Source organism: Schistocerca gregaria, chromosome 9, assembly GCF_023897955.1.
Source record: "Schistocerca gregaria isolate iqSchGreg1 chromosome 9, iqSchGreg1.2, whole genome shotgun sequence".
Classification (NCBI taxonomy): domain Eukaryota; kingdom Metazoa; phylum Arthropoda; class Insecta; order Orthoptera; family Acrididae; genus Schistocerca; species Schistocerca gregaria.
The window spans coordinates 193,258,231-193,402,409 of NC_064928.1; positions in this window are offsets into that span (position 1 = coordinate 193,258,231).

Genomic DNA, 144,179 nt, shown 5'->3' on the forward strand with positions numbered 1-144,179 from the left:
GTTACTTAATAATAATATACAGCAGAGGACCAAGAATGGCCCGATTAGTACTCCCCAGTGAAGCAGCTCACACAAATGCTACTCCACGGCTCCGAGCACCCAGCCCCTTACAAAATACAACACAACCACAGTGACCCGGTGTACTACCAGAACCACCAGGCACTAAACCAAAATCATACTAAGCCAAAAGAAGGACCGACCTTTAAACTAACGAGACCTATTCCTTGCCGGACAATATTCCAAATCCCGGGAAGTCCATAAGAAACCTCAGCCAACTTAATACCAAAACAAAAATTTATGGACACTATGCAAAACACAAGACCTCTCAGTCCAAAGGCTTCCGTTTAGTCGCGAAGGTGGCTCCGACCCGCCTGCTGAGGTGCCACGCTCCGTACGGAGTGCCGAATCAAGTTTAACCTTCGTGAACGGGAAGCGGAAGCCTCACAAGACAAAATAAACTCCAATCTAACTGAACAAGGCAAACACTAAGGATTTCCACTCGAAGACTATGCACTTGAACATAAAGCACCCAGACTAATGTGCCGTTTAACTTGATTTGCAAGATGAGGTATTGGCGGAAGTAAAGCTGTCAGGACGAGGCGCGATTGGTGCTTGGGTAGCTCAGCTGGTAGAGCACTTGCGTGCGAAAGGCAAAGGTCCCGAATTCGAGTCTCGGTCCGGCACACAATTTTAATCTGCCAGGAAGTTTCAACATTCTGACACCTCACTGAATGTGTCTGCAGCACAGTTCAAGGCAATAAAAGGCGAAGGGTGGAAACATACCCATATTAATGTCCACTAGTATTTGTCCAGACACTTTCGATCAGGTAGTGTACATTTACTGAGGAAGCCTGCATTGAATGGTGGTGTGACGTTATCTATAGCCTTGTAGGAACAGTTCTACATGAATCGTTCCATCAAATTAAAACATAATCTCAGTAATGCTATTTGGCGTCAACTTACTGGATCCTTGGCATGTTTATCTGGTTTGAGTATCGTCAGGGTTGTCCTGCTTTATACTTTTGTGTGATCTTACCTATTCTAAGAATGTTCTTGTAGCAGTTCTTAGACGGGTTACACTATTCTTTTCCAGATGTTTGATGAATCCTGGGAAAACCCCATTCACGCCATCGGCTTTCCTAATTTTGAATATCCTTCCTTCAAGACACCGTTCAACTGCTCTTCCAAGTCTTTTGCTGTCTCTGACAGAATTACAATGTCATCGGCGAAACTCAAAGTTTTTATTTCGTATCCATGGCCTTTAATACCTACTCCAAATTTTTCTTTTGTTTCCTTTACTGCTTGCTCAATATACAGATTGAATAACATCAGGGTCAGGCTACAACCCTGTCTCACTCCCTTCCCAACAGCTACTTCCCTTTCATGTCCATCGACTCTTGTAACTGCCATCTGGTTTCTGTACAAATTGCAAACAGCCTTTCACTCCCTGCATTTTACCCCTGCCACCTTCAGAATTTGAAAGAGAGTATTCCAGTCAACATTGTCAAAAGCTTTCTCTGAGTCTACAAATGCTAGAAACGTAAGTATGCCTTTCCTTAAGCTGTCTTCTAAGATGAGTTGTAGGGTCAGTATTGCCTCACGTGTCCCAGAATTTCTATGGTATCCAAACTGATCTTCCCTGAGGTCGGCTTCTACCAGTTTTTCCATTCGTCTGTAAAGAATTCCTGTTAGTATTTTGCAGCTGTGACTTATTAAACTGATAGTTCGGTCATTTTCACACCTATCAAGACCTGCTTTGTTTGGGATTGGAATTATTATATTCGTCTTGAAGTCTGAGGGTATTTCGCCTGTCTTGTACATCTCACTCAGCAGATGGTAGAGTTTTGTCAGGACTGGCTCACGCAAGGCTGTTAGTGGTTCTAATGGAATATTGTCAATGGAGTTTATTGTGTAACTAGGCTGTTTAGGTTTTTATAATGGTAACGCCACGTAGCGCTCTGTATGAAAATCACTGGCTGTGCTGTGTGCAGTCTGTGGCTAGTTTGCATTGTTGTCTGCCATTGTAGTGTTGGGCAGTTGGCTGTTAACAGCGCGTAGCGTTGCGCAGTTGGAGGCGAGCTGTTGCCGACCGATCGATCGATAATGCTTCCCTGTTCACTAATTGTTTCACTGCCTACACCATTATTTGCCGCCCTCTCCATTTCCATATGTACAGTTGCCATATTACTACTTCGAATGTCTGTTAATTCACTACACAGTGGTGCTGGTAAGCTACGCTCGTCGTCACTATTATTTCTCAGTTTACTTTGGAGCCTAGTGTTACGTTTTTCACACGCCATTATTGTCACAATATTTCACACGATAACATAGAAAAGCACAATTTGGAGAGCAAAAATAAGAGTACACATTAACATAGCGCTGAAAATAATATCTAGTTAACTGCAAGCGCAGTTGCGAAATACTTGGTGCAAATCTAATAGCATGCCACAACTGTTTTACTGTACAACAATGAAAGACTGCAACTACAAAGGAGATTCTCTCTACAATTACGCGCTAGCAGTAAACAAAAGCTACACTAATTACACAAACTACAAGAAAAAATCAGAAGAATCCAGTGAGGTATCCTCGGCTAAGGTTCGAAATATGAAGCGTCCCCTTTGAACAATTATGCATGACTGTACTTAAACTGACACACAATATTTTTAGCGCAACGCAATCTGACTTTCAAAAATCCCTACAAAAGAATGGCCCTGACTAACATTAACGTATACGTTTCACAAATAACTTACCTCACAAAAATCTTCGTTACTCGAACTACTGCAATACAGCAACTACTGCAATACAGCGAGCGCCACTACTGCCAGCTACATAAAAGATTCTAACTACTGAAGGCACTAACTGTTGATAGGCACAGTTAGCAAAAGAAAGATTTTGATAGAGAACAAACAATGTATTTACCTTAACATTGTTCAAAAGTTATATTATATATATATATATAAGTCCATGACATCCAGTCTTACAAATGCACTATTTCTGATGGACACACCTCCAGATTATCCATTCTCAAAAATCCGCCATCTCACTTCCCCACATCCACCACTGCTGGCGGCTCGCCTCCAACTGCGCAACGCTACGCGCTGTTAGCATCCAGCTGCCGAACACTACAATGGCAGACAACAGCGAAAACTAGCCTCAGAATGCACACAGCACAGCCATGATTTTCATACAGAGCGCTACGTGGCATTACCAATATAAAAACCTAAACAGCCTACCTACAATTGCAGTAATCGAATTGACAGTACCTAGCTTTCGTTTCTACGTGATGGGTCGCAAGCAGTTTGGCCATATGCAAATAATCAATGACCTTTGATGTTTACAATTTCCATGTAAGCAATTAATAGTAGATCACACAAGTTCAGAAGTCACTGTTCGCCTTCTAGTGCAGCCGAGGCTAGGCAGCGCGTCACTTTTGTTCTCTTCGTGGAGAGGCCGCTCCTGTCATGGTGGCGTCCTAGTCGGTGTGCTATTGGCCGACGTCACGTCACAGCCTTCTCTACTGTATCGTTCTTGATATTCGTGCCGGCGCTTCACGTTACGCCTGAGCAATGGTCTCTGCTTTCGCAGCAGCTGCCTAACACAACTGTCAAACCACAGTGGGTGTTTTCCATCCCCAACAATTTTGCTCAGGACGTACTTGGTATACAACGTATTGTCCGATACGCTTGAACTCTGCCCATTGACGATCAACATTGCCAGTGCTGGAGATGAAACTCTTGCGATGACTTGTCAGGTAATCTGAAATGTGTCTCTTGTTCCTGCTCAACAGACAGATCTTCCTGCCTTTCTTTGGTTGCCTATTTGCGGAAGTACTCAGCGATACTGTAACGGCCTTGTGATCACTGATTCCACGTTCTGCATTAACCGATTTGAAAACTTCAGGTGTGTCACCAGTAGGCCTAAGGTTCACGAATAGGTTCTCTGGTTAACTGCTCAAGCTAATTTTCGGATCAGGCGCTTTTAGAGTTCTATGACAGACTCTATATAGTTTCACTTTAAGTGTCGTCATGTACACATTATGTATAATATGTAGAATGCCTGGTTTGATGTAAGAGAGGGCCAGATGGCACTATCTTTCCATAATAAATAAATTACATAAATTAAGTCAGCAGTAATTGGCAGAAATGTTTAGGTACGAGCTAGCTCTTAGGTGATAATGTGATACGAAACTATCCGATTATCATAACTTTACTCATAAATATCCACTCTCTACCCCATACAGTTCATGTTGTGAGATTACGGTTGAGCTTTAAGCATGCCCCTGTGATGTTAAGCTCTGAGCCCGGCGACCTATACAGTGAACATACTGTTAAGAAAACGTTGCACAGCTGATATTATTGATCATCTGAACTGAACATCAAACTATGGAACGAAACTAAAAGTCTTTTTTATTGCTAAAACATGGAGGAGGAGATTAGTGTTTAACGTCCCGTCTACAACGAGGTCATTAGAGACGGAGCGCAAGCTCGGGTGAGGGAAGGAAATCGGCCGTGCCCTTTCAAAGGAACCATCCCAGCATTTGCCTGAAGCGATTTAGGGAAATCACGGAAAACCTAAATCAGGATGGCCGGAGACGGGATTGAACCGTCGTCCTCCCGAATGCGAGTCCAGTGTGCTAACCACTGCGCAACCTCGATCGGTGCTAAAACATGTACTTGGCTCCAAACATAGAATAGATAATACAAGTAATTATAAAGTGCACAGTGGTTTAAATGGATTATTGAATATGCACGATAATAGCTTGACACAGGGTGGAAGAAGTGGACAAGGAATCCTAATGTAGTCATACAGTTTGCTATGTCCACGTATACTCTCAATGAATGATGAAATGATAATCAGATTGAGAGGGGACGTTCATTTAAAACAAGCGCTATTTAAAAGACGCAGCAAATTCACAATTTTCAAGATAACGAAATTAAATTATGTACCATGCTTCATATGAAATTAACACATTTATTATTAAGTTCCTTAGATTATATACAAGGTGACTATGATTAAACTTTCAGAACGCTGTAGAAATGACACAACTGGTCAGCATGACTTAAAATTGCAACGGAACATTATAGGAGAAGGGGGGGAATCGTACAGCAGAAGAAAAAAATTGTGTGAAAATTGATCGATAGATGGCGCTGTATGTGTCAGAATACGTAAATGAAAACACCTGCCATGCGCACGACCCATTGAAGTTGGTATAAACACGTCGGGTACACGGCTTTTCTTCCTTTCGCAGAAATAGTTCAGATGGCTCCGAGCACTATGTGACTAGACATCTGAGGTCATCAGTCCCCTAGAACTTAAAACTACTTAAACCTAACTAACCCAACGACATCACACACATCCATGCCCGAGGCAGGATTCGAACCTGCGACCGCAGCGGTCGCGCGGTTCCAGACTGAAGCGCCTAGAACTGCTCGGCCACAACGGCCGGCCCTCCTTTCGCGTCTGCGACGTTCGCCATGACGGTCTCAATGCAGGATCGCGCTCTGATTGTAAATCTGTATTAAGAGAAAGATGACTGTGTAATATTTCGCTCTGCAGAACCTCCTGTCACTCAAAGGTTTGAAAAAAGGAGTTGGTCCGGTGACTGCCGTGGGTCTGGACAAAATGATTCGGAAATTCGAAAAGACGGGTTCTTTTGGCGTGAAACCTGGTAGAGGGAGGAAAGGACTTGATTCGACGTCAGTGGAAGCGGTGGCCACAGCAATGCAGGAGGAGACGAGTGGTGTTTTGCAAAGGTGTAGTGCACGGAGAATTGACCGAACTGTACGAAACATCTTTCTTTGCTATCCACTCAAAATTACCCATGTGCATGAGTTGCTTCCCGTTGACCTGCCAGCAAGAGAGACCTATGCTTTAGAATTTCGTGCTCGCATAGAAGTGGACAATGATTGACCGTGGAAAATTTTGTGGACAGACGAAGCCCACTTCCATCTACAGGATATGTCAATACACAGAATTTTTCCAATATGGGCAGTAGTAAATCCACACGCAAAACAATCTGTACCACTTCACGCTGAAAAGGTCACTCACTATGTGTTGCGGGTTTACTGTATCATTTACCACAGGGACATATTTTTTCAAAGAGACAGCTGCGTCCAGCCCTGCTATCTTTACAGTCACTGGTAAGCGCTATGGGTGACTTTTGAACAACCACGTAATTCCAGCTCTCCAACAGCGTGGATGTGTGAATGGAATCATTTTTATGCATGATGGTGCACCTCCGCACATTGCAAATCCAGTTAAGCAGTTGATGAAGCACCATTTCGGAAATGCTGCAATTGTCAGCGGTCATTTCCCTATAACCTGGGCGTCCAGATCACGTGACCTTAATCCGCGTGATTTCTGGCTGTGGGGTTATCTGAAAGATGCTGTGTTCAGTGTTCCGATTGCAAACGTAGCTGCATTGAAGGCACGCATTGCGCAACACATTCTGAACGTGACCGCGGAAACACTTCGATCAGTTGTGGAACGTGCTGTTTCTCGATTTCAACTTGTTGCAGAAAATGGTGGAAATCATATTGAACATGTTTTGCGCCAGTCACACGGAAATTAATAATCAAATGTGTGCGAAATCTTATGGGACTTAGCTGCTAAGGTCATCAGTCCCTAAGCTTACACACTACTTAACCTAAATTATCCTAAGGACAAACATACACACAGCCATGCCCAAGGGAGGACTCGAACCTCCGCCGGGACCAGCCGCACAGTCCATGACTGCAGCGTCCTAGACCGCTCGCCTAACCCCGCGCGGCGGGTAATAATCCGATTTGATTTTGATTGATGCTTTTTGTGCGGTTTTTGGCCTCAGGACAATTAAAAATCGCTGTGAGTGATGCTGTAATGCGGTTTTTGGCCTCAGGGTAATTAATTTAGTGATGCTATCAATGCGGCTTTTGGCCTCAGGACAATTAAAATATGACCTTTCTGTGGTGGATGGGCTTACGTAACTAACAGTAACACACCTTGTACACCCATGCACACTGAGTAGTACTGCTTGTTTAACGTCAAACGTACAACTTAGGCATTGTTGTATAATTCATTTGTCATTTGTAGTGGACCACTATTAAATTGTGATGCTTACAGCGCCATCTATTGCTATATTTTGCCGCGCAGGGTTAGCCGAGCGGCCTGAGGCGCTGCAGTCATGGACTGTGCGGCTGGTCCCGGCGGAGGTTCGAGTCCTCCCTCGGGCGTGTGTGTGTTAGGGTTTGTCTTTAGGATAATTTAGGTTAAGTAGTGTGTAAGCTTAGGGACTGATGACCTTAGCAGTTAAGTCCCATAAGATTTCACACACATTTTTTATATTACTATATTTTGTATCTATTTTCCTTCTGCCATACTTTTCCCCCTTCTCCGATAGTAATTTGACGTCATTATTTGTTAGATGTATTCTTCCCATGCACATCTCCCTCTGGTACCGTGGAAGTTATCTCTGACGCCTTAATACATGCGCTGTCATCCTGTTCCTTCTTCTTGCCAGTGTTCTCGACAAGTCCCTCTCATCACCGCTTCTTTCGAGAACCTCCTAAAATTCTTATCTTGTCAATCCATCTAATTTTCAGCAGCCCTCTACAGCAACGCGTCTCAAAACTCCAGTTCTTTTCTTTTCCAGTTTTTCCACGGTCCATGCTTCGCTTCCGTACAACATAATGCTTTGCTCCAAACGCAAATTCTCAAAAATTTCTTCTTCAGATTAAGACTAATGTTTCCTACACCAACAACTGCATACATACTCCGCAAACAAGTCATTCGTTTTAATGTTCCATTCGCAAACAAAGAGAGGGAGAAACGACTGCCTATATGGCTTCGTACGAACGATATGTATTCTTATCTTCGTGGTACTTACATGAAATGTACATCGGTGGCAGGAAAATAGTTCTGCAGTCAGCTAAAAATGCCATTTTTTAAAAAAAAATTGTCAACAGTGTTCTGCGAAAAGATCGTCGTCTTCGCTCTAGGCATTCCCATTTCAGTTCACGAAGCATCTGTTTATTGATAGAAAGCTACTGACAACAAATCTAGTAGACCATCTCTGAATTTTTTAGATGTCTTTCCTTCCTGGTGGAGATCCCAACACTCGTACAGTAGTCACGAATGGGTCGCTCTAGTTTTTTATACACTGTGTTCCTTACGGATGAACCACACTTTCCTAAAATTCTCATAATAAATTGAAATCGACCATTCGCCTTCCCCACAGCCGTCTTATCAGCTCATTCCATTTCATACTGCTTTGCAGTGTGACACCTATATATTTGATGATAATGACGATGATGTCTGGTTTGTGGCGCTCTCAACTGTGCGGTTATCAGCAACCGTACAAATTTCCAATCTTTCCTCAGTTCAATCTCGCCACTTTGACGATGAAATGATGATGGAAACACAGAAACCCAGTCCCCAGGCGGAGAAACTCCCCAACCAGGCCGGGAATCCAACCCGGGACCCCGCTATCCAGAGTCAGGTACTAGATATTTAATCAAGATGACTGTGTTAAGCAGTTCACGCCTTACGTTGTATTTGAACGTAACGGGTTTGTTTTTCCTATTGCCTTTCATAAACTTACATTTTATACATTTAGAGCAAGCTGTCATTCATGACACCGCCTAGAAATTTTGTCCAAGTCATCTTGTATCATCCTACAGTCACTCAACAATGATACCATCTCGTACACCAGAGCAAACAACCGAAAGTTGCTGGTCACACTGTCTGCCACATCATTTATGTTTATAGAGAATAAAAGAGATTACATGGTACTTTCCTGGGGCACTCCTGACGATAAAATTGTCTCCGATGATAAAGTGTCTGGCAGGTAGCAGATCAAGTTTTAAATCTAGCTTAAAATCATTTCTTTTGTACAACACCTTCTATTCCATTGACGAGTTTCTGTTTCAGAACTGGTAAAAAAAATTGCACCTCTAAATGTAGTTGCATGTGGTAGAAGTAAAAATTTCAGTAACATTAATATTAGCACTATATCTTGTAATCTGACTTGCTCCACATCATATGGATAAAATAATCGGGAAAAGATCTACGGAACATGACATAACTAAACTAGACTCAACTTGCTGTTGAGGAAAGCATACTGACTTCTACTAGTTAAAACGTCTTTAAGCTACTCATATACCTGAGGAACTATTCCTCGTATGGTCCAGCCTGTTATTTTCAAGTCATAAACAATTATTGTAGTAAAAGATGTTCATTTCAGGCTTAACCTCATGCGCAAGATATTACGTGGATAAAACTGAAGATATTATAAACGTTTGTCATCGCTAAAATATTTTAAAAAACGCAGCATCTTGTCCAAAAGGCCATGCCCACATTTGTATTGCTCTCAGGTACTTGTTACATGATACAGACACGGTACACAATAGCACCTCTGTTCACGGATGCTGGACACATTCAAGCAAATCACGGGATATACAGAAAGTGCCTGTTGTCATTCATTCGCATTTCACAGTATATCACGTGAGCAAAGCGCAAGCTGAATTACGAACGAGCGGTGCATTCTATATATATGGTGGTTTGTGAACAGTAGCTCTTTCCTCTCAAAAAAATTTACTATATTCGAACTGGGAATATTTTCAGAAATTTTGTAGCTGAGCGGTGTTGAGGACATTGGTCAATAATTATGCGGACCTGTTCTTTTACCATTCTTATATACAGGAGTCACCTACGCTTTTACCTACTCGCTTCTTTTGGGCAGGAATTTTATCTTTGCCAGGGAGTAGTCTACTGTTTATGTCCTCCTTGCTTCATATGTCGCGTGAAATTTTGCTTCCTAGGTAGCACATTTTCTTCACTTCAATTTTTTGGTGGTCCCCAATATATGTTAAGTTTAACGCTAATCTCACTTACGCTGCTCCTCTTTACTTTCCTCTTTCTTTGCTTTACTGTCAGTCCATAGTGTGTGCTCACTGTGGTGTTCGCAGAAATAGTTATTCAACAAGACCATTGAGTAGTGTTGTACGGCTTGGCCAGCCGTGGTTGCAGGCAGTTGCTGCGAGTGCCAGATAATGGTCATGACGTCAGACAGTGCTCAGCTTACCTTTACGGTCTACGGAATGCGCTGTAACCAGCATAGCGCGCAGGAAGTCTTCTCTAGTGAGGTGTCTTCGTAAAGGATTAAACTGAGAAAATTGTAAGTGAAATAGATCTGTGAAAGATGGCGCTGACATATTGGTAAAGTCCTCAACTCCAGAATGGTACCAAGTCATCCCCTAAGTGTGCAACAACTAAAGGACTCGGACAAAAATCCTGGCCCAGCAACTCTGGAAGAAGCATCCTGGCGGATTAAAACTGTGTGCCGGACCGAGACTCGAACTCAGGACCTTTGCCTTTCGCGGGCAATTGGGTAGAGCACTTGCCCGCGAAAGGCAAAGGTCCTGAGTTCGAGTCTCGGTCCGACACACAGTTTTATTCCGCCAGGAACTTTCATATCAGCGCACACTCCGTTGCAGAGTAAAAATCTCATTCTGGGAACTCTGGAAAGAGATGAGAAGTGCAATAAAGAAATTGAAGAACTATATGCCAGATGCGGTTAATATTCCGGCGGAACTGTTAAAGCACGGAGGCAGTCTGTCAGAAACGACTCTGCTGAAGCTGGTGACTTCACCAAAAATGACGCAGCAGTAGAGAAATGAGGCAGGCTGAGGTGTGTCAGCTATCGAGGAATTACACTGGTAAACTTGTGACGTATTTTCCAACATGCCATTTGACCGTCTCCTCACAACTGATCAGGGAGACATTGGCTCACATCAGTGTGGATTTCTTCCAGTGAAATCCACAACAGATTAGATCTTTACCCTAAGGCAAATGTTAGAAAAGACTACTGAAATAAGGTGTTGCACAGATCACATTTTTATCGAGAGATTCTGGTCGTACGGAAAGTATGCTAGTGGCAAGAGACAATCAGTGCCTTCTCTGCACGATAGCAGTGGAAATACTATCGGCGACAGTACTCGAAAGCACAGGACCTAAACGCAGCCTTTTGATGATGATGATGATAATGTTTGGTTTGTAGGGCGCTAAACTGCGCGGTTATTAGCACCCATACAAATGCGCAATCTTTACTCGCCACTTTCATGAATGATTATGAAATGACGAGAACAACACAAACACCCAGTCCTCTGGCGAAAAAACCCCCAACCCGGCCGGGAATTGAACCCCGGACCCTGTAATCCAGAAGCAGCAACGCTGGCCAGTAGACACAGCCTTTCGAAATTGAAAAAGAAGACGGAGTAAATGTCCCATAATACCGTAAATAACAGCTGCCAACGTGAGTAACTTAGAAGTAGATATCCTCAGAGTTGTGAAGTAAATTAAATCATTTAATAAAAGCAAATCTTTCGGGCCGGACAGTATACCAATCAGGTTCCTTTTAGAGTATGCTGATGCAGTAGCTCCATACTTAACAATTACATACAACCGCTCGTTTGACGAAACATCCGTACCCAAGACTGGAAAGTTGCACAGGACATACCAAAATTCAAGAAAGGTAATACGAGTAATACACAAAACTATAGGCAGATATCATTAAGCTCGATATGTAGCAGTATTTGGAACATATAATGTGTTAGAACATTATGAATTACCTAAAAAGAGAACGGCCTATTGACACACAATCAACACAGATTTAGAAAACATCGTTCTTGTGAAACTCAACTAGCTCTTTATTCACACGAAGTGTTGAGAGCTATCGACAAGAGATTTCAAATTCATTCCGTATTTCTAGATTTCCAGAAGACTTTCAAGAATGTATCTTACAATCGGCTTGTAATCGTGTCAGCTATGCGACTGGATTCGTGATTTCCTATCAGTGCGTAGTAATTGACGGAAAGTCATCGCGTAAAACAGAAGTAATTTCTGGCGTACCCCAAGGTAGCATTATAAAACCACTACTGTTTCTTATCTATACAAACGGCTTAAAAGCAATGTGAGCAGCATTCTTAGGTTTTTTGTAGGCATTGCTGTCGTTTATCGTCTAGTTAAGTCATCAGAAGATCAAAACAAATTGTGAAACAGTTTAGAAAAGGTATCTGTATGGTGCCAAAATTGGTAAGTGACCCTAAAAAATGAAAAGTATGAGGTCATCCACGTGAGTGCTAAAAGGTATTCGTTAAACTTCGGTTACACAATAAATCAGTCAATCCTAAGGGTTGTAAATTTAAGTACATACCTAGGAATTACAATTACGTACTACTTAAGCTGGAAACAACACAAAGAAAATGTTGAGGGGAAGGCGAACCAAAGACTGAGAGTTATTAGCAGAACAGTTAGAAGATGCAACAGATTTTCTAAAGAGACTGCCCACTCTCAGCTTGTCCGTCCTCTTTTAGAATACTGCTGCGGTCTGCGATCCTTAGCAGATACGATTAATGGAGTACATCGAGAAAGTTCAGAGAAGAGCAGGACGTTTCGTATTATCGAGAAATAGGGGAGAGAGTGTCAAAGTCGTGATCCACGATGTGGAGTGGAAGTCATTAAAACAAAAGCATTTTCAGTTGCGGCGGAATCTTCTCACGAGATTTCGATCAAAATCTTGCTACTCCGCATGCGAAGATATTTTGTCGACGCCGGCCTACATAGGGAGAAACGATCATCATAACAAAGGAAATCAGAGCTCACACAGAAAGATACAGGTACTCGTTATTACCGAGCGTTGTTCAAGTGTGGAATAATAGAGAATTATTGTGATGTTGGATCGATGTAATCTTTACAGGGACTTAACTTGGTTTGCAGAATATCCATTTAGATGTAGATGTAGATATAATTGTAGATTTAGATGTATACTACAAATCAACAAACGATAACATGGACAGGGAACAACTGTACCATGGCTTGACTTATCTGAGCACTCCTAGAAATCTGTTACCCCTTGTCGGAATGACAAGAGTTTTACATCACCCGGGTTCCGAGAGTCCCGGAACTTGTACAGTAAACTGGAATAGAGATCAACATAAATATCTTATCCGCAATTTTTATTGCTCATGAAGACCACACGTTGCATGTTGTACCACAACAGAGATGGTGGTCCAGATTGCTGTACACACCGGTACTTCTAATACCCAGTAGCACGTCCTCTTGCATTGATGAATGTTGGAAGGGGTTCATGTCTGGAGAACATGCTGGCCACTCTAGTCGAGCGATCTCGTTATCCTGAAGGAGGTCATTCACAAGATGCGCATGATGGGGGTGTGAATTGCCGTCCATGAAGACGAATGCCACGCCAATATGCTGCTGATATTGTTGCACTATCGGTCGGAGGATGTAATTCACGTATCGTACAGCCGTTACGACGCTTTCCATGACCGGGTTGCCTCCAAACACGTCTCCGACGATTGTCTGGTTAAAGGCATATGCGACACTCATCGGTCAAGAGAACGTGATGCCAATCCTGAGCCATCCATTGGGCATGTTATTGAGCCCATCTGTACCGCTCTGCATGGTGTCGTAGTTACAAAGATGGACCACGCCATGGATGTAGGGAGTGAAGTTGCGCATCATGAAACGTGTTGCACACAGTTTGAGTCGTAACACGACGTCCAGTGGCTACACGAGAAGCATTATTCAACATGGTGGCGTTGCTGTCAGTGTTCCTCCAAGCCACAGTCCGTAGGTAGCGATCATCCACTGCAGCCTCAGCAAGGCATGTCATCGACAGTGCTTATCTCTGTGTATCTCCTCCATGTGCGAACAACATCGCTTTGGTTCACTCCGAGACGCCTGGACAATTCCCTTATTGAGATCTCTTCCTGACACAAAGTAACGATGTGGACGCGATCAACACGCGGTGTCATAAAAACATCGCTTTGGTTCACTCCAAGATGCCTGGACAATTCCCTCATTGAGAGCTCTTCCTGACACAAAGTAACCATGTGGACACGATCAACCAACGGTTTCCGAACAACCTCTTTTTTTTTTCACTCAGAGACGCTTGGACAATTCCTTATTGAGAGCTCTTCCTGACACAAAGTAACCATGTGGACGTGATCGACGCGCAGTGTCCGAACAACATCGCTTTGGTTCACTCCGAGACGCCTGGACAATTCCCTTATACAGAGCTTATCCTGACACATAGTAACCATGTGGACGCGATCAACCTGCGGTGTCCGAAAAACATCACTTTGCTTTACTCCGAGACGTCTGGACAATTCTCTTATTGAGAGCTCTTCCTGACACAAAGTAACCATGTTGACGCGATCGACCCGTGGTGTCCAAACAACATCGATTTGGTTCACTCCGAGACGCCTGGACAATTCCCTTATTGAGAGCTCTTCCTGACACAAAGTAACCATGTGGACGCGATCGACACGCGGTGTCCAAACAACATCGCTTTGGTTCACTCCGAGACGTCTGGACAATTCCCTTATTGAGAGCTCTTCCTGACATAACGTAACCATATGGACTCGATCGACCTGCGGTGTCCGAACAACATCGCTTAGGTTCACTCCGAGACGCCTGGACAATTCCCTTATTGAGAGCTCTTCCTAACACAAAGTAACCGTGTGGACGCGATCGACACGCGGTGTCCAAACAACATCGCTTTCGTTCACTCCGAGACGTCTGGACAATTCCCTTATTGAGAGCTCTTCCTGACATAACGTAACCATATGGACTCGATCGACCTGCGGTGTCCGAACAACATCGATTTGGTTCACTCCGAGACGCCTGGACAATTCCCTTATTGAGAGCTCTTCCTGACACAAAGTAACCATGTGGACGCGATCGACACGCGGTGTCCAAACAACATCGCTTTGGTTCACTCCGAGACGTCTGGACAATTCCCTTATTGAGAGCTCTTCCTGACATAACGTAACCATATGGACTCGATCGACCTGCGGTGTCCGAACAACATCGCTTTGGTTCACTCCGAGACGCCTGGACAATTCCCTTATTGAGAGCTCTTCCTGACACAAAGTAACCATGTGCACGCGATCGACACGCGGTGTCCAAACAACATCGCTTTGGTTCACTCCGAGACGTCTGGACAATTCCCTTATTGAGAGCTCTTCCTGACATAACGTAACCATATGGACTCGATCAACCTGCGGTTTCCGAACAACATCGCTTTGGTTCACTCCGAGACGCCTGGACAATTCCCTTATTGAGAGCTCTTCCTAACACAAAGTAACCGTGTGGACGCGATCGACACGCGGTGTGCAAACAACATCGCTTTGGTTCACTCCGAGACGTCTGGACAATTCCCTTATTGAGAGCTCTTCCTAACATAACGTAACCATATGGACTCGATCGACCTGCGGTGTCCGAACAACATCGCTTTGGTTCACTCCGAGACGTCTGGACAATTCCCTTATTGGGAGCTGTTCCTGACATAACGTAACCATATGGACTCGATCGACCTGCGGTGTCCGAACAACATCGCTTTGGTTCACTCCGAGACGCCTGGACAATTCCCTTATTGAGAGCTCTTCCTGACACAAAGTAACCATGTGGACGCGATCGACACGCGGTGTCCAAACAACATCGCTTTGGTTCACTCCGAGACGTCTGGACAATTCCCTTATTGAGAGCTCTTCCTGACATAACGTAACCATATGGACTCGATCAACCTGCGGTGTCTGAACAACATCGCTTTGGTTCACTCCGAGACGCCTGGACAATTCCCTTATTGAGAGCTCTTTCTGACACAAAGTAACCATGTGGACGCAATCGAACCTCGGTATTGACCGTCTAGGCATGGTTGAACTAGAGACAACACGGGCCTTGTACCTCCTTTCTGGTGGAATGAGTGGAACTCATCGGCTGTCTGACCCCTCCATCTAACTGGCGGTGCTCATGCATGATTGTTTACATCTTTGGGCGGGTTTGGTTCAAATGTGTCTGAGCACTATGGGACTTAACATCTGAGGTCATCAGTCCCCTAGAACTTAGAACTACTTAAACCTAACTAACCTAAGGATATCACACACATCCACGCCCAAGACAAGATTCGAACCTGCGACCGTAGCAGTGGCGTTGGGCTCGTTTAGGGACGTCACTGAACAGTCAAAGGGACTATGTCTGTGATACAGTTTTCACAGTCAACGTCCAGCTTCAGGTGTTCTGGGAACCGGGGTGATGCTAAACTTTTTGAAACCTGGTTGGTAAGTAATCAGAGAGTGCACAGGATAAGGTTGTGATTGTGGATGGGGCCGTAAACGGTTACAGTGAGTTGCACTATCAAACACACAACTTTATTTTTCTGAGAACCACTTATTTATTCATTGCTTTAAAAGATCACAATTAGACTATATAGCTGAGGCCTAGTTAAAGAAAACTTGAGATGCTTTCTGTGCTGAAGGCCCAAAACCACACTAAAACAACAATGGCTGAAAGCCTGGCTTAGAAATCAAAAGTAATTAAAATAGAAGGTAAATTAAGAAACATGCAATTGGAAACAATTAGCGGCAGAAGGCCTACACTACACGTCTGAAGGACAACTATAGTTACAAAATATTAACAAACAACTTTTCTAATCAAGAAATTTATTTTTAAACTTAGACGAAATTGCAATTAAATAAATATTAACTTATTGCACGGCTGAGGGCCACAAACAAATTTGAAACAATGGCTGAAGATCTGAACGACAAGTTACACAAACAATTTAAAATAAACACCTTACTTGTTATAAAGAGTTTTCCTTTAAAGAACACACACGGCTGAAGGCCGTATTAAAAGGGGTTCAAGTAAAGCCTCGGCTGAAGGCCACACATAACTCATCAAACAACTTACGGCTTAGGACCTGGATTACAAACAATTTCAGGTAGAACAAATTTTTAAAAAATCTTTTTAATAAAATCAGTCTTCAAAATTTAAATTTAACGCAGCTGAAGGCTTTTATGTAAAATTGAATTAATAGCCAAGGGCCTCGCACAATACTTCAAACTAAAACGAAAATCACAATCTAGAACAAACAGAACAAGTGGTGCTCAGAAGTGGTCCAAGGGTCGGCTTGAGAAGGCAGCTCAAACTGAAGGTGAGGTGAAACAGGCAACCAAGAGTTAAAGTTAAATAATCGGATGGCAACCCAAACTATGGATGGCCCAAGGACTGACCAACAATTTAACCTTCCATCTGACCAACGGCACAACGATGGAAAATATCGGCATAGGACTAGGATACGAACAGCACTATGCCTTCAAAAATTGGCTTCTAAAAATAGGCAAGGCAACCATAATCACTCTAAGCAAAATATGAACCAAACAACTTAAAAGGCTGTCAAACTACACACTGTGCTTGACGAGGAAAGACACACAGCTGGAAAACGACACTAACGATCAGGTCAGGTAGCTGGGGCGTTAACGGCTACAGGGCAGAAAATACCGCTGGTGCACTTCACCGGGAAGTTACAGTCCATTTAATAATTAATCTCAGTATAGGAAGACGGCTGCAAGATTTCACTGACTCCAACACATCGTACGTTGCTGATAGCCAGAACAGCCCGAACGGCCCAGGGAGCAACAACCCGCAAAGGAACGGATAGATTTCATGATAGTTGAGGTTTCATAACAGGCTAACTGATCACTCTACTTCAGCGTCCAGGTTCGGTGGGCAACGAACTTCGTCCCTCTCGACGCTAGCGTCTCATGATCCGACAGCGCGTGCACGCCGCCAGTGGTCCCGGCCTGGCTCTGTGCCGCGGGACTTCCTCGCTGATCCGGCCCAACCGACTGACCACCACACATACCACAACCATCCGGAAACAGTAGCGGTCACACCAAAGACAGTACAACAGTACTACACCACTGGCCATTAACACTGCTACACCAAGAAGAAATGCAGATGGTAAACGGGTATTCATTGGACAAATGTGTTATACTAGAACTGACATGTGATTACATTTTCACACAGTTCGGGTGCATAGATCCTGAGAAAGTACCCAGAACAACCACCTCCAGCCGTAATAACGGCCTTGATACGCCTGGGCATTGAGTCAAACACAACTTGCATGGAGAGTACAGGTACAACTGACCATGCAGCTTCAACACCATACCACAGTTCATCAAGAATAGTGACTGGCGTATTGTGACGAGCCAGCTGCTCGGCTATCATTGACCAGACGTTTTCAGTTGGTGAGAGATCTGGAGAGTGTGCTGGATAGGGTAGCAGTCGAACATTATCTGTATCCAGAAACACCACTACAGGACCTGCAACATGCGGTCGTGCGTTATCTTGCTGAAATGTAGGGTTTGGCAGGGATCGAATGAAGGGTTGAGGCACGAGTCGTAACACATCTGAAATGAAACGTCGTCTGTTCAAAGTGCCGTCAATGCGAACAAGAGGTGACCGAGACGTGTAACCAATCGCACCGCATCCCATCACGCGGGGTGATATGCCAGTATGGCGATTACGAACACTCGCTTCCAATGTGCGTTCACCGCGATGTCGCCAAACACGGATGCGACCATCATGATCCTGTAACCAGAACCCGGATTCATCCGAATTAATGACGTTTTGCCATTCGTGCACCCAGGTTCGTCGTTGAGTACACCATCGCAGGCGCTCCTGTCTGTGATGCAGCGTCAAGGGTAACCGCAGCCATGGTCTCCGAGCAGATAGTCCATGCTGCTGCAAACGTCGTCAAACTGTTCGTGCAGACAGTTGTTGTCTTGCAAACGTCCCCATCTGTTGACTCAGGGATCGAGACGTGGCTGCACGATCCGTTACAGCCATGCGGATAAGATGCCTGTCATCTCGACTGCTAGTGATACGAGGCCGTTGGGAATCCAGCACGGCGTTCCATATTACCCTCCTGAACCCTCCGAGTCCATATTCTGCTAACGGTCATTGGATCTCGACCAACGCGAGCAGCAATGTCGCGATATGATAAACCGCAATCGCGATATGCTACAATCCGACCTTTATCAAAGTCGGAAACGTGATGGTACGCATTTCTCCTCCTTGCTCGAGGCATCAGGCAACGCCGGTCAACTGCTGTTTGTGTATGAGAAATCGATTGGAAACTTTCCTCATGTTACCATGTAGTAGGTGTCGCCACCGGCGCAAACCTTGTGCGAATGCTCTGAATAGCTAATCATTTGCATATCACAGCATCTACTTTCTGTCGCTTAATTTTCGCATCTGTATCACGTCATCTTCGTGGCGTAGCAATTTTAATGGCCAGTAGTGCAAGTTCTATGAAAGAAATTCAAGTAGCGTTGGCGGGTCGGATGAACTGACACAACGGGCCCGATCTGGCCAACGGGCCATAGTTTGGAGACCTCTACTGTAGAGGAGTCTGCTTTCAGACTCAAGGCTGTAGGAGGTAGTGGCACTACCCGACGTACACATCAGATAGTCCTGCTCCGGCAGGTTGCCCACACACTGATCTCCAGGTGCTTCCCGAATTGCAGATCCACTGCGAAGAAGGTGTGACTGCAGTGGGTGCGTGACTGATTTGGCCGCTTCTCTGAGTGTGCTCTGTCGCTCTCCAGTCACTGCACACGTTGTCCCAACAGACGGATCGCGGTGTCACCGTGCCAATAAGTCTAATTCGTGATGTACGCTGACCTTAGGCCATTGATTAGGTAGGTCCTCTGGTCCGTATGTTGCTCAAGGTCCAGAGCAGCTCAGGCCTGATCTGGAACAGTGTTAGTGGACCCACGGGCTGCGCATCAGTGGCAGCTTCAACCCAGTGCCATTATCTGTCGTTACGACATTCAGCGAGAGTATGACTGGCACAGTATGACAATAGTGGAGAATCTTAACAAGGATGTTACAATACAACTGAGAGAATATGGTAAAGATTTATATGGTTGATTTTAAGAAGACCTATGATTGCGTACATCGCAAGAGCCTGCTCAGCTGTTTAAGGGAGTCTTGCATGGCGGAGAAACTCACCAATCGGATAAAGATATGTCTGAGCGAAACACGTGCAAAGGTGCAGACGGCAAATCGCTTCAGAACTGTTCCAGAGATTAGGCGCAGTAGACTGCTCCATTCAGACCATCAACAGAACACACTCTGCTAAAGGTATCATCCCTAGCAATGGTTTCTACACAACGCTGGTGACTACTTTGAAGAACAGTAACAGGTGCAAACATGTAACTCTTTTGTATCGGTTGTGAATAAATAGTTGCCACTATTTAAGTTCCAACCCTCGTATTTATTTCAGAGGTTTTAGTAGGCGAGTCACATACATCTCTTTTTCCAATGCCTGCAAAGAGAAACTGTTGCATTGCGATAAAAAATCACGATATCAAAACGACATCGATGGTAGACAGTAATAATTTTAAGGAAGTGCTTTTGTAACAAAAGGTGAAATATATGATCGAGTCCGTATATTCACCAGTCACATTGGACTAAATCGTCGATAAACATTTTTTTTGTAACAATCCAGTTACAGCACACAGTTCAAATTAGAAAAAAACGGTGGTAATAATATCGCTATTTGCCGAAGTAATAACAGCGCCAATGTTCCACTGAGTGACGGGGTAAAGCTTCGCTGAAGACTGTTGAGAAGACAAAAATTACGATATACCCTCCTGGAAATGGAAAAAAGAACACATTGACACCGGTGTGTCAGACCCACCATACTTGCTCCGGACACTGCGAGACGGCTGTACAAGCAATGATCACACGCACGGCACAGCGGTCACACCAGGAACCGCGGTGTTGGCCGTCGAATGGCGCTAGCTGCGCAGCATTTGTGCACCGCCGCCGTCAGTGTCAACCAGTTTGCCGTGGCATACGGAGCTCCATCGCAGTCTTTAACACTAGTAGCATGCCGCGACAGCGTGGAAGTGAACCGTATGTGCAGTTGACGGACTTTGAGCGAGGGCGTATAGTGGGCATGCGGGAGGCCGGGTGGACGTACCGCCGAATTGCTCAACACGTGGGGCGTGAGGTCTCCACAGTACATCGATGTTGTCGCCAGTGGTCGGCGGAAGGTGCACGTGCCCGTCGACCTGGGACCGGACCGCAGCGACGCACGGATGCAAGCCAAGACCGTAGGATCCTACGCAGTGCCGTAGGGGACCGCACCGCCACTTCCCAGCAAATTAGGGACACTGTTGCTCCTGGGGTATCGGCGAGGACCATTTGCAACCGTCTCCATGAAGCTGGGCTACGGTCCCGCACACCGTCGCGACAGGCGTGAATGGAGGGACGAATGGAGACGTGTCGTCTTCAGCGATGAGAGTCGCTTCTGCCTTGGTGCCAATGATGGTCGTATGCGTGTTTGGCGCCGTGCAGGTGAGCGCCACAATCAGGACTGCATACGACCGAGGCACACAGGGCCAACACCCGGCATCATGGTGTGGGGAGCGATCTCCTACACTGGTCGTACACCTCTGGTGATCGTCGAGGGGACACTGAATAGTGCACGGTACATCCAAACCGTCATCGAACCCATCGTTCTACCATTCCTAGACCGGCAAGGGAACTTGCTGTTCCAACAGGACAATGCACGTCCGCATGTATCCCGTGCCACCCAACGTGCTCTAGAAGGTGTAAGTCAACTACCCTGGCCAGCAAGATCTCCAGATCTCTCCCCCATTGAACATGTTTGGGACTGTATGAAGCGTCGTCTCACGTGGTCTGCACGTCCAGCACGAACGCTGGTCCAACTGAGGCGCCAGGTGGAAATGTCATGGCAAGCCGTTCCACAGGACTACATCCAGCATCTCTACGATCTTCTCCATGGGAGAATAGCAGCCTGCATGGCTGCTAAAGGTGGATATACAATGTACTAGTGCCGACATTGTGCATGCTCTGTTACCTGTGTCTATGTGCCTGTGGTTCTGTCAGTGTGATCATGTGATGTATCTGACCCCAGGAATGTGTCAATAAAGTTTCCCCTTCCTGGGACAATGATTTAACGGTGTTCTTATTTCAATTTCCAGGAGTGTATTTCGCAGTCGAGGTGACACGTCACGAGCATGGAGACAGGAGCTGTAGCACGTAGAGGCCGAAGACGCCAAACTGTTTGTTCCCTCCTTGTACAGCATGGTCAGAAACAGTCTGAAAGTATTGTAGTTTATCTATGTCGACCCCAATTTCTTCTTCTATCATGCCATCACATCTCTCCCTCAAACAAGCCTTCAGTATAGTCTTTCCCCCTATCTACTCTTTCTTCTGCGCTTAACAAAGGAATTATCATGGCACTCTATGTTACAACTTCATTTTCAATTTCACCGAAGGTTATTTGGAGTTTTCTGTATGTTGAGTCAGTCCTCCGGACGATAATTTCTTTTCTGATTTCTTCACATTTTCTATGTATCCATTTTACCTCGGCTGCTCTGTGCGTTCTATTGATTTGTTTTGTAACATTAAATGTCTATTTTAATACATACACTACTGGCCATTAAAATTGCTACACCGCGAAGAAGACGTGCTACAGAAGCCAAATTTAACCGACAGGAAGAAGATGCTGAGATATGCAAATGATTAGCTTTTCAGAGCATTCACACAAGGATGGCACCGGTGGCGACACCTACAACGTACTGACATGAGGAAAGTTCCCAACCGATTTCTCATACACAAACAGAAGTTGACCAGTTGACCGGCGTTGATTGGTGAAACGTTGTTGTGATGCCTCGTGTAAGGGGGAGAAACGCGTACCATCACGTTACCGACTTTGATAAACGTCGGATTGTAGCCTATCGCGATTGCGGTTTGTCGTATCTCGACATTGCTGCTCGCGTTGGTCGAGATCCAATGACTGTTAGCACAATATGGAATCGGTGGGTTCAGGAGGGTAATACGGAACGCAGTGCTGGATCCCAAAGGCCTCGTATCACTAGCAATCGAGATTACAGGTATCTTATCCGCATGGGTGTAACGGATCATGCAGCCGCGTCTTGATTCCTGAGTCAACAGATTGGGACGTTTGCAAGACAACAATTATCTGCACGAACAGTTCGACGACGTTTGCAGCAGCACGGACTATAAGCTCGGAGATCATGGCTGCGGTTACCCTTGACGCTGCATCACACACAGGAGCGCCTGCGATGGTGTACTCAACGCCGAACCTGGGTGCACGAATTGCAAAACGTCATTTTTTCAGATGAATCCAGTTTCTGTTTACAGCATCATGATTGTCGCATCCGTGTTTGGTAACATCGCGGTGAAAGGACATTGCAAGCCTCTATTCGTCGTCGCCATACTGGCGTATCACCCGGCGTGATGGTATGGGGTGCCATTGGTTACACGTCTCGGTCATCTCTTGTTTGCATTGACGGCAATTTGAACAGTGGACGTTACATTTCAGACGTGTTACGACCCGTGGCTCTACCCTCATTCGATCCCTGCGAAACCCTACATTTCAGTAGGATAATGTACGACCGCCGGTCCTGTACGGGCCTTTCTGGATGCAGAAATGTTCGACTGCTGCCCTGCAAGCACATTCTCCAGATCTCTCACCAATTGAAAACGCCTGGTCAATGGTGGCCGAGCAACTGGCTCGTCACAATACGCCAGTCACTACTCTTGATGAACTGTGGTGTCGTGTTGAAGCTGCATGGGCAGCTGTACTTGTACACGCCATCCAGGCTCTGTTTGACTCAATGCCCAGGCGTATTAAGGCCGTTATTACGGCCAGAGGTGGATGTTCTGGGTACTGATTTCTCAGGATCTATGCACCCAAATTGCGTGAAAATGTAATCACATGTCACTTCTGGCATATTATATTTGTCCAATTAATACCCGTTTATCGTCTGCATTTCTTCTTGGTGTAACAATTTTAATGGCCGATAGTGTATTTAATTTGAGACGTATGTGCCTTACGGCCGGTGTTACTAGGACTACATACATCCATTGAGCCCAACATTGGACTTTCTGCAACAGAATCCATGTATGGCTGACCACCCAAATTCCCCACGAAATTTTACGTGGGGGAACGTGGCCACTGTCGCAAGAACCTTCGCTCCTACTTCAGCAAGTCAAGGGTTCCATCTCTAAACTTCACCTGTTGCCACCATCTTACGTATGGACTGGAATATCTTTGTAGACAAGAATCTACGGACGTGTTGTCTGGTCATGTTGTGTTCAGACTCTGTTTTATCGCGTATGAAATAATTCCGCGACATGTACTCAATCACCGTCAATATTCCAGGCTTTTCTTGATGGAACAGACTGTGAATTCTGTTACTTACCTTATCACACGCCAATGAGCTGGCTTAGCTGCAATAAAGTTCTGTTCCGTTTTTGCTAGCTCCAAAACGAAATAAATATTTTTATCACTGACAAAGAGAGCTGTTCCACAGCTATCAGGTCCTGTTGGTTTCTCAAAGTCATCGTTTTTTGGGCGTCATCACATTCCGCCTGAATGAACTGTACTTGAAACTTCAGGAAAAGGATAACATCGCGTTGTACAGAATTGTCATAAGGTTTCGGAGAAAGCTGATATTTTTTGAAGCACAACCAGAACGTGAAAAATTTTCTCGTTTTCTTTTTAAAGAGTTTTGATCTGCAGTCCCAGAAGACGTCAATCATTATTTCCTGAAAAAAAAATTATTCAAGACTTGGAGAAGCATTTTCTTCGAGAGATTTTCTGATCTTAACAACACTGAGAACGACGTACTTCTGTTCCAGAAATCGTTTAACTGTACCTTTGATCATGCGTCAGTTGATCTACGGTCAGAGCTGACTGATTTTCAAACAATTGCCATGTTGAAAGGAATGCACAGACAAGAAAAACTTGTTGATCTTTACCGTTGCTTAGTGGTGTTGAATTTCCGAAAATGAAGAAATTTGCTGCTGGTGTTGCATCAGTGTTCTGAACAATTTAGTAGTCTGTGAGCAACCACTTTCAGAAATGAAGTATCTGAAGTCAGCATATCGAACGTGATTGGCTAACATACATTCGAAACCAATTACCTTGACTGAAAGCACAATACCAAACCAAACGCTATCTAGCAAGCCAAATGTCAATTTCACAAATTTAACCAACGTTTTTTGATTCTTAATTTATGAGATTCGGATATGAACACACTAGATCTGGTGTACCTACATTTTTGCTAACGTGGCCGTCTCTGATAACATTTTTTCTTAAATAAATAAATAAATAAACGTCTCCTATTGTCTTTATATGAAGGTGGTATCTGTTACCGAAACAACAGATACCATTGATGACCGTGTAGCTTCTCTAGAATGTAATGATAATTAAATCGAAATCCTCAGCTGCCGATAGGTGTTGTTGATATACGTCAATGGAGTCAACTGAAAATGTGTGACCCGACCGGGAGTCGAACCCGGGGCTCGAACCCGGGATCTCCTGCTTAAATGGCAGACGCTCTCTCCATCTGAGCCACCGAGGGCACGGAATAATGAGTGAATGGGCAAATATCTATTAGGAACACTACGAGTGTAGGTTGTGGACAGTTGGGAACGCGAGTCTCAGTGGAAGCGTGCAAGGGGTAAGTCCCTACTGTCGCACTTTCCTCTGTGCCCTCGGTGGCTCAGCGTGTTCGGTCAGAGGGTTATCTGCCCTCTGTAACAAAAAAACTGAGTGAATGGATCAACGAAGAACCTGAACGAGTGCTATCGGACGTCCGGCAGGGCCAAATTCAACGAACAAATGAAATCAAAAAATTAACATGGATAGAGCGTCTGCCGTGTAAGCAGGAGATCCCGGATTCGAGTCCCGGTCGGGGCACACATTTTCAGCTGTCCCCATTGATGTATATCAACAACACCGGCCGGCAGCAAAGGGTTTCAGTTTAGTTATCATTAGTTGTCTTTAGTTATTTATGCTTTACATATCACTCACCCACGATTAACATCGAATGCTGAATTTAGTTTTTCGTTTTTTTTTTCCCCAGAGCTTTCGTTCAGTTATCCAGCCTACTGTGGAAAGAGTCAGTGACATCTCCACTACAGCCTACATAGCAGCCGGTTGTCCCTAAGGGCACAGCTACAAGAGTTACATCCATACAAATTACACTCCCGGAAATGGAAAAAAGAACACATTGACACCGGTGTGTGAGACCCACCATACTTGCTCCGGACACTGCGAGAGGGCTGTACAAGCAATGATCACACGCACGGCACAGCGGACACACCAGGAACCGCGGTGTTGGCCGTCGAATGGCGCAAGCTGCGCAGCATTTGTGCACCGCCGCCGTCAGTGTCAGCCAGTTTGCCGTGGCATACGGAGCTCCATCGCAGTCTTTAACACTGGTAGTATGCCGCGACAGCGTGGACGTGAACCGTATGTGCAGTTGACGGACTTTGAGCGAGGGCGTATAGTGGGCATGCGGGAGGCCGGGTGGACGTACCGCCGAATTGCTCAACACGTGGGGCGTGAGGTCTAGACAGTACATCGATGTTGTCGCCAGTGGTCGGCGGAAGGTGCACGTGCCCGTCGACCTGGGACCGGACCGCAGCGACGCACGGATGCACGCCAAGACCGTAGGATCCTACGCAGTGCCGTAGGGGACCGCACCGCCACTTCCCAGCAAATTAGGGACACTGTTGCTCCTGGGGTATCGGCGAGGACCATTCGCAACCGTCTCCATGAAGCTGGGCTACGGTCCCGCACACCGTTAGGCCGTCTTCCGCTCACTCCCCAACATCGTGCAGCCCGCCTCCAGTGGTGTCGCGACAGGCGTGAATGGAGGGACGAATGGAGACGTGTCGTCTTCAGCGATGTGAGTCGCTTCTGCCTTGGTGCCAATGATGGTCGTATGCGTGTTTGGCGCCGTGCAGGTGAGCGCCACAATCAGGACTGCATACGACCGAGGCACACAGGGCCAACACCCGGCATCATGGTGTGGGGAGCGATCTCCTTCACTGGCCGTACACCTCTGGTGATCGTCGAGGGGACACTGAATAGTGCACGGTACATCCAAACCGTCATCGAACCCATCGTTCTACCATTCCTAGACCGGCAAGGGAACTTGCTGTTCCAACAGGACAATGCACGTCCGCATGTATCCCGTGCCACCCAACGTGCTCTAGAAGGTGTAAGTCAACTACCCTGTCCAGCAAGATCTCCGGATCTGTCCCCCATTGAGCATGTTTGGGACTGGATGAAGCGTCGTCTCACGCGGTCTGCACGTCCAGCACGAACGCTGGTCCACCTGAGGCGCCAGGTGGAAATGTCATGGCAAGCCGTTCCACAGGACTACATCCAGCATCTCTACGATCGTCTCCCTGGGAGAATAGCAGCCTGCATTGCTGCGAAAGGTGGATATACACTGTACTAGTGCCGACATTGTGCATGCTCTGTTGCCTGTGTCTATGTGCCTGTGGTTCTGTCAGTGTGATCATGTGATGTATCTGACCCCAGGAATGTCTCAATAAAGTTTCCCCTTCCTGGGACAATGATTTAACGGTGTTCTTATTTCAATTTCCAGGAGTGTATAACGATATCTATGTATGATTGCTCCACTTCTCCTTTTAATCTACTGGACCATTTACAAATTCGCTACACATATCATTTACGATGTGGAAAGACCAACTGTGTGGATAAGAGCCACGTACCTATCAAAGGAAAGGCGCGGGGGTGAAAAGCAATTGTAGCACACAACGTGGGAATACCCTTACTTCAGTTGTCCAGTATTTGAAAATGATGGCACTTAGAGACTTGCACCTAACATTACACACAATTTCAAACCTTCACGAAACTTTTCATCGCTGACGACCCCCACAAAAGTAGGAGATCTGATGTTTTACCAAATTCCTGATATTCACGGTTGTGTTGTTGATGTGGTCTTCAGTCCAGTGACTGGTTTGATGCAGCTCTCCATGCAACGGTACACTAGTGAAATGAACGTACGGGAAAATCCCCACTTCATCGCTACTTAGAAGATGGTGTGTCCCATCGCTCGTGCAGCGACTATAATGCCACTTTCAAACAGGCTTGAATCTTGATAACTTGCTATTGTAGAGCAGTAACCTATCTAAGAACTGCGCCAGACACTTATTGTCTTTTATAGGCGTTACCGACCCCAGTGCCGTATTCTGCCTGTTTACGTATCTCAGTATTTGAATACGCATGCCTATACCTGTTTCTTTGCTTCTTCTTCGCGGATGGATCACTTAGGACTACGTGTAATCAACATTTGTTGGGCTTCCTTTTCGCCCACTATTTCTTCATGAGAAACGAATGGGCTAGCTTTCGTTGCGTAGACCACGTATGTCGGTTAGTTTTTCTCTGTTCTTCCTCAAAACCCCGTGTGTTTGTGATTTTTTTTTGGTTTCATTTCTGTCATGTAGATTTGGAGACACTAATTCTCTCAGGTCTTTTTCCGTCCGTTTGTACCAGTTCGGGCTTGTAGTTTTGTTCTTTAAAAATGTATGGATTTTGTGCGTTAACCTGTTGGAGTCCATTCTTCCTAAATGCCCCATGAATTGGATTCTTCACATACGCATTGTGTCTGTTATTTTGGAGATATTTTTATATATTTCTGCATTGGGTTTTGGATAATGCACACCATCTTTAGTTCTTGGTCCTTGGATTTTCTTCATTCTTTCACTTCCAATTCCCCTTTTAGTGTTCTGTGTTGCAGGTTTAGTGTCTCAGATGCGTAGAGAGCTTCGGGTTTAATTACTGTTGTGTAGTGTCGTATTTTGCAGTTCCACGAGAGACTCTTTTTGCTTGAGTGTATAATGTTTTGCTCATTTTTGGGAACAGAGCGAAAACACGTGGGGAAATCACGTGGGGCCATGTCTGGCGAGTATGAAGACTGGGGCCAGAAATTCAGAAATATCGAACGGATTGTGAGGAGTTGCATTATCGTCGTGCAAAAACCAAGAATTATTCCGCCAAAGGTCTCCACGTTTCATTTTCAGATTGCATCACGCAAACGGAGCTGGACTTGTCAATAGCCCTTCTCTCTGATCGAAACTGTAGCAAGAATTCAGGGTCCACTACGCACTTACACTGAGAAACGCAATTACCACGAAAGCTTTCACATTTCACCGCATGAGTCGAGTTTTTCGATCTTGGCGATCCATAGGGCTTACAGTGGGACGATTGATCCTTCGTTGCGACGTTTTACCCGCAAGCCCACGTTTCATCAACTGTTGCGACAGTTTTCATTAGTTCTGCATCGTTGTTTACTTCATGTAGCAATTCCTGAGCATCTTATTCGACACTGTGTTTCCTCGAATAAATCTTGCTGTCACACTTTTCATATCCGAAATATAAAAAAAAAAATTCATAGTATGAGCCAGCTGATACGCCAACATCATTAGATACTTATGTAATTGTCATTGGACGATTGTATATAATTAGTTTTTCATTCCTTTTATGATCTTATTGGTTGATGACGTGGTGGGGTGTTCAGGGCGCGCCCGCCGCTGTGGCCGAGAAGTGATGGGGCATTGGAAGAATGTTTGCAAACTGCTTCTGCGCCGCCTTTGGCAGACAAGATGGTGGCACACGACTGCCCCTCAGATTCATCGACGCCGCCCTCGGTGGAAAACTGCTCAGGGGGGTGGGCGGAGCAGACATTCGGTGAAGGCCAGTGTCAATGCGAACCGCAAGAAAAGTAAAAAGAAAGGTTCTAATGGAAACCGCGACGGTGGTCTCCAGTCAGATTCTCAGGAAGTATCCGGCATGGAGTGGCATGAAATGATAGACTAGCGGGGAAAAGGGTCACTCCCCTATGTTACAGTCATATACGATCACCACGTTAAACATTAATAGGATACAGTCGGATGTTAAAATAGCTGCTCTGAAACAGTTTCTGTATGAGTCTGCGACGGATATTGCTCTCCTACAGGAAGTGGTATTCCCACAATTAAATTTTTCCAATTACGTTGATGTTTACAATATTTCCACTGAAACGAATGTTGGCACAGCCATTTTAGTTAGAGAAGGCATCCCCGTACATGACATTGATAAATTAGAATCGGGGCGAGGTATTGGAATAAAGGTAGCAGGAGTTACTATACATTTATATGCTCCTTCTGGCAGCAGTAATGGAGCTGCAAGAGCCACATTCTTTAATGAAAGCGTAATTTATTTACTGAGGAAAAACCCCCTCCAACTTATAATAGAGGGAGATTTTAATTGTGTATTGAGTCGAAAGGATCAAATCCCCAACTTCAATTACTCAACTGACTTGAGACGTCTTGGTGTTGATTTAAAATAAAAAGATGCGTGGGAAATAAAATACCCAACAATGGTGAACTTCACTCATATTGTTGCGAATTCCTGTAGTAGAATTGACAGAATTTACGTATCGGAAAATTTAGGAGATAAAGTACTGAAAATAGAAACTGTTCCCGTTAGTTTTTCCGATCACAGTGCGTTGTCGACCTGCGTAAATTTAACACCACTACCTACCCGAAGAGTAAGAAGCCAGTGGAAACTAAATATATCGTTATTATCAGAAGAAGACTTAGAAGATGCCCTAACCAGAGCTTCGGAAATGTGTCTCCGTTCACTGAACAACTTTCCCAGTGTGATAGAATGGTGGACCCAACGAGCGAAACCGTAGCTAAGGAAAGTTTTAATGTCTTTTAGTATAGATATGGCCAGAGAATGGAAACAGACTGTAGAATTCTACTACAGCGTGCTCAGGAACCTCTACGATCAGGCAGATGCAATTCCTGCAAGATTAAAATACATCAAGAAAATAAAAGCAAAGTTAATAAGTGTGAAACGTAAGGAACCGGAGGAACGTAAGATAACATCCAAAGCAAAGTCAGTCACTGAAGATGAGACTGCTGCATTGTACCACCTTGTCAGACACGCCAAGAATAGAAGAAGAAGCTTCATGGATCAATTTCAAATAGATGATGGTACCATAATCACCACCCAGAAGAAAATAATTAAAGAGATCTCAGCGTACTATGAACGTATGTATGCGTCAAGGGAAACAAACGGAGAAGAATACGATGAGCTCTTTGGTACATATCTTCCACGAATATCGCGAGATGATGATGAGAGCATTTCTTCGGACATCACCAAGGAAGATGTATTAGAAATCGTGTGCAGCTCCCCTGCTAGAAAATCTCCAGGACCTGCCCATTGAATTCTATAAACGATTTTGGACCCTAATAGGAGAAAAGTTCACCGAAATAATTGTCAATGAAGTCTTACAAGGAAAGCCAGTGTCTGCAGAGTTCAAACAATGCAAAATTGTGATGATCCCGAAGAACAGAGGTTGCAAAAAAAAAAAAAAAAAAAAAAAAAAAACGGTTCTAGGCCCTACAGTGGGGAACCGCGCAACCGCTACGGTCGCAGGTTCGAATCTTGCCTCGGGCATGGATGTGTGTGATGTCCTTAGGTTAATTAGGTTTAAGTAGTTGTAAGTTCTAGGGGACTGATGACCTCACAAGTCCCATAGTGCTTAGAGCCACAGAGCCATTTGAACCTATTTTTCAGGGCGCTTGCTATCTTCAGCGCCATCACTGCCTTCTTCTACACGTTTATACCAGTGGTAAGCTCTTGTTTTACCCATAGCTGACTAACCACAACCAATACTTAACTTTTCTATAACTTGACTCTGTTGTATTGGTTATTATACCAAACTGACAGAAATTATTTGAACCACTTATTGTAGAAAAAAAATGCGAATGAACTTGCCCATCTTCTAGTAGAAGATTATCGTAGGTCGCCGGAGCAACGGAAGGTACCTAGCGGCTTGAAAAAAAGCGCAGGTCATTCATTCCCGCTTTCAAGAATAGCCTTAAGAACTATGATGTTAGCAAAGGATGAAAATCTCTTTTATAAAAGTCAACTTGGATTCCACAAACAGAGTGAGAAACTCAACTTACTCTGTTCCTACATGAGATCCATGGTTTGCGATGATCACGTGTTCCTTGACGTCAGGAATATATCTGACACCGTCCCACACTGCTGGTTAGTGAAAAAACAACTATACGAGATTCTTGCGTATCGTAGTAAATTTGCGACTGGATTCAAGACTTCATTGCAAAAGCGACAGATGTAAAGGTAATTTCTGAAGCAGCCGAGGGAAGTGTGACAGGACTGTTACTGTTTACAAGGAGTATAAATGATCTAGTAGAAAGCGTCGGAAGCTCTTTGAGGCTGCTCGTGGATGCTGCTGTTGTAGCGACGTCAGAAGACAGTACGATTTGCAGAAAGACCTACAGAGGACTGATGAATGACCCTCGCAGTTCACCCTAAACGTAAATAAATGAAACATATTGCGCATGCATAGGAAAAGAAAGCCTCTACCGTCCAATTACACAGTTGACGATAAAACTGCTGAAAGCAGTATCTGCGGTAAAATATCTAGGAGTAACTATCCAGAGCGACCTTCAGTGGAATGACAACATAAAACAAATACGGGGACGTTTGAAAAGTTCGTGCAGAGTCAGAGAGATGGCACTACAGGCGCGTAACGAAATCATGTTTAGTTAGTAGCATCTTTGTAAAGAACGCACACCGAGTTTCAGCCATATTGGTGTATTTCTTTGTGTTTGGCATTCGTGTGAATCAAGGAAGTCGAGTCACTGTCAAAAAATGGACGATAAGGAATTTCGTGTGGTGATTAAACATCACTTTATGAAAGGCAAAACGCCTCAGGAGACTAAAGAGAAGCTTTACAAACATTACGGAGACTCTGCACCTTCGATTAGAACAGTTTATAAGTGATTTCAAACTTTTCGGAGTGGCCATTTGGGCACAAGTGATGCTCAACGTTCTGGACGCCCTGTGGAGGTTACGACTCCAGAAATGATTGATAAAATCCATGATATGGTGATGGATGACAGAAGGGTTAAGGTATGTGAAATTGCTAGTGCTGTGGGCATCTCGAATGAACGGGTACATAATATTTTGCATAAACATTTGGACATGAGAAACCTATCCACAAGATGGGCTCCGCGATTGCTCGCGCTTTACCAAAAACGGAATCGTGTGAAGTGTTGCAAGGATGGTTTGCAGCTGTTCAGGAAGAATGCGCAGGACTTTAAGTGTCGTTTCGTCACTGTGGATGGAACATGGATACATTACTATACTCCTGAGACCGAACAACAATCTAAATAATGGGTCACCAAGGGAGAATCTGCACCAAAAAATGGGAAGACCATTCCTTCAGCCGGAAAGATTATGGCGACTCTCTTTTGGGATTCGCAAGGGACAATCCTCATCGACTATCTGGAAAAGGGTAACACTATTACAGGTGCATATCATTCATCGTTGTTAGACCGTTTGAAGACCAAACTGCAAGAAAAACGCCGGCGATTGGACCGGAAAAATGTCCTTTTCCATCACGACAATGCACCAGTACACACACCTCAGCAGTTGTGCTCGCAAAATTGATGGACATAGGATTCCAACTCGTTTCACATCCCCTCTATTCTCCAGACTTGGCTTCCTCGGACTACTATTTGTTACCCAATTTGAAGAAATGGCTGGCGGGACTAAGATTTTATTCAAACGAGTAGATGATTGCAGCAACTAATAGCTATTTTGCAGACGTGGACAATTCATATTATTCAGAAGGGGTCAACATATTAGAGCAGCGCTGGTCGAAGTGTATAAGTCTGAAAGGCGACTGTTCAAAACTACAAAAGGTTTATACCAAACGCGTAAGAAGTTTTTATTTTTGCAAGGACTTTTCAAACGCCCCTTGTAGTCGAAAAAGCAGATGCACGATTGAGATTCATATGAAGGATCTCAAGGAAATGTAAGTCATCCACGAATGAAGTGGCTTCCAAGGCGCCTGTTCGACCGTTTCTTGAATATTGTTCCTACCCTACCAGGTAGGACATATAATAGAGAAGGTCTGATGAAGAGAGGCGCGTTCCGCCCGGGATCGTTTAGTTTGGTCAACAATCTCCGGTAGCAGACGTTACAAGAAAGGCGGTGAGTAGCACGGAGATACAGGGCTGTAGTCTATTCCCGATGTTAAAATGGTTCAAATGGTTCTGAGCACTATGGGACTCAACTGCTGCGGTCATCAGTCCCCTAGAACTTAGAACTACTTAAACCTAACCAACCCAAGAACATCACACACAGCCATGCCCGAGTCAGGATTCGAACCTGCGACCGCTGCTGGCGAGAGAGCGTTACGGAGATGCTAAACAAACTCCACTGGCAGTCGTTGCAAGAGAGGGGTTGTGCATCACGGAGAGATTTTACCGTAACGAAACGCGCTGCTCTTCGTTAGATCTCCTCTATCTCCTCTGTCACTCCTTCCTGATAGGGATCCCAGATAGATGAACAGTACTGAACAATCGGTCGAACAAGCGCCTTATTGGATTCGTCAGCTTGATGCGTGATGACAGTAAAACCATTAACAGAAACGGTATTTACTTTCTCTGGAGAACGTGGCAAAGGAATTATCGTTCTGGAAACGACATTTTCCTTCTGGACTGCTACTAAATTTCCTCGTTTACGATCGCCGTAAAATCATAGAATTAGTCTACATATGTAGTATGTAAGTGAAGAAACAATACGTATCTTACGTTGCAGTGTTGTGAAGCGACGTGAGATGATAATAGGATTTCTTCCCTTTATTATTATTTCATCCCCGTCATCACACATGGGCTGTCAGTGGTACAACATTCACTCTTCATCCAAGCGAGTTAACAAATGTATGGGGTGTTCGGTAGCCCCCTTACAATCCGTTACAAACTTCTGAGGATTGGAGAGGGCAGTAAGTACATAATATTTTGAACAGGAACACATATCCGTAAATGTCATCCAGCGACGCCACACGACGTCAGAATTATTAGCGGCGGCAGCTCTAAATGTGTGTATATACAGGCTGATTCAGTGGTGATGATACAAACTTTCTAGGATGATGGAGAAGGATAAATCTATCAGTGTGAGGCAAGGGTCCCCCTGTATGAATGATTCGAAGGTTAGAGAGGTTGCATGCCCTCTTCTACATGTCGCCTCTCATTTTCATCAATTTTATTAATGTTTTATGTCGTTGCATGTTGGTAAGAGACCGAATAAGGTTTTTGTAATGAATTTGTACTGAGAGTTCAAAATACTTTTCACTTGATTCCTACGCATGTTGGTTTACTTCCCCGGGTGGCCTGTGCGAGGCGAGCATTCGAGGACGACCTGCGAGATGTTTGAGTGTCGCCGCAGTTTATGTGTTTACCGTTCCAGCGCGTCCAGGATGAAGACTCTTGTCACCGACTGACTGCATTGTTCTCTAGATTCTCAGAATATTTGTGGACTGTGCCCTGCTGGGTCCGACTGTCTGGCGCCAGATGGCCGATGGTCTAGGCCTGTTGTTTTCGTAGTCAGTCAAATGTCATGTTCAGTGCCCTCAACTGAATAGCAGAGGCATGATTGGTCAACTTGAACGAAGCTAGTTGACGATATGACGTCCTGCTCGAAATCGGAGGGAACGGTTAGCGCCAATGATGTTCTGAGAGGCCGGCCGGAATGGCCGAGCGGTTCTAGGCACTTCAGTCGCAGGTTCGAATCCTGCCTCGGGCATGGATGTGTGTGGTGTCCTTAGGTTGGTTAGGTTTAAGTAGTTCTAAGTTCTAGGGGACTGATGACCTCAGATGTTAAGTCCCATAGTGCTCAGAGCCATGTTCAGAGACGGTGTGGGGGGAATTTTGGAATGCTGATTTGCGGTTTTCGAGGAGAGTAGAGAGTTGAGCAATGTTGGCTTGGCTCTTTCGTTGTACGGGCTGAGAGGATTCGGGATCTGATCATCGTCGGAGTCAGACGGACTTGCGACTTAGTCGCACCTTTTTTGGCATGACTTAGAATTCTCGGACAACCTTCGAGGCCAGGGGTTGAACCAGACTTGCTGCACACCAGAAGTCGCCGCCTACATCATTAGTAAGCTGCCTAACGACGACCTGCTAAAAATTTCAGGTTTGGTAAAGTATTTTGTCTCCGGCATTGTAGGACCTATCAATTTTATACTGAATCCCTCAGCAGCACGAGCGCTCACTTTGCCACAAGTCCACCTTGCTTGTTTCTCCATGTGATACCACGTGAGCTCTCACTACTAATCGCGATACTGTGGTGTAGACGAGAGAGTAATATTTGATTAGGGCCTCCAGTCATTATCACGAAGCTATTGCATCACAGAGGAGCCCTTGTTCTCGAGCCAACTCTTATTCGCATAAGAGTTCAGAGTAACCTATCCTTTAACCTACTGTTTGTGTCAGTAATCATGTGCCTTTCTGTAATGATCTATAATCAATCTCATTGTAATATTTAAGCAGCACATTTTGTATATATATATATATATATATATATATATATATATATATATATATATATATATATATATGCAGAATCCCATTTCCTGTTGTTTATTATGATAAAGTTCTCTTTTTTCTCTCTCTCAGTAGATTACGATTTTTATTAAATTACTGAGTGTGCACTCCTTATTTTACCAACTATCAGGGTCCACCATCATTTCCCTTCGTTTCCATTGAGCGCATAATTAATTAGGTAGTAGGTAAGGAGGGGGTCGAGTGCATGTCACGTTCTCAGGCAAAATTCGTCAGAAGTGAAGAGGTACAAACTCTTCTCCACCCCGGCACTTCGCAAGTTATATGCGAAAACCATTCTGATACTTCTGACAGTAGATTACATTTACCGGTACTGTTGTTGCTAAGAATGTAGAGTGGGCAAGTTTCAGATGTGGTAGTACGGACCCAGTAAACAAGGGCCATGAAATGCATACTATGAGTACATTCTCAATAGAGGACATGTTTTTGACAGCAAGCGAAGATGAACAAGTGCTCATAGCTTTTCAGGTAATCATTTTAGAGTCAATGTTTACTGAATATTTTTTCCTTGTTTTTGTTCGAGTTTACCATCTCTGAAAGTTGCCTACATACAGTCTTAGCAACAATAGCATCACTACGTATATTCCACAGCAGCATCTGAGCAGTTTTCGTCTACAATTCTGAACTTGTTCGTTTCCAGTATGATGACCCTAACCTCAAATTGATACATTTATCCTTTCCATCATCTTAGAAAGTTTGTAACATCATCACGGGATCACCCTGTATATACATCCGTTTACAGGCATTGGCGCCTATAAGTTTGACCTCTGTAGTATCATTAGATTGTGGGCTTTCAAATAAAATGATGAAAGGGTGGTGGGTGATCTTCAACTACACACCCTCCGACTCATTGTTGAAATATTAAACGTTTTGGCTAGTTTCGTTGTCTAGAGGCTGGGATATGTAGTGCCACATTAAAAGCCAAATACTGCTGAGTCTACAGTATACAATATGAATATACACATGAATCGAATGTCGAAGGTTCCTATCACCCGGCATTTGCGAATGTGACGTAGAAATTTATACATGAAAGACTGCAATTAAGTAAAATGTGCAGGTACTATCTCAACGACTTTAAATGATGAGTACGATAGTAAAAGTACTTTTGAGAATGCGGTATATTGCTGCAAAACACTTATTGGTGTCGATGCTCCAGCAATTGAATAAAATGTAAGTCGAATAACAGGGAAAAAATAGATTCCTACAGCACGTAATTAGCTATGAACAACACCACAGCTCGTGAGATATTCACTTCTAAACGGACACTACGCCTTTACCGTAGAAGCCACGGAAATCTCACAAGATCGCAAGTCCGCATTCCGAAGTTTTTCTATCGGCCGCGACCACGCGCAAACCGCTCCACACTCCGACCGAGCGTCGGCCACGTCTCCCTGCCCTCTCCGGAAACGATCCTCCTCCGCCACTAGAGCGCTCTCTCCATGTCTCCAAGCCTACGTACACTCACCAACATATTTAAGTACATACGAAATACTGGATTTAGATTTAAATACTTTAAATAAATATTGCTACGGCTGGACAATAAACACGCTCTAACGCATATTATTAGATACATAAACAAAGTAAATAGACATATATCAAAGGAATAGAAGAAAAGGTAGGCCAGTAGCCTAATGTCTCTGTGCTTTCGAAAACACAGTAAATATTTGACCAATTTCTTCATGAATGGTATGTATCGGATATAAAGACAGACATACATGAATAAATATACACTCCTGGAAATGGAAAAAAGAACACATTGACACCGGTGTGTCAGACCCACCGTACTTGCTCCGGACACTGCGAGAGGGCTGTACAAGCAATGATCACACGCACGGCACAGCGGACACACCAGGAACCGCGGTGTTGGCCGTCGAATGGCGCTAGCTGCGCAGCATTTGTGCACCGCCCCCGTCAATGTCAGCCAGTTTGCAGTAGCATACGGAGCTCCATCGCAGTCTTTAACACTGGTAGCATGCTGCGACAGCGTGGACGTGAACCGTATGTGCAGTGGACGGACTTTGAGCGAGGGCGTATAGTGGGCATGCGGGAGGCCGGGTGGACGTACCGCCGAATTGCTCAACACGTGGGGCGTGAGGTCTAGACAGTACATCGATGTTGTCGCCAGTGGTCGGCGGAAGGTGCACGTTCCCGTCGACCTGGGACCGGACCGCAGCGACGCACGGATGCACGCCAAGACCGTAGAATCCTACGCAGTGCCGTAGGGGACCGCACCGCCACTTCCCAGCAAATTAGGGACACTGTTGCTCCTGGGGTATCGGCGAGGACCATTCGCAACCGTCTCCATGAAGCTGGGCTACGGTCCCGCACACCGTTAGGCCGTCTTCCGCTCACGCCCCAACATCGTGCAGCCCGCCTCCAGTGGTGTCGCGACAGGCGTGAATGGAGGGACGAATGGAGACGTGTCGTCTTCAGCGATGAGAGTCGCTTCTGCCTTGGTGCCAATGATGGTCGTATGCGTGTTTGGCGCCGTGCAGGTGAGCGCCACAATCAGGACTGCATACGACCGAGGCACACAGGGCCAACACCCGGCATCATGGTGTGGGGAGCGATCTCCTACACTGGCCGTACACCTCTGGTGATCGTCAAGGGGACACTGAATAGTGCACGGTACATCCAAACCGTCATCGAATCCATCGTTCTACCATTCCTAGACCGGCAAGGGAACTTGCTGTTCCAACAGGACAATGCATGTCCGCATGTATCCCGTGCCACCCAACGTGCTCTAGAAGGTGTAAGTCAACTACCCTGGCCAGCAAGATCTCCGCTTCTGTCCCTCATTGAGCATGTTTGGGACTGGATGAAGCGTCGTCTCACGCGGTCTGCACGTCCAGCACGAACGCTGATCCAACTGGGGCGCCAGGTAGAAATGGCATGGCAAGCCGTTCCACAGGACTACATCCAGCATCTCTACGATCGTCTCCATGTGAGAATAGCAGCCTGCATTGCTACGAAAGGTGGATATACACTGTACTAATGCCGACATTGTGCATGCTCTGTTGCCAGTGTCTATGTGCCTGTGGTTCTGTCAGTGTGATCATGTGATGTATCTGACCCCAGGAATGTGTCAATAAAGTTTCCCCTCCCTGGGACAATGAATTCACTGTGTTCTTATTTCAATTTCCAGGAGTGTATTTATAAGGACGCTGCTACCGTTTTTTCGTGTACCTGTAGAGTACTTATGGCTTGACGCGATCGATAGTAATCGGCCAGTCTGGTCTCCAATAACTCTTGTACTATTCAAGTTACATGACTGTAATTCATACCAATTTATGTTTTCACTAATAGCTTTCTAAAGACACGTCGATCGACGAAATCGGATTCAGCGTTTAAATTTTGAAAATTCGTTACTGGGTGTTACTTCTGTAATTTACCGTCAGATACTAAACTTTAAACTATTGAAAATCTGATTACACCATCGGAATCGTCGTGCAAATAATAGTAACGTGCATGTTTCTTTTTGAGGTATCATGATTCATTTGGCTACTATTAATTTCTATACGAGCTGTGAAATGCCTGCCATTAAGGTTTCACAAAGTCCGCCATCTCCAGCACTCCCGGGACAGACATCTCCTCCACCGACACAAAGCGGCGTCCTCGTCACAGCGGAAATCCCAGCCACGCGGCTGGACCACGCGCTCGGGCTACCCCCCTCTCGTCCGGCTAGCGTTCAGCACCACGTGTTTGCAGCCGGGCCCCGGCTTTGACGAGCATCCTGTGCGGCCGCCCCAGCTGCGAACATACAATACCGGCTGCTCAAAAAATCAGTATAAATTTCAAAACTCAATAAAGCACGGAATAATGTAGATAGAGAGGTAAAAATTGACACACATGCTTGGAATGACATGGGGCTCTATTAGAACCAAAAGAAAACCAAAGTATTGCTAGATGCTTGAAAAATTTCTTGCGCGCATCGTTTGGTGATAATCGTGTGCTCAGCCGCCACCTTCGTCATGCTTGGCCTCTTTGGTCCCCAGACCTCAGCCCGTGCGATTATTGGCTTTGGGGTTACCTGAAGTCGCAAGTGTATCGTGATCGGCCGACATCTCTAGGGATGCTGAAAGACAACATCCGGCGACAATGCCTCACTATAACTCCGGAGATGCTTCACAGTGCTGTTCACAACATTAATCCTCGACTACAGCTATTGTTGAGGAATGATGGTGGACATATTGAGCATTTCCTGTAAAGAACATCATCTTTGCTTTGTCTTGCTTTGTTATGCTAATTATTGCTACTCTGATCACATGAAGCACCATCTGTCGGACATTTTTTGAACGTTCGTATTTTTTTTTATTTCTAATAAAACCCCATGTCATTCCAAGTATGTGTGTCAATTTGTACCTCTCTATCTACACTATTCAGTGATTTGTTCAGTTTTGAAATTTATACTGACTTTTTGATCACCCAGTATATTTCCAGTGCGCCACAACTCGCCAGTTACCGCATAATTGCCGGCCGGAGTGGCCGAGTGTTTCTAGGCGCTTCAGTCTGCAACGCCGTGACCGCTACGTCCGCACGTTCGAATATTGCCTCGGGCATGGATGTGTGTGATGTCCCTTAGGTTAGTTAGGTTTAAGTAGTTCTAAGTTCAAGGGAACTGATGACCTCAGAAGTTAAGTCCCATAGTGCTCAGAGCCATTTGGGCCAATTCTTCAGGGCGCTTGCTAGCTTCAGCGCCTTCACTGCCTTCTTCTAAACGTTTATACCAGTGCTAAGCCCTTGTATAACCCATAGACACGTAACGTATGTCTACAGGACATGTGGCCGGTAGTTGAAAAAGTGTCATGATAATCTCTCCATTGGCAAAAGATTCCGGAATAGTCCCCCATTCGGATCTCCGGGAGGGGACTACCAAGGGGGAGGTTACCATGAGAAAAAGATTGAATAATCAACGAAAGGATAACGTTCTACGAGTCGGGGCGTGGAATGTCAGAAGCTTGAACGTGGTAGGAAAACTAGAAAATCTGAAAAGGGAAATGCAAAGGCTCAATCTAAATATAGTAGGGGTCAGTGAAATGAAGTGGAAGGAAGACAAGGATTTCTGGTCAGATGAGTATCGGGTAATATCAACAGCAGCAGAAAATGGTATAACAGATGTAGGATTCGTTACGAATAGAAAGGTAGGGCAGAGGGTGTGTTACTGTGAACAGTTCAGTGACCGGGTTGTTCTAATCAGAATCGACAGCAGACCATCACCGACAACGATAGTTCAGGTATACATGCTGACGTCGCAAGCTGAAGATGAACAGATAGAGAAAGTGTATGAGGATATTGAAAGGGTAATGCAGTATGTATAGGGGGACGAAAATCTAATAGTCATAGGCGACTGGAATGCAGTTGTAGGGGAAGGAGTAGAAGAAAAGGTTACAGGAGAATATGGGCTTGGGACAAGGAATGAAAGAGGAGAAAGTCTAATTGAGTTCTGTAATAAGTTTCAGCTAGTAATAGCGAATACCCTGTTCAAGAATCACAAGAGGAGGAGGTATACTTGGAAAAGGCCGGGAGATACGGTAAGATTTCAATTAGATTACATCATGGTCAGACAGAGATTCCGAAATCAGATACTGGATTGTAAAGCGTACCCAGGAGCAGATATAGGCACAGATCACAATATAGTAGTGATGAAGAGTAGGCTGAAGTTCAAGACATTAGTCAGGAAGAATCAATAAGCTAAGAAGTGGGATACGGAAGTTCTAAGGAATGACGAGATACGTTTCAAGTTCTCTAACGCTATAGATACAACAATAAGGAATAGCGCAGTAGGCAACACAGTTGAAGAGGAATGGACGTCTCTAAAAAGGGCCATCACAGAAGTTGGGAAGGAAAACATAGGTACAAAGAAGGTAGCTGCGAAGAAACCATGGGTAACAGAAGAAATACTTCAGTTGATTGATGAAAGGAGGAAGTACAAACATGTTCCGGGAAAATCAGGAATACAGATATACAAGTCGCTGAGGAATGAAATAAATAGGAAGTGCAGGTAATATAAGACGAAATGGCTGCAGGAAAAATGTGAAGACATCGAAAAAGATATGATTGTCGGAAGGACAGACTCAGCATACTGGAAAGTCAAAACAACCTTTGGTGACTTTAAAAGCATCGGTGGTAACATTAAGAGTGCAACGGGAATTCCACTGTTAAATGCAGAGGAGAGATAGGTGGAAAGAATACACTGAAAGCCTCTATGAGGGTGAAGATTTGTCTGATGTCATAGAAGAAGAAACAGGGGTCGATTTAGAAGAGATAGGGTATCCATTATTAGAATCGGAATTTAAAAGAGCTTTGGAGGACTTACGGTCAAATAAGGCAGAAGGGATAGATAAGATTCCATCAGGATTTCTAAAATCATTAGGGGAAGTGGCAACAAAACGACTATTCACGTTAGTGTGTAGAATATATGAGTCTGGAAACATACCATCTGACTTTCGGTAAAGCATCATCCACCCAATGCCGAAGACGGCAAGAGCTGACAAGTGCGAGAATTATCGCACAATCAGCTTAACAGCTCATGCATCGAAGCTGCTTACAAGAATGATATACAGAGGAATGAAAAAAAAATTGAGAATGCGCTAGGTGACGACCAGTTTGACTTTAGGAAAAGTAAAGGCACGAGAGAGGCAATTCTGACGTTAAGGCTAATAATGGAAGCAAGGCTAAAGAACAATCAATACACGTTCATAGGATTTGTCGACCTGGAAAAAGCGTTCGACAATATAAAATGGTGCAAGCTGTTCGAGATTCTGAAAAAAGTTGGGGTAAGCTATAGGAAGAGACGGGTCATATACAATATTTACAACAACCAAGAGGGAATAATAAGAGTGGACGTAAAAAAACGTAGTGCTCGTATTAAGAAGGGTGTAAGACAAGGCTGTAGCCTTTCGCCCTACTCTTCAATCTGTACATCGAGAAAGCAATGATTGAAATAAAAGAAAGGTTCAGGAGTGCAATTGAAATACAAGGTGAAAGGATAAAATGATACGATTCGCTGATGACATTGCTGTCCTGAGTGAAAGTGAAGAAGAATTAAATGATCTGCTGAACGGAATGAACAGTCTAATGAGTACACAGTATGGTTTGAGAGTAAATCGGAGAAAGACGAAGGTAATGAGAAGTAGTAGAAACGAGAACAGCGAGAAACTTAACATTAGGATTGATGGTCACGAAGTCAATGAAGTTAAGGAATTTTGCTACCTAGGCAGTAAAATAACCAATGACGGAGCAAGGAGGACATCAAAAGCAGACTCGCTATGGCAAAAAATGCGTTTCTGGCCAAGAGAAGTCTACTAATATCAAATACTGGCCTTAATTTGAGGAAGAAATTTCTGAGGATGTACGTCTGGAGTACAGCATTGTATGGTAGTGAAATATGGACTGTGGGAAAACCAGAACAGAAGAGAATCGAAACATTTGAGATTTGGTGCTATAGACGAATGTTGAAAGTTAGGTGGACTGATAAGGTAAGGAATGAGGAGGTTCTACGCAGAATCGGAGAGGAAAGGAATATGTGGAAAACACTGATAAGGAGAAGGGACAGGATGATAGGACATCTGCTAAGGCATGAGAGAATGACTTCCATGGTAGTAGAGGGAGCTGTAGAGGGCAAAAACTGTAGAGGAAGGCAGCCATTGTAATACGTCAAGCAAATAATTGAGGACGTAGGTTGCATGTGCTACTCTGAGGTGAAGAGGTTTGCACAGGAAAGGAATTCGTGGCGGGCCGGATCAAACCAGTCAGTAGACAGATGACTAAAAAAAATGTTCTAAGTTCTAGGTGACTGATGGCCTCAGAAGTTAAGTCCTATAGTGATCGTAGCCATTTGAGCCATTACCTCATAATTCCATGTTTATATTTCCGTGCCATGGGAGGGAGTAATGTTATTAAACAGTTGTAGTCAAGTCTTCGAAGGAAGGACTTGAGATTTACCTACGTCCAGAAACAGATGGCCTTATTATGCCAATATCGATAATTCAGAAATGGGCCTGAAAATGGCATGTTGATCTGACGAGACTGATGGTGGAAATAAAATAACTTCTCAATTTGCACGAATGTCTGGCGAATTTCTTTAATTATTTGCAGACGCTATCACACGTCCACCATGGATCAACACAGGTAGTGTTATTGGTCGCCAATTTGGAAATCATGCTTTTGTTGCTTCTGAGGACCTACTATTGCGTTATTACTCGAAACCGAAGGATGGTACCTGAGCCGTCATAAAAATTGCTGTTTTGAAGAGCGCACCCCAGCACGTAGTGAGAAGCAGTCGCCCTCCGTTTCTGGCGGTGGCGCCGCTGTGGCAATCGCAGCTTTGGTGTCTCCATCTGGTGGAAAAGGGGAAAGGTTGCCTGTTCACGTGCATTTAAGGGGCGCTATGAGCTCACCAGGGGGTTAGTCTGGGTCAGTCTTTCGTCCCCAGCTTGCTAGTCTGTCTCTCGTCCGCATTTGTTAGGCAGTTAGTGTCTGTCTGTCGTTCGGAGTGCTAGTATGTCTGTCGTTCGGATCAACCTCTAAAGCCGGCAAAGTGGGAGTCTTTCCACTCCGCCAGTAAGAGAACTCAGCGAGTGGTCGCCCGGTCGGGGCTCAGTTCCTGCATCTGAGTCTGCGCGTTAGGCCGCCACTCTGCTCGAGTTTGCTCACGCAATGGTCATTGGCGCTTGGATCGATCGGTTGGTCGGTCGCGCACTGAGACACAAGATGACTTGTCCGTCTTGAGCGTCGGCGCATGTGAGGTCGCCACGTGAGTCCAGCGGGCCGCGCCGTATAGCGAGGGGTAGTGGCTTCACGGTCGACACGAGAGCAACAGGAGTCAACCCACGACATCGGTCTGGCCGGTGCGAGCTGCGACGCCGTGAGACGGGAGATCGGCGCGCCTTCCTGCGTCTGTTGAAGCGGCTGGCAGGGGATGGTTCGGGAGAGAGATTTGAGGGTGCTACGCCAGGTCTTCTCGAGAAATCGCTGTTTATTAGTAGTTAAGTGATTGGTGATATGTTGTTGGATTTACTCTTGTTAAATTCTACTTGTTTTCTTGGTGAGGTCACCAGCAGTTTTGCTTTGGGGTCGTCCCACCCGCGGGAAGGTGGTTGTTTATAAATTGAGTGGTCAGGTTTTCCCTTGTGGAGTAGGGGCGGGTTAGAGCAACCTGCGGTTCGGGTTGTTCAGTAATCTCCCTTTCAATCTACCGTACGTTAGTAGCTGCCTCTGTCATGTTTGTCGGATTTGGTGTGATTAGGAATTTATTGCTTGGAGTGAAACGGCCTAATACCTGAAATATGTTTTGATCTTCGATATTATTGCCTATGATCTTGAGAGGCTGTATCTGTGTACTGTAGAGCATCGTAACTATTGTTTGGCCAAACTTGTAGAATTTTATATAAGATAGCATTTCATGAGGTTTTATTTAAATGATCATATTAGTATACAAAGTTGCCACCCTTTCACTGTAAGACTTTTCTTAGAAGTTAAAATCAAGTTGCACCTTCGTTTGCAAGGTTAATATTTTAACTGTTAGCGTTTTTTACCATTTCCATCCCTCCTAGGGAGTTGTGCATAGCTAGTATGCTTGTGTAAATTGTTAAAACTCTTAGTTTAAAGTTATCTGGTGTGTTGCAGATTTGCACCAGTGCAGTCTTTCAGAGGATGTTGTGAGCGGTCGTAACTACGGACGTGTCAAAAGGGAGTGGCAAGGTTCTGTGCCCGAAAGCTCATACAGTCAAAACTTGTTTCATTCTGCCTCTGAATAATATTGAGGGGGTGCTCATAATTTTAAATCTGTTTATTAAAAAAAATGCTTTTAGGCACTATTAAAGTGAATGAAATTTCCATTTGTTAAAAGGAATTTAGTTGTGATTTCATCAGTTACTCCCTGGCAACTACTTCAATGCTTACATGTTGTTGTTGTGGTCTTCAGTCCTGAGACAGGTTTGATGCAGCTCTCCGAGCTACTCTATCCTGTGCAAGCTTCTTCATCTCCCAGTACCTACTGCAGCCTACATCCTTCTGAATCTCTTTAGTGTATTCATCTCTTGGTCTCCCTCTACGATTTTTACCCTCCACGCTGCCCTCCAATGCTAACTTTGTGATTCCTTGATGCCTCAAAACATGTCCTACCAACCTATCCCTTCTTCTGGTCAAGTTGTGCCACAAACTCCTCTTCTCCCCAGTTGTATTCAATACCTACTCATTAGTTACGTGATCTACCCATCTAATCTTCAGCATTATTTTGTAGCACCACATTTCGAAAGCTTCTATTCTCTTCTTGTCCAGACTAGTTATCGTCCATGTTTCACTTCCATACATGGCTACACTCCATACAAATACTTTCAGAAACGATTTCCTGACACTTAAATCTATACTCCATGTTAACAAATTTCTCTTCTTCAGGAACGCTTTCCTTGCCATTGCCAGTCTACATTTTATATCCTCTCTACTTCGACCATCATCAGTTATTTTGCTCCCCAAATAGCAAAACTCCTTTACTACTTCAAATGTCTCATTTCCTAATCTAATTCCCTCAGCATCACTCGATTTAATTTGACTACATTCCATTTTCCTCGTTTTGCTTTTGTTGATGTTCATCTTATATACTCCTCTCAAGACACTGTCCATTCCGTTCAACTGCTCTTCCAAGTCCTTTGCTGTCTCTGACAGAATTACAATGTCATCGGCGAACCTAAAGTTTTTATTTATTCTCCGTCAATTTTAATACCTACTCCGAATTTTTCTTTTGTTTCCTTCACTGCTTGCTCAATATACAGATCGAATAACATCGGGGAGAGGCTACAACCCTGTCTCACTCCCTTCCCAACCACTGCTACCCTTTCATGACTCTCGACTCTTATAACTGCCATCTGGTTTCTGTACAAATTGTATATAGCCTACGCTCCCTGTATTTTACCCCTGCCACCCTCAGAATGTGAAAGAGAGTATTCCAGTCAACATTGTCAAAAGCTTTCTCTAAGTCTACAAATGCTAGAAACGTAGGTTTGCCTTTTCTTAATCTTTCTTCTAAAATAATTCGTAAGGTTAGTATTGCCTCACGTGTTCCAACATTTCTGCGGAATCTAAACTGATGTTCCCGAAAGTCCGCTTCTACCAGTTTTTCCATTCGTCTGTAAAGAAATCGCGTTAGTATTTTGCAGCTGTGACTTATTAAACTGATAGTTCGGTAATTTTCACATCTGTCAACACCTGCTTTCTTTGGGATTGGAATTATTATATTCTTCTTGAAGTCTGAGGGTATTTCGCCTGTCTCCTACATCTTGCTCACCGGATGGTAGAGTTCTGTCATGACTCCCTCTCCCAAGGGCGTCAGTAGTTCTAATGGAATGTTGTCTACTCCCGGGGCCTTGTTTCGACTCAGGTCTTTCAGTGCTCTGTCAAACTCTTCCCGCAGTATCGTATCTCCCATTAAATATTCATCTGCATCCTCTTTCATTTCCAATACATCGCCCTTGTATAAACCTTCTATATACTCCTTCTACCTTTCCGCCTTCCCTTCTTTGCTTAGAACTGGGTTTCCATCTGAGCTCTTGATATTCATACAAGTGGCTCTCTTTTCTCCAAAGGTCTCTGTAATTTTCCTGTAGGCAGTATCTATCTTACCCCTAGTGAGATAAGCCTCTACATCCTTACATTTGTTCTCTAGCCATCCCTGCTTAGCCATTTTGCACTTCCTGTCGATCTCATTTTTGAGACGTTTGTATTCCTTTTTGCCTGCTTCATTTGCAAGATTTTTATATTTTCTCCTTTCATCAATTAAATTCAATATTTCTTCTGTTACCCACGTATTTCTATTAGCCCTTGTCTTTTTACCTAATTTATCTTCTGGTGCCTTCACTACTTCATCACTCAGAGCTACCCATTCTTCTTCTACTGTATTTCTTTCTTCCATTCCTGTAAATTGTTCCCTTATGTTCTCCCTCAAACTCTGTACAACCTCTGGTTCTTTCAGTTTATCCAGGTCCCACCTCCTTAAATTCCCACCTCTTTGCAATTTCTTCAGTTTTAATCTCCAGGTCATAACCAATAGATTGTGGTCCGAGTCCACATCTGCCCCTGGAAATGTCTTACAATTTCAAACCTGGTTCCAAAATCTCTGTCTTACCATTACATAATCTATCTGAAACCATCTAGTATCTCCAGGCCTCTTCCATGTATACAACCTTCTTTCATGATTCTTGAACCAAGTGTTAGCTATGATTAAGTCATTCTCTGTGCAAACTCTATCAGGCGGCTTCCTCTTTCATTTCTTAGCCCTACTCCATATTCTCCTACTACGTTTCCTTCCCTTCCTTTTCCTACTGTTGAGCTCCAGTCACCCATGACTATTAAATTTTCTTCTCCCTTCACTACACGAATAATTTCTTTTATCTCATAATACATTTCATCAATTTCTTCATCATCTGCAGAGCTAGTTGGCATATAAACTTGTACTACTGTAGTAGGCATGGACTTCGTATCTATCTTGGCGAAATAATGCGTTCACTATGCTGTTTGTAGTAGCTTACCCGCATTCCTCTTTTCCTATTCATTATTAAACCTACTCCTGCATTAGGCCTATTTCATTTTTTATTTATAATCCTGTATTTACCTGACCAAAAGTCTTGTTCCTCCTGCCACCGAACTTCACTAATTCCCGCTATATCTAACTTTAACCTATCCATTTACCTTTTTAAATTTTCTAACCTACCTGCCCGATTAAGGGATCTGACATTCCACGCTCCGATCCGTAGAACGCCGGTTTTTTTCTCCTGATAACGATATCCTTCAGAGTAGTTCCCGCCCGGAGATCCGAATGGGGGACTATTTTACCCCCGGTATATTTTACCCAAGAGGATGCAATCATAATTTAATCATACAGTAAAGCTGTATTCCCTCGGGAAAAATTACGGCTGTAGTTTCCCCTTGCTTTCAGCCATTCGCAGTACCAGCACAGCAAGGCCGTTTTGGTTAATGTTGCAAGGCCAGATGAGTCAATCATCCAGATTGTTGTCCCTGCAACTACTGAAAAGGCTGCTGCCTCTCTTCAGGAACCACACGTTTGTCTGGCCTCTCAACAGATACCCCTCCGTTGTGGTTGCACCTACGGTACGGCCATCTGTATCGCTGAGGCACGCAAGCCTCCCCACCAACGGCAGGGTCCATGGTTCATTGGGGGAGGGGGGGGGGGGGGGAAATGCTTACATAGTGTGATTAAATCTGTTGGTGTTCTTAGTGAATCGCTAGTAAATAAAAAAAATTCTTAAGAATATTCTTTGAAAATAAATCACGGTTCAGTATGGAAGGCTCTGGTATGTACGTACTTCTTCCCAGACACCAGTCACATATGCAGCGGGAAAGGACGAGAAGTACCCTCCGCCACACACCGAAAGGTGGCTCGCGGAGAATAGATGTAGACGACTGGTGGTGAAAGTGAACTACCTTCTTTTCCTTTTTCTAGGGGGTGGGGGTTAAGGAGGAGGAAGTGACGCCCCGAGTGTCAAGGGCCCAGTTCTTAGCAGAGAGTGGGTAGCGCGACTCGGACTAAAGTGCTGCTGCACGAGTGGCCGGAAACCGGAGGCGCGGGTTCCCCTGGAAGGACCGGCAACTTGTTGCGCTTCCTGCGGCAGGTGCGGCGGAGGCAGGCGCTGCCTTCACTCCGGGTAAGGGCCACGAGGCGGCTACCAGTTCTGCAAGGCGAGCAGTCACAAGCCGCTAACGACGGAATACGGAAGCTCTGTCTGAAGCAGCCGTCTCCCTCCTGCGATGCTGCCCTTGGTGCTAGCACAGCTACTGCTTCATTGTGCCGAACTCCTGCGCGCACATCCACATCATATGCTGTTGTTTGTTTGTTGTGGTCTTCACTCCTGAGACTGGTTTGATGCAGCTCTCCATGCTACTCTATCCTGTGCAAGCTTCTTCATCTCCCAGTACTTACTACAACCTACATCCTCCTGAATCTGCTTAGTGTATTAATCGCTTGGTCTCCCTCTACGATTTTTACCCTCCACGCTGCCCTCCAATGCTAAATTTGTGATCACTTGATGCCTCAGAACATGTCCTACCAACCGGTCCCTTCTTCTGGTCAAGTTGTGCCACAAACTACTCTTCTCCCCAATTCTATTCAATATCTCCTCATTGGTTATGTGATCTACCCATCTAATCTTAAGCATTCTTCTGTAGCACCACATTTCTAAAGCTTCTATTCTCTTCTTGTCCAAACTATTTATCGTCCATGTTTCACTTCCATACATGGCTACACTCCATACAAATACTATCAGAAACGACTTCCTGACACTTAAATCTATACTCGATGTTAACAAATTCCTCTTCTTCAGAAACGCTTTCCTTGCCATTGCCAGTCTACATTTTATATCCTCTCTACTTCGACCATCATCAGTTATTTTACTCCCCAAATAGCAAAACTATTTTTACTACTTTTAGTGTCTCATTTCCTAATCTATTTCACTCAGCATCACCCGACTTAAATCGACTACATTCCATTATACTCGTTTTGCTTTTGTTGATGTTCATCTTATATCCTCCTTTCAAGATACTGTCCATTCCGTTCAACTGTTAGAAAACCTTGGGTAACAGAAGAAATATTGAATTTAATTGATGAAAGGAGAAAATAGAAAATTGCAGTAAATGAAGCAGGCAAAAAGGAATACAAACGTCTCAAAAATGAGATCGACAGGAAGTGCAAAATTGCTAAACAGCGATGACTAGAAGACAAATAAAAGGATGTAGAGGCTTATCTCACGAGGGGTAAGATAGATACTGCTTACAGGAAAATTAAAGAGACCTTTTGAGAGATGAGAACCACTTGCATGAATATCAAGAGCACATTTAATGCTATTCTTACCAAAATTATTCATCTTGTCGCTAAACTGAAGAAGATACACTACTGGACATTAAAATTGCTACACCACGAAGATGACGTGCTACAGACGTGAAATTTAACCGACAGGAAGAAGATGCTGTGACATACGATAAGCTTTTCAGAGCATTCACACAAGGTTGGCACGGTGGCGACACCTACAACGTGCTGAAATGAGGAATGTTTCCAACCGATTTCTAACAGCATTTGACCGGCGTTGCCTGGTGAAACGTTGTTGTGATGCTTTGTCTAAGGAGGAGAAAAGCGTAACATCACTTTTCCGACTTTATTAAAGGTCGGATTGTAGCCTATCGCGATTGCGGTTTATCGTATCGCGACACTGCTACTCACATGGGTCGAGATCCAGTGACTGTTAGCAGAATATGGAATCGGTGGGTTCAGGAGGGTAATACGGAACGCCGTCCTGGATCCCAACGGCCTCGTATCACTAGCAGTCGAGATGACAGGCATCTTATCCGCATGGCTGTAACGGATCGTGCAGCCACGTCTCGCTCCCTGAGTCAACAGATGGGGACGTTTGCAAGACAACAACCATCTGCACGAACAGTTCGACGACGTTTGCAGCAGCACGGACTATCAGCTCGGAGACCGTGGCTGCGGTTACCCTCGACGCTGCATCACAGACAGGAGCGCCTGCTACGGTGTACTCAACGACGAACCTGGGTGCACGAATGGCAAAACTTCATTTTTTCGGATGAATCCAGGTTCTGTTTACAGCATCGTGATGGCCGCATCTGTGTTTGGCGATATCACGGTAAACGCACATTGGAAGCGTGTATTCGTCGTCGCCATACTGGCGTATCACCGGGCGTGATGGTATGGGTTGCCATTGGTTACACGTCTCTGTCACCTCTTGTTCGCATTGACGGCACTTTGAACAGTGGACGTTATATTTCAGATGTGTTACGACCCGTGTCTCTACCCTTCGTTCCATATCTACGAAACCCTACATTTCAGCAGGATAATGCACGACCGCATGTTGCAGGTCCTGTACACGCCTTTCTGGATACAGAAAATGTTCGACTGCTGCCCTGGCCAGAACATTCGCCAGATCTCTCACCAATTGAAAACGTCTGGTCAATGGTGGCCCAGCAACTGGCTCGTCACAATACGCCAGCCACTACTCTAGATGAACTGTGGTATCGTGTTGAAACTGCATGGGCAGTTGTCCCTGTATACGCCTTCCGAGCTCTGTTTGACTCAATGCCCAGGCGTATCAAGGCCGTTATTACGGCCAGAGGTGTTTGTTCTGGGAACTGATTTCTCAGGATCTATGCACCCAAATTGTGTGAAAATGTAATTACGTGTTAGTTCTAGTATAATATATTTGTCCAATGAATACCCGCTTATCATCAGAATTTGTTCTTGGTGTAGCAATTTTAGTTGCCAGTAGTGTAATTCCTGTGAGTTAGTATGGCCAGAGATCATTCTTGGCAACCGAAATAAAATAACAATCGGATCCTTTTACCGATGTCCCAATTCAGAGGATACAATTGCTGAAACGTTCATAGAAAACTTGAGCTCGATTTTACAAAATTATAGTTGGTGGTGACTCAAATTTAACTTCGATATGTTGGCGAAAATATATGATTAGTTCCGGCTGAACACAAAAAACATCATCCGAAATTGTGTTGTCGTGAGTCTCAGGCGCCTTGTCACGGTCAGCACGGCTGCCCCCGTCGGAGGTTCGAGTCCTCCCTTGGGCATGTGTATGTCTTGTCCTTAGCATTTAATTAGTTTGTAAGCCTAGGGACCCATGACCTCAGCAGTTCGGTCCCATAGAACCTTACCATAACTTTCTAAATTTCCCAAATTGTGCTGAACCTATTCTCTGAAAATTATTCCGAGTAGTTAGTTCATAAGCCCACACGAGTAGCAAACGGTTGTGAAAACACACTTGACCTCTCGGCAACAAATAATCCTGATTTAATAACGAGCATCAAAACGGATGCAGGATTTAATGAACAAAGGGTTGTCATGGCGAGATTGAATATTGTAAACCCCAAATCCTCCAATAGTAAACGAAAAATATACCTGTTCATAAAAGAAGATAAAAATTCACCTGAGGGACAGTCTCCACTCCTTCCAAATTAACAATATAAGTATATACCAGATGTGGCTGGAATTCACAAAAATAGTATCGGTATTACTGAGAGGTTTAACGTAATAAATTAACAAACGATGTTTCTGATCCTCCTTGGTACATAGAACTAGTCGGAACAATGTTGCAGAAACAACGAAAACAATATGCCAAATTTAAACAGACGAAAAATCCCCAATATTGGCGATGCTTTACAGAAGCTCGAAACTTAGCGCGGAGTTCAATGCTTGTAATAGTTTCCACAACGAAACTTTTGTCTCGAAACCTGGCAGAAAATTCAAAGAGACTCTGGTCGTATGTGAAGCATGTTAGCGGCAAGGCACAATCAGTGCCTTCTCTGCGCTATAGGAATAGAGATACTATCGAAGACATTGCTGTCAAAGCAGAGTTTCTAAACACAGCCGTCCTTCGCCAAAGAAGACAAAGTAAATATCCCAGAATTAGAATGAAGAACAGCTGCCAGCATGAGTAACGTAGAAGTAAATATCCTTGGTGTAGTGAAGAAACTTAAATCACTTAATAAACCAAAGTCATGTGGTCCAAACTGCATACCAATTATGTTCCTTTCAGAGTATGCTGATGCAATAGCTCCATACTTAACCATCATATGAAACCGCTCGTTCGATCCGTACCCAAAGACTGGAAAGTTACGCAGGCCACACCAATATTCAAGAAAGACAGTAGGAGTAATCCTCCAAATTACAGGCCCATATTATTAGCGTCGATATGCAGCAGGATTTAGGAACATATATTGTGTTCGAGCTTTAAGAATTACCTCAAAGAAACCGGTCTATTGACACACAGTCAACATGGGTTTAGGAAACATTGTTCTTGTCAAACAAAGCTAGTTCTTTACTCGCGTTAAGTGTTGAGTGCTGTTGACAAGGGATTTCAGATCGATTCCGTATTCCTTGATTTCCGAAATATTTTTGACACTGAATCATACAAGAGGCTTGTAGTGAAATTGCGTGCTTATGGAATATCGTTATGTGACTGCATTCGTCATTCCGTGTCAGAGAGGTCACAGTTCGTAGTTATTGACGGAAAGGAATCGAGTAAGACATAAGTGATTTCTGGCGTTCCCCAAGAAGTGTTATAGGCCCTTTTCTGTTTCTTATCTATGTAAACACTTTGGGAGACAATCTGAGCAGCCGTTTTAGGTTGTTTGGAGATGAAGCTGTCTTTTGTGGACTATTAAAGTCATTAGAAGATCAAATTGCCAAACAATTTAGACAAAGCATCTGTATTGTGCAAAAATTGGCAATTGACCCTAAATAACGAAGAATGTGAAGTCATCCACATGAGTGCTAAAAGGAATCCGTTAAACTTCGGTTATACGATAAATCAGTGAAATCTAAAGGCCGTAAATTCATGTAAATAGGTAGGAATTACAATTAGGAACAGCTTAAATTGGAAGGAACACATAGAAAATGTTGTGGGGAAGCCTAACCAAACACTGCGTTTTCTTGGCACGACACTTCGAGAATGTAACAGACCTACTAAGGAGACTGCCAACACTACGCTTGTCCGTCCTCTTTCAGAATACTGCTGCGCGGTGTGGGATCCTTACCGGATAGGACTGACGGTGTACACCGAAAAAGTTCAAAGAAGGGCAGCACTTTTTATGTTAGCGCAAAATATGGGAGAGAGTGTCACTGAAATTATACAGGATTTCGGATAAACATCATTAAAAGAAAGGCATTTTTCGTTGCGGAGCAATCTTCTAACGAAATTCCAATCACCAACTTTCTCGTCGGAATGCGAGAATATTTTGTTGACACCGACCTACATAGGGAGGAACGATCAGCACGATAAAATAAGGGAAATCAGAACTCGTACGGAAAGATATAGGTGTTCGTTCTTTCCGCGCGCTATAGCAGATTCCAGCCGTATGTTATTGATATTATAGTTATGGGACACTTTTTTTTAATTTTGTGAAATGCGAAATTGTACATTTCTGCACATGAAAAGCACCTTGCCAGATTTCGCACCACTTTCATAACTTATTGCACGATAGCTTAATTAAAATGCCATAATTTTAGTAGCTGTGTGAGCGGTTACGTAGTCTCGTAAGCGGTTGGCCTTGACTAGTATTAGCGCGCAATCTGACTGCATAAAATAAAAATAAGGAATGACAAGGAATTTGCATTAACACAATTGATTAATTAAGTCCCCTGCAATTGTAAAAGCTACGAAACAACAAAGCACAAGTGTAACTGTTCTCTGTGTGGTAGTGTGACTCAACATACCTGTCTCTGGTTCGGTTCTTCCTCAACACGACAAGATATTTTAAACACCATTTACAATGAACTAATTGAAAAACTAGAAATACTATAATTGCACATAGAAACCAGAATTACAAGTCTAATACATGAACACGAGCCAGATGCCTTGTTAACTGTACCTGTGACCAAGAGGCATTGTCATTAAGGAAATCAGTAATAATTTTTTACCTCAATATATATTGACGGAGAAATGCACTGTGATAATTGCAACTTCTTCCATCTATACATTACACCAACCGAACAGCATCTACTCTCTCGCCCAACAGAGCAACAACTGCACACGACATCCTCTGAACTGCTACCGCCCTCGACATCCTCTGAAGTGCTACTGGCCCAGTGGAGGCGACGGAATAATAATCTTTGGCAAAATCTCTGGCGCTGTGACTCAGTGTAGCCAACTTTCATTATCACTGTCGGACTGTATATTTATGCAGCTTCTTTAGGACACTCGTTCATTATAAATGATCATCTGCGAAAAGTCTGACTATAGTATTAATATTGTACACTGCTCAATAAAAGTTTGGAATACAATCGTAAAATACAGTCTACGATACTAGAGGTCTAACTCAGAGGGACACTTCTCGCGGTATCCAGCTAGAGCCCATATGCTGGACGGTTATAACTACTGCCATGCTTTGTGGCCGTTTCCCAGTCACGTAAAAACTCCGGTGCCGTAGCAGCACACCCCGAGCAGTCCAGCAACAACAACAGCTTCACTCAGTCTGCGTTCGGCCCTGCAGTAACATGCCACGCAGGTGCATACGACACTGTAATAGAGGCAGGATAGTGGCTTTACTTTCAGCAGGTCGCATACAGCAAGATAACGCGGATCGGTTACATGTCACTAAAAGTGTGTGGAGAAAGCACCGAGAAACGGGAAATGCGAACTATAGACTTCGCAGTGGTCATCGTTGTATGACAACACCAATGCAGGATCGTCTCCTCGAACTGTCTGCTCGCAAGCGCCCAACATCAGCTGACAGAAATACTGGAAATGACATATGATACACTCCTGGAAATGGAAAAAAGAACACATTGACACCAGTGTGTCAGACCCACCATACTTGCTCCGGACACTGCGAGAGGGCTGTACAAGCTATGATCACACGCACGGCACAGCGGACACACCAGGAACCGCGGTGTTGGCCGTCGAATGGCGCTAGCTGCGCAGCATTTGTGCACCGCCGCCGTCAGTGTCAGCCAGTTTGCCGTGGCATACGGAGCTCCATCGCAGTATTTAACACTGGTAGCATTACGTGACAGCGTGGACGCGAACCGTATGTGCAGTTGACGGACTTTGAGCGAGGGCGTATAGTGGGCATGCGGGAGGCCGGGTGGACGTACCGCCGAATTGCTCAACACGTGGGGCGTGAGGTCTCCACAGTACATCGATGTTGTCGCCAGTGGTCGGCGGAAGGTGCACGTGCCCGTCGACCTGGGACCGGACCGCAGCGACGCATAGATGCACGCCAAGACCGTAGGATCCTACGCAGTGCCGTAGGGGACTGCACCGCCACTTCGCAGCAAATTAGGGACACTGTTGCTCCTGGGGTATCGGCGAGGACCATTCGCAACCGTCTCCATGAAGCTGGGCTACGGTCCCGCACACCGTTAGGCCGTCTTCCGCTCACGCCCCAACATCGTGCAGCCCGCCTCCAGTGGTGTCGCGACAGGCGTGAATGGAGGGACGAATGGAGACGTGTCGTCTTCAGCGATGAGAATCGCTTCTGCCTTGTTGCCAATGATGGTCGTAAGCGTGTTTGGCGCAGTGCAGGTGAGCGCCACAATCACGACTGTATACGACCGAGGCACACAGGGCCAACACCCGGCATTATGGAGTGGGGAGCGATCTCCTACACTGGCCGTACACTTCTGGTGATCGTCGAGGGGACACTGAATAGTGCACGGTACATCCAAACCGTCATCGAACCCATCGTTCTACCATTCTTAGACCGGCAAGGGAACTTGCTGTTCCAACAGGACAATGTACGTCAGCATGTATCCCGTGCCACCCAACGTGCTCTAGAAGGTGTAAGTCAACTATCCTGGCCAGCAAGATCTCTGGATCTGTCCCCCATTGAGCATGTTTGGGACTGGATGAAGCGTCGTCTCACGCGGTCTGCATGTCCAGCACGAACGCTGGTCCAACTGAGGCACCAGGTGGAGATGGCATGGCAAGCCGTTCCACAGGACTATATCCAGCATCTCTACGATCGTCTCCATGGGAGAATAGCAGCCTGCATTGCTGCGAAAGGTGGATATACACTGTAGTAGTGCCGACATTGTGCATGCTCTGTTGCCTGTGTCTATGTGCCTGTGGTTCTGTCAGTGTGATAATGTGATATATCTGACCCCAGGAATCTGTCAATAAAGTTTCCCCTTCCTGGGACAATGAATTCACGGTGTTCTTATTTCAATTTCCAGGAGTGTACGTTTCTACTCAACACCTCTTCGTGTAAATCTTAAGGGGGCGGAAGGGCTGACCCAATAAACTGAACATTTCAGTTCCAGTGGGTTTATTAGCTACCCAAAACAATCACATGAAATTTGACAGGCGCCACTCGGGCAAGATTATTTAAGGCACTTATATTACCTAAAATCATAAGCACATTAATACACTACTGGCCATTAAAATTGCTACACCACGAAGATGACGTGCTACAGACGCGAAATTTAACCGACAGGAAGAACATGCTGTGATATGCAAATGATTAGCTTTTCACAGCATTCACACAAGGTTGGCGCCGGTGGCGACACCTAAAACGTGCTGACATGAGGAAAGTGTCCAACCGATTTCTCATACACAAACAGCAGTTGACCGGCGTTGCCTGGTGAAGCGTTGTTATGAAGCCTCGTGTAAGGAGCAGAAATGCCTACCATCACGTTTCCGACTTTGATAAAGGTTGGAGTGTAGTCCATCGCGATTGCGGTTTTCTCGTATCGCGATATTGCTCCTTGTGTTGGTCGAGATCCAATGACTGTTAGCAGAATATGGAATCGGTGGGTTCAGCAGGGTAATACGGAACGCCGTGCTGGATCCCAATGGCCTTGTATCACTAGCAGTCGAGATGACAGGCATCTTATCCGCATGGCTGTAACGGATTGTGCAGCCACGTCTCGATCCCTGAGTCAGCCGAAGGGGACGTTTGCAAGACAACAACCATCTGCACGAACAGTTCGACGACGTTTGCAGCAGCACGGACTATCAGCTCGGAGACCATGGCTGCGGTTACCGTTGACACTGCATCACAGACAGGAGCGCTTGCGATGGCGTACTCAACGAAGAACCTGGATGCGCGAATGGCAAAACGTCATTTTTTTTCGGATTAACCCAGGTGCTGTTTGCAGAATCGTGATGGTGGCATCCGTGTTTGGTGACATCGCGGTGAACGCGCATTGGAAGCGTGTATTCGCCATCGCCATACTGGCGTATCACCCGGCGTGATGGTATGCGGTGCCATTGGTTACACGTCTGGGTTACCTTTTGTTTGCATTGACGGCACTTTGAACAGTGCACGTTACATTTCAGATGTGTCACGACTCGTGGCTCTACCCTCCATTCGATCCCAGAGAAACCCTACATTTCAGCAGGATAATACGCGACCTCATGTTGCAGGTCCTGTAGGGGCCTTTTTGGATATGGAAAATGTTCGACTGCTGCCCTGGCCAGCACATTCTCCAGATCTCTCACCAATTGCAAACGTCTGGTCAATGGTGGGAGAGCAACTGGTTCGCCACAATACGCCAGTCACTACTCTAGATGAACTGTAGTATCGTGTTGTAGCTGCATGGGTAGCTGTACCTGTACACGCCATCCAAGCTCTGTTCGAATCAATGCCCAGTCGTATCAAGGCCGTTATTACGGCCAGAGGTGGTTGTTCTGGGTACTGAATTCTCAGGATTTATGTACCCAAATTGCGTGAAAATGTAAACACATGTCAGTTCTAGTATTTGTCCAATGAATACCCGTTTATCATCTGTATTTATTCTTTGTTTAGCAATTTTAATGGCCAGTAGTGTAAATCATCTACCATAAACATTGAGATCTGCCAGTCGGGCAACACATTTAAGAAACTCTCGTTACGTAAAATCATAAACAAGTTAATAAATCATCTTCCACGATATCCCACCAAAACTGACACAACTGACTAAGGCTGAATTTAATCATAAGTTTAACAATCAACTCTAGTTGAGACACATTTAAGACACTTTCAATTTCACATTTAACATTACATGTAAAATAATCGTAGACACACAGTCTCAGCTTTAAACTGAGTACTTAAAACATACTTATTAAACGTAAGCTGGGCAATCTTGTAGGTCGAACCCGAAATAATTCAAGTTCCCATTGACTTGTAAGATAGCCGTTTAGGGCATAGAAAGTTAGAATATTGTAAAATGATAAATGTATAACAACTGAAGAAAATTCCAAACTTGTACGACCGAAGTTTAACCACGAACGGTGGAACCGACTGAGAGAAGTAATACTGTACTTCCAACCAAGACGTGGCTCCGTTTGCAACCTCACGTAGAGCAGGCTGCCAAAATGTGAACCAAGCAAACGCTACTGACGAGGAACACACGAGCTCATGGAAAGTCTACCGCCTGCTAGCCGAACTTGTAATCTAAAGGGAAACCCAGTGCTTCGGTTGCCCACTGCCTCAGATCACTGAAACACAGCCCACACCTGACAACACGAGGTAGAAAAACTTTCCTTAACTTTAACATTTAAGATTGACCATCCAACAATCCTACCACAACAAAGGTCAAAATTTAATAATCATTGTGGTGTTGCTCACGCTGCTAAATACTGCATTTTCGGGGAACAACAAAGTTATGTGGCAGGTGTCATTAGAGCACACTTAATAAAGTCATTTCATGTAATAATCAATAAACTAGGCACTCATCTTTTCGTGTTTCCCACGCTGGTCTCGTAATAAAATCATGGCTCAATCGTCGAAAATCTAGGTGGTGATGATTCCAAGCTCGGATGCAAAGAAGCCTAGGTTTTATTCTGCGATATTCAAAAATTTTATTGATGTGTTTCACAAACCATTCTTGAAGATTACACTTTTGCAGGACAATGGTGATGTACAAAAGTAATCAGCACTCCGAATTTAAGTGACACTTCTTTTTTATTACTTTTGTTGCTATACCACGTAACACACAAAACATCAGTTCACAATACAAAACATACTTCCTCACTGTTAAAGTTCGCATTTATGGGTCTTTCCAACATGACGTCCAAGACTTGACTTTCTCAAGGTTTGACTCTCTAACTCTAATAATCGCTTACGCGCCCAAAAATCATGAGTTACTAGTATGTCAAAGATCATAGTGACAAAAGAAAGAATACACATAAGAATAATATGATTGCAACATAAACATATCGATGTATTAAAGTACCTCTACATTAATGAAATCAAATCGGAATGTTGTCTCAGAAATATGTTAACTACTTTACAGAAAAACAGTATAATATTGCTGGTATCGAGAGGTTGAGCTGAGGTACCGTAATGGTTACGTAATTCAAGTACCATTCCAACCAGTAAATTAACTCTATAAAATCAAGGGTAAACAACAACTAATTTCACTCGCAAGTGCTTCTTTTAAGTAAAACTGTACTTAATAAACAAACACTAAGAGTTTGAAATGTACTGGCTCCCGAAACCGACACTCACTAGAACTTAATGACACACATCTGCAAATACATCAGTATTATGCGGAAGGAGAGCACACGCACTTAGCAAGAGGTCTCAAATGAAACCGGACAAACATAACATCACACGCAACATCTTACTGTCCCGAGACCGATCACAATCACAGTTAACTAAGCGCTCTTAGTAAATAGCGAACTTGGTGTCCTGATACTTGGGCGATTTTGCGAAGATGTCAAACCATCGCCTCGCAAGACCATAACAGCGTGTCCCTCCAACGAAGCGGACACATTCACAGCTCACGAGGCTGCCGGAGAATGCACAGCGCCGGCCGACCACGTGACAACCGCCGCCCGGCCCTAGGCCAAAGACTTCTAGATACAAGGCCTACGCACAGCGGCCATATTGGCACGTGACGTCACAAACTGTTGGCCATCTTATCTTCAGTCGGCAGTCCTGTTGGCCTGTATGTTGTGTTGAACGTGTGTGACACGTGAAAGTTATATACAGGGTGAGTCACCTAACACTACCGCTGGATATATTTCGCAAACCACATCAAATACTGACGAACCGATTCCACAGACCGAACGTGAGGAGAGGGGCTAGTGTAATTGTTTAATACAAACCATACAAAAATGCACGGAAGTATGTTTTTTAACACAAACCTACGTTTTTTAAAATGGAACCACGTTAGTTTTGTTAGCACATCTGGACATATAAACAGATACGTAATCAGTGCTGTTTGTTGCATTGTAAAATGTTAATTACATCCGGAGATATTGTAACCTAAATTTGGCGCTTGAAACCTCCGACGTTCAGTTGCGTGTTGTAACAAACACGGGCCACGGTCGGCGAGCAGCATCTGCAGGGACATGTTTACGATGAGGACCGTGTTTACGAGTGTGGCTGTAGTGCACTGTTGTGGTTCGGTCTAGCTGTCGCAGTGTCCGCATGTAGCGCTCGCTGCTATTGTTAACCTGCATTCGTCTCCGCACGCAGACCAACTGTCGTACACCGTGTTACCAGACGTCTGTGATAGTGTAGTGTTGTTGGAACTGTGACCATGGTGTATTCGAACTCTGAAAAGGCTGAGATGATACTCATCTATAGCGAGTGTCGACGAAAGGCAGCTGAAGCCTGCAGGGTGTATGCAGAACGGTACCCGGACAGCATCCAACGTGCCGCACATTGCAAAACATCTACCGCCAACTGTATGCAACAGATATGGTCGTAGCACGCAAACGGGTCCGTAACAGGCCCGTCACAGGAGAAGCGGGTGCAGTTGGTGTGATAGCTGCTATTGCCATGAACCCACACACGAGTACACGGGACACTGCGAGAGCCGGTGGGTGAATCAAAGTAGTGTCATGCGCATACTGCATCGTCATCGCTTTCACCCGTTTCATGTGTCGCTACATCAGCAATTACATAGTGATGACTTTAATCATCGAGTGCAATTCTGTCAATGGGCATTAACAGAGAATGCGTTGCAGTTCTACCTGTTTACCGATGAAGCGGGTTTCACAAACCACGGGGCAGTGAGTCTACGGAACATGCATTACTGGTCCGTGGACAATCCTCGCTGGCTCAGACAGGTAGAGCGACAGCGACCGTGGACTGTAAATGTATGGTGCGGAATCCATTGGCGACCACCTCATTGGTGCTCACTTCATTGCAGGGGCCCAAACAGCTGCAACATACATCGCGTTTCTACAGAATGATCTGCCAACGTTGCTCGAAAATGTCCCACTGGAAACGCGTCGACGTATGTGGTATCAGCATGATGGTGCACCTGCACATACCGCAATTAACACTAGGCTGACCCTTGACAGGATGTTCGACAGGCGTTTCATAGGACGTGGGGGACCCATAAATTGGCCAGACTGTCCTCCTGATCTTACACCTCTGGACTTATTTCTGTGGGGTACGTTAAAGCAGAATGTGTACCGTGATGTGCCTACAACCTCAGAGGATATGAAACAACGTATTGTGGCAGCCTGGACATTACACCAGATGTACTGCGGCGTGCACGACATTCATTACGCCAGAGATTGCAATTGTGTGCAGCAAATGATGGCCACCACATTGAACATCTATTGGCCTGACATGTCGGGACACACTCTACTCCACTCCGTAATTGAAAACGGAAACCACGTGTGTACGTGTACCTCAACCCTCATGGTAATGTACATGTGGGCCAGTGAAAAAACACAATAAAAAGGTGTTATGTGGACGTAATGTGCTGTTCCAGTCTCTTCTGTACCTAAGGTCCATCACCGCTCCCTTTGGATCCCTACGTAATTCGGTGCTCTCCGATACACACGATCGAACAGCGGAGGAGTGGTACTCAAGCGTCAACTTTACAATATCTCCGGATGTAATTAACATTTTACAGTGCAACAAACGGCACTGTTAACGTATTTGGTTATATGTTCAGATGTGCTAACAAAACTAACGGGGTTCCATTTAAAAAAAACGTAGGTTTGTATTTAAAAAAAACATACTTCCGTGCATTTTTTTATGGTTTGTATTAACCAATTACACTAGCCCCTCTCCTCACGTTCGGTCTGTGGAATCGGTTCGTCAGTATTTGATGTGGTTTACGAAATATATCCAGCGGTAATGTTAGGTGACTCACCCTGTATATTTAATACAGTATTCGCCTACAGTTCTTCGAAGTATGGGATACAAGTGCTGCGTTCCCTTTTGCCAGGGAAATTCTAAATCGGAAAAAGCCATGAAAGCGCACGTGTTTCGATTTCCCAAATATGTGAAGTTGGGAAATCGCTGGATTGCAGCTATTCCCAGACAGGAATTTGTGTCTACGCATCATTCAAGGGTAAGAAAATGACAAAAAATTTGTAGCATGTTATTTGTTTCCATTGCACCACATTTGCCAATTGTTTTTAAAAGCAGGTATGTATCATGTAGCAGTATAATTTGTTTAAAAATTCTGGACCATTTCTGCGAGGTCAATACTTAGCTGGCTGTGAAATGTCTCTCATATTTGCAACTACTGTCACACAGAATTATTATATTAATTAGTGTGACTCGAAAGTTTTTAGTATTCCTTATCATTCCTACCAGATTGTTGAGTTTCCAGTACTTTTATATGGACGAGCTACAGACTGATTTTGTACAGTTTTACATATACAGCTAATCGGAAATAATTTCAGTTTGAGTAAACTACCATAGAAAATTGCTTTAATGAATTGTGTGTTCGACGGATTAAGCAGTATAGAAAGCAGAATTTCGAGGTAAGTTCATTATGATTAAATCAACAGCACTCTATGACACGAATTTGAATCAAGGATATAGGAGAAACAATCTTTTCATGTTTAAGGTTCTAAAGTTCTGCAGAAACAGCAAATAAACTATTTCTCGGGTTTTTCGATTTATTAAACATTATGTCAGGAGGTGCTCCATTCCGTCGAATGATTTGAGTTTCGTGTGAGGTCAGCACATTTTGAAGTGGAGAGGAAAATTTACGAAGATAACCATGGGAACAAATTCTGAAATTCTGTAGGAGCTCCAGCTGCTTTATTTAAAACCGAAAACGTCTGCTTGTTGTTTCATAGTGCCGATTTTTTACTGCAAGAAAGCGTAACCCCTGAGGAAAAGACACAATTTAAAATGACAGTTTGTATTCAAGCCTAGAAACACGTAATTAAGGCAATCGTCAAAATAATTTTACATCTTGAAATAACATAGGGCAGTTTTGTTGAGTTACTTTGGCTGGCTCTGAGCACTATGGGACTTAACATCGATGGTCATCAGTCCCCTAGAACTAAGAACTACTTAAACCTAACTAGCCTAAGGACAGCACACAACACCCAGTCATCACGAGGCAGAGAAAATCCCTGACCCCGCCGGGAATCGAACCCGGGAACCCGGGTGCGGGAAGCGAGAAAGCTACCGCACGACCACGAGCTGCGGACGTTGAGTTACTTTACGCGATGATATAAATTTCCACTCTTTCCTTACAAGGACATGTAGAAGAGGAAAACACGAGAATCCCTATGCGGTCTGAGCTCTAAAACTCGTAAAGTTCGTATAGCTGCAGAGTGCTTAACAGGAGCGTTCCGATACAGACGGGGCCATCAGTATGTGGCGTCAAAAGTGTGCGCGCAGGCCTCGGTGGTGTTGCTCAGGCACGCCGCCTTGCTTCTGTCCGCCACCCAATCGCCGACTCGCGCACCACTGCGTAACGTTCTCAAAGCGTTGTGTCCTCTCCCTGTACTCGCGGACGGCACTCGCTTATATTTCGAGCCGGCCCAAGCCCAAAGACAAACCCCTGCGTTATAAAATCGATCGTCCTCATGTCAGAGATACTACTGGAGCCAGTCCCGCCACAGCTCAACTTATCCAGGACAACAGGGATTCGTATCTCAGACCAAACAGTGCGTGGACGGTTGCATCAGCGTCCTCTTCATTCCATAAGACCAATGAAAAAACAATAGAACTGACGCAATCGAAGGACCTGGGCTCTTGCACGTCAACACTGGGCCAATGGAGAATGGAGTAATGTCATGTTTGGTGACGAGACCAGGACTGGTTTGCGACCAGACACTACACGTGTTGGAGCTTGGACAAGCGCGAGACGGCACCGGGAAGGCCGATACATTCAGGAACTCCATAGTTTGCAGGTTTAAGTGTAATGTTCTGGGCGGAAATAACGATGAGACGCGGGACTACTCTGATTCCCATCTACGGCCATTTGTCTGTTTCCCAATACCTCCAACAGGCCCTACAAACGACTGTAAGGCCCTACAGACCTCCGTTTTGGTGTCGATTTCATCCTGGTCGATGGAAATGCGAGACCACACCGTTCTCTCGCAGTGTCCCGGTATCTTCAAAGATGCAACGTCAACCGAATGTGATACTCACCACGTCCAGAACTGCTACAGTGTGTCTGCAGGAACACGCTTCTGAGCTTAAACACTTCCGCTGGCCACCAGACGCCCCAGACATGAACATTATTGAGCATATGTGGGATGCCTTGCAACGTGCTGTTCAGAAGAGATCTCAACCCCCTCGTACTCTTACGGATTTATGGACAGGCCTACAGGATTCACGGTGTCATTTCCGTCCAGCACAACTTCACACTTTAGTCGAGTCCATGCCAGGTCGTGTTGCGGCACTTCTGCGTCCTCACGGGGACTCTACACGATCCTAGACAGGTGCACCAGTTTTTTGGGCTTTTCAGTGCTTATTAAAATTAGAAACATACGAAGTACCTTATGGTTCCGTTCATGGTAGCTGCAATTAGATGGCTGAGAGTCCACTGTTACATTAAACGATTTTTCATGCTTAAAAAAATTGTAACTTGAATTACACTACGTGTTTTGTATCGAACTATACAGGGAGTAATGGGTGTAGGTACTGATATATCTGTAGGTGACTGCGGCCCATCTATTGAATAGATGTTGTTGTTGTTGTGGTCTTCAGTCCTGAGACTGGTTTGATGCAGCTCTCCATGCTACTCTATCCTGTGCACGCTTCTTCATCTCCCAGTACCTATTGCAACCTACATCCTTCTGAATCTGCTTGGTGTATTCCTCTCTTGGTCTCCCTCTACGATTTTTACCCTCCACGCTGCCCTCCAACGCTAAATTTGTGATACTTTGATGCCTCAGAACATGTCCTACCAACCGATCCCTTCTTCTAGTCAAGTTGTGCCACAAACTTCTCTTCTCCCCAATTCTGTTCAGTACCTCCTCATTCGTTATGAGATCTACCCATTTAATCTTCAGCATTCTTCTGTATCACCACATTTCGAAAGCTTCTATTCTCTTCTTGTCCAAACTATTTATCCTCCATGATTCACTTCCATACATGGCTACACTCCATACAAATACTTTCAGAAATGACTTTCTGACGCTTAACCATATACTCGATGTTAACAAATTTCTCTTTTTCAGAAACGCTTGCCTTGCTATTACCAGTCTACATTTTACATCATCTCTACTTCGACCATCATCAGTTATTTTGCTCCCCAAATAGCAAAACTCCTTTAGTACTTTAAGTGTCTCATTTCCTAATCTAATTCACTCAGCATCGCCCGAATTAATTCTTCTACATTCCATTACCCTCGTTGTGCTTTTGTTTATGTTCATCTTATATCCTCCTTTCAAGACACTGTCCATTCCGTTCAACTGCTCTTCCAAGTCCTTTCCTGTCTCTGACAGAATTACAATGTCATCGGCGAACCTTAAAGTTTTAATTTCTTCTCCATGGATTTTAATACCTACTCCCAATTTTTCTTTTGTTACCTTCACTGCTTTCTCAATATACAGATTGAATAACATCGGGGAGAGGCTACAACCCTGTCTCACTCCTTTCGCAACCACTGCTTCCTTCGACTCTTATAACTGCCATTTGGTTTCTATACAAATTGTAAATAGCCTTTCGCTCTGTGTATTTTACCCCTGCCACCTTCAGAATTTGAAAGAGAGTATTCCAGTCAACTTTGTCAAAAGTTTTCTCTAGTGCTAGAAACGTAGATTTGCCCTTCCTTAATCTAGCTTCTAAGAAATGTCGTAGGGTCAGTATTCCCTCATGTGTTCCCATATTTCTACGGAATCCAAACTGATCTTCTCCGAGGTCGGCTTCTACCAGTTTTTCCATTCGTCTGTAAAGATTTCGCGTTAGCATCAGTATTTACGTTAGATGTACATTAACAATTACAGCCGTTACTAGTCGTGTCTGGTTACTACCGCCAAGTATACAAGATGCTACAAAAAGGTACATCCAAACTTTCAGGAAACAATCCTAACATACAAATAAAGACAAGATGTTATGTGGACATGTGTCCGGAAACGCTTAATTTGCATGTTAGAGCTCATTCAATTTCGTCAGTATGTTCTTCCACCTACGCTCGTTTACTCTACCTGTGCTGCTAGAACATGTGCCTTTACAAGTACGACACAACATGTGGTTCATGCACGATGGAGCTCCTGCACATTTCAGTCGAAGTGTTCGTACGCTTCTCAACAACAGATTCGGTGACCGACGGATTGGTAGAGGCGGACCAATTCCATGGCCTCCACGCTCTCCTTACCTCAACCCTGTTGACTTTCATTTATGGGGGCATTTGAAAGCTCTTGTCTACGCAACCCCGGTACCAAATGTAGAGACTCTTCGTGCTCGTATTGTGGACGGCTGTGATACAATACGCCATTCTCCAGGGCTGCATCACTCCATGGGACGGAGGGTGGATCCATGTATCCTCGCTAACGGAGGACATTTTGAACATTTCCTGGTACGTTCTTTTGCTGTGTGTTTCCATTCCATGATTAATGTGTTTTGAAGAGAAGTAATAAAATGAGCTCTAACGTGGAAAGTAAGTGTTTCCGGACACATGTCCACATAACATATTTTCTTTATTTGTATGTGAGGAATGTTTCCTAAAAGTTTGGCCGTACCTTTTTGTAACACCCTGGGCAGCAGGAAGTCTGTACGCGTGGACGGGTGGACGCCAAACGGTAACTCTATATTGACACGTGTAGTCCACTTAGTGGTATAGTACGACTGTGCAGAAAACATTAGGCTGTAAAGCTTGTCACTTGTTTCTGGAAAGACTGTTCGACGCAGAGAAAAAGTAACCAACAGGCTGATATATGTACCTTTCACGGCACCTCCTTTTATACCCGTTACATACCGTATGACAGACAGTATGAAGTAGGTCGTATGTTCACTTCATATTTCATTCATCATGTTTTATATACATACCTTATTGGTACTTTCATATAACCGTTGATTTGTTTGGCGCATGTCTCTACAGACGTTAGAAACCACGCTGCACGACAGAATTAAAGGATCACTTCTCTAATACACCGTAATTGTATCCCATTTCGTCTCGGTTATGTACTTCTCGAATAGCCAGGAGATCTAGAAAGATTGTGTGGCTGCCAGTTTTGTTGCCTTCTTAGCACCACCCAGGGATCACGTGTGAGGCAAATTTCCGGTTTACACCCGCGGACGTGAAGCAAGAAACAGCTCGTAGGAAATTCGGCTACGCTGATGACTAGGCCATTGCAGCAAGGCACACCGATCTTGATACAGTGGAAGAAACCCTGACATCCGATCTGTCTGCCCTGGCAGCATACTTCCGTAAATGGAGGCTTAGGCGTAATGCCACGAAGACAGAAGTAACTTGCTTCCATCTCAATAACAGAGAAGTCGACAGAGCTCTGGAAGTATACTTTGACGACACACGCCTCAAGCACAACAACGAGCAAAGGTACCTAGGGGTCACGTTAGGCACAACCTTGTCATTTAAATCACACCTTACTAAAGCAGCTGCCAAGGTGAGAACAAGAAACAACCTCATCCACAGACTCTGCGGAACCTCCTGGGGATCAACGACAATTGAGGACGTCTGAGCTGAGCCTAGATTACTCAGCGGCGGTGTACTGTGTATCAGTATGGCTAAACAGTAGCCATGTGAACAAAATTATTGTTGAACTTAACAACACCATGTGCATTATTTCAGGAACTGTTAGGTCTACACCTGACATATGGCTACCAGTCCTGAGTCATACACCACCCCCAAAAATACGACGAGAAGCAGCCTTGGTCTGCGAATACAACTAGGTCAAAGCAAGCTCTGAACTAGCGGTACACTTCGATATACCTGTTCTGAGTATCAAGAGGCTTCGTTCAAGACATCCTCCTATTTCTTTCGACAGCCTCACAGGGGCTGATATCAACTCTTGGAGAAGAGAATCGCTCCATAATGCCCCAACAACTTGCCACCTAATGCCTTGTATTAATGAGGCAGTTCCTGGGTTTCATCAGCCCAGCAAGATCTGGTCAACGCTGAACCGACTAAGAACTCGGCATGGAAGATGTTCTGACTCACTCTTCAAATGGGGACCGCTGTCTTTGCCAGTATGTGACTGCGGCGCGCGTAAGCAGACCATTCAACACAGCTGAGATGAATGCAGAGCCACAGCGTTCAGTGAGGACTTCGAAGAATTCCTCATGGCATTCCAAAAATCCATTGAATATACACTGTGGTCCATTGATAGTGACCGGGCCAAATATCTCACGAAATAAGCGTCAAACGAAAAAACTACAAAGAACGTAACTTGTCTAGCTTGAAGGGCGCAAACCAGATGGCGCTATGGTTGGCCCACAAGATGACGCTACCTTAGCTCAAACAGTTATCAACTGCGTTTTTTAACATAGGAACCCCCATTTTTTATTACATATTCGTGTAGTACGTAAAGAAATATGAATGTTTCAGTTGTAGCACTTTTTTCGCTTTGTGATAGATGGCGCTGTAATAGTCACAAACATAAGGCTCACAATTTCAGACGAACAGTTGGTAATAGGTAGGTTTTTTAAATTAAAAAAAAAAACAGAACGTAGGTACGTTTGAACATTTTATTTCGGTTGTTCCAATGTGATACATGTACCTTTGTGAATATACCATTTCTGAGAACGCATGCTGTTACATCGTGATTACCTGTAAATACCACATTAATGCAATAAATGCTCAAAATGATGTCCGCCAACCTCAATGAATTTGGCAATACGTGTAACGACATTTCTCTCAACAGTGAGTAGTTCGCCTTCCGTAACGTTTGCACACGCATTGACAATGCGCTGACGCATGTTGTCAGGCGTTGTCGGTGGATCACGATAGCAAATATCCTTCAACATTCCCCACAGAAAGAAATCCGGAGACGTCAGATCCGGTGAACGTGCGGGCCATGGTATAGTGCTTCGACGACCAATCCACCTGTCATGAAATATGCTATTTAATACCGTTTCAAGTCCACGGGAGCTATGTCCCTGACATCCATCATGTTGGAAGAACATCGCCATTCTGTCATGCAGTGAAACATCTTGTAGTAACATCGGTAGAACATTACGTAGGAAATCAGTATACATTGCATAATTTAGATTGCCATCGATAAAATGAGGGCCAATTATCCTTCCTCCGCCGGCCGGAGTGGCCGTGCGGTTCTAGGCGCTACAGTCTGGAGCCGAGCGACCACTACGGTCGCAGGTTCGAATCCTGCCTCGGGCATGGATGTGTGTGATGTCCTTAGGTTAGTTAGGTTTAATTAGTTCTACGTTCTAGGCGACTGATGACCTCAGAAGTGAAGTCGCATAGTGCTCAGACCCATTTGAACCATTTATACATCCTCCCATAATGCCGTACCATACATTAACCCGCCAAGGTCGCTGATGCTCCACTTGTCGCAGCCATCGTAGATTTCCGTTGCCCAATAGTGCATTTTATGCCAGTTTACGTTACCGCTGTTGATGAATGACGCTTAGTCGCTAAATAGAACGCCTGCAAAAAATCTGTCTTAGTCTCGTAATTTCTCTTGTGCCCGTTGGCAAAACTGTACACGACGTTCAGAGTCGCCGCCATGCAATTCCTGGTGCATAGAAATATGGTACGGATGCAATCGATATTGATGTAGCATTCCCATCACCGACGTTTTTGAGATTCCCGATTGTCGCGCAGTTTGTCTGCTACTAATGTGGGGGTTAGCCGCGACAGCAGCTGAAACATCTACTTGGGCATCATCATTTGTTGAAGGTCGTGGTTGACGTTTCACATGTGGTTGAACACTTCCAGTTTCCTTAAATAACGTAACTATCTTGCGAACGGTCCGGACGCTTGGATGATGTCGTCCAGGATACCGAGCAGCATACATAGCACACGCCCATTGGGCATTTTGATCACAGTAGCCATACGTCAACACGATATCGACCTTTTTTCGCAATTGGTAAACGGTCCATTTAACACGGGTAATGCATCACGAAGCAAATACCGTCCGCACTGGCGGAATATTACGTGATACCACGTACTTATACGTTTGTGACTATTACAGCGCCATCTGTCACAAAGCGAAAAAAGTGGTCCAACTAAAACATTCATTTATCTTTACGTACTACACGAATATGTAATAAAGAATGGGGGTTCCTATTTTTAAAAAAAACCGCAGTTGATGTCCGTTTGATCTATGGCAGGCCATCTAACGGGCCAACCATAGCGCCATCTGGTTTCCCCCTTCAAGCTAGACGAGTTTCGTTCTTTGTAGTTTTTTAGTTTGTCGCTTATTTCGTGAGATATTTGGCCCAGTCACTATCAATGGACCACCTTGTATACAAGGGCTAGATGTTTGTCTGTGACTATATGTAGTGTTATGTAATGTAGAATAATGTGATCCAATACTAAAATGTACTTAAATGCCATAGGCTAAATAAATAATGCCTCCCATTGCGACGACTACGTTTGAAATTTGGCTGACATATGTTTACACATTTCCTGGTAATGACGTTAAAGCGTGACTTCTCGCCACGTATCTCTAGGGCTAGGCGGCACTTCACACAGCAAGTTATTGACACGTGCGAAAAAATGTCTGTAGCTCAGAAATTCATGTGGCGTGTAAACTGGATTAGGAATGTCACATTGGCACCAATTACTGCCACGAATCCGGCCAGCGCCATTGTGAGCGTGTCTCTCGGTGGGAAGAGCGTCCCAAGCACCTTTACCGACCTTTGGCATCTTCCTTTGACACCTCCGCCATGACGCCCACAACACCGCCTCCTAGAGTTGAAATCACGCGGTTTTGTTATGGGTGGCGGAGGAAAACATTTAAGACACGCTGCCCCCCAGAATCGCCACGAGAAGGCCTTACGGGTATAGAGAGAACCTCATGAATCCATGGACCCTGCATGTCAGCAGAGGACTTTTCAAGCCGGTGGAGCCTCTGTAGAGGTGTGAGGCGTGGACAGTTGCAGTGATATGGGACCCCTGATACGTGTAGATACGGCTCTGATAGGTGACACGTATGTAAGCACCTTGTCTGATCACCTGCAGCCATTCATGCCCATTGTCCATTCTGACAAACTTGGGCAACTCTAGGAGGACAATGCGCCAATGAAATCGCGCCTTTCCTTCGAGCAATGATTCCGACACATATCGCGGTCGAAAACAGGAAGATGTTCATTACAACCTTTGATACTGCATGTTTGAATGCTTCGCTGTGGCCATTGTGGCGCACCAACCTAACCGAACGTGATCCCACGCTAGAGTTGTAAAGCTACCATAGGTTACGGCGGACTATCAGAAGTGAGAAAAGTCTGGGATAGTTTTTCTCTTAGACTCGATCGGTCAAGATCATCACCGCCTTATCGGTATGTTAGGCGTGTTGCATACCTATCGGGCGTTACCTCATTTCCATCTCTACTTGCGTAAACTGTGTAAGATGTATTGAGGGTCACGTAACATAGGAAACATTTTTCTTCGACATAGTTACTCCTCGCCGTTACTTAAAAATAAACAGTACTTATGACAAACTGAAACTGCCAATGTTTAACTCAGATTTTGTACTGTTCTCGTTTCTCCAGCCGGGTGCAGTCGTTTTCAAACCACGATATTTTGACAGCGTTCCTTGCCCTCATCTTCAGGGTGTTTACAGTATTCCGTGAAAATGCGGTAAGGTATACATCGGGCGAACTGTACGGATAATGGAAGAAAGATGAAGGAAACACAGAAGGCACACTGAACTGAAGCAGCCTTCAAAATCTGCTGTTGCGGAACACTAGATGGATACTGGATATACTACGGAAGTTTTACGGCAGGCCTCGTCTTTTTGGGACTGTGTTCTAAAGAAGGCGATGGAAATACGTGTAGCTGATGAGCTGATCAACAGAGACGCCGCGGTCAACCTCAGCAAAGCCTGGGTTCAAATGGTTCAAATGGCTCTGAGCACTATGGGACTTAACATGTGAGGTCATCAGTCCCCTAAGAACTACTTAAACCTAACTAACCTAAGGACATCACACGCGTCCATGCCCGAGGCAGGATTAGAATCTGCGACAGTAGCGGTCGCGCGGTTCCAGACTACAGCCTAGAACCGCTCGGCCACTCCGGCCGGCGCAAAGCCTGGGTCGCATCACTCAGCCAACTAAAAGCACAGCGCCGATCCAAAGCGACTTCCGCGCCCGACGAAGGCCACAGGACATTTGATTGTCCACAGTTCGCATCCAGCAGCCAGCAGCCCGGCCGCGTGTGGCACGACGCGGGGGAAGGGGTGGGGAGCGATCAGAGTACAAAGAGCACGAGATTCAGCTGAGACGCTCAGTCTGCAGGTATCACCTGAAGATGACGGCAAGGAACGCTGTCGAAACATCGTCGTTTGAAAACGACTGCATCCGGCTGGAGTCCCGAGAGCACTACAAACAGTTAAGTCGCCGGGAAAGCCTAAGATCACACAACTCAGTTTTTATTCGAAAACTGTTGTTTTTTACGTGAAACAGTGGGATGCTGTAGTAAAATTAAAAAAAGTAATTTCTCACAGAGCGCTAATAACGCAATTTCCTAGAAAAGACAGAATTAGAAAAAAAATATTGCGAAATAAGGACATATCAAGCTTCGCTTCAATACCTCATCGAGGTTGTATTGAACATGGTTCTCTTATACATAATCAACCTTCGCACTTAACAATAAGAAACTCTTGCCTTTGATCGTGATGGAGAACGTTCTTATGAGTATAAAATAACGACTATAATTATACAGACTTTTTTTGTTTGTTCGCCGCGCGGAGTGGCCGTGCGGTTTGAGGCGCCATGTCACGGAGCGCCTTGCCACTCCAGCAAGGTGCAGAAGTCACGCGAGCAACTAATTTTTATTACATGTCGTTGTTGTTGTGGTCTTCAGCCTGAGACTGGTTTGATGCAGCTCTCCATGCTACTCTATCCTGTGCAAGCTTCTTCATCTCTCAGTACCCAGTGCAAGCTATAGTCTTCTGAATCTGTTTATTGTATTCATCTCTTGGTCTTCCTCTACGATTTTTACCCTCCACGCGGCCCTCCAATACTAAACTGGTGATACCTTGATGCCTCAGAACATCTCCTACTAACCGATCCCTCCGGCTAGTCAAGTTGCGCCACAAATTTCTCTTCTCCCCTATTCTCTTCAATACCTTCTCATTAGTTATGTGATCTACCCATCTAATCTTCAGCATTCTTCTGTAGCACCACATTGAAAGCTTTTGTTCTCTTCTTGTCCAAACTATTTATCGTCCATATTTCACTTCCATACATTGGTACACTCCAAATACTTTCAGAAACGAAACGTCCTGGCAGATTAAAACTGTGTGCCGGACCGAGACTCGATTTCGGGACCTTTGGCTTTCGCGGGCAAGTACTCTGCTAACTGAACTACCCAAGCACGGCTCACGACCCGTCCTCACAGCTTCAATTCTGCCAGTACCTCGTCTCCTACCTTCCAAACTTCACAGAAGCTCTTCTGCGAACCTTGCAGAACTAGCACTCCTGGAAGAAAGGATACAGTGCAGACACGGCTTAGCCACAGAATAGGGGATGTTTCCAGAATGAGATTCTCACTCTGCAACGGAGTGTGCGCTGATGCTATGAAACAGAGTGAAAAACTCATTCTAGAAACTTTCTGAAACCTGACACTTAAACCTATACTCGATGTTAACAAATTTCTCTTCTTCAGAAACGTTTTATTACATTGGAAACGTAATTTATAGTTTGTAAGGCTGTAAAATACACAATCGACTAGCGCTGGATGATGTGAGGTTATTATCTACAAAGCAATACAAAACAGAAACCGAATAAACGTCGTCTTCTGCCAGTTTCTCTCACACACTCATCTTTGTTCCTTTCCCTACGGATGTTACCAATATTACCATTTACCGCGTCATTTATGTAGTGTACAAAACTACAGAACCGTAGTTTTGGCTGAGGGCAACTATACCGCACCCCCTTGGAGTGCAGTGCGACCGCAGATCGTTCTCGTGTACAAGTTGGAACTATTAGCTACCGCCCAACAGCATTCGATGAAATTTGGAAGTCATCCTAAGCAGTGAAGGGTGCTGGTGCATTTTAAACTCCCCTGTTTGGCGCCTTCCTGTGACGTGGTCACAAGGTGGTGCGACATTGAGACATATGTGCACAAAACGGCTTGGAGTCCCTCTAAGACCCCGTGTACGGAGAAATGGGCACTTATAATGAAAATTGTAAATTTTAACGTGTTATCCAAGAGCATAAGCGATGTATCGATTACAAAGGTGTGCTTGTGAAAGAAGGCTGCGAAACTGCTATCTCTGAGGCAGGCTACGTGTAACAAAGAGCTTATGTTAGGTCGCGCGGTAGCAGGCAGTTGTTGACGGGTGTAGCTGGGTTAGCGCGTCAGAGGCTGGCAGTGACTGTTGCGATACTCCGGAGTGGGCAGTCGCTTTGTATTAAATACTCAGTGTAAGTGGGTGAAGGTCACGGTTAAAGCAGGCTCAGACATGGTAATTGGATGTCTCTATAGGCCCCCGGGCTCAGCAGCTGTTGTGGCTCAGCACCTGAAGAATAATTTGGAAAATATTTCGAGTAGATTTTCCCACCATGTGATAGTTCTGGGTGGAGATTTTAATTTGCCGGATATAGACTGGGAGACTCAAACGTTCATAACGGATTGCAGGGACAAAGAATCCAGTGAAATATTTTTAAGTGCTTTATCTGAAAACTACCTTGAGCAGTTAAACAGAGAACCGACTCGTGGCGATAACATATTAGACCTTCTAGTGACAAACATACCCGAACTAATTGAATCAGTTAATGCAGAACAGGGAATCAGCGATCATAAAGCGGTTACTGCATCGATGATTTCAGCCGTAAATAGAAATATTAAAAAATGTGGGAAGATTTTTCTATTTAGCAAAAGTGACAAAAAGCAGATTACAGAGTACCTGACGGCTCAATACAAAAGGTTTGTCTCAGGTACAGATAGTGTTGAGGATCAGTGGACGAAGTTCAAAACCGTCGTACAATATGCGTTACATGAGTATGTGCCAAGCAAGATCGTAAGAGATGGGAAAGAGCCACCGTGGTACAACAACCGAGTTAAAAAACTGCTGCGGAAGCAAAGGGAACTTCACAGCAAACATAAACATAGCCAAAGCCTTGCAGACAAACAAAAATTACGCGAAGCGAAATGTAGTGTGAGGACGGCTATGCGAGAGGCTTTCAATGAATTCGAAAGTAAAGTTCTATGTACTGACTTGGCACAAAATCCTAAAAAATTTTGGTCTTATGTCAAAGCGGTAGGGGGATCAAAACAAAATGTCCAGACACTCTGTGACCAAAATGGTAATGAAACAGAAGATGACCGACTAAAGGCCGTAATACTAAATGTCTTTTTCCAAAGCTGTTTCACAGAGGAAGACTGCACTGTAGCTCCTTCTCTAGATTGTCGCACAGATGACAAAATGGTAGATATCGAAACAGACGACAGAGGGATAGAGAAACAATTAAAATCGCTCAAAAGAGGAAAGACCGCTGGACCTGATGGGATACCAGTTCGATTTTACACAGAGTACGCGAAGGAACTTGCCCCCCTTCTTGCAGTGGTGTACCGTAGGTCTCTAGAAGAGCGTAGCGTTCCAAAGGATTGGAAAAGGGCACAGGCCATCCCAGTTTTCAGAAGGGACGTCAAACAGATGTGCAGAACCTATATCTGTTACGTCGATCAGCTGTAGAATTTTGGAACACGTATTCTGTTCGAGTACAATGACTTTTCTAGAGACTAGAAATCTACTCTGTAGGAATCAGCATGGGTTTCGAAAAAGACGATCGTGTGAAACCCGGCTCTCACTGTTCGTCCACGAGACTCAGAGGGCCATAGACACGGATTCTCAGGTAGATGCCGTGTTTCTTGACTTCCGCAAGGCGTTCGATACAGTTCCCCACTGTCCTTTAATGAACAAAGTAAGAGCATACGGACTATCAGATCAATTGTGTGATTGGATTGAGGAGTTTCTAGATAACAGAACGCAGCATGTCATTCTCAATGGAGAAAAGACTTCCGAAGTCAGGTGTGCCGCAGGGGAGTGTCATAGGACAGTTGCTATTCACAATATACATAAATGACCTGGTGGATGACATCGGAAGTTCACTGAGGCTTTTTGCAGATGATGCTGTGGTGTATCGAGAGGTTGCAACAATGAAAAATTGTACTGAAATGCAGGAGGATCTGCAGCGAATTGACGCCTGGTGCAGTGAATGGCAATTGAATCTCAATGTAGACAAGTGTAATGTGATGCGAATACATAGAAAGGTAGGTCCCTTATCATTTAGCTACAAAATAGCAGGTCAGCAACTGGAAGCAGTTAATTCCATAAATTATCTGGGAGTACGCATTAGGAGTGATTTAAAATGGAATGATCATATAAAGTTGATCGTCGGTAAAGCAGATGCCAGACTGAGATTCATTGGAAGAATCCTAAGGAAATGCAATCCGACAACAAAGGAAGTAGGTTACAGTACGCTTGTTTGCCCACTGCTTGAATACTGCTCAGCAGTGTGGGATCCACACCAGATGGGGTTGATAGAAGAGATAGAGAAGATCCAACGGAGAGCAGCGCGCTTCGTTACAGGATCATTTAGTAATCGCGAAAGCGTTACGGAGATGATAGATAAACTCCAGTGGAAGACTCTGCAGGAGAGTCGCTCAGTAGCTCGGTACGGGCTTTTGTTGAAGTTTTGAAAACATACCTTCACCGAAGAGTCAAGCAGTATATTGCTCCCTCCTACGTATATCTGGCGAAGAGACCATGGGGATAAAATCAGAGAGATTAGAGCCCACACAGAAGCATACCGACAATCTTTCTTTCCACGTACAATACGAGACTGGAATAGAAGGGAGAACCGATAGAGGTACTCAGGGTACCCTCCGTCACACACCGTCAGGTGGCTTGCGGAGTATGGATGTAGATGTAGAATTCAGTGTCGTGTATTAATGATTTATAGAAGAAATAAGATTTGAAGTAAAATAATTTAATGCTAAAAATATTATTATGAAATATATACGGTATATATGAAGATAGTAACTGTTCTCGAAAGAACGGATACCACTGACGACCGTGCAGCTTCTCTAGAATAAATGATAATTAATTGAAAGCAGGAGATCCCGGGTTCGAGTCCCGGTCAGGGTACACACTTTCAGCTGTCCCCATCGAGGTATATCAACGACACCTGACGGCAGCTGAGGGTTTCGATTAATTATCATTTATTATTATCAACTATTTATGAACAATCCTTCCACATATTATTACGTCGATCTGCAATAAGGTGCTATCATCCATGCATTTATGCGCTTTTGCTGTAGAACGAATTTGAATGAGGCCACCTTTGTATGTAGCCCCAAGTTTTTTATTGTATGTCTTTTGTAAAGATCGTTTGTTTGCGCCAGTGTAATTTTTATGGTATGGCTTAAGAATCGCGAGTCAGTTTCACGATATAGTATGATTTTGAAGTAAGGTGTTACAGTCTTTCTTCTCTGTCCTCCTCCCAAATCCAAGTCGTTTTTATTTAAGTAAATTCTAAATGTGTCTCAGTCAATCATCTTTCATTTTCACTTTTACAGCTGTAGTTAGCTTAGTAGTGCCGAGAGCAGAAAAATGCCTTATCCAAGGCGGCACCAATACGAGGTAGGAAATTTATTTCACGCAGTTTATGGATTTTCGCACAAGGACCGCTTCTGTAGTTATTCAGATTTACATGGCCGTAGTAAGATCGAGTAGATCTAAAAGTACTTACCTCAAATTTCTCATTATCGGGCACAGGTTTTAATTAGCTTGGGTTTACTCGTATTGCATTCTCTCTGATAGACAGATTGTTTAAAACAGGTTCAGATAAATATACAGATACACGTCATCAGATACAGAGTCAGCACACCACTTGATATTACTGTTATGTTTACCTTCCTGGTAAACATTTTCCGCTACGGCCGATTTATCCGTGTGACCCAGGCGGCAATTCGTCTTAATTTCAACAAGACGGGTGTTCAAACTTCTCTTTGTGCTACCGATATGAACCTGGCCAAAGGGTGTCGTACATCTTTTGCAGATCTTAAATATTCTTTTAATTTCTTGGTGGGTCTGAAAATAGCTTTCACCCCATACTTGCGATCTGTGACCTTACTAATGAATGGAAGAAATACTTTGCCCTCGGGCGACTGTTGTTCGTCGTTGCTCCAGATTCTGTGCCTAGAGCGAAGTGATCGATCTATATCTTTGCTAGAATAGCCATTATTCACGGAAGTTGACCGTAGATGTTCAAGCTCATCTTTTAAATAAAAAGGTCCACAATTTTTTTACGCCCTGTCTACCAACGTTTTCATTACACCTCTTTTTTGTCTAGGGTGGTGGTTTGAATCTTTATGTAGATAACGATCAGTATGTGTGGCCTTTCTATACACCTTATGGCCCAACGTTCCGGCCCGTCGTTTAATCACAGACACATCCAAGAAATTCAATTCCTCATTCCTTTCCATCTCCATAGTAAATTGGTTTTTCGGATTAATGCTTTTTAAATGTGTCAGGAAGGCATGCAACTCCTCTGCTCCGTGTGTCCATACTACGGACGTGTCATGGACATAGCGATACCCTCTGGCTGGTCTCTTACTGGCAGTCTGCAACGCCCGTTGTTCAAAAGTCTCCATAAATAAGTTAGCCACAGCAGGACTGAGAGGACTGCCCATAGCCACCCCGTCAATCTGTTCATAAAAGTTATTATTGTATCGAAAGTAGGTTGTGGTGAGGCAGTGTCGGAATAATGCCACAATATCGGTAGGTAAAATATCCGCTATGCATAAGATAGCTTCGATTACCAGAATCATGGTAAATAACGACACAACGTCAAACACGACGAGGATATCATCCGGGCCCACGCTCGTTTCCTTTAACTTGGCAATAAAATGAGCTGAATTTTTAATATGACTGTCCGTCCTAACAACACAAGGTTGGAGCAATGAGGCAAGGTGTCTAGCTAACTCGTGTGTTGGTCCGCCTATAGCGCTGACAATTGGCTTCAACGGAATCTCAGGTTTATGAACTTTGGGTAAGCCATAAAGTCTAGGTGGGTACGCTTCTGTCTTACAAAGCAGCTTCTTATCGTCGGAGGCGAATGAAGACGCTTTCACCAGTCAATTGGTCATTCTTAAAATCTTCATAGTCGGATAGTTCTGAAGGTTTTTTTTCTTTTTTTATTGGAGGGAACAAAAATATCATAGATTTTTCCAAGATAGACCTCACTGTTTAGTATGACGGTGGCATTACCCTTATCTGAATTAAGGACAATAATGTTTTATCTGCATTTATATCCCTCAGCGCCTTCCTTTGTGCCTGCGACAAATTCCTGTTAGATGGTTTACATGTACGTAAAAACCTAGACGTTTCCATCCTAATTACGTCAGCGAACTGCTGTGGAAGCCCACAGATACCGGCCTCAATATTTGCTACAGTATCCTCTGTGGGTATGTTTTGGGGCGTCCCACCAAAATTGCCTCCTTTCGCTAGCACAGAAATTTCTGGAGGTAAAGGAGGATGTTTCGCTAGGCTCAGGCTCATCGTATTTACATCGGTATGGAGTCTGCAATGCTACGTGAGAGAATTCATCAGACGCGGCGAGCACTGGCGGAAACCAGCAGTAAGCTTTTTCATCTCCACTTGGTTCTTAGTAATACTAGTAATACTATGAAATCTTTATCAGACAGGTTAATAACAGTTCGAGAATTGTCCTCAACCGAACCTCCAGAAATGTTGTTCTGTATGTTATTGAACTTCTTCTTCTGTCTATATTTCTGCACTAACTTCCATAGTTTTGGATGTTAGACCGTCAGTCTTGTTCCAATCACCACACTGCATAGTATTACTAAGAACCAAGTGGAGATGAAAAAGCTTACTGCTGGTTTCCGCCAGTGCTCGCCGCGTCTGACGAATCCTCTCACGTAGCATTGTAGACTCCATACCGATGTAAATACGATGAGCCTGAGCCAGCGAAACATCCTCCTTTACCTTCAGAAATTTCCGAACCGTCGAAGTGTCCATGCAGCTCAACAGGAAGGTGAGGGTACATAGTTGTTGTGCTTTCTTCTTGAGCATTCCTTCAAATCGTTGAACCGATGCTGACATGTCCTCCCCGTAAAGGCGTTTGATCATACAACGTAAGCTTTCACGGCTTCACTTAAAACTTCCGGGCTGATAGGCAAGGTGTGTAGCTAACTCGTGTTCGCCACTGTACCTCCGAGGATGTCGTCCGCAGTCGGAGACGAAACGTCAGGGAAGAGTTTCATACTTTGACCACGGCCTATCAGCCTGGAAGTTTTAAGTGAAAACTTTAAAAATGTACCTGTACTGGGACAACTCGTGAGGTAATGCTAAGACAGGCAACTGGGATAGGAGACGCTGTCAAGGAGATGTCCATATTCGCAACTGTGAATACATTTCATGTAATTCGTAACCGATGTAGCTTCGCACGTGTATGCACTGCAATATCGTATCTATCCACCGACAGCGAACCAGCGACTTTGAGCTACAATTCTCCCCTGTACGAGTTCACACATAACGAATGCACTAGTGCAGCTTGTAGACACGTGGGCAACGGCGTATCGAAGTTCGGTCTGGCCATGAAATGTGCTCGGATACCTTAAGTGGTTAAGGCGACCGCCCGCGACAAGCAAGAAATACAACATGAGTAACATGGAAGTAGATATCCTCGAAGAAGTAAAGCTTCTTAAATCACACACTTCCGGTCCATACTGTATACCAGTTAGGTTCATTCCTCAGAAGACTGATGAAATCATATCCTCTCGCTCGACGAAAGATCCGTACCCAAAGACTGGAAAGTTGCACAGGTCACACCAATATTCAAGAAAGACAATAGAAGTAATCCACTGAGTGACAAGTCCATATCATTAACGTCGACATGCAGCATGATTTTGGATCATATATTGTATTTCAACATTATGAATTACCTCGAAAAAAAACGGTGTATTTATACACAGTCGAAACGGATGGAGAAAACATAATTCATGTGGAGCAGAACTAGCTCTTTACTCACACGAAGTGTTGAGTGCTACTGACGAAAGATTTCAAATTGATTCCGTATTTCCAGACATTTATAAGGCTTTTGACACGCGTCTGGATTCGCGATTTTTCTGTCAGACAGGCCACCGTTCATAGGAAAACAGAAGTGATTTTTGGCGTTCCCCAAGGTGGTGTTGATGGCCCTCTGCTGTTCCTTATCTACATGAACGATTTAAGAGACAATCTTAGGCTTAAGAAGTTTCCTTTAAATTCCGTCTATGGCCACAAACTTTTAGTTAACAGATTACTGGTTTCGGTCTTTACTGACCATCATCAGATCTGTTCCATAAAAACAAAAAGATGTCGCAGCTTGTAATCTTAGGCTATCTGGAGATGACGCTGTCGTTTATCGTCTAGTAAAGTTATCAGTAGATCAAAACAAATTACAAAACGATTTAGAAAAGTTATCTCTATGTTACGAAACTTATCAGTCGACCCTAAATAATGGTAAGCGAGAGGTCATCCACATAAGTGCTAAATGGAATTCGTTAAACTTCGGTTACGCGATAAGCCAATCAAATCTAAAGGTTGTAAATTCAACTAAATACCTAGGAATTACAGTTAAGAACAATTTAAATAGGAAAGAACACTGAATACACTAAGATTCTCCGTGCTGTTTTGGAGTTCTGCTGAGCGATGTGGCATCTTACCAGATGGCGTTAACGGAGTACACCGAGAGAGTTGAAAGAATGGCAGCACATTTTGTATTATCACGAAGTAGGCGAGAGAGTGTCACGGACATGATGCACGGTTTGGGGTGGACATCATTAAAACAAAGGCTTAAACCGCCCGTTTAATAAAGAAACCGAAGTGCAAACGGAAGAATGGGCTCGCTATTTCAGAGCTCATCGTAGTATCGGAAGAATAACGCTGTTCAATAAAGCGAAAACAATTTCCCTTCAGCAACTTGAAAACTTTGCAATCTTAATATAATTTTTCGCCCCGCCGGGACCATAATGATGAAGAAATAAGAACACAGGCTGTACTGGGAAAACTTCTGAAAAGTGTGGCAAGAAAAGGCCAAATAATAATAATACAATGTGTTCCCTTGCGTCAAAATTTGTTATATTTAAATTAATGATACGGTTACGATGAGGGAAATAATGATGAAGATTGTGATGATGGTGAAGATTTTAAAATAGTAAAACATTATACAAGAACATACACTCATGTTCATAAATTAAGGATAATGCTGACACATGGTGAAACAGCGCTCTGGTGGGTGGTTTGCGGGTTTAAATCAACTCGGGGTCTGACCATGCGGTGCATATGACCTGCGGTCGTCGCACGGTGGCGCTGGCAGCAGTCCACATACACAGAGAAGGGGCGGGGAGGCGGGAGAGTTGCTGCATGTCAGATTACGGTGCGGCGAGTAAGTGTGCAGGCGTTTTCAGACGTGCTAATGGTGACTGTGTGTTGAAAATGGCTCAAAGAACCCATATGTATGACGTTATGAAGGGTAGAATACTAGGGCGACTGGAGGTTGGTCAAAGACAGCAGGTCGTAGAACGGGCCCTCCGTGTGCCACGAAGTGTGATCTCAAGATTATGGCAACGACTCCAGCAGACAGGAAACGTGTCCAGGCGCTACAGTACGGGACGTACACAGTGTACAACACCACATGAAGTCCGATATATCACCATCAGTGCCCACAGACGGCTACAGAGTACTGCAGGTAGCCTTGCTCGGGACCTTACCGTAGGCACTGGAAAATTTGTCTCCAGACACACTCTCTACAGACGACTGAACAGACGTGGTTTATTCGCCTGAAAACTTGCAAGGTGCATTCCACTGACCCCTGGTCATAGGAGAGCCGTTAAAGCCTGGTGTGAAGAACACAGTACATGGTCATTATGTTCACGGACGAGTCCAGGTAGTCTGAACAGCGATTCTCGCCGGGTTTTCATCTGGCGTGAACCAGGAACCAAATACCAACCCCTTGACGTCCTTGAAAGGGACCTGTATGGAGGTCGTGGTTTGATGGTGTGGGGTGGGATAATGATTGGTGCATGTACACCCCGGCATGTCTTTGAGAGAGGAACTGTAACAGGTCAGGTGTACCGGAACGTCATTTTGCACCAGTATATCCGCCTTTTCAGGGATGCAGTAGGTCCCACCTTCCACCTGATGGATGACAACACGCAGCCCCACCGAGCTGCCACCGTGGAGGAGTACCTTGAAACAGAAGATATCAAGCGAATGGAGTGGCCTGCCTCTTCTCCGGACCTAAACGCCATCGAGCACGTCTGGGATGCTCTTGGTCGAAGTATCGCTGTACGTCTTCAAACCTCTAGGACACTTCAGGAGCTCCGGTAGGGACTGGTGCAAGAATGGGAGGCTATACCCTAGCAGCTGCTCGACCATCTGATCCAGAGTATGCCAACCCCTTGTGCGGCCTATGTATGAGTGCATGGTGATCATATTCCATACTGATGTCGAGGTACATGCGCAGGAAACAGTGGCGTTTTGTAGCACATGTGTTTCGGGACGGTTTTCTCAACTTATCACCAATACCGTGGACTTACAGATCTGAGTCGTGTGTGTTGCCTATGTGCCTATGCTGCTAGCGCCAGTTTTGTGTAGTGCCACGTTGTGTGGCGTCACATTCTGCAATTATCCTTAATTTATGATCACGAGTGTATAAACAAGTGCTGTATTCACAATGTGAAGGTAGTTCCACAAACAGACAATTGCAAGGCAAGCTGGAATTTCAAATATACTGGTAGGTGATGGAAATGCGTGTAACAGGAAAACGTGGTTCCAAATCTACAAAACCTGTGCTTTGGAACAATCACGGAAAGTCATTTGGTTCGATAAGTCTTATTTGACACTGTTATTTACTTCTGGCCTAGTTTGCGTCAGAAGAGTGAAACATGGAGGGGGTTCAGTGATGATTTGGGGAGCCATATCGTAGTTCTCATATTTCAGGGGTGCTTTGGATAGACTCCAAGGCCGAATTACTGCCTAGAATTATGTGATTATTTTGGCGGACCAGCTAGATCCCAACATGGTACAATGTTTATTCCCTCGTGATGATGCTGAGTTCCAATACTTCAAGCCTCCGTGCACACAGCTCGCACCGTCCAGGACTGGTTTTGTGAGTTTCAGGATGGATTGCAGCATCTCCCGCGGCCATCATAGTCGCTAGATCTCAATATTATTGTGATCTACCTTGGTGTGATGGGTGGGTGCTATCTGGCTCTACAATAGTTACATGAAGTAGCCCCTATTTTGCAGCAAGATATCCTTGAAAACCACACAGAACCTATTTATCAATTGTAAGATGGCTGGAGGCTATATTAAATACTGACTAATACACCGTATTAGTCATGGTGATGTCTTATGTTTTTGGGGTGTCGATAGTTCTGTCCACTCTCTGTACATTGTACAAGGGAGCAACATTTTGAGGAATAGTTACTCGTACGTTTATGATTACTGTAGTTTACTGGAAACAATACATACAGAACGTTGAATGTCGTCACAGCACACACGAAAATTAAATTAATACACAAGAAGGCTGTGCCGAGAGCACGACAGGTGAAATTCTATGAAAACAGTTTCTATGACCTTTCAAAATTGAAGTGTAGAAGACACAAATGCAGCAAAAGAAAATGCGAGTTCCTAAAATCGGGAAAACGGCAATGGGTTGAGGTGCAACCATTTTTTTTTTTTTTTTGGCTTCAGTCTTTGCTGAAAAGGAGGGGAAAGTCACTCGACTTCAGAAATTGTAAAAAAGGAGCAGTAAACTTCGTAACCAAATTGTATTCCGAATTACGAAAAAGTGTTTTTGACATACAAATGGCGAAATGTAGAAATGTATTATTTGTACTAGAGTTCTCCTTTTTTTTCGAATTTCTTTTTTCTGTACGTAGTAAAATGCCTGGGCTAGCAGGACAGAGCGGATTAGGTGAGTGTGTGTGTGTGTGTGTGTGTGTGTGTGTTTGTGTGTGTCTGAGTGTGTATGTGTTTCTACATCTTTGTCTCGGCTTTTTCTTATAGCCTATCTCATCAGCTGCATCCATTCATGTCCACTGCGCAATCCGACGGCCTTGGGCAATTACAGCAGGACAATGCGACACCCCACACGTCCAGAATTGTTAAGGAGTAGCTCCAGGTACACTCTTCTGAGTTGAAACACTTGCGCTGGCCACCAAACTCAGCAGACATGAACATTATTGAGCATATCTGGTTTGCCTTGCAACGTTCTGTTCAGAAGAGATCCCCACCCCCCTCTCATAATAATATTACGGATTTATGGACAGCCCTGGAGGATTCATGGTGACAGTTTTGTCCAGCACTACTTCAGATATTAGTCGACTCCACGCCACGTCATGTTGCGGCAGTTCTGCGTGCTTGCGGGGACACTACGCGATATCAGGCAGATGTACCACTTTCTTTGGCTCTTCAGTGTATTAGAAATTAATGAAATTTTCTCGGGCTTCCAGCCACGTCAGGTGATTAAACCCCACTTGATCATTCGACTGGGCTCTCCTCACATATTGTCAAGTGATGAATGAGTGCCGTGTCACTGCGTCCTCGCGGTTATATAACCTTTCCCCTGACATCACTCTCCCCCTCACCAACTGTGGCAATGCTTTTGTCCTGCGTCCATCAAGCTTGCATCAGCCTCGTGATGGCCGGCTCCCAGGCTGTGTTGAACTGCAAACCACCGTCCTTGTTCATAGTGTTTACAGATATTTTTATTCCTACGTCTTCTTTTATAGCGCTGTCCCAAAATCGCTTTGTCTTCATGATGACAGATGTTTCGTACAATAGAGTACGGTGACTATTTTCTAAAGAGTATTCTGCCACGGCTGATTTTTCCAGATAGTGTAGGTGTAAGCCCCTCCCGTGTTCTGTCCAGAGAGCATACTGTTTGGCCGACGTAGTAGCATCGACACTGACGTGTTATTGTGTAGGTTCCAAGCCGCATAAGCTGTCGGGTTTTTGCTCGGGACTGAAATGTCGAGTCTCTTCAGGAGCTGGCTAATGCTTCCTCGCAATGCGCAATAGAAAGACAAAAATGCAAGTTTCGTGCTGTCTTCGGTGCCATTCTTCTTGAGTGTCTCACGAGAAGTAGCCTGTGTTATCTGATAGTGATTGTAGCTATTTTCCTGAAAGACGTTTCAGAAGTGGCTTAGTTCCAGTGACAGAGCTTCAGTTTCTGAGATGTCTTTAGCATGGTGGACGAGGGTGAGGCTTAAAAAACATAGTAAGCTGCAATAATGGACTTCCTTCCTGGAGGTTACTATGTGTCTAATGGCTTTGATTGTTGTTGTTGTTGTTGTTGTGGTTTTCAGACCAGAGACTGGTTTGCTGCAGCTCTCCATGCTACTCTATCCTGTGCAAGTTTCTTCATCTCCCTGTATCTACTGCAACCTACATTCTTCTGAATCTGTATTCATATCTTGGTCTCCCTCTACGATTTTACTACGATTTTCACCCCCCACTCTGCCCTCTAATACTAAATTGGTGATCCCTCGATGCCTCAGAATATGCCCTACCAACCGATCCCTTCTTCTAGTCAAGTTGTACCACAAATTTACCTTCTCTCCAATTCTATTCAATACCTCCTCATTAGCTATGTCATCTACCCATTTAATATTCAGCACTCTTTTGTAGCTCCACATTTCGAAAGCTTCTATTCTCTTCTTGTGCAAACTATTTACCGTCCATGTTTCACTTCCATACATGGCTACAGTCCATACAAATACTTTCAGAAACGACTTCCTGACACTTAAATCTATACTCGATATTAACAAATTTCTCTTCTTCAGAAACGCTTTCCTTGTCATTGCCAGTCTACAGTTTATATTCTCTCTACTTTGACCAACGTTAGTTATTTAGCTCCCAAAAAGCAAAACTCCTTTACTACTTTAAGCGTCTCATTTCCTAATCTAATTCCTGGAGCATCACCCGACTTAATTCGACTACATTCCATTATTCTCATTTTACTTTTGTTGATGTTCATCTTATCCTCCTTTCAAGGCACTGTCCATTCCGTTCTGCTGCTCTTGCATGTCCTTTGCTGTCCTTACAGTATTACAGTGTCATCGGCGAACCTCAAAGTTTTATTTCTTCTCCATGGATTTTAATTCCTACTCCGAATTTTTCCTTTGTTTCGTTTACTGCTTGCTCGATATACAGATTGAATAACATCGGGGAGAGGCTACAACCCTGTCTCACTCCCTTCCCAACCGCTGCTTCCCTTTCGTGCCCTTCGAGTCTAATAACAGCCATCTGGTTTCTGTACAAATTGTAAATAGCTTTTCGCACCCTGTATTTTACCCCTGCCACCTTCAGATTTTGATAGAGAGTATTCCAGTCAACATTGTCAAAAGCTTTCTCTAAGTCTACAAATGCTAGAAACGTAGGTTTGCCTTTCTTTAATCTATTTTCTAAGATAAGTCGTAGGGTCAGTAGTGCCTCACGTGTTCCAATGTTTCTACGGAATCCAAATTGATCTTCCGCGAGGTCGGATTCAACCAGTTTTTCCATTCGTTTGTAAAGAATACATGTTATTATTTAGCAGCAGTAGCTTATTAAACTGAAAGTTCGGTAATTTTCACATCTGTCAAAACCTCCTTCCTTTGGGATTAGAATTATTATATTCTTCTTGAACTCTGAGGGTATTTCGCCTGCCGGCCGGCAGTTCTAGGCGCTACAGTCTGGAATCGCGCGACCGCTACGGTCGGAGGTTTTAATCCTGCCTCGGGCATGAATGTGTGTGATGTCCTTAGGTTAGTTAGGTTTAAGTAGTTCTAAGTTCTAGGAGACTGATGACCTCAGACGTTATGTCCCATAGTGCTCAGAGCCATTTGAACCATACGCCTACTTTCAAAGTATGCGTATGATGCTGGCTGTAAAATGAAAGTAACATGAAAATACAGCAGCTGAGCGGCGCCTCATCCCTCCACGAACAGAAAAAAAAAAAAAAATACTCGTGACTGGCGGGCTAGAAAAGAAGAACTGAAAAAAATGAGGAAGACTAAATTTTCAAATAGAGGACTTAATGTACACTCCTGGAAATGGAAAAAAGAACACATTGACACCGGTGTGTCAGACCCACCATACTTGCTCCAGACACTGCGAGAGGGCTGTACAAGCAATGATCACACGCACGGCACAGCGGACACACCAGGAACCGCGGTGTTGGCCGTCGAATGGCGCTAGCTGCGCAGCATTTGTGCACCGCCGCCGTCAGTGTCAGCCAGTTTGCCGTGGAATACGGAGCTCCATCGCAGTCTTTAACACTGGTAGCATGCCGTGACAGCGTGGACGTGAACCGTATGTGCAGTTGACGGACTTTGAGCGAGGGCGTATAGTGGGCATGCGGGAGGCCGGGTGGACGTACCGCCGAATTGCTAACCACGTGGGGCGTGAGGTCTCCACAGTACATCGATCTTGTCGCCAGTGGTCGGCGGAAGGTGCACGTGCCCGTCGACCTGGGACAGGACCGCAGCGACGCACGGATGCACGCCAAGACCGTAGGATCCTACACAGTGCCGTAGGGGACCGCACCGCCACTTCCCAGCAAATTAGGGACACTGTTGCTCCGCGGGTATCGGCGAGGACCATTCGCAACCGTCTCCATGAAGCTGGGCTACGGTCCCGCATACCGTTAGGCCGTCTTCCGCTCACGCCCCAACATCGTGCAGCCCGCCTCCAGTGGTGTCGCGACAGGCGTGAATGGAGGGATGAATGGAGACGTGTCGTCTTCAGCGATGAGAGTCGCTTCTGCCTTGGTGCCAATGATGGTCGTATGCGTGTTTGGCGCCGTGCAGGTGAGCGCCACAATCAGGACTGCATACGACCGAGGCACACAGGGCCAACACCCGGCATCATGGTGTGGGGAGCGATCTCCTACACTGGCCGTACACCTCTGGTGATCGTCGAGGGGACACTGAATAGTGCACGGTACATCCAAACCGTCATCGAACCCATCGTTCTACCATTCCTAGACGGGCAAGGCAACTTGCTGTTCCAACAGGACATTACACGTCCGCATGTATCCCGTGCCACCCAACGTGCTCTATAAGGTGTAAGTCAACTACCCTGGCCAGCAAGATCTCCGGATCTGTCCCCCATTGAGCATGTTTGGGACTGGATGAAGCGTCGTCTCACGCGGTCTGCACGTCTAGCACGAACGCTGGTCCAACTGAGGCGCCAGGTGGAAATGTCATAGCAAGCCGTTCCACAGGACTACATCCAGCATCTCTACGATCGTCTCCATGGGAGAATAGCAGCCTGCATTGCTGCGAAAGGTGGATATACACTGTACTAGTGCCGACATTGTGCATGCTCTGTTGCCTGTGTCTATGTGCCTGTGGTTCTGTCAGTGTGATCATGTGATGTATGTGACCCCAGGAATGTGTCAATAAAGTTTCACCTTCCTAGGACAATGAATTCACGGTGTTCTTATTTCAATTTCCAGGAGTGTAAAATGGCCAAAATTAAAAGATGAGGTATTGAAATGGATTCTGGGACAACATCAAAGTAGCCCTGGAATTAGTGCAAAAAATGCTTCAAACAGTCACTCGTAAGCTAGCTCTACGGTGCAATTTAACAGACTTAAAGTGTGCAGTAGATTGGTACTACAGGTGTACGAAGTTTCGTGGACTAGGCATTGAACCGGAACCAAAATATCTTAGAAAATGCCAGACCAGTGTGAAGAGAAAAGACACACATCAAAAAAACTTTTGCATTACCTAGGTTCCCAGAACTCCTGAAGATAGATGTTGTCTGCGTATATTGTGGAACAGACACAGTCCCTTTGAGTGTTCGGATATGTCACTAAACCTGATCAAAGATGTAAACAACCTTGCATGAGCAGCGCCTATTCGACGGTAGGGGTCCGACAGCCGATCAGTTCCAGTCATCCCACCAGGGAGGAAGTACACAGCTCGTGTTGTCTGTAGTTCAACCATGCCTAGACGGCCAGTACCGCGGTCAGATCGCGTCCACATTGTTACTTTGTGCCAGGAACGGCTCAACAACTTAAGTGTCCAGGCGTCTCGGAGTGAACCAAAGCGATGTTGTTCGGATATAGAGGAGGTACATAGAGACACGAACTGTCGATGACATGCCTCGCTCAGGCTGTCCAAGGGCTACTACTGTAGTGAATGACCGCTACCTAGTGATTATGGCTCGGAGGATCCCTGACAGCAACGCCACCACGTTGAAGCTTTTCGTGCAGTCATAGGACGTCGTGTTACGACTCAAACTGTGCGCAGTAGGCTGCGTGATGCTCAACTTCACTCCCGACGTCCTTGGCAAGATCCATCTTTGCAACCACGACACCATGCAACGCGGTACAGATGGGCCCAACAACATGTCGAATGGACAGCTCAGGACTGGCATCACAATCTCTTCACCGATGCCTGTCACTTATGCCTTCAACCAAACAATCGTCGGAGACGTGTTTGAAGGCAATCTGGTCAGGTTGAACGCCTTAGACACACTGCCCAGTTAGTGCAGCAAGGTAGAGGTTCTCTGCTGATTTGGAATGGCGTTGTGTGGGGTCGACTTACGGCGATGGTTGTCATGGAAGGCGCCGTAACGGCTGTACGAAACGTGAATGCCATCCTCCGACCGATAATACAACCACATCGGCAGCATATTGGCGAGGCATTCGTCTTCATGGACGAAAATTGATGCTCCCCTCGTGCACATCTTGTGAATGACTTCCTTCAGGATAAAAACATCGCATGTTCTCCAGATATGAAGCCTAACGAACATGCCTGGGTTTGATTAAAAAGGGCTTTTTATGGACGACGGGACCCACCAATCACTCTGAGGGATCTACACCGAATCGCCGTTGAGGAGTGGGACAATCTGGACCAACAGTGCCTTGATGTACTTGAGGATAGTATGCCACGACGAATACAGGCATCCATCAGTGCAAGAGGACGTGCTACTGGGTATCAGAGGTACCGGAGTGTACAGCAATCTGGACCACCACCTCTGAAGCTCTCGCTATATGGTGGTACAACATACAATGTGTGGTTTTCATGAGCAATACAAGTTTACCTGTGTTCCAGTTTTCTGTACATGTTCCGGAACTGTCTGAACCAAGATGATGCAAAACTTTTTTTGATGTGTGTTATGTTTCCATCGCTTTATTATTCAACACTGAAAGAAAATCAGTGTGTGACTAAGCAAACTAACGAATATCGAGGAAACTCCACTGACATTTGATGTGCCGATCAACAGAACTGTTGAAATTAAAATTGCTAAAACTGTAACTATATAAACAAGTAGACATGAAAAAAATGTACTACCCTCATGACCTCACATGTTGTATTGACGGCACTAAACTTGACCCAGTGATCATCTTCAAGCGCAAAACTGTGCCAAAACCTTGTGAAATACCGACAGGTACTGCTGTTCACGTACATAACAAGGGCTGGATGGACGATGATGGTATGCAGTGGTTTAAAAGAGGGCCGGCCAGTGTGGCCGAGCGGTTCTAGGCGCTTCAGTCTGGAATCGTGCGACCGCTAAGGTCGCAGGTTCGAATCCTGCCTCGGGCATGGATGTGTGTGATGTCCTTAGGTTAGTTAGGTTTAAGTAGTTCTAAGTTCTAGGAGACTGATGACCTCAGATGTTAAGTCCCATGGTGCTCAGAGTCATTTGAACCATTTGAATCATTAAAAGAGGGTGGGAGAGAAAGAGTGATGTTATATTGAAGAAGTTGCCTTATTGTGCTAGATGAGTTTATCAGTGATTTGAAAAATTCTGTGAAAGAGAATTTGAGACAGGGAAATACAGAGCTTGCTATTATTCCAGGGGGACTTGCTTCACAATTGTAACCCCTCCATGTCTCGTTAAATAAAGCATTTAAAGTGTATCTGAGAGACGAATGGAACAAATAGAAGACGGATGAAACCCAACATGAGTTCACATCGGTGGGAGCTTTAAAACGATCTACAATGAAACTAGTGTGTTAGTGGATAAAACAGTCGTGGTCTTAAGTTAGAGAAGACATTATTCTTGGATCTTTCAAAAAGTGCTGCATAAAAAACGCTCTTGATGGCAGTGCAGACCGTCTTATACATGAAGAGAACACCGATGTCTATGAAAAAGAAGAAGGAGGAGAAGAAGAGGAAGGAGACGAAGAAAGTTCAGATGACGATTTTCAGGGGTTTTAAAGATCAGTTAGGATTCATAAACTAGCTAGGGAAACTCCCCATCGCGCCCTACTCAGATTTAGTGGTAAGATGGTGCAGTGGTCAGCCGGTCAGAAACTGGACACAGATGAAGCATGAAAACAGGAAGAAGGTTTACTGAACTGTGGGAAAAAAGTATAACATAAACAGTGAGCGGTCCAAGCATAAAAAGTGCAATATTTAACAGTCCGGAGAAGAAGTCGCTTCGTGGGTATGTGGTAACGGTGTTCAACTCTCAAGCGGATGAGCCGTGCTCGGTTCTGTCTTAACTCGTCTTTTTTTTTCAGTGTTCGCTTTGTTCAGATTTGGCACAGAGAGGTGTGAAGGAGGTCCTATAATGACAATTGACTCTGCTACAGTTAGTGCAACTACTCTGTTAGTAGCCGAAAGAAAGTGGCTTTCGCCGACCGCGGTGGTCGAGCTGTTCTAGGCGCTTCAGTCCGGAACCGCGCGACTGCTACGGTGGCAGGTTCGAATCCTACCTCGGGCACGGATGCGTCTGATGTCCTTAGGGTAGTTAGGTTTAATTAGTTCTAAGTTATAGGGGACTGATGACCTCAGATGTTAGGTCCCATAGTGCTTAGAGTCATTTGAACCATTTGAAAGTGGCTTGCGAATGGGGACCGCAAATGTTTGATGACGAGGTGATGAGTCACCCGAATCATCCACCGGAAAACACGTCTGGTGTGCCATACACGCATTAGCGATGGTACGTGCGTCATGTTAGGAATCTCTTATCGACGCACCTAATTTGTATGCCTGGTAAGTGAGTGAGATACGCCTACTTGCCCGACGTAGGTGTTCGTATAAATGTGAATGTGATCACTCCCAAAGAAATGAAACCATAACAGTTTCTCACATAAGCTGCAGTAAATGAACGCAACATTTCACAATCAGTTTTTGTGTGCTATGTCAAAATACATTTTTTAACGTTTCTGAAGTTGAGCTCAGTTTTGGAAGTTTTTATTCTCGAATCCCTTTGTTGTAACATAGATCACACCCGTTTATTTGTCGTTTTCATTTCTCTGAGACTTCTATGGAGTATCTCGCTTGCTCTCAGTATTCGTCACATTTATTTGCGACGCTAATGTATTCTTACCGCATGACTTATATTGTATAACCAGTGTATAGTACGACAACTGCCAAGACTACAGAAAGGCCGTCTCTTTATAATTATGCTGTACAGATGGAGGTGATATTTTAATTTTAACTACAGACGACGCCTCTGGCACGTTTGTTTTATGGATCTCCAGTGCAGGATCTGATTTTAGTAAGTGATAGTACCTTGGTAATTTTTGTGGTTACTTAAAGCTATAAGGATTTTTTCGTCTATCTCAGTTATGTCGCTAAGTTTTTTGCTGATGAAGGTGTCTTCCTGTTCATGTGTATTTCTGCTTCTGATGAAGGTGTATTTAGATATACCGAAAGAGTGGTCAAGGATTTCAGTAAATCTTTATTCTGCAACTGTTTGGGTGTAATCATTTACCATGGAGAAAGAGGGAAAACTTATCAGTGACCGCATGGACAGTTCAAATTGTTGTGAAAAAGAAAAAAGTGGCACCAGGGAGTTTTTAACATTGCTCACAGGCGTGTCAACACTATGACCACTCACCCACAACGACGTTGATAGTTAAGGTTGTGTTTATGGCACTTCTTGTTCATGGACCACTCAGTTTCTATTTTGCTTCTTTTTTTAGAGTTAGATACAGCTTCCTCTTGTTTTCATCCTTAATCAGCGTTCAGTTTTTGACGGGCTTACCTCTAAACCTGGAGGGGGTGAGATGGGGAATTTCCATTGTAAGAACTTTTTTGTCTCGCTTTGGAATCTAATTATGAAAATGGTAAAAATTTTATTTCTTAAAAAATATCCCAAAAACTGAGGTGCTTGTTATAGTCCATAGCGTCATGCAGTCCGCAAAATATTGCCCTGACTACCTGTCGGCGGAACCAGGAAGTCGAAGACGGCCAGTATAAGGGCGAGAGGAACGTTATCCGTTGTCTGGCGAGCGGCCACATGGCGTGCGTGAATGGGGGTCTACCTGCCGAAGGGGCAGCTGGCGGCGACAAGACCGTTGAGCGGGGGCCTGCCCGCCAGGAGGGGTGGGCCGTGTTCTCGCTGTTCCCCAGCCCGTCGCACGGCGTGTGCCGGAGGGCTGTAGGGCACGTTACGCAAAAAAAAGGTTTCGTAGTCTGAAGGGCGGTTCACACTAGATGTCATAGGCGTATCACGGAACGAACTAAATCCACACCACACTCCACGAGCAACTTAATGGTGCGTGGCTTAGGGCACTTCCGCTAACACTAACTCATTTAATGTAGAAAACATGTATTCCAACATAGCAGTACCAGAAACAATAGAAATTATAGATAAGAACCTGAAAACTTATAGTCAACTCCCTGATGGACAGATTAAGGAAATATGCACACTAATAAAGCTCATAACAGACCAAAATTACTTCCAGTTCAATAATGAATTTTATTTACAAGAAGATGGATTACGAATGGGGTTCGCAGTATCAGGAGACTTAGTAAATATTTTTTTGTAAACCACATTGAACAAAAAATGGTTCAAATGGCACTGAGCACTATGCGACTTAACTTTTGAGGTCATCAGTCCCCTAGAACTTAGAACTAATTAATCCTAACCAACCTAAGGACATCACACACATCCATGCCCCAGGCAGGATTCGAACCTGCAACTGTAGCGGTCGCTCGGCTCCAGACTGTAGCACCTAGAACCGCACGGCCACTCTGGGTGGCCACATTGAACAGATCATTTTCACAAAAATAGTAGCAAAAGAATACAACATATTATATTGGTTGAGGTATATGGATGACATCCTTTGCTTAATAGATGAACCACAAACAAAAATTGAAAAACTGCATACTGACATCAACAAGGATACATAAGAAACTTCCTGGCAGATTAAAACTGTGTGCCGGACCGAGACTCGAACTCGGGACCTTTACCTATCGCGGGCAAGTGCTCTACCAACTTTTTTTTTTTTTTTAATCTTAATATGTTTGCTTTTGTTCGTTGCATCTGCTTGGGGTGGACGTCGTAAGATATCCGTTTAAGTTCGTTGTTGATCGAGTAACCCGGTTTTTATATCACAGAGGGCAGATATCCCTCTGACCGAACACGCTGAGCTACCGTGCCGGCACCAACGGAGCTACCGCCACAGCGGAGAGCTTCTGTAAAGTTTGGAAGGTAGGAGAAGAGATACTGGCAGATGTGGAGCTGTGAGGATGGGGCGTGAGTCGTGCTTGGGTAGCTCAGTCGGTACAGCAGTTGCCCGCGAAAGGCAGAGGTCCCGAGTTCGAGTCTCGGTCCGGCACACAGTTTTAATCCACCAGGAAGTTTCATGTCAGGCACACTCCGCTGCAGAGTGAAAATCTCATTAAGGATACATAAAAATATAAAATTCATAGTTGAAAGAGAACATAACAACCAAATTAACTTTCTGGATATAACAATAAAAAAACAATAAGCATATGTTTGAAATTTGCCGTAAACCCATAGCAACGGACATTATCATTCCCCAATCCTCGAACCACCCACACGCACAAAAGCAAGCAGCACTTCGACACACGCTCCATAGACTCAACACAGTATCACTCACCAAAAAAGCTACCAAAAAGAACTGAACATAATAATGCAGATATCACAAAATAATGGTCACAATAATAACACAGTCACAAAGCAAAACAATAAAATTAAAAGTAAAATAAAAGCAGAAAGCTCCAAACCACAGACAACAACACAACAGAACCAGACACACGCAGCGCCATAACAACTGCACAGGATAATCAGAATAAGAGGAAAGAAAACACAAGGTGGTACACCATGACTTACAAACACAAACTCAGCCGTAAAATCACCAACATTTTCAAAATATAGGGAATAAACATAGCATACACAACAGACAATTCTACAGAAAAATACACCCCAAAACTGACAAAAAACCGAGACATATACCAGGTATATATCAGCTACAGTGTAACACTTGTGAAGGCACATACATAGGGCAAACAGGGAGAACATTTGATGTCAGATACAAGGAACACATGAGAGCCTGGAGATATGGGACAAACCACTGCACATTTGCAGAACACCTAAGAGAAAATGACCACAAACCAACCACTAGAGAAGATGACATGAAAATAATTAGCATCGACAATAAAAACCACCTCCTGACCATGCAAGAAAATTACCACATACAGATAACCAAAGCAGAAGGAAAAAACCGGTTGAATGACCGAGTGCACATGCCAAGCAATTCATTATTTACACGAATAGATAAAATAATAGAATATCGTTCGCAAAAAGTATTAATGTAATAATACTGTCCAATATAGTAATAATAGAAGCCAACATCTTCACACCCACTCATCCATAAACTCCTCCACAGAATATTGAAACTAAAAGCTGTCACCAAAGTTTTCAACCACTTGCTAACAGCTAGTACACCACCCTACAAAAAAAACCTCGTCGGCTCTATCCCCCCTTCCCTCTCCCACTCATACACACACACACACACACACACACACACACACACACACACACACACACACACACACACACGGTAGAAACATCATAAATAGAAGTTAGTCTCGAACATATACTTCGTTAGCTTGGCAACAAATAGGAAAACATACCAAAGGAGATGAAACACGTAATGGAGTCTCAATATTTACGCTGTCAAAAGTAGTGTACGACGAAATAGTTGTATCGAGTGTTAAAAGAAAAATAGTCCGCCACAAAAAAAAGTGAGAAACATGGTGAACAGTGTGGGGAAGGCGAGAACACAAATATGTGATTGTGTGGTAGTGATAAAAAGGTAGTGCGACCTCCAGACTAGATCAGGAAATCGTAAGTAATTAATTTTTTACAAAAAATCTTTATGTGAACTGTTTGATAATCTATAACTAACAAAACTATAGCCTTATAGATCCCACTGATGATGCCATCGAACAGGAGAAGACGGAATGCGTATGGGATAAATAAAGTAACTAGCAGCAGGAAAAGGCAGTATTATTTACAAAACAAGTGACTAACTGATCCCCCCCTATCTTGTTGCACCTGCAAATGGGAAGAATGACTGTCTGTAACCTTTCGTATTGGCTCTAGTTTCTCGAATTCGTGGTCATTTCGCGAGAGGTATCGGGGGAAGGAGGGGGGGGGGGGGGGAGGGGGGCAGAGCAAGATGACCGATTCTTGCTGGAAAGTGCTCTCTCGAAATATCCGTAGCAAACCTCTCCATGATGCACCACGCTTCTCTTGTAACGGCTGCCACTGTTGAGCATCTCGGTAATTCCTCGCGCCGACTAAACGATCCCGTGACGAAACGCGCAGCTCTTCGTTGGATCTTCTCTATCATTCCTACCGGTAAGGACCCCACATTGATGAACAGTATTCAAGAATCGAAACACCTAGAAATAACACATTCAGCTGCCAGTGGGCGCTGATATACATCAGTGGGGAAAGTTCAAAATTTGTGCTGGATCCCGATTCGAACCCGGCTCTCCCGCTTAGAAGGAAGATACAGTCGGAGACAGTGCTGCCAAAGCAGAGTTACTAAACACAGCCTTCCGAAAGTCCTTCTCCAAAGAAGACGGATTAGATCTTCCAGAATTCGAATCAAAAACAGCTGCCAACATGAATAACTTAGTAGATATGCTCGGCGTAGTGAAGCAATGAAAGCACGTCTTCCAGTCCAGACTGTATACCAGTTATGTTCCTTTGAAACCTTCCCGTCTCCTCTACATCTCTTTTGTTACTCAACCTTCCCTTCTACAATAACCTATGAAACCTTCCCTTAGGATTTCTATCTCTTGCTTAAAAATAACAAATGAAACCCTCCCTTTGAAATTAATTCTCTTTCTCAATCTTCGCATACAAATTTAAATGCTGCTTATTAAAAGTGATTTTCTGATTATTTCGACGAAACATAGAATGTGTCGTCGTCGTGGCCCTCAGTCGTTACCTGCAATAACCCAAAACTGTTCCTTACCTTTTTTACTGTTACTGGAAGGCCATCTGACTGCTACATCGAACTGCGACATGAATATACTTACTTTCTTATTACTATACTCTACTAGTTGCTGTTGAGCTGCCATAATAAGTGGCTGTATTTATTACCAAAGCTGACGTTATTCTTTAATAGCAAAGCTGACGTTATTCTTTAATTAATTTGACTGAAGTTACGTAATTCATAGTTAAACTTTTTCTTGACAACAACAAAATTTTGCGGAGTTTTACGCTGATAGTTTTTGGTATGGATTATAATCAGTAAGGCAATATTGCTGGCAAAAATTAATTATATTCTGAATGAAATGATTTTACAAACGTTCAAATGGGACTTACTTTTTTCAGTAATCTTACAACTACCATTGCGCAAACATACCTTCAGTAGCCTTGATTTTCTCAAAAAAATAATTCAATAATGTTAGTTCCTCTTACGATAATAGTTAGCTGATGTCTCTGTACATCCGTTTATAATCTCTTGTAAATCATAGCTGGTGGCTGGCAGGCACATTGCTCCTCTCAACCTCTCGCTTCTGACCTGCTAACGACTCGCTTCACTTCTCGCTTACTACTGACTTCCTACGAACGCTAAAGTGCAGTCTCTCCTGCCAACAATGCTTTTTTGTGCAGACAATCCCTGCTACCATTACAAAATGTATCAATGCGCGGTCATTCACACTCTTTTCTTAAACTGTATGCATACACGGTCTCTCACGCCCTTTTTAAAATTATATCAATTTGCGGTCTCTCTTGCCTACAATACTTTGGTGCAGACGTTCCCTGCTATCAGAATTATTTCCAACATGACAAATATTAATTATTCCTACTTAATCCTATTAATAAAATATAAACATCTTTCATAAATTGTGGTTTGACAATAGACAATAGAAATATACACGTCTTACACCTTTCAGAGTGCGTTGATGCAATAGCTCCATACTTGACAAATACAAGCACTTGCTCGACAAAGGATCCGTACCGGAAGACTAGAAAGCTGCACAGGTAACGCAAATATTCAAGAGACGGAGCAGGGGTAAGTTACAGGCCCATATCATTAACGTCGATATGCAGCAGGATGTTGGAACATATGCTCTGTTCGAACATTATGAATTATCTCGAAGAGAACGGTCTATTGAAAGACAGTTAACAAGGCTAAGAAAACACCGTTCTTGTGAAACACAACTGGCTCTTTACACACACGAAGTGTGGAGTGCTATTGACAAGGGACTGCAGACTGATTCCGTATTTCTAGATTTCCAGAAGGCTTTTCACACACTGTACCATACAAGAAGCTTGTAGTGAAATTGCATGCTTATGGAATATCGTCTGACTTACGTCACTGGATTCGTGATTTCTTGTGAGAGAGGTCACAGTTTGTGGTAGAGGACAGAAAGTCATCGAGTACAAGCCGCCCGCGGTGGTCTCGCGGTTCTAGGCGCTGAGTCCGGAACCACGCGACTGCTACGGTCGCAGGTTCGAATCCTGCCTCGGGCATGGACGTGTGTGATGTCCTTAGGTTAGTTAGGTTTAATTAGTACTAAGTTCTAGGCGACTGATGACCACAGATGTTAAGTCGCATAGTGCTCAGAGCCATCATCGAGTAAAACAGAAGTGATTTCTGGCGTGTTAAACGCCCTCTCCTGTTCCTTATGTATACAAACAATTTAGGAGACAGTTTTAGCAGCCGTCTTAGGTTGTTTACAGATGATACTGTCGTTTATAGTCTAGTAAAGTCATCATAAGATCAAAACAAATCACATAGCTATTTAGAAAATTGGCAAAATGGTGCAAATGGCTCTGAGCACTATGGGACTTTAACATCTGAAGGTACCAACCCCCTAGACTTAGAACTACTTAAACGTAATTAACCTGAAACGTCCCCTTAGAAAAATTATAAAAACGTCCCCTTAGAAAAATTATAAATGACTGTGGTGAAACTGATACACAATATTTTTAGCGAAACGCAATCTGACTTTCAAAAATCCCTACAAAAGAATGGCACTGATTAAAAATAACCTACACCTTTTATGAATCATTTACCTCGCAAAAATCTTCCTTACTACAACTACTGCAATACAGCGGGCGCCAATACTGCCAGATATATATATCAGTTCATGACATCCAGTCTTACAAATTTACTCTTTCTGATGGACACACGTCCAGATAGTCCGCTCTCAAAACTCTGCCATCCCTCTCCCCACATCCTCCACTGCTGGCGGCTCACCTCCAACTGCGCAACGCTACGCGCTGTTCACATCCAACTGCCCAACACTACAATAGCGAATATTACAACGATGCAAACCAGCCATAGACTGCACACAGAACAGTCAGTGATTTTCATATAGAGCGCTACATGGCGTTACCAACATAAAAACCTAAACAGCCTACTTGCAAACCTAAGGAGATCACACACATCCATGCCCGAGGCAGGATTCGAAGCTGCGACCGTAGCAACAGCGTGGTTCCGGACTGAAGGGCCTAGAGCCGCTCGGTAACAACGGCCGACGAAAATTGGCATATTAACGTAAATAATAAAATGTGCTAAAAGGAACCCTTTAACCGTCGGATACGCTATGAATCAGTCAAATCTGAAGTCCGTAAATTCAACTAAATACCAAGTAATTACAATTACGAGCAATTTAAATTGGAAAGAACACAGAAAATGTTGTGGGGGCAGGCGAACCAAAGACTGTGTAACAGATCTACTACAGAGACTGCCTACACTACGCTTGTCCGCCCTCTTTTGGAGTACTGCTGCTCGGTGTGGGATCTTTACCAGATATACATAATCGGAGTACACCGAGAAAGTTGAAAGAAACGCAGCACGTTTTGTATTATCGCGAAATAGGGGAGAGAGTGTAACTGATATGAAACACAATTTGTGGTGGACATAATTAAAACAAAGGCGTTTTTCGTTGCGAAAAAAATCTTCTGACGAAATTCCAGTCATCAACTTTCTCCTCCGAATGCGAAAATATTTTGTTGCCGCCGACCTACATAGGTAGAAACGATCATCATAACAAAATAAGGGAAATCAGAGCTCGCCCGGAAGGTACAGGTATTCTTTTTTCTCCGCGTGCTGTTCGGGAGTGGAATAATAGAGAATTATTGTGAAAGAAAAGCACCATTTTCCTTTTGTTCTACAGTATTACACTGTAGATATTTTACGCTAGACACTGTTTCCAGAAGTGAATGCACCTGATTACCTCCACAATGCAGGTGTCTATCAAGTGTAATGTGGCTGCAGCAAAGTGTATATAGGCGAAACGGGAAGAACTGTTAAATGCATTAAGGAACACGAATGGGACATGCGGCTAAATCAAAGTGCAAAATCGGCGGAACATCATGAGAACTGTGACTCTGACATCGTCTTTAAAAACGTACGTGTACTGGCTAAAGAAACAAACATTTATAGAAGAAAGGTCCCAGAAGCGGTTGAAATTTCTAAGAATGCATCTAATTTCAATAGGGAGGACGGCTATAGGATTCCGGCATCGTGGCTCCCCGCCATCAAGGAAGTAAATACTTGACAGCGGTGTATGAGCGGCATAAACAACGCGGTGCAAGTCACTTCGGCGGACAATAATATTTTGGGTAAACATTCCCCCTCTCTTGCTCTGTCCGTTTCGAATCTAGCCAATGACGACAGCCAGCCAGTAGCAGTAGTAGGCATTTCAAGCAAAAACACTTCTCCAGCACAAGTGTCTAATAGTGCCTTTCTATCTACATCTACTTCCAGATCCATACTCCGCAAGCCACCTGACGGTGTGTGGCGGAGGGTACCTTGAGTACCTCTATCGGTTCTCCCTTCTATTCCAGTCTCGTATTGTTCGTGGAAAGAAGGATTGCCGGTATACTTCTGTGTGGACTCTAATTTCTTTGATTTTATCCTCATGGTCTCTTCGCGAGATATACTGCTTGACTCTTCGGTGAAGGTATGTTCTCGAAACTTTAACAAAAGCCCGTACCGAACTACTGAGCGTCTCTCCTGCAGAGTCTTCCGTTGATCTATGATCTCGCTATTACTAAATGTTCCTGTAACGAAGCGCGCTCCTCTCCGTTGGATCTTCTCTATCTCTTCTATCAACCCTACCTGGTGCGGATCCCACACTGCTGAGCAGTATTCAAGCATTGGGTGAACAAGCGTACTGTAACCTACTTCCTTTGTTGTCGGATTGCATTTCCTTAGGATTCTTCCAATGAATCTCAGTCTGGCATCTGCTTTACCGACGATCAACTTTATATGATCATTCCATTTTAAATCACTCCTAATGCGTACTCCCAGATAATTTATGGAATTAACTGCTTCCAGTTGCTGACCTGCTATATTGTAGCTAAATGATAAGGGATCTTTCTTCCTATGTATTCGCAGCATATTACACTTGTCTACATTGCGATTCAATTGCCATTCACTGCACCAGGCGTCAATTCGCTGCAGATCCTCCTGCATTTCAGTACAATTTTTCATTGTTAGAACATCTCGATATACCACAGCATCATCTGCAAAAAAGCCTCAGTGAACTTCCGATGTCATCCACAAGGTCAATTATGTATATTGTGAATAACAACGGTCCTACGACACTCCCCTACGGCACACCTGAAATCACTCTTACTTCGGAAGACTTCTCTCCATTAAGAATGACGTGCTGCGTTCTGTTATCAAGGAACTCTTCAATCCAATCACACAATTGGTCTGATAGTCAGTATGCTCTTACTTTGTTCATTAAAGGACAGTGGGGAACTGTATCGAACGCCTTGCGGAAGTCAAGAAACACGGCATCTACCTGAGAATCCGTGTCTATGGCGCTCTGAGTCTCTTGGACGAACAGTGAGAGCCGGGTTTCACACGATCGTCTTTTTCGAAACCCATGCTGATTCCTGCAGAGTAGATTTCTAGTCTCCAGGAAAGTCATTATACTCGAACATAATACAGCTGATCGACGTAACAGATATAGGTTCTGCACATCTGTTTGACGTCCCTTCTGAAAACTGGGATGGCCTGTGCCCTTTTCCACTCCTTTGGAACGCTACGCTTTTCTAGAGACCTGCGGTACACCACTGCAAGAAGGGGGGCAAGTTCCTTCGCGTACTCTGTGTAAAATCGAACTGGTATCCCATCAGGTCCAGCGGCCTTTCCTCTTTTGAGCGATTTTAATTGTTTCTCTATCCCTCTGTCGTCTATTTCGGTATCTACCATTTTGTCAACTGTGCGACAATCTAGAGAAGGAACTACAGTGCAGTCTTCCTCTGTGAAACAGCTTTGGAAAAAGACATTTAGTATTTCGGCCTTTAGTCTGTCATCCTCTGTTTCAGTACCATTTTGGTCACAGAGTGTCTGGACATTTTGTTTTGATCCACCTACCGCTTTGACATCAGACCAAAATTTCTTAGGATTTTCTGCCAAGTCAGTACATAGAACTTTACTTTCGAATTCATTGAAAGCCTCTCGCATAGCTCTCATCACACTACATTTCGCTTCGCGTAATTTTTGTTTGTCTGCAAGGCTTTGGCTACGTTTATGTTTGCTGTGAAGTTGCCTTTGCTTCCGCAGCAGTTTTCTAACTCGGTAGTTGTACCACGGTGGCTCTTTTCCATCTGTTACACACACGTAAGTGTGGAACAGTGCCTTTCTATCCAATGACGATGGGCCGCCAATTTCATAGGAGCATTAGAACGGGAATATTAGCCTATGACTATGGCCCACTGATGGTAGCCATATGAATTTTAACCAATACTATCATGTATCCAGCACGAATGCCAGAAAACTCCCTCTTTGTAAGCTGACGCGACACTCGTCTCTGACAGTGTTCTAGCAGTAGTCGACACCAAAAGATCCTGAGGAAAATCCCAGCAGAGGGGTCTAAACGTCGAACATTTTAGAAGAAACATGACGCGGCCTAATAATCCAGAAGATTTTAACTTCAGTGACAACGGCCAAGAAAGCCTGCAGACTTACATACTGTTTCCAGAAATTTCTCATCAATAGTGTAGTTGTACAGTAGTAGCTTTCCTTTCCTAAGCACGTCCAATACATTACACTTACTTACATTCAAGGTCAACTGTCAGAGCCTGCACCATTCATCAACCCTCTGCAGGTCATCCTGCTGTTGCTACATTCTTAAGTACAACATCATCTGTGAAGAGTCCTAAAAGGGGGTTCGACGCTTTCTACTAGATGAGTGATATACACTGCGAACACTGCTTCTATCACACTTCGTTAGGATACTCTGGAAATTACATTTACGTCTGTCGATTTAGTTTCGTTCAGAGCGACGTGTTGAGCTCTATCTGTAAGGAAATCCTGAATCCAGTCGCAGACGTGATCCGATACTCGATAAGCTCCAATTTTTTTCAGCAACGACAGTGTGGGACAGTGTCAAACGCCTTCTTCCTAAAGTCAAGAAATACGGAATCATCCTGTGCCGATGTCTACAACGCTATGAATCCCATGGAAGAACAGAGCAAGCTGAGTTTCGAAGAAACTCTTTTCACTTTTATAGAGGAGATTTTCGTTCTCCAAAAACTTAATTCTTGACCATAAAACATGTACCATAAATCTACAATAAATTGACGGCAACGACATACACTGAAGCACCAAAGAAATTGTTATAGGCATGCGTATTCAAATACAGAGATATGTAAATACGCAGAATATGGCAATGAGAGCGGCGAAGCCTATATCGGACAACAAGTGTCTGTCGCAGTTGTTAGATCGGTTACTGCTGCTACAGTGGCAGGTTCTCAGGATTTAAGTGAGTTTGAACGTGGTGTTGTAGTCGGTGCACGAGCGATAGGATGTAGCGATGAAATGGGGATTTTCCCCTACGACCATTTCACGAGTGTACCGTGGATATCAAACCTTGGACATCGGTGCGGCCTGAAAAAGATCCTGCAGGAACTGTACCAACAGCGACTGAAGAGAATCGTTCAATGTGACAGAAGTGCAGCCCTCCCCCAAATTAGTGCAGATTTCAATGCTGGGCCATCAACAAGTGTAGACGTGCGAAACGTTCAACGACACTTCATCGATATGGGCTTTCGGTGCCGAAGATCCACTTGTGTACCCTTGATGAAGGCACGACACAAAGCTTTACTCCTCGCCTGCGTCCGTCAACAACGACATCGGATTGTTGATGATTGGAAACATGTTGTCCGGTTGGACGAGTCTCGTTTCAAATTGTGTCCAGCGCATGGACCCGTAAGGGTATGGAGATAACTTGATGATTCCTTTGATACCACATGTCAGTAGGGGACTGTTTAATTAGCTGGTGGAGGCTGTGTAATGGTGTGGGGCGTATGCAATTGGAGTGATATGGGACGCATGATACGTCTAGATACGACTCTGACAGGTGACACGTACGTAAATATTCTGACTGATCACCTACATCTATTCATGTCCATTGTGCATTGTGACGGACTTCGGCAATTCCAACACAACAATGCGTCACCCCACACATCCAGAATTGTTACAGAGTGGTTCCGTGAATACTCTTCTGAGTTTAAACACTTCCCCTTGACAGCAAACTCCTCAGAGATGAATATTATTGAGCACGTCTGGGATGCCTTGCTACGTGATATTCAGAAGAGATCACCACTCCCTGATACTCTTACTGATTTACGAACAGCTCTGTAGGATTAATGGTGTCAGTTACCTCCAGCACTACTTCAGACATTAGTCGAGTCCATGCCACATCGTGTTGCGACGCATCTGCTTGCTCGCGGAGGCCTTACATGATATTAGGCAGGTGCACCAGTTTCTTTCGCTCTTTAGCGTAATTATGTAATTGCGTGCATCTGTCCTGCGCCCCTTCTTGAAAATGGTATCGTGTTCCACGCTAAATGTCACATCGTTTAAGCGTTCAACAGTATTACACAATAAAATTGTGCAGCATTATTTAAGAGAAACCAACTTAAGACTCCATGAAACCGAAGAACAGCACTCGTAATTGTCACATACACATTCCTCGAACGTCTCATTTACAACGGACTTTTTTTTAAGCAATCGACAAACACATGCCATTAGAACAAGCTGGTTCAGACCATGGAGAAGTTGTAACTATCGGAAACTTTTCCTCGCGACTCTGAAGAAAAAATGGTTCAAATGGCTCTGAGCACTATGGGACTCAACTGCTGTGGTCATCAGTCCCCTAGAACTACTTAAACCTAACTAACCTAAGGACATCACACACATCCATGCCCGGGGCAGGATTCGAAGCTGCCACCGTAGCGGTCGCGCGGTTCGACTGTAGCGCCTAGAACCGCACGGCCACTCAGGCCGCCGGACTCGTAAGAGCAGTAGAATAGAATGGACAGTATTTTGAAAGGAGGTTATCAGATGAGCTCGAACAAAAGCAAAACGATAATAGTGGGCCGTAGTCGAATTACATCAATCGATGCTGAGGGAATTAGATGAGCTAATGAGTCACTTGAAGTAGTAGATAAGGTTTGCCATTAGGATAGCGAAAAAATACTGCAGAAGTAGGGAGGATATAAAAAATGTAGAGTGCCAAAGGCGAGAAAAGCTTTTCTGAAGAACAGAAATTTGTTAGCAGCGTCTTCAGTGATTTAATTACTGACGCCCCCCTTGTCTGTATCACAGAGGAGTATTTCAGACATCAATCGCGGAAAGGAATTTGCCAAGCAAGTTATATGATTCCCTGTAGCAACAAAATTTGTATCTAGTACACCAAAATACCTAGGAGTAACACTAGCTAGAGCTCATGCTTACTCTAAACCTCTCCTTCAGCAATATGTGGCATTACGGGGCTGATGGCAGCGAGACAATACTATGACTTTATCAATTGCTATGTTATGTTTGGGTAAAAGTTAAGCTGTGGACTTTGCGTGCTTTTTTAGTAGTTTATTTACGATATGTATGAAAATACTCTGAGACTTGTGAACACCTGCAGTGTTAAGACTGTTGACTACATCCGTGGTGGAACCTATCATTTCGTGAATCCTGTGACTGCGTCCTTATGTCTTGACTAGCCAATCATATTAGAGGGCCAATTAAAAGTTTTTCAACAGTGACGTCAGACATGGATAGTCCGTAATAAATAGAAGCACCTACCCCCATGCAAAAATAGTCGTGCCCTGAAGAAGACCGTTGCAATTCGGCGAAAACCTCGGTTTTAGTTTATTATAGTTGTTAGTTTTTAGCAATGACGCGGCATAATACCCAGAGAATTTTAATCACTGTGACACCGGCTGCGGAAGACTACGTACTTATATCAATGTTGTATTGGTCACGTTCCTCTCCACGTCTCCATTTCACACTCCGCACTGTAATGGAATTCCACCAAGGCCCACGAGAAAGACAACGTCACAGCACGTGGCACTGCATGTCTTACTAGTGCCACAACCGACTCCGGCGGGGGGCGAGTAACTGTTTAAGAGGAGTTTAATAAGTCTTGACTGTGTGTTTAAACCCATGAAAATTCTGGATAGCACACGTCGAAATTAAAATGTTTAGTGGGTACTTTTTCAATTAAATACAGATTTCCCGTGGGCCACGCACTGAACCGAGTGTTTGCGAAGTGTGGCGGGCAACCTGACTAGTGTGACGTCACAAGTTCGTTGTAGGGCCCGTATGTCTCGTTGACCCCGAATTTAATTCTGTGACGTCACGAGCGCCTCGTTCACGTGTGTTTCCAAGTCCGCTGAGAGGACGGCTTAACAATTGACGTTAACTGAGGAGGGGCACCATCCCACTGCTGCATAATGTTGGGCTGCAGTTCTCAGAGCTGCGGGATTGCAAACTGGTACAACATATCTTGATAAATAGTCGACTTTATTGACGCCTCTGTAAAAAAGCAGACACGAAGCAGAATACGCGGCAAGTTTACCTTTGGACTGTATACTGGTACATAGGTACTGGAGCGAAAGGAGATACGAATAACCTAGATTATTTCGAGATGTGTGGCGAGTGGATACATTCGCCAGAAACAATTCACGCGCCTAAGTTGGCATCTCCACAGTCTCTCGCTACGATTAGCACTGTAACAGTCTAAATTGATTTATTAGGTAAGTATAAGTAAGGGAAACAAAAGAAAAATTCGGAGTAGGTATTAAAATTCATGGAGAAGAAATAAAAACTTTGAGGTTCGCTGATGACATTGTAATTCTGTCAGAGACAGCAAAGGACTTGGAAGAGCAGTTGAACGGAATGGACAGTGCCTTGAAAGGAGGATATAAGATGAACATCAACAAAAGCAAAACGAGAATAATGGAATGTAGTCGAATTCAATCGTGTAATGCTGAGGGAACTGGATTAGGAAATGAGACACTTAAAGTAGTAAAGGAGTTTTGCTATTTGGGGAGCAAAATAACTAACGTTGGTCGAAGTAGAGTGGATATAAAATGTAGACTGGCAATGGCAAGGAAAGCGTTTCTGAAGAAGAGAAATTTGTTAACATCGAGTATAGATTCAAGTGTCAGGAAGACGTTTCTGAAAGTATTTGTATGGAATGCAGCCATGTATGGAAGTGAAACGTGGACGATAAAAAGTTTAGACAAGAAGAGAATAGAAGCTTTCGAAATGTGGTGCTACAGAAGAATGTTGAAGATTAGATGGGTAGATCACATAACTAATGAGGAAGTGTCGAATTGGATTAGGGAGAAGAGAAGTTTGTGGTACAACTTGACTAGAAGAAGTAACCGGTTCGTAGAACATGTTCTGAGGCATCAAGGGATCACAAATTTAGAATTGCAGGACAGCGTGGAGGGTAAAAATCGTAGAGGGAGACCAAGAGATGAATACACTAAGCACATTCAGAAGGATGTAGGTTGCAGCAAGTACTGGGATATGAAGTAGCTTACACAGGATAGAGTAGCATGGAGAGTTGCATCAAACCAGTCTCAGGACTGAAGACCACAACAACAACAACAACAACAACAACAACTCTTCTTTGAACAGAGTGATATTTTCATATTCTTGAAGAAAATAATGCACAGTCCAACTTTGTGGTAAAGAATACGGCACAATACTATGACGTCTCCGGGCAAGACGCTTGTAAAATCGGTGTAATATATGCAACATTTATCTGGGTTCTTATATTTCATTTCTGTATGAACAGTTATCGATTATGTGGATTCTGTATAAAAGAAATAATCGTTTTGCATTTTTATGTTTGTATAATATTATGTACGTCAGTTTTGTAAACAACGTCTATGGTCGGCGAGTGTATCAAACGACGCAGACAAAGATAATTACAAATATATATAACGTAACTATCTGGCGAACGGTCCGGACACTTGGATGATGTCCAGGATACCGAGCAGCATACGTAGCACACGCCCGTTGGGCATTTTGATCACAATAGCCATACTTCAACACGGTATCGACCTTCTCCGCAATTGGTAAACGGTCCATTTCAACACGGGTAATTATCACGAAGCAAATACCGTCCGCCCTAGCGGAATGTTACGTGATACCACGGACTTATACGTTTGTGACTATTATAGTGCCATCTATCAAAAAACGAAAAAAGTGGTCCAACTAAAACATTCATATTTCCTTGCGTACTACACGAATATGTAATAAAAATTGCTTATAAATAGCGGTGGCTTATAGACATTACTCTCTCTGTCTTCTCGTTCTCGTAGCCGTGAATGTTGTAAGAACCTGTGACGCTCTCTCGAACACTTATTCGCTTTCATTTGTTTTATGGTCGAGAAAGACGCCATTGGGCACTGATGTATAGAAAAGGTGTGTACTTTGAATTTTGTGTTAATTTTGAATATTGAAATTGTTAAAAATACTTGTAATAATTTGTAGCTCGCTTGACCAGTATCCCATCCCACATTTTTAGCCCTTTTCAGCGAATTTTGTATTTTTTGCGACGCAGTGCTGCGCCATGATCGCGGGTGTCGCTGCCGCGGCGAATTCAAACTATAATTGAATGAAAGCAGTTTCCCGTAACTAAGCAGGCAGGGTAATTGTACATTAAAATTATTTCTTTCATCTACCACAGAGGAGAATTGCAGATTTTATTATGTCATTTTCAGATGGACGAGGGCAACTGCTAGTTCAATATTAGTGACGTAAATAATTTACGTAAATCGGTGAGTTAAAATTTTGCTTGTGTGAGATCAAAGACTGCTGTGTTGAAATCTAGTCTGGCTAATAATATTAAAATCATTTTCGTTTTTACTTTCATGCTCTCGTGTTAGCCGTGGCAATCAATAGTGTTCAAATATTCAAAATATCCACTACAGCTTTTATGTATGACAAGCATTGCATTCTGTAGCTTCTGTGCATGTAATAAGAGTAATTTTTAGTGCATTTCAGGGACTAAAGTAAAGAAAGACATGTCTAATTTCGTAATCAGTTACAGTACTGATATAGTTTCATTTCTAACAAGCCAGATCAGAGTAATGAGAACATAGTTTTGGAAATTACGATCATACATTCACAGCATTAAATCTTTTAGTGTTGTGCGTATCTCCACATAATAGATCAGAGTGCACAAATTTTCAACTACAGAAACCAGTAGCGAGAACTGCATTTTATCTTTTGTGTTTGCAAGGATAATCAGCATTTGGTTTACTTAAAGTGCTATGCAATATAAACTGTATAGATCATAAAAGTTCAATCCATGATTTTATTACTACCAAGCAAATGAATAACATTCTTTTACATTCAATCAAAGTGTATATAAAATCAAAGTGCATGGGGATACGTAACAATACAATCAAAAATAACCTCGCTGTTTTATCCGAAGATTGCAGCTTACGGTGTATCCAACTATCATTTTCAGGATGAGCAATCTAGAAATGAAAGACTCTACCTCCCGTTCCAGAATGTGTAAAAACTTTTACACAAATTTATACATTGTTGCCTGACGTACACGCAATACGTCCACCCAGAATCACGGACAGTTAGAGGCAGATAGTTGAAGAGAGTGAACAATTTGATATCGGCTTACGGAGACGTTAGAATACAGATATATGTTTATCTTTCCTTTCGTACATATCTCCTTTTGGCGAGGGTTTATTTATATTGCATCTTTGCCCTGCACAGTGTTCCGATATTTATTAAATGGCATATAGTTTATGGCTAAAACAAAATAAGATCCATCACATGAGTCACAAACAGTTTCCATGTTAATGTATGTCTGTTCAGAGCCCCAGACCCTCACACAGTGTCGAGTTAATTTCCCGGATACACGAGAGCAAGTTCTATCCATGAATATCGGCGTTTACGGATGTTCTGGGTCATCGACGACGCACCTCCGAATTTTAACAGCAAATGCTTTTCGCTTTCGCCTGTTATCAGGTTGAAGCACATGGAGCAGTTGCACCTTGTGGGTACAAAGCTCCATTCTCTTCTGTAGCACCCTGTGAGTCGTGGCTGGTGGTAGCTGCAGTTATTGGGACGCCAGGTTGATTTGGTTCGTGCTCAGGCTAAATCACTATTACACCAGTTCTGCATCTGTGTCACTGGGGCCAGCCGAAGTGGCCGTGCGGTTCTAGGCACTGCAGTCTGGAACCGCGAGACCGCTACGCTCGCAGGTTCGAATCCTGCCTCGGGCATGGATGTGTGTGATGTCCATAGGTCGGTTAGTTTTAAGTAGTTCTAAATTCTAGGGGACTGATGACCTCAGAAATTAAGTCCCATAGTGCTCAGAGCCATTTGAACCATTTTTGTCGAAGAGCAAAGGAGGACGTGCCGTTGGAACGAAACAATATTTCGATGTAGACCTCCACGGGCAGTATGTCACACGTCAGCCGGCTCGTCTGAAATCAAAATTGAGTTGACGTTAGCGAAGTATATAAGATTTTTTAGGAATTGTGCCTCGCTTAAGTTATTTAGACCATAGGAAACATAATGGCGCCCATTTGAAGAAAATAGGTTTTTTTCATCGATTTTTCGACTTCGACAGCCAAGTAAAAATATTTATAGTTGATGGATCGGATTAAAAGTGGTACAATTCTTAGACAATTTAGTTAACTTCCTCGGAAACAAAGAATAATGCCAGTTGGTTCAGTAGATTTGAAGTTACCACATTGTAAGGTGTCAGGCAAACCCAACACCTTCCGTGTAAACCCTGACATGATAAGCAAATCCAGTAGTATGTCACATAGCTCCGAATAAATCGTGACATTAAATTAACCAAAGTAATACGAGTAACGAGTGAGCAAATGGAGTACCACAGACTAAAACAAGAATGCCTAAATGCATGTCGTACCTTCCCACCGTGAGACAGACGCAGTTCTGAGGGGAGAAACGAGAACAGAAGCCGAGAGCAGAACCGTGTTAAGCTAGAAGGCCCTGCGATAACGGACGGACTGGACACCCACGTCGCCAGCCTACCTCTAAGACTACACCACCCGCACGTTTTAGCGTGAGACTTTTTCGCGTCTCTGTTACGTCAAGGACCACCCCCCAGCCCATGTTAAAAGCTAGAGCCCTCCAGAAGAACAGTATAGATCTTACGATAACACAAAAAGGGACACTACCACCCGCAAGTTTTAGCGTGAGACTTTTTCGCGTGTCTGTTACATTAGGACCACCCCCCAGCCCATGTTAAAAGATAGAGCCCTCCAGAAGAACAGTATATATCTTACGATAACGCTAAAAGGAGCACACCAGCTGCAGGTTTTAGCGTGAGACTTTTTCGCGTCTGTTTTACTTTGCAAACTTTAAAAACATTGCCCCACCACGAAAAGTATAACGTTTCTCATTGGATAGACAGAATTTTTGTTGGCGGAGCTTAAGGTTAACATTGAGACCCTGATTGGTCAGATGAAAACACAACCAGATAGTTTTTTTTAAACCAACTTCGGTAAATTGTAGTAAGGAGAAGTTAGGAGTTAGTTGTTTCCGAGAGGGCGAGCTGAATGGAGCTGCGCCGGCCGCCGTCCCCCTGACGAACACCGACAAGGTAATGAACGCACGCGATGCCGCATAACAGCGCATAAAGCTTCACTCAGAACTGCAGAAGTCTCATCTGTTACACCCCCTTTTTGCGTAATACTAGTTAATTAAAGCTCATGGTGTTCACATTTGCCACATGAAGTAAAAATCTGAAACGCGATGATTTCTCTGTTATATAGTTATAGAGAAGCCACATCAGCCACTGTAATTTACGACAAGTTAGATAAGTAATTAAAGATAATTGAGGGTCACTGTTGACCATTTCGATAGTTTTCTCTTTTGTGAAACTTAATTTAAACCTAGATTATAGATGTGATATGGCATAGGTCATCCTTCGATCCATTGTAGAACTTGGAAAACCATTCAGGGAATATTCGTTCACATTTTTGTTGAACGCAGTTTGTGTTTACCATCCTGTATTAAAACATATCCTTTTATCAATAGTGCAATTTATAAGCGACGTTTTGTGAGTAGAATAAAATTTCCAATGGTAAACTTAACTGCTTTTTCGACGTTATTTTACCAGCTAACTAAAAATAGGAAAGCCTTGAACCCCTTCCACTACATTTAGTTAGTATTAAGATTCTTTTACAGGGAGTGCAGTGGAGCTGACGCTGAAATCATTAAGTATTTGATTATATCATCGCTATTCTCACTGAACTCTTCTGAATTCTACATGTCATGTGTGGTCTGGCGTCTCCTTACCAGCAAAAGGTCCCAGGTTCAAACTAGTCAATTCCCTAAAAAACATGCTCAGGGCGTCGTTGCGCGAAAGTGGTAGGGAGACACGATATAGAAAAAAAGAGGTACCACCATGAATGTTTAGAACATCGCTTGATAAAAAAAAGGGTCATTTCGAGAAAAACGCGTTTGAAGTTTTGACTGCATATAAATGCAATATTATGCAACGTACTTTCAGCCTGTTATTCCGGGTCCTTAAACTAGTCCTTACTCTTCCTCATAGAGGCGTTCTGCTCTATGTGGGCCATCCTGCGCTGCTCCAGACCCGCTCGTACGGCCGGTGACAAGCGATTTTCGGCCCGCTTGAATCCGGTGGTCGTCCGAATGCTTGGCTAACTGCGTCGAATAGAGTCCCAGGGTGACGTCCATCGTCGTCATGGTCTTCAGAATTGCTGAATACCCTTCGTTGAAGCTGCTCGCTGCCAGGAAAACCGCAATCTCCAGAGTCCTCGCACCAGAATGCTTGGGGGCTAACTTCCAAACACACGCGTTCAAACTTTCATTTGAATTTTGTGTGTTTCCTTCCAAGCACCGGTACAATAACTCGTCCTCCGAAATAATAAAAAAAAACTAGTGCGTGAAAAGGACAGATTCCAGGCAGATGCATTTTTTTGTTCAACCGCGAAGATTTCCGTTCCGTATTCGGAAAAACAGTTTCAGGGGTGGATTCTAAACACTTTTATGGATGCAAAAATGCAATTTTTTTTAAAAAAAATCGATTTTTTAAACCAAAAGATAGTAAACCTCCCCTTAAGGGACTCTTTACCGGTCGAAATCTTGAAATTTTCAATTTTTTTTTTTCATTGACGGTCTGTAGTATGTCCCTTTTTCGGTATTTATTTTATTTATTCGTGTCAGAAGCATTAACAATATATAAAATAATGTACAATATTTACATGTTGTTTGTGGATACATTTACGAGATAATTATTTACACTTTTACCGCCCAGAAGTTAGCGGCGACCTCTACTGGATTTTGCGTTGCATGTAGCAGGTCTTCTGTTGTGCATGTTGCTGGACATTGGGTACACTGGAGCAGGTGGAAGGTCGTCTGCGTTGCTGCACACTGCCCATTTGGTCAGATTGCTCTTACATTTCGTGACACCCGAGCGTAGTCTGTTGAGGGGTCTCCATGTACTCCAACTCTCTGTGTAGCCGGGTGGTAGTCTTTCGCTAGGTGTAATCCATCCCACAGTACTGGTAAGCCTTGCACGCTATAGCTCGATTCGGCATTGCTGTGGTGCCCCAACTAGAGCCTCAGTAGATCTGAGGAAGCTCTTTCTGGATTTTAGTCGTGGGTTTGCTGGCTGATAGTCATATAGGGGTTGAGCTGCAGAAGTTTCTGATTTTTCCTTCTCGCTGTTTGCTGCTACCTCCCGGCGGATGTCGGGGGCTGCAATTCCCGCTAGGCTGTACAGTTTATCCAGAGGAGTAGGCTTCAGGCACCCGGTGATGATACGACAAGTATCATTAAGAGCAACATCTACTGTTTTGGCATGGCAAGAATTGAATTCCAGAAGCAGTTATGAGTCCTTTTTCAGTGATAATAATACATTCATATTATTACCTTATTTCTGGTTTACTCACTAATTTTCCAAGAATATGAACAACTGAAGAAGGTAAGACTCGTCCGTTGTTTAGAGACAGGAATTCGAAAGCCTTCAAAGCAGTTGACAAATAGAAGCATATAGAGAAAGTGTAACTACCACTAACTAGAGTGCACAGGATACGTGACTGTCACAAGTGAAAACTGAATACAAGTGGAAGAAACTGGAGGATGGCAGAATATTAGATGATAAGAATAGACTCACAGAATTTATCATAGAGAAAATCTAAAATTATTACGGTGTGGCCATCATGCAAAATGTTAATAGCGTAGAAGATATGAGAAAAGCTGTATGAGCAGTTTTGCTTCACCTCTGTTTAAAAGACGCCAGGCCCATTAATGGGCTATGCACTCCAGGAAGTGATTCATGATTCAAACACAACAGATCGCAGAAAAATGGCGAGGAATTTATTTGCGAATCAGTTACGCCTTTTGACATAGTGGATGTCTTGAAATAAACTATGAAAGATTTATCAAATGTAACAGTATTGAAGAAATGTCTTCATGGCAGCAGCTAGAATCTCACGACTCCATCGACAGCGTAATCTGAGACAGTATTCCCAAGACCGTGTAGCGTGAATTAGTACACTGCACTTTTAGTGTCTTTGATTCAGTGGCGAAGTTCGAGGAAGGAAATGTTGCAAGGCGCGACGTCCTGAAATGTCTGCGACAAGCTGTTGGTCGTTTCACAGCGAAACAAATGTAATATTTGTATAAAGAAAGCGTTAACGCATAAGAGACAGCTCAAAAATGGTTCAAATGGCTCTGCGCACTATGGGACTTAACATCTATGGTCATCAGTCCCGTAGAACTTAGAACTACTTAAACCTAACTAACCTAAGGACATCACACACATCCATGCCCGAGGCAGGATTCCGGACAGCGCGCCTAGAACCGCTAGACCACCGCGGCCGGCTCTAAGAGACAGCTACTGGAGACATTGAAACAAAGGCACGACAACGAAATGAGCAGGAAAAAATGACATTACAAGATGAGTTGCAGTCAACTCATCTATGGAGATGGAATTCAATTGTAACTTTAATGGCTGTTTCCAGTAAGTTGTACTTTTTAAGAATAAAGAGTACTTTTTCTCAACTTCTACATAATAGAATTTGTTCAAAATTACACGTACACTGATCTGAGAATTCTGTGTGTTATAACGCAACGTTTTCCTATTTCGTAAATATCAAAGAAGTTATAGGGTTACGTACACAGACAAATGTGGACGTATTCTTATTTTGACGTCTACTTTTTAGAAAAATGATTATCTTAAAACTAACCAAGTCATTCTGTTAAAGCCGTAAGCAATGAGTAACCTAAAAGCCATATCCACATCTACATTTCCATCAACATTGATACTCTGCAAATCACACTTAAGCCCTTGGCAGGGGCTTCACACAACCACTTACACAATAATTCCCCATTATTCCGCTTTCGAAGAGCGCACGGTAAAAGCGAACACCTCTGCCTTTCCGTACGAGTTCTGACTTCCCTTATTTTATTATGAGTAAGGCTGCGTCAGCAAAATATCTTCACATTTAGAGAAGAAAGATGGTGATTTAAACTTCGTTAGAAAATCTCGCTGCAACGAGGAGCGCCTTTGTTTTAGTGATGTCCACCTCAGATCCTGTATCATGCCCGTGACAATCTCTACCCTGTTTCTCTGTAATACGAAACTTGTCGCCCCTCTTTCAACTTTCTCGATGTCAATCCTATCTGGTGCTCCAACAGAGTACTGGCAAGCGTTGTGTAGGCAGTCTCTCGTTGATAGATCTGTTACAACTGTGTTCTGCCAGTAAATAGCAGTCTTCGGTTTGCCTTCCCCACAGAATTTTCCGTGTGTTCTTCCCAGTTTAAGTTGTTCGTAATTGTAGTTCCTACGTATTTAGTAGAATCTGTGGACTCTAGATTTGGTTGATTTATCGTAACCGAAGTTTACCGGATTTTTTTGGCACTCATGTGGATGACCTCACACTTTTCATTATTTAGGATGGACTTCCAATTCCCGCACAATACGGATAACTTTTCTAAACCGTTTTGCAGTTGGCTTTGATATTCTGATGACTTTACTAGACGATAAACGACAGCATCATCTGCAAACTTCCTAATACGGCTTCTCAGATGGCCTCCTAAATCGTTTATATAGATAAGGAACAGCAGAAGGCCTATAACACACCAAAAATCACTTTTGTTTTACTCCATGATTTTCCGTCTATTACTACGAACTGTGACCTCTCTGACAGGAAATCATGAATCCAGTCCATAACTACAAGCCGCTTGTGTAGCACAGTGTCAAACGCCTTCCGGAAATCCAGAAATACGGAATCTATTTGAAATCCCTTGTCAATAGCACTCAACACGTCGTGTGAGTAAAGAGCTAGTTGTGTTTCCCAAGAACGATGTTTTCTAAATCAGTGTTGACTATGTGTCAATACACCGCCCTCTTCGAAGTAACTCATAATTTTCGAACACAACCTATGTCCCAGAATCCTGCTGCATATCGACGTTAATGATATATCCCTGTAATTTAGTGGATTACTCCTATTGCCTTTCTTGAATATTGGTGTGACCTGTGCAACTGTCCAGTCTTTGGGAATGGATCTTTCGTCGAGCGAGCTGTTGTATATAATTCTTTAATATGGAGCTATGGCATCAGCATACTCTGAAAAGAGCCTGACTGATACACAATGTGGACCGAAAGACTTGCTTTTATTAAGTGATTTAAGGTGCTTCACTACTGTGAGGATATCTGCTTATACACTAAGTGATCAAATGTAACAGGACACCTGGCTGAAAATGATTTACAAGTTCGAGGCGTCCTCCATCGGTAATGCTGGAATTCAATACGGCGTATATGACAGCTTCCACTCACGCAGGCATACGATCAATCAGGCGCTGGAAGTTTTCTTGTGGAGTGGCAGCCCATTCTTCACGGAGTCCTGCACTAAGGAGAGGTATCGATGTCGTTCGATGAGGCTTGGCACGAAGCCGGCGTTCCAAAATATCCCAAAGGTGTTCTATAGGATTCACGTCAGGACTCTGTGCAGGCCAGTCCATTACAGGGAAATTATTGTCGTGTAACCACTCCGCCACAGGCCGTGCATTATGAACAGATGCTCGATCGTGTTGAAAGGTGCAATCACCATCCCCGAATTGCTCTTCAACAGTGGGAAGAAAGAAGGTGCTTAAAACATCATTGTAGGCCTGTGCTGTGATAGTGCCACGCAAAACAACAAGGGGTGAAAGCCCCCTTCATGATAAACACGACAAAACCATAACACCTCGCCTCAGAATTTTACTGTCGGCACTACACACGCTGGCAGTTGACGTTCACCGGGCATTCGCCACACCCACACCCTGCCATCGGATCGCCACATTGTGTACCGTGATTCGTCAGCCCACACGACGTTTTTTCACCGTTCAATCGTCCAATGTTTACGCTCCTTACACAAAGCGAGGCGTCGTTTGCATTTACTGGCGTGTTGTGTGGCTTATGACCAGACGCTCGACCATGAAATCCAAATTTTCTCACCTCCCGCCTAGCTATCATAGTACCTTGTAACATTACAGGACATATTGAAGTATTCGATACTGTAGACTTTTAGGTGATGTCGATACAGATATGCAAAATGTAAGGGGAAACTTTGGTGATGTTTAAATATTGTACTGTGTCAATATTAGGACATCTTGCACAGAAAGAACAAAAATAGAATTAATGTAAATATATATTAGTGTTAGTAACCTATTTTCATTCAATTTTGTAATTATATTTCATTTTGTAAAAGAAAGACTCACTGTTTGCTGTAGCTCTGATTAATTGTATAAATTATCAGTTTTGTGCTAAATTATTTCGTATAATATGGACAAGATACTTTTAAAAACTCACCAGCTAAAGAGAAAGTCTGTAAATGAACGTTTAATGCACAGTTCTGGAACTTTCTATGGAGAAATTCTATATTATGGTCGCAAAAATACGAAAACTTGTGAAAACTGTTTCATAACCTAATTTCGAATGACGATTTGTATCAAGAAATATTGCTAAAAAGATTTATTTACGTTTTGAAATACGATTTAAATCATTTTACACATAAATAGTTGTTCTAAATCACTCAAGAAATATCCAGAATCAAATGTCAAGATATTTATGGAAACATCGGTACAAATCTGGTGAAGGTTATCCAGAAGCTGGTAGAAAAGTGTTATAAGGTCTATTTGGAAATTATGCTTGTAAGAATTTATATGTACTGATCCTTTTACTTACTTTAATCTGTACTAAAATTCTGTAATGTCTAATTTAGTTTTAAGTCGTGAATTGCTATCGTATTGTAAACAAAACATTGTCAAAGACTCTCATTGTTTGGAAAGATATTAATACACCTAGGAGTTGTCAGTTGCCAGTTCGGATATGCAGTGCGGTTAGCTCGGAGAGTCAGTTGTTGAGTCTGTGAAGTCTGTCAGTTCTGTTTGTAAATAAACGTCTGTAATGAAGAATTACTTGTTGTCGTCAATATGAACTCAAGACCTTTTGCACCAAGCAGACACCTCCTAATGCAACGTTTTAATTTGGTGTTGAGGAGCTGAAATGTTTTAATTTGGTTGAGGAAGCTGGGATGTTATAATTTGGTGGAGGAGCTGGGATGTTATAACCTGCAGTGGATCCTGATGCAGTTTGGAATTTCTGTATGATGGTCTGGGTAGATGTTTGCCTATTACACATTACGACCCTATTCAACTGTCGGCGGTCTCTGTCAACATACGAGGTTGTACGCTTTTGTGCTGTACGTGTCCGTTCACGTTTCCACTTCACTATCGCATCGAAAACAGCGGACCTAGGGACGTTTAGAAGTGTGGACATCTCGCAGTCAGACGTGTGACAGAAATGACGCCCGACCACGTTCTAAGTAGGTAAGTTCCGCGGAGAAACTTATTCTGCTCTCTCACTATGTCTAATGGCTACTGAGGTCACAGATGTGGAGTACCTGGCAGCAGGTGGCAGCAGAGTGCACCTAATATGAAAAACGTATGTTTTTGGGGGTGTCCGGATACTTTTGATCACATAGTGTATGTTACTCGACAGCTGTTCTTGGTTCGTATTCTGGAATATTTACTTCGTCTTCTTTGGCGAAGGAATTTCGGAAAGCTGTGTTTAGTAACTGTGCTTAGCTGCAGCTGCAGATTGTAAATATTTTTATTCCTAATAGTTTCTGTTAAAAGGTACCATTATAGACAGGTATTACCAGCCTGCCTGCACTCCCTTAAAGAAGAGTGTATCGCCGTTCGTCTGCGTACTTTCTCGTCGCTCTCCCGCCCACAGCATGCGAACCCGGCGCAGCGCACTACGGAATGCACGAAACGACGCGACGGGTTGCCTACGCGCGTAGGGGGCGTGAAGCGTCACGGCAAACGGGATTAGCGGCGTCCCATCTAGCTGGCTATGTGAGCGGCTCTCATCTGTTTACGAGGGGCTGGCGTAATAGCGCGGCGACGTTTACGCCGTTTCGTATTGCGGCGGCCGAAGAAATTAGCGACTCCCTATTAAAGCAGTGATGTTCGTGGCCTCGGTGCTGCACATCAACTGAACAGTAGGTCGCAGAGAGTGTCAAAAGCTGTCGTAAGGCGTGTCAGTTTTACGGGCTGTGAACAATGGCGCTGTTGTAAGTGCATTTATCCTGATGGTTTTGCTGTATTTACTGGCTCATAAACGGTGACAAGCTTTGGAACAGAACAATCAGAAACAGAATTGGAAGAAGTCACACACATAAAGTATCTGGGAGCAAGCGTACCGAGCTATTTAAAGTGGAACGACCGCATGGATCAGCACGGTAGATACGAGACTGTCGAGAGAATATCAGAGCCGTTAATGACAGTTTTTGATGAGTCTCCGAATGTTGTATAGAGACCTACCCTAATAATGGGAACTTCCCACTGTTCCTCCTCAGATTTATTCGTAAAATGGCCCAGTGGATAGTAAAAAACTGAACACAGATCGCACGTGAAAACAGGCCGTCCGTTGTGGCCGAGCGGTTCTAGGCCCTTCAGTCTGGAACCGTGCGACCGCTACAATCGCAGGTTCGAATCCTGCCTCGGGCAGGATGTGTGTGATGCCCTTAGGTTAGTTAGGTTTAAGTAGTTCTAAGTTCTAGGGGACTTATGACCTCAGATGTTGAGTCCCATAGTGCTCAGAGCCATTTGAACCATTTTTTGGAAACAGAAAGAAGCTGTACTGAAGTGTGAAAAAAGAAGCAAAATAGAAACATAGACAACTCCGAGCTTAACATGTGGAACATCAACCCAGTTTCACAAGCTGCGACATGGTCGCGAAATGAATAGTGACACAAAAATAGAATAAATTTTCTTTACGTCACGTTGTTAAAGGATATCCTTCTCCTGTCTTACTTTTTCTAACAGCAGTAATCGATATTAGTAATATTTTTCGAATTTTGGACAGGTCAATACTTTCTCAGCTCTTTTCTAAAAAATTTCATATAATTTTATACAAAATGGCTTATACTTCAGCCTAAAATATATGAAATGGAATTGCTTTATTTTCGTTGCTGCAATCGATATGTACTAGTTCTAAATGTACAGTTAAAAATGTTTTCTCCAGAAACATTTGAAATTACGAAATATTTGGTACACTTAAATTTTCTGTGCTGCACTGTTTATTATGTTTATTGCTGGACTCATTTATAAAGTAATAATCTAAATTAATAGAAATTCATTTGTCAAGAAAAGCTGTAAAATCTTTTGAATATTGTTGTTGCCGCAGAGTGAAGTAGTTGTACACCTGCCTCTGATGTGACCGGACGCATTTTTGTATTTTGAACTAACAATGTAATTTCGGCTTTGTTAATGTGAAAATTCGAAAGGAGGTGTGATATAGTAAAATGTGAGACAATAAATTATCGTAAAAACAAAAGTTCTGCAATGATATTCTTCAAAATTATTTAGATCAATTGAACCATAAGAACCTAAAATGTGAGAATTTCAGTCGCTAGACTGAATAATAGGAGCCAACTGTGCGAGAAAAAATGAGTAAAAAGTTTATTGCAAATCTTACTCGTCTCGAATCTGTGAAAAGACTTTACCGTTGTGGACAGTAGCAACAACAAAGAAAGGAGAGGTAGATTACAACTCCAATTGTCATAAATTTTTTGTGTCATCAGACTACCGGTTTCGGTCTATAATGACTAATTTCAGGTCTGTTTTGTAGAAGACTACCCTAATGTGGTGGAGCCATAGTGGCATCGTCAAATGCGCTGATTTTGTGTTGTTACTACGGCTCCGGTACATTAGGACATGTTTTCATAAAACAAGTCTGAAGACGGTCATTATAGACCGAAACCGATGAAAACATATTTGTGACCATAGACGTAAAGGAAAGGAAATTTATCAAGCCAGTTCAAAGCACAGCGCCGTCATGCTCGTGTGGTGGCGTTCAAATCTGCCTCGTGACCAATTTATTTTTTTAATAAAATTATGAACTCTCCATCCGGTTATTGACTTGTCGTTTTCCTTCTGTAGCCTTGGCAATAATACTATATACTGGTTATAGAATATGATTCATGTGATAAGAATATACACTGAAGCGTCAAAGAAAATGGTAAGAGCATGTGTATTCAAATACAGAGATATGTAAACAGTCAGAATGTGGCGCTGAAGTCGGTAACGCCTAATTAGACAACAAGTGTCTGGCGCAGTTGCTGGATCCGTTAGGGCAGCTACAATGGCACGTTGTCAAGACTTAAGTGATTTTGGACGTATTGTTATAGTCGACGCACGAGGGATGGGACACTACATCTCCGAGGTAGCGATGAAGTGGGGAATTTCCAGTTCGACCATTTCACGAGTGTACCGTGAATATCAGGAATCCGCTAAAACATCAAATCTCCGACGTCGCTGCGGCAGGAAAAAGATCCTGCAAGAACAGCACCAACGACGACAGAAGAGAATCGTTCAGCGTGACAGAAGTGCAACCCACTCGCAAATTGCTGCAGGTTTCTGTGCTGGGCCATCAACAACTATCGCGTGCGAAGCATTCAGCGTAACATCATCGATAGGGGCTTTCGAAGACGAACCATTCACCGAAGCATCAGATATGCGATTTCGAAGCCGAAGGCCTATTTGTGTGTCCTTGATGACTGCACGACACACAGCTCTCCGTCTCGCTATGGCCCGCCAACACCGACATTTGACTGTTGATGACTGGGAACATGTTGCCTGGTCGGTCGACTCTCGTATCAAATTGTATCGAGAGGATGGACGTGTACGGGTACAGAGACATCCTCTTGAGTCCGTGTACCCTGCATGTCAGCAGGGGACTGTTCAAGCTGGTGGAGGCTCTGTAATGGCGTGAGGCGTGTGCAGTAGGGGTGTTACGGGACCCCTGACATGTCTAGATACGGTTATGACAGATGACTACGTAAGCATCCATTCATGTCCATTGTGCATTCCGACGGACTTCGACAATATCAGCACAACAATGCGACACCCCACACGTCCAGAATTGCTACAGAGTGACCCCAGGAAGACTCTTCTGAGTTTAAGCACTTCCGTTGGTCACCAAACTCCCCGGACATGAACATTATTGAGCGTATCTGGGATGTCTTGCAACGCGCTGTTTAGAAAATTGGAAATTTGTGCTGAGATCTTGTGGGACCAAACTGCTGAGATCATCGGTCCCTAAGCAGATTTCACTGCTGGGCCATCAACAAGTGTCAGCGTGCGAACCATTCAACGAAAGTCCATCGATAAGGGCTTTCGGAGCTGAAGGTCCACTCGTCTTCCCTTCACGACTGCACGACACGAAGCTTTATACCTAGTCTGGACCCATCAACACCGACATTGGACTGTTGATGACTTGCAACATGTAGCCTGGTCGGTCAAGTCTCGTTTCAAATTGTATCGAGCGGATAGACGTGTACGGGTATGGAGACAACCATATGAATCGATGGGTCATTCTAGCTGGTGGATGTTCTGTTTGGTGTGGAGCGTGTGCAGTTGGAGTGTCGTAGGACCCCTGATGCGTCTAGATACCGCCCTGACAGGTGACACATATGTAAACATCCCGTCTGATCATCTGCATCCATACATGTCCAATGTCCATTCAGACGGACTTGGGTAATTCCAGTGGGACAATCCAACTCCCCACACATCCATAATTGCTACACAGTGGCTACAGGTACATTGTTCTGAGTTCAAACACTTTCGCTGGTCACCAAACTCACCCGACATGAACATTATGGAGCATATGTGGACTGTCTTGTAAAGTACTGTTCAGAAGATATCTCTCCACCCCCTCGTACTCCGACAGATCTACGGACAGCCCCGCTGGATTCATGGTGTCAATTCCCTCCAGCATTGCTGCAGACTTTAATCGAGTCGCTGTCACGTTGTGTTGCGGCACTTCTGTGGGCTCGCTGGGGTCCTACACGATGTTAGACAGGTGTACCACTTCTTTAGTTCCTCAGTTTATTAGGTGTGTGCACTGAATAGGTGAAGAGGTGCTTTACGCTCAATACAAAACACAAATCCAAGTAGGTGTTGGTGCAATTTCTTAGCAGTATGAAGTAACTGGCTTGGGAACCCTGACCCCGCATCACTTATGCCATAAATTCCCTTTACTTTACGCCTATAGCCACAAATTTGTTGTCATCCGACTCCTGGCTTCGGTCTGATGACCGATTAGTCTGATGGCAAAAAATTTGTCACCATAGACGTAAAGCAAAGTAAATTTATTCTTTATTCGTGAAACTCATGCCTTAATCGGACAGAAGCTGGATCACCAGATGGCCAGGCGATTAAAAAAAATATAATATTGCTTGCGCGGGTCAGGCACAGCACGAGCCATTTACTTTACCGTAGTTTGCAGACAGCGATTGTCGCAACGGAAAAATTACAGACCCGTAATCCGATACTCTTTGATTCGAACTCCAATATGGAGATTTTTTAATTTCATTTTTACAATACTCTCTCTGCAATACCCAGAGATAATGATCAATATGTTATATTTGAGCCGGCCGGGGTGGCCGAGCGGTTCTATGCGCTAAAGTCTGGAACCGCGTGACCGCTACGGTCGCAGGTTCGAGTCCTGCCTCTGGCATGGATGTGTGTGATGTCCTTAGGTTAGTTAGGTTTAAGTAGTGCTAAGTTCTAGGGGACTGATGACCTCAGAAATTAAGTCCCACAGCGCTCAGAGCCATTTTTTTTTGTTATATTTGGTGTCCTTAAACCCTATGTGCAGAACAAGTCATACCATGAGATTTTCCAAAACGAAGAAGGCATGCCATTGTGCACTATTAAGGTGACTTGTCCCCGACCCAACAAAATAAAATAAAATCCACACCCCTAATGCATCCACACGATGTCGGTTTTTACCGTCAGCTTTAGAATTTGATCATAAACTTTCAAAACTGCTCTTTTCTCATCAACACAGGCAAAGAAGTCATATCCTCGGCGGATTGCTTGAAAATCACCAGCTGTCCTCACCAGCATCTGGCCAAATAATGCGTTACTCGTTGTTTACTGCCAAACTGTAAGACAGGAGACGATCTTCTGCGAATGTAAACGAAGACAGTTGTTGAATGGAAATCTTAAAACAACCATGATATTGTAAAAAAAATGTGGCGTCTACAACTTGTATAAGATGTTGAGAAAACTACTATAGTCCTTCTTTTACGATAAATGTTATCCCATCAAGTGTGAATCTTAAGTAATTCCCATCGACTGACCCAGGCGTAATGCGAAATGTGAGAAAAATTCTACACTACACGGCCCATGAAACCCTCGTGGAAACTTTGCCGACGTGATCCAACAAATTAATCAGTGGCCGGAGTGGGCGCAATATCACCGAATACAGCGTGACGGAGCGGAGTCGTTGTGTGGACGTCGGCCGACCTCGTGGTGCTGCAAGGGTGCGCTCGTCTATTCACTCCTAGCTATCTTGCTCAGTACGTAGCTGAACCAAAACTTTCTATCTCCAAGCTTAATCGTTTCATTTGCTAAGTCCTAAACTGCAGAGATGCTCACTCTTTCTCAGCCAAGATGAGTAAAGAACGCCACGTCCGCACTCTAGGCAAGTTGGGAACGGAAGACCTCTACTGAGACTTCTGCCAGTCCGCTCGTCACCTCGGTTTCCATTCCAGCAAAATCACTTACGCCAATTGCAGTGCAAGTCGCGTTAATTATGCGTCACTTCCCAGTGCCAACCAATGCCTGTTCTGGGAAGTGAACAAATTCCCACAAAATTTCCCTTCCTCTCAACTTCTTCTATTTAGCACCCCACAGGCCGCCCATCAAAGTTAGCGTCTGCACAAAACACCAATTTTTCCGGAATTCTGATTCCCAGGAGAGTACTTCAAATTCCTTGATTCTACATTCCCATCGGAGGACGGCGTATTTCATTCTATTGCTCTTCACCTGATTTGCTTCAGACTCTGCGGACCGTGAATTCAGTGTGAAGTTGCTATAGTCACAAACATGTAATACACTCCTGGAAATTTAAATAAGAACACCGTGAATTCATTGTCCCAGGAAGGGGAAACTTTATTGACACATTCCTGGGGTCAGATACCTCACATGATCACACTGACAGAACCACAGGCACATAGACACAGGCAACAGAGCATGCACAATGTCGGCACTAGTACAGTGTATATCCACCTTTCGCAGCAATGCAGGCTGCTATTCTCCCATGGAGACGATCGTAGAGATGCTCGATGTAGTCCTGTGGAACGCCTTGCCATGGCATTTCCACCTGGCGCCTCAGTTGGACCAGCGTTCGTGCTGGACGTGCAGACCGCGTGAGACGACGCTTCATACAGTCCCAAACATTCTCAATGGGGGACAGATCCGGAGATCTTGCTGGCCAGGGTAGTTGACTTACACCTTCTAGAGCACGTTGGGTGGCACGGGATACATGCGGACGTGCATTGTCCTGTTGGAACAGCAAGTTCCCTTGCCGGACTAGGAATGGTGGAAGGATGGGTTCGATGACGGTTTGGATGTACCGTGCACTATTCAGTGTCCCCTCGACGATCACCAGAGGTGTACAGCCAGTGTAGGAGATCGCTCCCCACACCATGATGCCGGGTGTTGGCCCTGTGTGCCTCGGTCGTATGCAGTCCTGATTGTGGCGCTCACCTGCACGGCGCCAAACACGCATACGACCATCATTGGCACCAAGGCAGAAGCGACTCTCATCGCTGAAGACGACACGTCTCCATTCGTCCCTCCATTTACGCCTGTCGCGACACCACTGGAGGCGGGCTGCACGATGTTGGGGCGTGAGCGGAAGACGGCCTAACGGTGTGCGGGACCGTAGCCCAGCTTCATGGAGACGGTTGCGAATGGTCCTCGTCGATACCCCAGGAGCAACAGTGTCCCTAATTTGCTGGGAAGTGGCGGTGCGGTCCCCTACGGCACTGCGTAGGATCCTACGGTCTTGGCGTGCATCCGTGCGTCGCTGCGGTCCGGTCCCAGGTCGACGGGCACGTGCACCTTCCGCCGACCACTGGCGACAACATCGATTTACTGTGGAGACCTCACGACCCACGTGTCGAGCAATTCGGCGGTACATCCACCCGGCCTCCCGCATGCCCACTATACGCCCTCGCTCAAAGTCCGTCAACTGCACATACGGTTCACGTCCACACTGTCGCGGCATGCTACCAGTGTTAAAGACTGCGATGGAGCTCCGTATGCCACGGCAAACTGGCTGACACTGACTGCGGCGGTGCACAAATGCTGCGCAGCTAGCGCCATTCGACGGCCAACACCGCGGTTCCTGGTGTGTCCGCTGTGCCGTGCGTGTGATCATTGCTTGTACAGCCCTCTCGCAGTGTCCGGAGCAAGTATGGTGGGTCTGACACACCGGTGTCAATGTGTTCTTTTTTCCATTTCCAGGAGTGTATTTTGACCTCTGTTGACTGCTCCACCGTAGCTTACGCAGCTTTGTCGCATGTTTCACAGAAACCGGGACGACGGACATTTAAGAACAGGCATACAAGTTCTCCGTCTATTTCCTGGTACACCAGCATGGAGTCGGGGTCAACAACCCACTCACTGTCACTCATCTTAAGGCTCTGGAGGGTGCGCACCATTACCGATTTCTCAGAGCTTGAGCCACTCTAAGCTGCCTATTGTGACTTCCCTTAGCTGCTCCCCTGGCCGGCCATGGTCAGATACTTCCCTGGGGTAAACTAGCGTCCAATAAAGCGACTCGTTTCCACAAAGTTTTCATGTCGTGCGAATTACATTAAAACCATCACCCGACATGAATTATTCCACTACATCCATACTATACCCTCTACAAGATGCATTGTGCCTTGTCAGTCAGTTTGTTCAGCCCTACTGCTCGCTCAATGTGAGTTAGGTGATCTTTAATGACTTCATGTAAGGGGCATAGTTCTTGATGTCTTACAACTTCAAACACGTACCCGAATTGAAACGTCCCCTTTTCAAAAAATTATTCAAGACTGTGCTTAAACTGACACACAATTTTTTTAGCGCAACGCAATCTGACTTTCAAAAATCCCTATAAAAGAATGGCCCTGACTAACATTAACCTATACGTGTCACATATCACTTATCTTACAAAAATCTTCGTTACTCAAACTACTGCAATACAGCGAGCAGCACTACTGCAAGCTAAATAAAAGATTCAAACTACTGAAGGCACTAGCTACTGATAGGCATAGTTAGCAAATGAAAGATTTTAATAGAGAAAAATCAATGTATTTACCTTAATAGTCATAATATATATAGCAGTTCATGACATACATTCTTACAAATTTCAAAACTCCGCCATCTCTCTCGCCACATCCACCACTGCTGGCGACTCACCTCCAACTGCGCAACGCTACGCGCTGTTAGCATCCAGCTGCCGCTGCCCAACACTACAATGGCAGACAACAATGCAAACCAGCCACAGACTGCAGACAGCACAGCCAGTGATTTTCATACAGAGCGCTATGTGGCGGCGGGGTTACCAATAAAAAAAGCTAAACAGCCTACTTACATAGCCCCCATGCTCCCCACAAAAAATTTTACAAATTGATTTGGGCAGTGGCCAATACAGATTTGAAAAAATTTTTCATAATTACAATAACAAAGAAATCAAATGCACACACTTATTGATACAATGTTGGTCAAAGCTAAAATTTTCTCACAGTCCATAAAGACAGTCCTGATCATTCATCACAGTAAAGTAGCAGTGTTTTTCTCAAAGAGTGGGCAATAAAAGAAAATGCACTCGGAAGTAGTGGATTTCTAAGCAGTCTTGAAGAAGTAGCGTTGTCCTTCCAACGGATAGACAGTGCTGACTCTTGACATGCAGACAGGCAATGGGCCACAACAGAGCAAACCCACAGCAGAGTCAGTCGAAGTTGAAGACTATTGGTAGGTAGGTCATCACAGAACAGATCCATTGTAGTCCTGGTAGAGAGTATGGTATTGGTGAGTCATCAAAGGTGTAGACCCACTGTAGTCCTTGTAGAGATGGCTAGCAGCCATCCATTGCGACTGTGCAAGTGCACAATCACCATCGAAGAGTCTTGTATTACATAGCAAGTCCATAAACCACCACTTGTGCACTCACAAAGTTTTTGCAATTATCCTTAGAACCAGCAATGCTGTTATCCAGTCCCTTGCTGAATTATTAACACACATGCTTACACTAACAGTCCTAACTTCTCACATATTGTCCATATACTATGACCAACTGAAACGTGTGCAGTGAAATGTAACTTGCAAGTTACTTAATCTGATAAACTGGTGTCAATTACAATTTTATAACATGAGAATACAATAACAAAGGTACAAAATACATCATTAAAGAACATAACAATACAGATGACTTTTGTAGTAAAACAGGCTTTACAAAAGAATAGAAATAAACATGCACATCAGTGTTACAGGAATTATGACATAAGTAAATACATAAAAGATCAGAATAACTTTTGAAACATCAACTTCACTCATGAGCATTAAAATAAAACAGAATAAATAACGTTTACAAGGTAAATAACATATTATCAGAAAAATTTTAAAACATAACTCATATCAGCTAAACACATAAAGACAGGAAAAATACAAATACACAAGGGTACACAAACACATAGAGGGATAACACAAAAGGAAAGGACTCAGTATGTTTTACTGCAGTATTTTGCATAGATATCTCCCTTCGTTCATCATGATTCCCAAAAAAGTCCTATCTGCTTTCTGTATTCTGTTCACATCCTCTGTCAAAAATACTTTTTCTCCACTGTACACTACTTTTTTTGGCCAAACCATTTTCTTATAGCTTCTCAATGCTTTTGTTCCAATTCATCATAGTTAGTTTCTTATATAGTCCACCCCCTGTTAAGCTAACTTAAACCTACTGAGCTCAGATGCTAAACTAAGGGACAATGCAATGTAGCAGCACAAATCAATTAACACAAACAGCAATGACAAAAAATGGAAATTGGCAAAGCAAGCTACAGTAAATCTAAATTACCAAGCAATGCAACATTACAACTAATATGAGCCAATTTGCAGCAACAAGAAAAATAAATCAGTAGTAAAACTAGCTTAACAGAATAATACAAAGTGAAACAGCCGCAGCAAATGCAATAACTTATATCTAAACATGACTAAGCTGAAGCAGAAAAAATATTACAGTAATAATGTTTAATACCTATGTCACATCGTAACACTAGAGTGATGCATCACGAGAACATTCGCTAGCAGATAAGTTACCAAATCGTAGAAAAAAAATTATTTTTGCATTTCCTGTGAAGGGAAATGTCTATTTGTGCTCTCTTTTCTAAGAAAGTACACCATAAAATGATTCTTTACTGGGTGTGCAGACAGAAAATAGTGATATTAATACATCTACTAAATTTTGTTTTAGCCAATGCTGCAGTGCAGATAGAAACTGGGTATTAAATAAAATGAGCAATCTCTCAGCTAGATATAAAATGTTTCTCATCATTTCATTTCAGTAAATATCATAAATTAAGAGCTTCACAGTGTAATAATATGTTTTCAAGTTTGGGCGTGTCGTATTTCCGATGCTTTCTACAAAGGAATGTCAATAGCGAGGTTAATGGCCTCCTTTTTTCTCCACCTGTGCCTCTGAAAGGCACACACTAATGACTTTTTCTCAAGGCGGCTGGCACACCTGGACGCTCACAACGCATTACGTCACGGTCGCTTACCTTTCATACCCAAATATTTACGACACCAGTTTCCGCTACAGTGACAGTCTCATATAATAATATTTTCACAGGTTGAGAATTTGCGTTACAAATGTGTAGAAAATAAAATCCTATAAATATAACAGTGTCCAAAAAATTTTCAGCGGCATTGTAATACATTCACGCATGTACACACATTTCATATTTCTTAAAGTACGATTCTTGGTTTCCAACATCCTTTTTCACAAGTCAGAGTCCCTAACCACTATTCATTATTCCTTACCTTATTCGTCGACACTTCTTCAATATTTCATCATAACAGATATGTAGCATAATCAAATAACTCATATAGCATCGGCTAATTGATCATAAACATACCTCATCAGTATAATACACATCGTCGCCGTAAAAATAACATCATAAGACCTCAGTCAATTCTCAAAATCGTCGTAGCTTCCTCCAATAATTTCAAAACCTAAAAAAAAATTCTCTGCTCGTGTCAAAAGTGTCACCTGCCTCAAATGTACTTTAAAAATCATGATCCCATACCAAATACATCATTCAAAGGTCTCATAGTATCACAATGGTTCCGAAAAAATATGAACAGTTCACAAAGTACAGACAAAATACAATTTCATAAGTGTGAAGTTATCCACCTGCGTAATTGCGAAACATGTGTCACTGACGTAGTAAAAAGATGTTTGCTTCTCTGTCAAATAATCAGATAGCTGTGTAATTCTGTGTTAGAGAAATATGGTACCTATGTGTAAATTTGTATAAGCAAATACCATATTAGCTAGGGATCCTTGTGCTTGCCAGACACATAGTACACAAAGTAGGCGTGTACCCCCCTGAGGATTAATGTAATTATATCCTCAGGTGTTACAGATTACAGCAATGGAATGAAATGTATCATGGAAAACCTTTGTATCATTGTAATTCAAATATCTTTAAAAATAAATGTTTTAAGTACAAAATTAATCACTCAAATACGTGTACTGTAGCGCTAAACTGTGCGTCTTGTTGTAAGATAATCTCTGTGGAAGTGTCGTAGTTATCGTCCTCCAAAAGCTAAGTTCTCCAGAAGTCAATGTACTTACCTCACGATAAACAAAAGTGAAATGCTTTGCGTATAGATATCGTAGTTACTACGCTTATTGCCGTGAACTAAGTATTGTACTGTAACGTATTGTTGTGCTACAGAAAAGGCTGTCTCATTGTAGCTATACCACAAAGTTACTACTAAAACATGTTTTCCTTTCCAGAAGAATTCAGAAAAACTGTGCAGATATAAAACAGATACACCGCAAAAGCACAATGTAAATTGTGTCACACATTAGTAGCGTCGTGATATAATCGTGTAGCTATCAAAGAAACCAAATGCTAAGTCATCTTTAATCTCACAGAAAGTACTTCAAATAAAGAATGTCTTTTCAACTAAACCAAAATGTTGCATTAAAATCTCATTAACAGACATGTTCTAAGTATGTGAGCCTTATAGTCGTTACGTAATCGTGCAACTAACAAGCAAGAATATACAAATAACAACACTGTGTCGTCTGTTCACTATAACAATGCATTCGTAATTTCTGTTTAAAAATGTTCCCTTGGTTCTTGACTGGATATTTAACTTCAAACATTGTCGCATGTTAACAATTTCTTAAGTCTGACAAAGCATACTAGAAATGTGAAGTGAAATGTTTTATGGCAAAGACAAAGTTAAAAAGCAGATTATCTTTCAATAAACGGTTTTACATGTGAAATGTAGTGCAATCCTTTGCTCTTCCTAGTGCGCAGAGTTTCAACTTCAAAGCAATTATCCTGTTGTATACGTCGGTAAGGAATGCTAAAATTTTTCTCAAGGTTAGCGACTATGTTATTTTTCTCTGAGCCAGCCGGCGCACGTGGCTGCCTGCGGTGCGAGTCATTGTCTGTTTCTTTGTTGGCGCGCGTCGTTATTGGGATTAGGAGACCTAACTGCTACAAATTCTCCTTGTCGAGAGTACCCTGCTCTGTTTGAATCCCACCAGTTCTGATGAAATTCAGGTCTGTCGTTATGATTATATCGTCTGTCGTCATGTCGGTAGTTCCTGTAGTTTCTTTCTTGTCGGTTACGTGGTGAATTTCTCCCTGAACCGTAACTACGCGCTGGACCGTTGCGTCTGAAGTTATTCTGTTTCCCTTGATAATAATTGCTTTTGTTCCCATATTGTCTGTTTCTATGGTTATTTCTGTCATATTCGTTACTACGGAAATGCGATCTTTCTCTGTAACTATTATTACTCTTCCAGTGGTTGTCATATGGGTGGTGTCTGTTTTGTTCACGATTTGTGTTGTGAGAATAGCCTTGTCGTGTCCAGTTATTATTTCTGTTGTCGCGGAATTGTGACGGATGTGACCTGTAATTGTTGTGTTCCTGTTTTCGCGTTCCGCGATTGTCAGTGTCAATTTCCAGTTCTTGTAACAGTCCCTGAAAAGCTTCAATGTCGTCTTTGCATTGTCCTGCCAAAATAATATTCCTTAAATGTTCCGGCAATTTCATTAAGCAAATGCGGATGAGTTCTGAGGGGCTGTATGGGTTTGAAAGATATTGATTCTTATGCAGCATGTCTTCAAAATATTTGACAAGACTGGAAAATTCAGATTGTTCAAAGTGTTTCATCATCATGATGCTATGTTTTACTCGGTTTTGCGTAGCTTGAGACCAATATACTGAGAGGAAGGCATGATAAAATTCTCCTTCATTGTGACAATCGTGAATGACCGATCGCATTCTTACAGCTGGTTCATTCTCTAAGTAGCCACTCATAAATTCTAATCTGTGCTCCAGTGCCCAGTTAGGAGGAAAACAATGAGAGAATTGATGGAGCCATGCTCGTGGATGAATGTCGTTGCCAGAATTCTTAAATGTTTTGAATCTACGTGTAGTAATGAACAGCTTATAGTCAAAATCATCATGTCGGCGAGTCGCATGTCGGTCGTTGTTACGTCGTTTCGGCGGTTCCATCTCAAAATTCGGTGTACCTTGCCAATTTCTTTCATAATTTCTGAAGTGCCCTGTGTTATTATTTTGTGGCTGTTCCATATTTCTATGTCCCTCTTCCCGTTTTGGAGCGCGAGTGTCCTCTGAAATACGTAATTCTTTTATTACCTGTGTCAGCTGATCTTGTACTTCCCAGATTTCTTTTTGGTGTTGCGTACTAATTTGATTCAGACTTTGTTTGAATTTCCTAATTTGTTCGCACTCTTCTGTGTCATAAAAGACTACCGGTTTGTGTCATTCAGATTATCATCTACCTTTGTAGATAAGTTAGTGAATTGATCCGAACGCTCGGCTACTTTCTCCAATAGTGAGCACATTTCCTCAGTGTGTTTTTCTGAACCAAGTTTCTGAGTGTCCATTTGTGTTGAAATCGAATCTACTGCGTCCATTAAGTTTTCCTGAGTTCCTGCAAGTTGCGTAACCGAATCGGTGGATGCAACTGAATCCATTTTAGCTTGCAAGGTGTCGTGATTTTCACGAACAATAGTTTGCAGTTCTTTTATGGGTGCTTCGTGATTCTGAAATGCATTTTCATGCCGCGAAAAAATAGGTTGAAAATGCTCACAAATTTGTGTTTTTACATCAATAAAGATTTTTTGACACTTCGATTCGATTTTATGTAACTCAGTGGTTAAATGTTCACGTGTTTGTTCATGCGTATGTTCCACTGAGTCTAAATTTTGAAGCTTATGTTCCATTTTGTCTAACTTTTGAAGATTTTGTTCCATTGTGTCTAACTGTTGCTGTGTTTGTCTCTGATTTTGTTTCATTTGTTGCATTAATTGCAATAATATTGTATTAGTGTCTGGAATCTGTTTCTCTATGCTTTTCGGCAATGCATTTGCACCGGCAACATTCACATTTTGACAAGCAGAAAATGTGTCTTGACTTATTTGAGAAAACGGTGAGGACGCAAAACCTGAGTGTACAGTATTTGCAACATTGTGTCCTGTCATTTCGGATTCCTGACACGTGCTGTTGCCGACCGATCGATCGATAATGCTTCCCTGTTCACTAATTGTTTCATTGCCTACACCATTATTTGCAGCCCGCTCCATTTCCCTATGCACAATTACCAAATTACTACTTTGAACATTACTTAATTCATTACACGGTGGCACTAACACACTGCTTTCGTCTTCACTGTCATTTCTCAGTTTACTTTGTAGCCTAGTATTACGTTTCTCACATGCCATTATTGTCATAATATTTCACACGACAACACAGAAAAACACAATTTGAAGAGCAAAAATAAGAGAACACATTAACATAGCAAATAATATCTAGTTAATTGCAAGCGTAGCTGCGAAATACTTGGTGCAACTCTACATGCATGTCACAACTGTTTTACTGTACAACAATGAAAGACTGCAACTACAAAGGAGATTCTCTCTACAATTACGCACTAACAATAAACAAAATCTACACTGAAACTTCCTGGCAGATTAAAACTGTGTGCCCGACCGAGACTCGAACTCGGGACCTTTGCCAAGTGCTCTACCATATCAGCGCACACTCCGCTGCAGAGTGAAAATCTCATTCTGGAAACATCCCCCAGGCTGTGCCTAAGCCATGTCTCCGCAATATCCTTTCTTTCAGGAGTGCTAGTTCTGCAGGGTTCGCAGGAGAGCTTCTGTGAAGTTTTGAAGGTAGGAGATGGATACTGGCAGAAGTAAAGCTGTGAGTACCGGGCGTGAGTTGTGCTTCGGTAGCTCAGATGGTAGAGCACTTGCCCGCGAAAGGCAAAGGTCCCGAGTTCGAGTCTCGGTCGGGCACACAGTTTTAATCTGCCAGGAAGTTTCATATCAGCGTACACTCCGCTGAGGAGTGAAAATCTCATTCTGAAAATCTACACTAATTACACAAACTACAAGAAAAAAAATCAGAAGATTCCAGTGAGGTATCCTCGGCTAAGGTCGACATATGAAACGTCCCGTTTGAAAACATTATTCAAGACTCACTGCTGGCGGCTCACTCTACAATGGCAGACAACAATGCAAACCAGCCACAGACTGCAGACGGCACAGCCAGTGATTTTCATATAGAGCGCTACGTGGCGGCGGGTTTACCAATTAAAAAAACCTAAACAGCCTACTTACAGAATCATACGATAATATCTGGTGTAACTTTAATTCACCCTCGATATGTTGGCGAGAATACATCTTTAATTCCGGAGGTACGCATAAAATATCATCCGAAATTGTGCTAAAAGCATTCTCTGAAAATTATCTCGAGCAATTAGTTGATGAGCTCACGCGAATAGTAAACGGTTGCGAAAACACACTTGACCTCTTAGCAACAAATAATCCTGATTTAATAATGAGCATAAAAACCGATTTAGGGATTATTAAACACAGGGATGTCGTAGCAAAACTGAATATTGTAATCCCCAAATCCTCGAAAAATAAGCGAAAAATATACCTGTTCAAAAAAGCAAATAAAAATTCACTTGACTCCTTCCTAAGAGACAATCTCCACTCATTCCAAATTAATAATATAAATGTAGACCAGATGTGGCTTAAATTCAAAGAAATAGTATCGGCACCAATTGAGAGATTTATACCAAATAAATTAACAAACGACGGAGCTGATCCTCCTTGGTACACAAAACGGTTTAGAGGACCTTTGCAGAAACAACGAAACAAACATGCAAAATTTAAACAGACGCAAAATCCCCAAGATTGGCGATCTTTTACAGACGCTCGAAATTTAGCGCGGACTTCAGTGCGAGACGCTTATAACAGTTTCCACAACGAAACTTTGTCTCGAAACCTGGCAGAAAATCCAAAGCGATTATGGTCGCATGAGAAGTATATTAGCGGCAAGAAACAATCAATGCCTTCTCTGCTGGATAGCAATGGAGATACCATCGAAGACAGTGCTGCCAAAGCAGAGTTACTAAATACAGCCTTCCGAAATACCTTCACAAAAGAAGACGAAGTAAATATTCCAGAATTCGAAACGAGAACAGCTGCCAACATGAGTAACGTAGAAGTAAATATCCTCGGAGTACTGAAGCAATTTAAATCACTTAATAAATGCAAGTCTTCTGCTCCTGACTGTATTCCAGTTAGGTTCCTTTCAGAGTATGCTGATGCATTAGCTCCATACTTAACAATCATTTAGAACCGTTCGCTCTACGAAAGATCCGTACCCAAAGACTGGAAAGTTGCATAGGTCACATCAATATTCAAGAAAGGTAGTAGGAGTAATCCACTAAATTACAGGCCCATATCGTTAAGGTCGATATGCAGCAAGATTTTGGAACATATATTGTGTTCGAACATAATGAAGAAAACGATCTATTGACACACAGTCAACATGGGTTTAGAAAGCACTGTTCCTGCGAAAGACAACTAGCTCTTTATTCACGTGAAGTGTTGAGTACTATTGACAAGGGATTTCAGATCGATTCCGCATTTCTGGTTTTCCAGAAGGCTTTTGACACTGTACCACACAAGCGGCTCGTTGTGAAATTGCGTGCTTATAGAATATCGTCTCAGTTACGTGAGTGGATCTGTGATTTCCTGTCAGAGAGGTGACAGTTCGTAGTAACTGACGGAAAGTCATCGAGTGAAACAGAAGTGGTTTCTGGCGTTCCCAAAGGTAGTGTTATAGGCCCTTTGCTGTTCCTTATCTATATAAACGATTTGGGAGACAATCTGAGCAGCAGTCTTCGGTTGTTTGCAGATGACGATGTCGTTTATTGACTAAAGTCATCGGAAGATGAAAACAAACTGCAAAACGATTTAAAAGAAATATCGCAATGGTGTGAAAAGTGGCAGTTGACCTTAAATGCGAAAAGTGTGGGGTCATCCACATGAGTGTTAAAAGGAACGCGTTAAACTTCGGTTACACGATAAATCAGTCTAATCTAAAAGCCGTAAATTCAACTAAATACCTAGGTATTACAATTACGAACAATTTAAATTGGAAGGAACACACAGAACATGTTGTGGGGAAGGCTAACCAAAGACTGCGTTTTATTGGCAGGACACTTAGAAAATGTAACAGATCTACTAAGGAGGCTGCCTATACTACGTTTGTCCGTCCTCTTTTACAATACTGTTGCGCGGTGTGGGATCCTTATCAGATTTGACTGATGGAGTACATCAAAAAAGTTGAAAGAAAGGCAGCAAGTTTTGTATTATCGCGAACTGTGAGAGAGAGTGTCACAGAAATGATACAGGATTTGGGATGGACATCATTAAAAGAAAGGCGATTTTCGTTGCGACGTAATCTTCTGACGAAATTGCAATCACCAACTTTCTCCCCCGAATGCGAAAATATTTTGTTGACACCGACTTAGATAGGGAGGAACGATCACCAGGATAAAATAAGGGAAATCAGAGTTCGTACGGAAAGATACAGGTGTTCGTTCTTCCTGCGCGCTATTCGAGATTGGAGTAATAGAGAATTGCGAAGGTGGTTCGAGTAGCCCTCTCCCAGGCACTTAAATGTTGCAGAGTACCCATGTAGATGTAGATTTAGATGAACTGTCTACACTTATAACTGTGTATAGAAACCTCAGTGTGGGAATCCTATCCGCACGTGGCCAACTTTGTTTTTTTTTTTTTTTCCTTGGTCGCTTGTCCATCTGGAACTCTCACACCTATCACTTTCATTTCTGGCCTAGGCCTGCATATACCACACTGAACGGAATCGGTAATGAGGAGAAGGCGCGGCCTCTTTGTGAGCCGCTTGGCTATGTGGGTGGAGCAGTAGCGCCACATGGATGCAATGTGAGTGCAAGATCCCCTCGCTTCTAAACTGATACTGTTATTTCTCAGCTTAGCCGCAAGTCCATAGAGGGTGGTATATGTGACATACAGTATAACTGGTAAGCATTTCCACTCGGAATTTGCGAGTGTAAGTCGGACCTTCCTTGATCGGCCTTGGTGGGCCGTGTCGTCGGATTTCCTCCTACCTGTGCTCAGTGCAGCTCTCGTAAATGTCGTCCCGTGCAGATTCTTCATTGGCGCATTGAATGTCTCTGTCGGTGGAACTAATTGTCTGACATTGCTGTCGATCAACTTTGGGGTATCTATTTACTCGAAATTAACATTCAGATTGCCGTAATATCACTTTTATTCCTATTAGATCAATAATGAAACACTCGTGTCACAAACTACTCGTAACCGCGAGCATGGCTACCATCGAACAAGACAGGAAGAGCTCTTAACGCCGACTGCCGACTTTGGCGATCAGTCCATAGCTCTTACTTGTTTCTTCACAGTTCGTGGATTTCAGATCAAGTTTGTACTTACTAAGATATGCATTTGTTAATGAAGCGGTGTGAATTTTGTTGTTGTTGTTGTAGTCCTCAGTCCCGAGACTGGTTTGATGCAGCTCTCCATGCTAATCTATCCTGTGCAAGCTCTTTCATCTCCCAGTACCTACTGCAACCTACATCCTTCAGAATCTGCTTAGTTTATTCATCTCTTGGTCTCCCTCTACGATTTTTACCCTCCACGCTGCCCTCCAACGCTAAATTTGTGATCCCTTGATGCCTCAAAACATGTCCTACCAACCGATCCCTTCTTCTAGTCAAGTTGTGCCACAAACTTCTCCCCAATCCTATTCAATACTTCCTCATTAGTTACGTGATCTACCCACCTGATCTTCAACATTGTTCTGTAGCAGCACATTTCAAAAGCTTCTATTCTCTTCTTGTCCAAACTATTTATTGTCCATGTTTCACTTCAATACATGGCTACACTCCATACAAATACTTTCTGAACGACTTGCTGACATTTAAATCTATACTCGATGTTAACAAATTTCTTTTCTTCAGAAACGCTTTCCTTGCCATTGCCAGTCTACAGTTTATACCCTCTCTACTTCGACCATCATCAGTTATTTTGCTCCCCAAATAGCAAAACATCTTTACTACTTTAAGTGTCTCGTTTCCCAATCTAATTCCCTCAGCATCACCCGATTTAATTCGACTACATTCCATTATCCTCGTTTTACTTTTGTTGATGTTCATGTTATATTCGCCTTTCAAGACACTGTCCATTCCGTTCAACTGCTCTTCCAAGTCCTTTGCTGTCTCTGAGAGAATTACAATGTCGTCGTCGAACCTCAAAGTTTTTATTACTTCTCCCTGGATTTCAATACCTACTCAAAAATTTTCTTTTGTCTCCTTTACTGCTTGCTCAATAGACAGATTGAATAACTTTGGGGAGAGACTACAAAGCTGTCTCACTCCCTTCCCAACCACTGCTTCCCTTTCAAGTCCCTCGACTCTTATAACTGCCATTTGGTTTTTGTACGAAGCGCAAATAGCCTTTCGCTCCCTGTATTTTACCCATGCCACCTTTCCAATTTGTAAGAGAGCATTCCAGTCAACATTGTCAAAAGCTTTCTATAAGTCTACAAATGCTAGAAACGTAGGTTTGCCTTTGCTTAATCTTCCTTCTAAGGAATTTTAACGAGGCAAAATTATGATAAATAGTTTTAAACATCCAGAGGCTCTTCCTAGTCTTCATTTTGTCATAAATGACTTTTATTATCAAATATAAATAAACAAAATCGGTGATATTGGTGCCAAGATGGCGGTACTTCCCGTCACGTATATTTCCTAGGCTGACGCTTGTTGCTACGGTCCAGCGCCGAGCCTCACCCCACTACGAGCGACATATAGTCGCTTGGCCACCTAGCCAGCCAGCCAGAGTGGGAAATGCTCTCCGACTCATGGCCGGCTACGGAATACAGCACTTCCTAACTATCGTGAATACATTCATAAGAGACTATAATGTATTAAAAGTGCTAAAAATGTCTTCCTCATGTAAGACTGGCCGCAAGATGACACGCAGGTCCGTGACGTGACGCAGGGTGACTGACGGTGAGTTTTTGCGAACCACACAACTGAATGGTGCAGCGCACGTTAGAGCGCAGCGTGACGTGACGCAGTTCCCGCGCTTGGTGAGCCTGCGAACCGCAGTCTCCTGTACGCAGTTTACTGCGAGGCTCACGGTGGTTCTGGCTGTTGGTAGTTCGAAATGGAGGAAAAGCTAATTGAGGCCGTACGTTTTCGCAAAGTTCTATCTGTTACAAGCCATGAAGATTACTTGAAAAAGAAGCTGGAAGCTGAGAAGTGGGAGGAAGTGACCAAGTTCCAGTGCTCTGAAATTTGGACACAACGCTGCACCGGAATACGCGCATGTAAATTTTGACACAACAGTCTACTATATATATACTCCAGGAAATGGAAAAAAGAACACATTGACACCGGTGTGTCAGACCCACCATACTTGCTCCGGACACTGCGAGAGGGCTGTACAAGCAATGATCACACGCACGGCACAGCGGACACACCAGCAACCGCGGTGTTGGCCGTCGAATGGCGCTAGCTGCGCAGCATTTGTGCACCGCCGCCGTCAGTGTCAGCCAGTTTGCCGTGGCATACGGAGCTCCATCGCAGTCTTTAACACTGGTAGCATGCCGCGACAGCGTGGACGTGAACCGTATGTGCAGTTGACGGACTTTGAGCGAGGGCGTATAGTGGGCATGCGGGAGGCCGG